Genomic DNA, 110933 nt, shown 5'->3' with positions numbered 1-110933 from the left:
ACCATGCAAGCTTGCTGTCACATGTGCAAGCATTTGTAATGTTACAGCTTATTTTAGGAAACTTTAGGTTCCTTCTGTCTCTCTCCCAGGCATAGTACCTATTGCTCTGTGGGCTGAGGCTCTGAAACTTTCTGTGGGTTCTGCGACATTTTTCATTTTGCCAAGGTTTGTTCAAAGCATCTGTGGTCTCTACATGCATGGTGCTCTTGTGTCTGATTTATTTCACCAGTCCAAAAATAGAACCATAATGAAGTAATTTGATTTCTAGCTTAGATGAGGTTTGAATAGTAGATAACACTATTGCATATCCACCCGTCAGTTTTTTCACAGCATGCAGTGCATTTTGTCTATCACTTCTGTCTGTGAATACTTGGTATTTTACAAACATAATTACATAAATTCACTGTACAGGCTGCAAAGCTGACAACACTGGTGACCAGAAATCTCCGTTTGTCAACTGCGCAGGTTATTCATGTGAAGAAACTAATATGTCTTATTTTGCAGATGCACGTTCAGGCAAGAGAGATCTACAACCAATTTGTGTCAGTCCAATTCTCACTGGCTGTAACAGACAATGATTTAGGCCTCGGTCTTTGCTTCTGTGGCTGCTGGTAATGTCAGCAGTTATTATTCCTGTCATGGGGGCCTGTGATCCTATGAATGTTTGTGGAGCACCTGTTGGTGTTGTTAGGGCCCTCCTTTCCACCTGACAGACAGGCCCAAGTTTTCCAAATTGGCTCATTAGCTCTTCGTGCCTGATGTGCTGAGCTTTCTGCTGAATTGAGCGTCTGCAGCTGAAACCCATGCATACAGCAGGTGCTCAGATCCTGTGAAGTTTTACATGTACATTGCCCAGAGAAGCTGTGGATGCCCCATCCCTGGAAGTGCCCAAGGCCAGACTGGATGGGGCTTTGGGCAACCTGGGCTCGTGGGAGATGTCCCTGCCCACAGCAGGGGGCTGGAACTGGATGGTGTTTAAGGTCTCTTCCAACCCAAACCAGTCTGTGATTGTCCAACTTTCAAACAGGACAGTCAGATAGCAGGCAGCCTTCAGAGCTAGTGGGCAAGTTTGAAAAGCCTGGCCGTGTTACGTGTAGAGCAAGACAGTAGTTGTTTCAATGGCTCTGGGAATCTTTTTCTCTGGTTTGGTGCTACCTGGGTTAGGCTAGTAAAGAAAATGAGAAAATCCAAACACACAACTTCCCTGGGAAACCTGCACATATTTGGCTTTCTGATTCTGAAGAGGGTACCAAAATTTGTCTGCAAAAGCAGTGACTGCAGATGTCTGTCATTCATTAAAGACTTCAAGCAAACATGAGATCCACAACACGCAGCGATTTCTAAGGATGGGATTTAAAAAGGGCTCTGTGTTCTGTCTAAACTGTGACAAATAACCTGAACTTGATTTTGAGTTTGGAAGATGCAAAGTGCTTTTAAAACATCCCATAGAAGATACTAATTAATAGCTTTAAAACACCCGACGTGTGTCTTCTGCATGCATTCTCTAAATGTATACTCAAGTAGCAATGCTGCATGCTTAGTATTAGTATTTCACTACGGTTATTTGTTAGTGTAGTTGCATGCACTATTGTCACATGAGGTTTTGTGTTACAGGAACTTTCCCCTCAGTATTTTTAACAGTGCTGTTATTTATCAGGTCTTAATAAAATGCCATTGCATACAGATATGTATGTGTGTACCTGAAGATCAAACCAACACTTTAAACCGGCAAAAACCAGTCTATTGCAACAATGGGTTTAATCATTACAGTTTAAAGAGATCAGCGAGAAATGAGCCTATTGCTTTCATTGTAAAGCTTCACCCCATAAATAATCATTTTTATTTCAGTGACTGTTAAACATGTGCAGTGGTATCAGAGGCCAGCCCTCATCAGGTAGCTGTATCTGAGCTGATCAGGCAAAGACTTTCAGTGTTTAGCAGCTTGATGGATCAGACTTGTTATAAATATTCATAAACTTTTGCAGAGGAGAGGGCAGACAGAAGCATGGGTTAGGAAAGTGCTTTTTAATTGCATGAAATATGCAAAAGAGGAAAGACTCAAAAATTGGGAGTCAATTACCTGGCAGTGATAAATCACCTCTGGAGAAAGAGGGGAGTAAGAACAAGGGGAAGCAGGAGTGGGAGATGCTGATAAACCACTGCAGCACTCTAATTTGGTACCACCCCATAGTTGCTCTACAGTTGTAATCCTGGAATGTCTCAGGGTCTCTTCGCTGCTGAAATTTCTAGTCTTTATGTAAAACTGTTTCCTTACTTAGAGCTGAGCAACCCTGTACTCCTGTGTTGCCTTCTCTGAATTTACATGAGTGACCTCAGGCACGCAGTCTGTGAGACAGCAGCATTCCCCTGCTCTCGTACAGTGCCACCACATGCAGTGGCTGTTATTTGCCCTTCCTTTCTTGCACACCTGGGCAAGTTGGGGACTTGGTGGATCTCAGAAGGAGCACTGAGAAGAGGATCCAGATTTCCTGTCTCTCACTCTCAGGCTCAATCTGCTACAGTTCAGCAGCCTTCTTATTTATCCTGCTTCGTGCCTGGTTAGAAGTACAAGTAGATGCATTTCCTTTTCAAGGTGTTAATATGCTGCAGGCTCTTTACATTTCCTCTTGCTGTTACAGGCAAATACACATGCTGGCTACCAAAAATGCAAGAAACTACATGAGGTGGTCAGATCAAAGCTGTCTTGTGTGCTGACAGGGCTTGGCAGTGGGGGCTAAAGGAGGACAATAAAGCCCAGGACACTGAAGCGCACCCAGCACTAAGTAAGGTGAGCTATGTATCAGCGGTCGCTTTCCTGCACAGGCCAGCACAGAACTGGTGTCTGGCAGTGTGCAAGATGTGCCACTGCCCCCAGGAAGCCTGCTTTGGTCTCCCTTGCACAACATGTTGCTCAGTGGTAGCCTACGGCCAGCTGAGCACCTATCTGAAACAGCAGAGAACTGCTGGGGTAATCTCCAAGAGTGCACACGATCTTTGGGTGGCATTTTGGAGCCCATGTCCTGTACAGAGGGACTGCACTGCTTGTGATGAACTGGGGACTTGAGTATCCTCAGGGGGCAGAGTTCAGCCCTTGTGTTTTTTTTGCTAGGTTTATGCAGGCAGCCCTCCTCGCATGGGAGTGGACGTATACTGGCACAGGGATGCAGTTTTGAGCAGTGCATCCTAGGATAAATCAAGTTACCTACTTTTTTGGGGGTGGGTTGGGGCATGTGAACTAGAGTTGCATTAGGTTTTCCTAACAGAATTGCTGTGTTACTTGTACACATGCTAGAAATAAAAAAAAAAAAAAAAAAAAAAGGTTTAGCGAACTGTCATCAGTACCAAATACCCCTTGTCATTATGACTCTGAAGTCAAGCATTTAAGTTTGTTGATTTGAAAGGTATAAAAATATAACTCTTGAGCAGCTCATTCCTCTGGATATGCGCTAATTATCCTACCACACAGAGGATGTTCAAGAACGTGTGTGATGGCAGGGCATCAAGGAAAATCTAAGCACATATGCCTTTGCTTTACAGCCTCTTCACAAAGCTGCCTCCCTTCTCTCTTATCACTCTCCAGATTCAATTGCACTGCACCTTCTGCTCTGCCTTATCAATAAAGGGCTGTCATCACACATCGCTGTCAAAGCAAAAGAGCAAACTGTTGTCAGCAGATATGCATACAGCAACCCACTTAGCTAAAATGACATTCCCAGGCAGTCCTTGATAACCAATCCTTAAAGGAAATTGCAGGAATCAGTTCCTATATGCTTGATAGATAAACAGGAATAGATATAAACAACAAATTAATAAAGCACTATTAAAAATTTTCTGCAGCTATTTCAGCACCTCTGTTCTGTGGGAGAGAATGAGGAGTAAACCTCCTATTTTTAACAAAAACTGATTATTTTTATTTAACAAATTATAGTTGATGTTTAGATGCAGTGATTATGCTATTTTACGTGAAATGTTACTTTAAGTGGTTGCTCAAAATAACAGATAGCTGCAAGAAAGATTAGGCTTGTACCAGTGAAACTGCTCAATGCACATGGAACTTTTTCCATTTTGCTTTTTAAACAGCTGATTGAGCTTTTTTTCTTTTTTTCTCCCCACTGCTGTTTATAGGAAATGTGCTGCTTGCTGCTTGTCCCACTTTGTCACAGTGACTACCCTGCACGTTACATTCCTGACCATGAATCAACACAGTAGCCACCCAATTACATTTCATTCTTCCACTGTTTAAAAAAAGTATTAAAAATATTGGCAACTGAGAGTTATCCCCATAAAAATGATATTCCTGTATTTGATTGACGCATTTACCTCAAGCTAAATGTTTGCACTGTGCCCAAATCCATCCATTCATCATGTGGCAGTGCAGCCTTCTCCTTTAATACTGTACCTCATTCATCCAATCAGGGAAAATTAAGATGATATGCATACATATTTTTAAGTAGCTACAAATACTAATGTTTTCTAAGGATTTAGTCTGCTAAATTCTGTCGTTTAGTCATAGAGTTCACTGAAACTTTTGCTACTGTTTGCCATAACAGCGGGATTACATCTCAGTTCCAATCCTACAAGCATTATTTAGACCATTCTTTTCAGGAAAAAAAATCCTTCAAGCACGGTCTGCAGGCATTAACTCCTATAAAGACTTTTCTTTATTTTCAATAAAGATCTGTGGCTTATTATGTTCTGAAATGACATAATTCACATAATATGTATGTGCATGCACATGCATGCATGTAGTACCTGATGCATAATAGAATAATCTTTCTAATAGATATTGCAGTTTATACTGTATTTGCATTTTTTAAACATAAGAATATTGAAAACCCTCTTATCACATTTCAGGAAACGATATTTGGTCCTCTATGCCAACAAGGCTATCCTGTACATCCTGCTGTTAGTAATTAAAATAAAGCACAGCACAATTTTACAAAAAGAAAGATTAAAGTGCATAAGTATACATAGATAGGTGCAGATCCTGCTACGAGCTCCTTAGAAGCAGACATACTCTGTCCATGGTCAGAGAGAGCTGGTTTAAACAGCAACAATTCTAGTGCAAATTACTGCTTCTGCTTGAAACACTTGTCCTTCCAATATATACATGGCCTAATCTCATAGACCTCCATGTACAATGTTCTTCTTAATATTGCACATAGTTTACAACACTGTGAGCCTGCAGAATTTGGCCCAAATTAATTAAGGTACCTTCAGAAGCAAAGATTTTCTTGACTGCCAACTAATAAATATATTCAAAACAAAATACATCCATTTTACATGCATCTATTTTCAGAGCTATGTTGAAGATGGACCTCAAAAAGATTTTTCAAAGAAACTAAAAGGACAGGGAATCCACGTCGTAGGGCAAAGTGATGTCAGTATAGTGTGATGAGCTGCTAAGCAGGTTTCTTGGATGCATTGCTTGCCATTCTACATGTGCAATAATGATTACCTAGGTTTGTTTGTAATATATTTTTCTTTGTATAGCTGTGTACATATAGAGAGAGATAGCTTGCATGGGATGAAGATTCTTCAGAAATGGCTATTTCATTGAGTTCAGGGCTCTGTCAGATTAGCTGCAGCTCATTTTGATCTTTTGAGTTTGAGCCTATTTACAATATCTTGTGCTTTTGAACTTTTCCTTTTTGAATAATGTCCAAGAGAATTCCCCTACCGATCTACAGCTGTGATCTTTTGGAAGATGTTGTCATTTTGAGATGAGTAATAAAAGAGTTCTCTGTTTCCTAATACAACTTAATCAATTTGTGGATGCTTTTTACTACGGCTCTAGATTAAATGCTCTTAACAGAATGTCTAGATCACCCACATTGGCAGCTTGAAACAGTTCTGGCTGGTCCATCATAGACAGAGCAATTCGAAGTGCTGCCCAAATATTGCCTGATAAAGCAGGATGGGGAACCTGCTGTAGATTTCTGCTCTTTCTTTGCAAGCTGAGAGCAGTGAGAAAGTTGCTGACAGCCTCTCTGTAGGAAAGAAGAAAAAAGAAACATGCAATATAATTTGCTTAATGAATAGCTTAAAACTTTAGGAAATGCCATGCTAGAATTGATTTTTTTTTTTTTTTTAAACAATGCAGTTCATCAATCTCTCTGTTTACTCTTGTTAGATTTGCTTTAAACAAGCAGACATGGCTTGCACTAATTCAGAGTTTATTATTTATTTATTAGTTAATTCGTACATCTGGGGAAGTTGTCTTCATTGCTGTATAGCTCCCCTTTACCTTAACTGTCTTAAGCTGACAGTTGGGACCATCTTTCGTAGACCTGGAATATCACCCTTGACTCCTGAAGGACGTATTAAAAGTGGTTTTGACAGGATTAGCAGCTTGAAGCAGTTTAACTGAAGTTTCCTTTCTAAAGACAGGCTTTTAATATTTTCTTTTAGAAAAGCTCTTAAGGTCTAAGTTTAAGTGTGAGAATAATCCCACTGATTACTATTAGAGTACTTGCATTTACAGCTTAAAATTGTTTAAGCAGCTTGTTGAATGAGAGATTTATATTTTTAATAGAAAGTCAGTAGTTCCGTTATGTAGGATGTGTGGATATAAAAAAGGCATCATTCATTAGTACTTTGAGTAATTTTTTTTTTTTTTTTAAAAAGGCTGAGATTAATAAACTATACTCTGAGATAGCTCTACCTAGAAAATGAATTTTCACTTGATAGATATGATCCACGACTTTTTAGTTTATGCATTTTTCTAACTTACCTGTATGCCCCTAGGTTGATGCAGCTTATGCCTAAATTGTATCTGGACCTAATGAAGCCAGGCTGTATTTCTAAAGCGCGTGTGTAGGCCTCAACGGCTTCTTCGCTTCGATCTCCATTTGCCAAGGTTGCTCCAAGACGATTCCATAATGTATAGTCCTGGTGAGAAAATGAGTTTTCTACTGTAGGTGTCAAAAGAGGGCTCAATAATAGCTCATTTTTGATTGCAAAGTAGGGAGGACTGCAGAAAATAACAGTATCGTGTCTTTTCTTAATTGACACAGAATGGGAGGTTCTGATTTATGATTATAGGCAACTTTATATAACTGGTACAACTACTCAGCACACAGCTAGAAATCGGACATATATAAATCTGTTTCTAAATGGGACTGTCTTGTAATTAACATTTCTATTTCAGGTATTAAAATTTTAATGGCTGAAGTGACATCTCATTAATATTGGTCTGTTCAAGAGGCAAGAAAGAAAACAGCCTGTAAAACTAAATTCTTAAAAATAAAAAACCAAAAAGCGTACCTCTGGACGAACAGTTAAAGCAGCACTAAAAGCATCTATTGCTCTGTTAAATTCTCCATTCAGGTGGAAAAGAACTCCAAGTCCTGTCTGCAAGTCAGGGTCTATCATATCACCATTCTGATGAGCAGCCTCCAGGTATAAATCCTTTACTTCTTCAAGTAATGAGCTAGACAAGGGAGAAAAAAATAACATAAAGTTGCATCTTACATTTTTTTGGAAACATTGCAGTATTGATTGCATAGCCAGAAATTAAAATCCTTGTATTGGATGTATCAGAAGTGATATATTCCTAAAATTTGAAAATAAACTTCTTTAACTTCATCATGGCAAAGGCTTACTTCCAGGTCCTGTAGCAAGCTTATTTCTGAAATACAAAAGTTTATCTATGTAGTGAAGTCAAAGTGCTGCTATGAATCCAAGTAAGAAAACGTGAAGGCTTACCAAAGCTATTAAAATAGGATGGGTTTCTCAGCAGTAAAAGAGTTCTAGACTGGTAAAAATAGTAATCATTCTTAAGAGGTGTAGATCGAGTAACTACCCAAGACCCCTGTAGAGCCATAATTTAAGACTTCTATACCCACTGTAGGCTTCATAAAGCCTTCACACTGACAACAGCGGGTGATGAGGCCACAGCAGAATAATGCACTTAGCAATTAAGCAGAACTTGCATATTTTACTTTTGCTTATACTAAATTATCTTGTCAACCCAAGGCTTGTAAGTGATAAGGGTAAAACATAAGGCCTGTCTTCCAAATGACACGCAGTGAGATAGCCCTAGTGTTTTGGTTCTATAAATGATATTTAAGCCTTTAATGACTTTATGATGCATTTCACAATTCAGAGACATTTATTGGGCTCATGAAAACATGTTGAAGGGCTGCCAACTAATGGACTTTTTTTTTTTTTTTGAATGCACCGTCATTTGTAGTGGTCATTACATTTCCGCCATCAGGATTTGTGCTGCATTTACCTTTCTTCTGATGTTTTTGACATTCTCCTGGTAAGTGCTGGGGACCCTTTTTTGCTTTTTGCTATATACTTGTATTTTGGATTTTGCTTTATCCAGTTTCTTAGAGCTTGATAAGCTTCTTGTTGATGGCCAGTGTTGGTATAACTTACAGCTAGCGCCATCAGAGCTTTTAGGTTGTTTGGCTGTAGTTCCAAGCACCTGGGCAGAAAATAAAAATGTTTTGATTATTTTTTCTTTTTAGTGAAACACAATTCTTGAATTCTTTCACAACAGCCTGTGTAAAAAAATAATCAATCACTCACACAAATAAGATCTAACCAATAATACTTTCATTATGAGCATTATGCATATGTATACACACACATATGCATGCATATGTCCATGCATACACACACATGTATGCACATAAACATATGTATACAGGTTATGTTTTCATTCTTTTGGTTATGAGTACTCTGATGCGGTAGACTCATTTTATATTAACTGTCTAGTAAATAAAAAGAAGCTTCATGTAAATTCAAGGAAACAGTTTAATATGATTTTCAGATATATAAAAAAGTATTTTGAAGACAAAAATCTCTCTCCTATGAATCTTGACACTGACGCTGAATTCACAGTAATTCTTTGATAATGCTAGAGCCGGTCAACTTGAGTAATCTTTCTACAGCTATATATATAATGAAATGAAAACAGAATCTGGTCTACTGTTTGAATGTTCTTGTTTTAAATCTGTGGGAATGGGAAAGCCATCAATCAGGCAATCCCTTGGTTTCACTATCAGGTGATACACTAAGTTACAGATAAATGAGTTAGAGAATCCTTAGGTGAAGTGACTTGATGGTTAACATTGCTAATGCAATGAATTTGAAGAGGGTACTTGTTTCAAGTGGAGACATGAAAACCCACTAGAGAAAGGTAATACTAGTGCTGATATTTTGGAACTGATGTTTTACAGACAAGCATAAGATCATCTTCATATCTCTATCAACCATAAATGTTCTCAGGTTAGAATTCAGCTGCTGGAGGGTGCTCATTCCAATTAAGAAAACTGCTTCATTAAAGGACAGACTAAAAAAATATGCCAAGTGGCTACAGTATCAAAAAGAGGCTGTATTTGCATTATGCCTAATTCATGTTTATCAGGCCACATAATTTTTCTTCTGAGCAACTAATTACATTACTAGATTAAATGTTGTACTTATTTCGTTAAACAGAAATATTAATCACTCTGAAGTTACTGGGAAGATTTCTGTACCTATGTCAATGGTTTACTTAGTTAAATAAATGCTTAATGTTACAAGTATGAGGTTAAGTATACCTACATCTCCAGTACCTAATACTCATTAGACCCCTTACTTAGCAATTATCTTCATCTACCTTTGGAGGGCGACAATGGCTGCCTGCTCATTTTCATTCTCTGCCTGTGTTATACCCAGGAACTGCCAGGCCTGCAAAAATAATCATCACTGCATTATTTTGTTATATATACCCAAGCACAAGCAGAGTTACAATTAGTATCGTTGTTCAGCAGGGAAGTAAATAAAAATAGATCTGTTCTAATTACAGATTTTTCTACGGTGAACATACCAACAGTACAAATCAATGCGGTTTTGAATATCTTTGGGCCTGTTAATTTTTATAATCAATCAGTGCAAAGGTATTCTGTCAGTGCATAATCACATGATGTTTTCTCAAATGTGAGTTACTGTATATTTTAAATATAACTAGACTTCTATGGAAAACAGTGAAGAATAACTATTAAGTTGTATATGACTAAAGGATTCCAGAAGGTCTGGGCTTTTTGAAATACTGCTGCTTATTTTACCGTAGCAAGAGATTCAAAGAAACCTAGATACTTAAATTGTAATTATTGTTAATATTTTTCAGGTTTCACAGAAAACAGACTTTAAATATATACCCATTGAAAAAATCAATATTGTAGAAATTGATATAACTTTAAAGTTTTTGTCAACATTCTTGTTCAATCACTCAATGGCTTTTTCAATAGCAATGTTTAATAGTTTGAAAACATCAGGAAAAAAAAATGAAAAGTTTGAAATATTGTCTCTTCCAATGCTTTTAAATGACAACTTGGAAATTCTATAATTTCAAGATTAGATTCTCGTTTTATGAAGAGCTCACCTTTATCTATTTCAAGGCATATGCTATTCCAAAACCATTATTGTTCAATCTGTTTCAGTCAGTCATGACTAGCAAAGGTTTGAGCCATGAAACCATTCCATCTTTGCATGCTAAAGGGTGTCCCCTTTTCCTTTGTCAATAAAAGGCACAAGAGTGAATACCTCTGCATCATTTGGTTCTTGCAGAATAGCAGCCTCCAGGTACAAGATTGTAACTGGCAGGTCACCTTCTTTCATTTTTTTCAGTCCTTCCTCAAAAGCACCTGGCCAGTCTTTGAAGGGGTTTTCTGTATGAAAATAATATCCCTGGAGAAGAGAGTTAAGGGACCCATGATGAAGTATTGCAGTAAGGAATATCAACTGTAAAATTAAATGATTCACAATTTTCCAAATGGATGTAAACATCCTTTGTTCTATGAAAAAAGTATGAGCTACTCTGTGAAATTTAAATTACAAGAATTGTAAAACAAAAAAAAAAACAAACAAAAAACCTAACCACCACTGGGAATTTATATTGTGCTCTCTGTATATTTATTTTAGCTCTGAAGTTATTCTTACTAATACTCATGTTGGACTCTCCATCAAAGATAATGTCCAAGCTCACACTGACTGCAGTAACAGCAGAACTGAACCTCGCATGAGCCCAGGACATCCAATTTGATGGTTAAAAGCACACGTCAAGTGGTTGACTCCCTGTGGTGACTGTAACCTGATCTCTGTTCAGTTACTACCCTGAAATCTTCAATTAACCTTAAAGATATAGAATGGTGTTTCAACCATCTATTTTAGGATTTATTTTTTTTTTTAGATTTTGCATTTTTATCCCTTTGCCATTGCAGTGTGAAGTGTGCATGCTACATAACATAATCAAAAGTAAAGCATGCAATATGGAGGGAGTGAAGAAGAGAGACAGAACGTGTCATTCTTATTCTCTGAAAGTGTCAGCCCAGATTTTCTTAGTATTTGCTGCTCTTCCTTAAGCACCTGTCTTCAAAGCGCCCAGAATCCAGCAGTTTGCTTTGTGATCCATTTGGCTGAGTTCACACAGCGTGCATGTCTAAGTGTGTTCTCACTACAGTAGTCTTCCAAATCTACTCTACTCAGACACTTTAAAGAGGATGAGCTTTAAATGAGGTAAAATTAGCTTCCTTATCTTCGAAGAGTTTTCTTGGGTTCCCTTGAACAGCTGAGGCTCAAAAAATTTCACAGGAAGGATGTGCTGTATTAAAAACTTTGTGTTACCTTCTCAATGGTTGAGATGGTGACTTGCCCCGGTGTTTCCTGGTTCTCCGAAATCCAGTTCCTGCGAGCCATTTCTTCCCATTCTGCTTGCATTTTATCCCAAAACTCTGTGTCTGACTGGAAGAAAAAGAGGAAAAAAAAGAACAAAATGAGCAACAAAACTCTAAAATAAAATGGTAAGCTTTTAATTTCTTTCTACCAGTGGCCTGAGTCTGGCAATTTTGCTGAGCAGGATTTGGTCTATTAATAATCATACTGACTGAAATACTACAGTACAAATTTGGAATTCCATATAATTAAATTTAATCTCCTATATTGGAATGCGTTTCTTCAACAGAAATCTCTTTATCTCAGAGGCAGCATATGTTCTATTTGGAGCAGGATTTGCAGCAGCTTACACTACATCGCACTGATGCTAACAGCAAATTGTTACATACAATTTGAATGAAATGAATACTGCCCCCAAAAAACAACATGCAAACCCACAAACAAAACAAAACAAAACCAACCCTATGCATACACGTTAAAGCATAACAATAGATAAACCAGTTTAAAACAGAACAAGCATACTACTTTGATAGATTCAGCATTTTCTACTTCATAAAAGAGTAATGACAAAGCTTAGACAGAGAGTGTTTGCACATGAGAATTCAAATTAAATGTCTTTTGACATAATGGAGGAATCCCAACACATCCTGCACTGGTGAAAGGAATCTGTAAGAGCTTATAAAATTGTACAGTAAGGCTAAGATTTAGCTGAAAGTCAAGAGGGGAAAACACGTAACAGAGAAATAGAAATGATGAAAAATGAACGAGGTTTAGGATGGGTAACAACCAGAATGAAGGAACCACTGTGTTTGCTAGAAATTGATGTGAAGAAACTGAAACAGGACAAAAAAAGAGGGGGGAATCCAAGATAAGGTGCTATTTTTTCTGCTGCCACATGTTAGTCATAGCCCTGAAATGCAGTCCCGTAGCAGAATATGTGCTAAGCACCGCAAGCCTTTGCAAAGTTCTCCAGTTCATTAAGGGCATGGCCAGTGTTTCAGTGAACCAGCACTACCGAGGGTGCAGTTTCATAGTTTGTTTATGTCAAAGAGAATAGCACAAATAACTCTACTGAGATATAGACAGACCTATTTGAGAGTGAGGTACTAAACAAAATTATTTAAAGTTGTTAGAAACTCGTCTAGGTAGTTTTGTCCAAATTATTGCAAGATCAATCACTCTTTGTTACTGCTCCACAGCCAGGCAAGATTTGCAAAATCTGAATCTGTGATTGCATTACTTGCCACAGGCCTCCTTCTTAGGTGCTTGGAAAAAGGAAAACGCAGATTATTAACTGATCCAGAATGAGTCAGCAATAAGAGCATTTGAGATGAGATATGAAGGGTTAGGAGGGCTTGCAACCACTATCAACAGGTGCAATTACTATAAATCACAAGACTGTTTGCAAATGGCAAGGTGCATTCCCTGTCTAGAAACCTGCCAGGCATTTCCCTTTGACTCTTCCTGTGTCATCTGCCTCCTGATATCCAGGAGACTCAGACTTGCATGAATTATGCAATGGCAGGATCTGTGAAGATACCTGCTATGTTACTCTGTGGACTAGGAAACGAGTGTGAATCATTCATGCCTGGAGAGATTACACTCTTTTTAATAGAAGCAAACTGAAGGTGACAACTCTGTTACACAACAACTTCTGAGGATTCAAAATTTGCTTTCATTCCAAATTTGAAGGAAATACAGCCTTTTAAATAGTTGTGAGAAATAGCTGAAATGTCCATTTAGGGATTGAAAAGGCCAGGATAATGATTCAGATCTCTCCCTTTTTATCAGCCATGAGCAGAAGCACTTGAATCCCTTAAACTATCCTGTTCAACAAATATCTCCATGGTCTATTTTGCTTTCAGTGCAAATCTGTGCTGCATTGAAGAAGAAAATTACTTGACCATGTTTTTACTAGAAGTAATTTGGAGATTCAGGATGAGGTAAAGGATTGGAAATTTCCCTTTTCTATGGATTGATATTAATATAACTATAGAACAGTAATTAGTAATGCCTTTTAAAACAGATTAAGTTATAGAACTAATGATATATATGTATATTATGCTTACATTAGATTTTTTTTCTTGCATTTTTTTCCCACAAAAATCATTTATATGACCCACTGACTTGGAAACGTATCAAATCACATTTCTGCTTCATATATAAAAACACAGTGTTTTTAGGTCTTAAATTCAAATTCAAATTCTGCTGCTTAGTTGCATATTTCTAATTCACACAGAAGCTCACTTTATGCACACTGTACTTAAAAGGCCAATGAATTACCATGCCTTCAAATAACCATGATTAATGTTTATCTATAGTGAATCAAAAATAGAGGAAAAATGTATTGGGAAGTCCAGTTAAGCTATTAGTCTCTTGTCTCATCACATACTACTTGGACAGGGGTCAGGACCGAACTGTTATTTTGCAGCTATAACTAGTGATTTGCATGTTTGGGCAAACTGGATTTAAGTCTTTCATGTGGCTGTTGGGGAGGGAAGGTAGCCTTGCCTTGACCTGAAGAGTAGTTCTTATGATTTTGATTTTCCTCTTTATGTCACGATAAACCCTCAGAAACCAAAGTCTAGGAGAGTTCAGTTGTCTGAATTCCACTCCTAGGGTGTGGTGGGAGAGCAACCCTACGACTGCAAGATATTAATATAGATATTATTAGGATATAATAGATATATCTTAATACATACATATATGATTTTAAGATATTATATATTAATACATTGAAAGTGACATGATGTTTCTCTTATCAGCCTTCCAGAGTTCAAGGGGATTAACAGAATGTTTTTCCCTTAAATCAATGTATATTAAAGACTATTTTAATTATTACATAACACCAGGTAGTGTTGAGATATCTTAAGCAACTCTTCTTGTCATCTTCTTATTCCTGTGGGGTTTCACAAGAACACTTTTCATTAGTTCAGACATAACCTTATCCCCACCTGTACAGGTGGTAGTCTTAATGGAGACATTTGGAAGAAAGGAATACAGGGAGAAAGGAGTAAGATACATACTTTCTCTGGAAAGTCTCCGAGAGTTTCATAAGACTACCTTAGTAGAGAAGTTACTGTGTTCTACGACACTGACCCAAATGGGACTGTGTCCGTACTTCTATTTTCTAAACGTATGAGATGTAAAAGCCCAGATACTAAGGGTCCAGCCATCTGAAAGGACAGGACCTGCTGGGAAAGTCTGGAGTCAGGTACCGTACGGTTGTACAGTGCAGGGACTGATGAGGAGGGACAGCAGGACTGTGAGTTCCCTTCCATTTCAGAACTCCTGCAGAAGCTATGGCTTCCTAAACACATTCAGTACATGCGGGTTCTGAAACCACTACAGCAAAACTGCGCTGAGGAACTGGATCACTCTCAGTCGTGGCACCTGATAAAATGCCATAATATTGCCATGGCAAATAACAATGTCAATAGCAGAGCAGTTTAATGTCCTTGAAGAAGAGGAGCATAAATATTGCATAGTCTTTATTAAAGGCCTAAGGCTATTTCAGGTGTCATTAGTGGCAGTTTTTCCATTGACTTCAGTAGCAGGAGGGCTAAATTAATATTGAATGCTTCTGAAAATCTGGCTCTGGATCAAGACTCCTAAATCTAATTTTAACTCTATTTGCTATGTGACTGGTGCCAATTATTTCATTTCAATGTTTTTCCTACCTTAACACTGGCAAATTGCTTCGGACATATCAAAAGTTTTCAGAGCAGTTGAACACGTTTAACATGTTCTCAGATCATCTGCAGCCTTTGAGTGAAATGACAACCAGGAAAAACGTTTCATACCATCTGACTCCTTCCCTGCAGAATATTCTGCATTTTGTCAAGGAGGCTGTTTTTACCCTTAGTATTTTAAAATATGCTGAAGCAGTGTCTCAGTGGGAGACAAAATTTCTTCAGATTCTTTACTTCCTGTGATACAATGGTGGGAGTGGGGGTGGATTTTCAGAATATTGATGGCTAATTTTTAAATTTACTGGTTTTCATCACTTTTTGAATGGAATTTTGCCTGTCCCATACTGCTAAAACTCAGTTTGCAATGTTTCTTGTTAACCAACGCATAAAAAATAAAGCTGTTGTGGATGTACTTCCTTTGAATTACTGCATAAATATGTTAAATTTGTGCACTTACTAATTACTACTAACAAAAACTTTGTTGTCACAAAATTTAGCAGTAATATGTTCTGATGCTTCATAACAGTATATTTATTATACAGTGAAGACTCATATTGCAAATAAAATGATGCTGAGAAGGACAGTTTAAAATTTCTGTAAGCTCACAAAACAGTGTGGCATCTGCAATTTAATATCTACACCAGGGAAATGTGGCATAAGAAAATATTAAAATTGCTTTTTTTCTGTGTCTGAGACATTTCTCTGTTGGAAGTTTTTGCACTTTCTTGGTTTCATGTTTTTTTTTTTTTTAATTCTAGCTCACCATCAACAGGATGGTGCAGGATAAAACAATCATATTAACAGAATATAGATACAGGATAGATCTGAGTTCTATGCTAGCATTTTATTTATTTATATATTTTTAAATTCAAAAGTTCTGACCATTGGTAAAAAAACATCTAATTACTAGAAAAAATATTTTAGACCATGTTTGGTATGGCACTTGGAAATCATGATGTCAGGCTAGTTGTGCTTCCCTCAAGTGTATAGTAAAGGGACATGGAAAAAATCAAATCCAGTTTCCAGAATGAGAGAAAAGGTAGGCAAGTCTGCAAGGACCCAATCAGTGGAAGTGAATCTAGATCCTCTGTAGTAAAAAAGCTAATTTACTTACCTCTTTATTCTTTAAGGAATCCCCAATGACACAGACATCTTTAAACCTACTTAAGAAAGAATTACCTCACAGATTTTCATTAATCTGAGAGTTTGACATCTTAAGACCATTCCCAAAGCTCTAAAGTGAATATTGGGTGGAGCATAAACTTTGGTGTCTTCATTTACTGATTTTTTAATTAATTCCTTTCAAAGCAGGCAACGGAGAACCTCAGATTCACTTCCTTTTCTTGATCATTTTTTTGGCTAATGTTACCCCTCGGAACTTTCCCAGTTGAAGAATATTACAGAAACATCCAAAGCCTAAAAGACGGATTTTTGAACATTATCTATTCTCTGTTTAAGAAAGCACTAATCTTTCTGAGATGGCCTGCAATTTATTTCAATTTATTTCAATCACCTTAACTTTCTTACCACTTCATTTTTGTTGGATGAAAATTCAATGCTTTTCAGATGCAAATGAAAATAACTACTCTATAAGATCTTAAGGAATCCTTTCTATTTTAACTACCTGGTCTAAATTTCTATTTTAAGCAGAAGGAATTACTTAGACTTCCATTTACATAGGGAAGCGTTTAATTAGAATCTTTTTAATAGCTGTTTGCAAGACTACATTAAAGCATTTTAATAATCTTTGTTGCCTCAGAATGACCTTTTAATGTGCAGGCTCTTTTTACAGTACATTCTCTTCCTTATTTTATTCTGCAAAGTAATTCAGTAGAGTCTGGTAATCTGTCTAAGAACTCCCCATCACACATGGTTTCTGGGAACTGCAGACTAACACCATTTGCTTAACCACTAACTGTAATGCAGAGATGTTCACCATCAGATTCCCTGTCTCAACCACAGATTACTGCACATGTTGCTTCAGGGATTACTGCACATGTTGCTCAGGGATCACATTGCAGTACAATTAGGAACGTTTAGAAAATTTTGGTGACCTGAAAGCAAGTCTCTCATTTCCTGCCAGGAACAAGTGTGTATGATGTGCAACATCAAAAAACCAAACAAACAAACGAAAAACATATTCATCACCAACAGTTATTTAAAGTTGTTAATCTAATTGGTCAGGAAAAAAGGCACTTAGAGAATACAAATATATAAGCTATACATTTAGTCTGTAGTTTATAAAACAGCTAATTTACTGATGGTGCCCATTTTAACCTTGTAAACTGAGATGATATTTTCCATGCATTAAGATCCTGTGAAGCCATGTAGTGTTACCTTATCATATCATGAAAAATTTCCTTCAGTGGGAAAAATCCCTCAGTGAGATGCAGCTGTCATGGCTGTTTGTGGCAAGGGGATTTTAAACAGTCATGACTGAACCTCTGAGAAGATATGATGCTCAGAATTGACAATTGTACCTTATTTTTTAATGGATTCTGTTAAAAAACCTGTATGCCACCTTGTCTTAAGACTGGTGCAAGATTTCAGTTGGGAGTGGTGGCATAGGACAACACTTGAGACATTTTTCATGTTAGAAAAGTAGAAGTTAATGAAAAAAAAACAGTAGATAGGAGAACTATTTGAATACCTTCACCTTTTCAAACTAAATTTCTTTATCAGGAGGAGAGAATACTCTGATGTTTAACGTTCTATCTATAATTCTATTATAATTCTAATTATAAAAATGCACTGGTTATGGCTGTATGTGCAGTTACTCATCCATTACAGCAAGTAATCATTCTCTTTATCAATGATTCTGAATTCCAATTTCAATGTGGAGAATTGGTTTGTGTCTGAGCTGAAATAACTGCACACACTCAGTTACTGGGGAAAAATAGTTTTCACTCATATACCTTCATTTTTGAAGTACTTGCATTATGGGGAATTTTTCTTGACCCACATGCTAGAGTAAGACAAAATCAATTTTGAAAAGTTGGTTCTGGCTCATGTCCATTTATAGCTAAGGTTGTATTTTTTGTTAAGAGAGAAACTGATATCTTAAATGAGTAACTCCAGGAACCATATCTTTTCTCTGCTTTGAATAATCTACTTCCAACTTTCTCCTCTTCTTGTGCTGCAAAATGAATACAAGATCCATAGAACATCAGATGAAAATAAGAACAGTAAATGAAATAATACCTCAACAGCTGCCTTTGCTCTTTCAAATTCTTCTTCCAAGGAGTGATTTCTAGAGAGAAGAGGCCCTCCCCAACGTTGCTCCTTAGCTGATCGTGCCTAAAAAATAAAAGAATAACTCAGAATAGGATGATATACTCTCTGCCAAATTTCTGAGTTATTTCCTTAACTGCCTGAAGTCCAAAATGGCCTTTTTCTTGGGCAAAATGAATTGTGTCCCTGCATGAATTCCTCTGAATTCGCATACACTGTAGAAAGATCATTCCTCATCAGAAGCAGAATAACTCATCTTTCTAGAGTTTTCTTATTACTCAAGATGTGTGAAAGATAAAGAGACAGCCAAGAAAAGACAATGAAAGGACTGGGCTAAAAAGGGAATAGATGGCTCTTTTGTTAAGACTTTTACTTTAATTGTTCCTTGTCCTGTATTATGACTGTGGCAATGCATTCCACTCACTATATTCCAAGAAGAAAGCCTCTCATTTTGCCTGTATATTTTGTGTTTTTCTTTCAGATCCTGCTTTTGGATCACATTAGAGAGATAGGTTTGGAAGGGATAAATCCATTTTACAACCAGTAGTAGTGCTCCCTTCTACACCTTACTATCAGTCAATCCCATTGGAAGTCCATAACAAGTTTCGCCCTATTCTCTTGCTAAAAAATATTATTAATGCTTTTTGCACAAAAGGCACAATACAAAAACAAACAGTATTCAGTGATGACATAGAAAATCACAAAGTGGCCTAATCATGCTAAACAGAGCTCTGACTGCTAATCCCTTCTCTCGTGTTTGTCAGAGGTTGAACTCATAAGCCATTTGCCTGACCATGGTCCCAATTGCATTAATTTACATGATTATGTTTCTGATGACTGTACTTATAATATTCAATTGCAATACGACACATTGCTAAAAGACTAACTTTGCTCACTTCAGGCTCATTGGGCTGTATCTGCAAGTGCTGGAATTTGCTTTCTTGTAATGAAACATTCAATAACACTCCTGTGCATTCATACAATGTGCAAAGCAGGGTCAGACATGTCTGTCTGCCTGTGTATACTCATGCCTTTTTAACCAGAAAGGTGACACACTTTTATCAGTCTAGCCCTAAAGTTTCTGTTTTGTTCCTTCAGTTATTTTACTGATTAACATAATCTAACACATTTTACTGATTAACAGAATTTAGGGCAGAAGAGATAACTGGTTCAAATTGCCTGTTTGTTTCTAGGTTTTCTTTTGTCACTTGGACATCCATAAGATGAAAGTGATGTTCTACAGACGGTAAATGGAATTGTCTGGAATATATGTCTTTGAGGAATGTGCTTGGGTTTTTAATTAAAAGTTATCAAGAGACCTTAATCCTATCACCATGTTTGGAAATTTGTTTAATTGACCTCCTTGTTTGTCTCATTACTTTTAATTTCTGTTTCCAGCTATTACTTCTTATCCTTTCTCCAGTAGTGTGAAGCACTTTTTAGTACCCCTTATTTTCTCTGTGGAAAGATACCCATTACTTTAATTTGGTTTTAATTATCTTTTAAATGTTATAAAGAGATTAAGATCTTAACTTAGCTCGTTATGAGGCATTTTATTCAGATTTCAACCTTTTTGTGGCACTTTTACTCTCCCTCTTCAATTTATTATAGCTGTAATGTATAGCCATAGAGACAACAACAGTGAATACTATGGTCCAATACCTGACTTGCTGTTTCTTTATGCAGAGAGCAAGTGTTCTATCTCTCACTAATTATGCCTGCTTTTCTATGGTTTTCTTGTCACAGTACTGCATGGGGAGCACTCACAGTGACACGTTCGTACACTCAGAGCTATAGATCCTTTTCAGAATTGCCTTCCAGCATAGCGTTGTAAGTAGAGCCTGCATTCTCATTCTGTAATATATGAGTTTTCAAGCGACTGTATTGTAATACTTATTTATATAGGTGTCTTGGTCACCAGCTCATTTTCATGACTCCCTTGTTTACATTTTATTCTGTCCACTGTTGCATTAAATGCAAATTTCACCAGGAATGGCTTGCACATTTATTTTCAGATCAATAATATTGAAGATCATGATTTCTCTTTGTAATCTCAGAAGAATCCCCCCTTATTACAATTCCTAGTAAATAACTACTGGTTCTGAGAACTTGTTAGCTAGCCTTAATCTGTTTAACAGCTGCTTTATTCATTTTGCGTGGTACTAATTTTTAAATCAGAATATAGTACACTAAATCAAACATCTTGCTGAGTATCACACAGCAATGCTTATCAACCCAACCTGCAATCTGATCAAAGAAAAAAATCTGTTTTTTCTTGACACAAAAGTGTGTTGATAGACATTAATTACGTTCCTAGCCTTTTCACTATTTATGAGTTGACTCTTGCAAAATGTTTAACTACATCAGCTTTTGCACCTTTTGCTTCTAGTGACTGTAATTGCCTTAGGTCAAGGACAATACCATAAATCATGATGTTTAGACTGACTAGTACTGGAGAAGGGGAGAGAGTTTGTTGATGCAGTTGGAGAGCTGAGGAGAAAGAGGATAAGAAAGAAGTACAGAAGTCCCCTCCTCTGCCTCATATCACAGCATATACATTCTTCCTGCATAATCCCCGCAGAAATACCTTCTCCTCCATTAAATGCACATCTGCTCTCAATCAGAGGGGAAAAAAGAAGTAATTAACAAAACCCACATAAGCTACATTTGCATATAGACAATGCAGAGTCATATTCTGAGTTGTGATATCCAGAAATGAAAAACCCCATGTGTAACAAACATGCTGCCTTTTGCTAGTGCAGGAAGAGAGGGGGTGGAAATGGAGTGCCAGCACTGGAGAACTTCACCTCTCCAGCTGGTGATGGACTGGGACTCTGCAGCTTAAGGGGAGCCCAAGGTGTAGTATGGGTTGGGGTGGAATGGGTATGTCTGAGGCATGGAGAGCCTGCATACACTGTGGTTTGATATGCTCACTGCTCTACAGCGGAGGTGTTGTAGTTGATCACTGGCTGCTGTCTTCAGGAACAAAATCTTCCATTCCAATATATTTGCACACAGTTTCCTGCACCTGTAGTCTGCTTATGTGCTGTTGGACCTTAACTGTTGGTGAGAGGCTTAAATTATAGTCTTAACTTTTGAGCAGGTCTTCAAATAATGAGCTAAATCTGTCCCTTGTAACTTAATTTTATTAGAGTAACTGGCACATCCAAAAAGAGACAGGCCATTTATCTTACGTATGTATCTGGGAGAAGAAGGGAATAAATCATGCATTCTAAAAATTGCTGCCCAAAACTGCACATTTCTAAGATTTACAGGCTTTGAGATACACCTTGGTCTAAGCGTAGAGATAGTAAAATTAGGTATAGTTTGTAGTATGTCGAGGTTTCTTGTATATGCATTCTGAGTGAGCAATGAGGCCCAAGTTTTAAACTGTATTTTGAGAGTTAAAACATAAGCAGAGTTTATGCATATACATTTTAACATATTATCTCCCTCTGCAGTTTGTAACTGTTAGAGAGAAAATAAACCTTCAAAAAAAACCCATCACTATAGGATATTTGTACCAATAAAACCGTAACAAGGAACTTTCTGGTATGGCAGATAAAAGAATGAGCAAAGATACTTGGGCCAATACAGCTTAAGAGTTAATAATAGGAAACATATGATGTGAGCAGAATACTAAGAAGGAAGTTGGCCACATCCAGTGACAGCTACCATGCTATTGCCCTTTCCAACATTCAGAAACATTTCTTCCTCATTCTATGATTCTTATTAATTCAAAGCTTGCCTTTGTGATTTTATATGACATAAGCACTGGTAAACACAGGATTTTGTTAAGGAGATTGTATAAGTTTAAAGAAAATGTAACCTAGTTGCTTAGTATTTCACTTTGAGGAACTAAATCTAATGTCAAAGATGAGTGATAAAGGCAATTGTCTCAGCATCTACTGATGGCTAACTGCAACAAGTTTGACAAGATGAAATCTTTAGGGTATGACAAAATCTGTTGCATATGCAAAGGTTACCCTTAAATGAGATTGACAAGATCTATAGAGGACAAAGAATAGTAAACATATGCTTTGATAAAAGCACTACTAATGTGATTTCTTTTACAAGCAGATTAAGAACTCTGTCAAGACAGATGAGCCTGGTTGTTGGGAACTGACAACTTTGACAGTCCAAGTGTAAGCAGGATGAAGCACTATTAACTACCAGGTCAACAACATTTCATGACCTGAGTGGATCATGAGTTTGAAAAAAAGGAGCTTATGATAAAGCAAAACAAAACATGAAATATACCATAGCATCAGATAAGAATCTTACTCTGCTTCTCTTTCAAGTTGGCTGATTCAATTTAAGATTTTTAAAATTTTGAAATACCATCCATTTCATAAAATAGCATGGAGACTCAAAGGATTGAATCTGTACTGAATTAAAAATGTGAATTTTTGCTTCTGCAGTTATTCTAGTAGAATTGGAAATAGACCATATAAACTAGAGGTGCTGTATTTGCAACTGTTTTTACAGAAAGCCACAGAATTAAAATCTGTGACTGTCTACTTGATTTAAACAGATCTAGGTTAAACATAAAGATGGCGTTTAGATCTATATTAGGCTGAGGAACAGCCTCCTAAAAAGTGGTTTGGGGTACTTGAAGAAAAGATGGACAAATCACGTGAAAAGATGCTGTCCATCTAAAGATATTATGCAACAGATCATTTCCATTACTAAGATGTATAAGTATTGTACAGAATGAAAAAAAAGATCATGCATTAGAACTAGTTAAACTTTCCATGGGAAAAATAAAAATTGAAAAAAAAAAATCCTGTTTGTAACGTAGAAATTGCAGGAAAGCAAAGGAGACTTTTTTTCCCTTAATGAAAACATAGAAATGAGTCTTGATAACTAGGTTCTATTTCTGTTTTCTGCAAAAAGTGGTGCATGATCTCCAAAAAGGACATTTGGCATTTTGGTGTCTCATTTTTCCATTTTCAAACGGGACTATTAATTTTCATTAATTTCCAGATATTACATCTAACAGAAATGTTTTGAAGTGCAGGCTTAAATATAGCTGTAGAAAAATTGAGAGAAAAATGACTTTCAACTATAAGTGAATCCACCAAACAACTCGCTCTCACCCCTGCCAGTAGCATTGGCTGAACTTGAAAACTTTCAGTTAAGAAATAAAAAACTGGAAATAAGGTGTATAAGCAATCTGCGCTATATGAATGCATATATAAATGTATATTTGTACATATGTATGCATACACACATATACACATATATAATGCCATATGTCTTCAAGTAATTTCCGTAAGGACCTGTTCAATATACAGTATGCCAGTGGAACTGGGCAAATCTACAGGCCTGCACCCCAGAGCCCTCCTTACTGGAGTTCATTCATTCTCCTTACTGGAGTTCATTCACAAGTCCTGTGAACACACTGTTTTCCCACATGTGGAGATAAACTACTAATGAATGTTGGCCTAATGGTTCTTTCCTGTATTCCTTTGCCACTTCCCAATTCTGGGTATTCCTGGTTGACCAAGAGACCTTGAGAAAAGCTATATTACAGGAACAGAGAAACATAAGAAGTTTGATTTTCAGAACTGGAGGAAGGGAAAGAAGATACTGCTGTAAATTATAGTTCGACGTCTTTTTGTACAGGAAGGTCACACAGTTCACTGCAGTGTTAAACTCTGAATGTTTGATATGCTGACAGTTATGCTAATTTTGTAATATACTAATTTGGAAGCTGTGTGAAGATTCAGCTGTATGAGGCTTTTAACTGATGATCCTGAAAATTTCCCTTAAATAGTTTTTTCAGCATGTGAACGGTTAGCCAATGAGACCATTCCTACATGCCTTTTTAATGTTACTAAATCTACCAATTCTTCTTACCTGTATTGCAGGTGCAAGTTCTAGTTCTGATGTTGAATCAGCGTCCAAGGCACTCTTGACATTAGTCAGCTCAGACTGTGATCTATTTTCTGTGGACCTAGAAATAATGTATTTACATATTCATCACTGCAGACTAAGATGCTCTGCCTTATCTATTTCAGGTTCATAGGCTCACACAGACTAATTAGGTTAACTCTTTTAACTTAATTGTTTAACTTGGAGATATCAAAAGTGCCTGGACCCTTTTTGGTGTTCCTGCTATTCCATTTTTCAGTTCTGTGCAGACAATAGTAATGCAACAAAACAGAATCAGGCCTGATTCACCAGTAAAGCACCAAGCACATATGGGCATTAAACTTGCATAATGGAATGGAGACTTTGCCTGTACCACTACACTTCCATTTCCTAGAAATGCAAAATGAGGTTTAGGCAATGACACAAGAATGTAACTGCAGTCAGTGTCTAAGAATCAACAACCACATTGCAAGACTTCATCCTGGCTTATGTGCCTGTTTGTGCCACAAGATCCTATTTTCTTCCTTAGAAAATGAAGCCCTGTAGGCTAAAATCAGGTTAACTGAGCGAAACTCTTCTGTAAAGTTCTAAGTTAATGAAACACTCAGCTAAAGGGCTGGTTAAGACACAGGATGAGCATCAGTTGGTCATGAATCTGCTTCTAGTGTATGAAAATGATAATCATGGTCGTGCATAATGCAGCGAATCAGTGTTGCTTACATACCAAGAAGACAGCAGAATTAATCTACGTGACCTGGTTCTAAATGCAAAGCCCAATTCTTCCCTCTTTTACATCCTTTGTAGTTTTAGTAGAACTGCGTGGAAGAGGTAATACTTGGCTTAGATACTTTTTCTTGCCTCTTCCACACAGAAATTCTGCCCTCTTGATGGCAAAGAAATTACACTGGGTATCCAGTGACTGTCAAATCACTGCAAAGTATCTTTTTTTTTACTAATTTTACTCACATCTGTAGTCTTTTGGATCACTGCATCCCTCTGTGGAATTTTCACCACTATCTATTTAGCAACTGCACCTGCTATTCTTCACAACATTAAAAATTGCTGACAAAATGTAATTTTATAGTGTATTTGTTTATGATACATTGTCCAAAATGTCTGCTTGCATACTTTCAATGTAATCCTAACAGATTTAATAATATGACTTGTCATCGTTAATTAAGAAAGCTAGACTGGAAATATTTTTCTCAGAAAAGCAAAATTTGTACCATAAAAGCTCTTTTGATGGAGCTCTAGATGATGATGAGGTTCGTTCTGCCGAAGGGTGGACTTTGCAGCTCCTCTCTCCATGAAAGTTGACGTCATCCCATTTCTCTATCTGTGTCTGAATATCAACTGAAAGATAACAAAAGAAGATATGAACCTATCAAAGAAACCATTGTTTCTTGAATTAATTCCCCTGTGTTAAATACAAGTTCAGAGGAAATTGTGAAGCCAAGCCACTGAAGACTATTTTAATTACGGTCCAATAAACAGAAATGTTTTGCACCTTTCTAGCTTATATTCTGTAAAAATACATTTGAATTTGCAACATTTTTCTAAATCATGATTTTTAAGGCCACTAAAAGCAGATTCATGGTCAGAATGCCAGTGGAAATCTTGATTTAAAATTATTGGTTTGCATGTAATTTAGATCTGTTGATAAAATTATACTGATAGGAATATATTTTAATTTCTTAATTGTATTCAAATTGTATAAATAAAACTTATTCTGGTGACTGCCATTTACAAATAACTGTATAGGCAACCAATAGGATTCACTCATATGTTGGACTTGACTTGCAAAAATGAGATATTCAGCTCCTGTTTGATGATAAAGTTATATAAAAGAAGTTCTATGTTGATGAAAGGAAAATTTGCTACCTTGGTATAAATTACATTTACCTTGCAAATTTCTCAGTTGCGGTGCAAGTAATTTAGTTTGGATGGAACTAAATTAAATTCGCCTTTTTCAAAGCTCATCTATAGATCATGCTTGGCAGGATATTGAGTTGTATTCAGGTTTTTTGTTCAATCTGTATAAATATAGTTCTGTCCAGAACTTTTTTTCTCTGGCATGCATAGGTGAAACAGTACTTAAAAATTATTGTGTATTTCTAACATATGCAGATCTGAAAAGGACACCCAGTGTGGGCTGTTTCTGATCTGTGCCCTTTATTGGTTTCTCATGATAGCCTTACAGATTTTTCTACCGTTTTACCGATCCTGATTTTGAAAAATCCACTCAGAACTTTATTTGCACACTTCCTAACAATACGTATAATGATAAAGGTAAAATGTTTACACAAAGTTAAGTTTACACTCCCTGCTAAAGTGCAGTGCAATGAAAATTCAGATCTTGCTCATTATTTTGTGACAGTAACGAGGAGAAACTTGTGCTATGTAACACTGATATCATAGCTACACTCTTACCTAAATCTAGTGAAGACTTGTCTGAAACTCTGATGGTCTGGACTTTCTGCTCAGTGTCCACATTGATAAGGTCAGAATTGTCTGTCTTCTTTCTGTGGGTTGAAGCTTTTAAGCCTTCACCTCTTGATGGATTCTCTGATTTCTTTGCTTTGTTTTGGGTTTGTAAGACAGGTTCACTAAGATCCAAGAGATCCAAACCTGTTGATAACACTTAGAGACAAAATGTTAGAATTCAATGTTAATTCAAATAACTCACATTTGGTTGGGTTTTGTTTTTTTGTTTGTTTAATTGGAAAAATAATTATTAAGTTTATGTATTTTCATTTGGCTATAGTAGATGTGTATTTCCTGCTAAAGAGGACGACCAGCATACTCAGATATGACTAGTGATCCCAGGTGCTTAACTGGATGCAGTTGTTTAAAAAAGCCTGATTTGCAGGAAAGGCTTTTGCTCTGAAAATCTTCAAAACATCCTCTTAGGTCTTAGTCCACAGTTTTTCTTATGTTGTGAAGGTTCCCTGTACAATTGAGTTTTTAGATTAGATTTGGCTTGATCTTATGCTTAGAAAATACTGGTAACAGCTGCTTAGGTTGTTGTGTGACATGCCATTAAGGAAAAAGCTGAAGAATAGACAGTTTTCTCTAACATGTCACATTCAGAAATTTTGTTTTCAGAGATGCTGAATTATGCTTTTCTCATTAAACAACCACTTTAAAAAAAATCTTTCTAAAAAAAATACTTTGAACCAATCTTTTTTTTTTTTTTTTTTCCTAGTAGGCAACTCACCTTAGTTTCCTAGAACTATTCATCTAATTCATTGCTCATTAAACCATTAATTCATTTGTGGTACAAAGGACACGGTTTAGTGACCTGACTCAGTAGGTCAGGTTGATGGTTGGATTTGGTGATCTTGAAGGTCTTTTCCAATTCTGTAATGCCATGGTATAAGGTAAAAAAATATTCTAACCTTCGTACTTTGAGTCTGGACAAAGCTTAAAGACTACAGAGGGAAGTTAGATGTTTTGTTCTTGTAAATTCAGTGAGAGTTTGACTTCTTTCAGGTTCTACTAAAAATTGTAGTCTAAAATGTATTTTCTGTCATTAATTTAAAAGAATTGCATGTAAAATCAGGTTCCATCATACATATTAGAACATGTTGATTGACAAAGCAAATGTAATTGTGAAGTTAACAAGAACAATTATTTCTAAATTAGGAAAGGAACTGGAGAAAACGAGCTACCTTTGCTTTGCCCATGGTTAAAGTTTGGCAAAAAGCAATACATGCCACTATTCTCTGAAGCCTCTGTCTGTCAGTGATGCAGAAAATATATAAATAAAAAAAAAAAAAAGGTGAGAAAGAACGGTTGTGCTAGAAAAGCTTCAAACAAAGGAAGGTCTAGCACTGAGAATATGATCCTAACAATGAGAGAGCTGTGCATCTATGCATGACTGAAAAAGGGCCTTAGATTCTGACAGTAAAGATTTTTGCTGTGCTGGAAGAAACAGGGTGCAGAAGAATATAGCACAAAAGACAATAACATGATACTTTCTTCCTGCAAACAAATCTGAGTTGCCCCACATTTGGCCAACTATTTTGGTCAAAAAGGAATAACTATGGTTAGCATTTTTTTCTATTGTTGTTGCTGTTTGTCCTTTTCATGATAAATATTAACTATAATTAGAAATTCTATTGCTTGCTCTGTTAAAGGCCATTGTATAAGCCAGGCTTCAGTCCAAGTTTCTCATTTATAAGTTGTTTGAAGTGTAATATTGGAAATTCACACAAAAGACAGGAAAACTCCCTCCTCTGCATTATCAGTTTACAGGGGAGGTGTTTTTGACATATATATTAATGTTATCTCTTGTAGTGCTTTATCTATCTTGGTAAATCACCAGATTTCATCAGTCTTCACAAAATAAAAAACTTATAAATAAAAATCTGATTAAAATGCCCCAAATCTAACAGATATTCAAGGCAGATATAGGATCTTACCCAGACATAAGATACTTAATTTTTTCAACACCATCTTAAACAACTTGAAAACATTTATATTAATCCCTGTAATATCTGTAGCTGTATCAAAGGAAAAAATACTATTTACAATTGTTAATTTAATTCAGTGTTCCAGATTTGCTACTAGAAACCGCATACTGCTTTAGACACATTAATTAGATGTGAAGATAATCACCCAGCTGTTAATTAGTCATTTAGTTATTTTAATAATTTGGATGTATATGGATTTTAATTAAATGACTTCTAACGAGACAAACCATTTTATGAGACTGAAACAGAACATAGTAGCACTATTGATTTTACGGTATCTCAGTAAATCAACTCAAATGCTTAGATTACCTTTGCACAAACACTGAATAGGAGACTGCCAGTTCCTACAAACACATCCAAAGGACAATACACTTTTCTTAATTCAGAAGGCTTTCAGGATTTCTTCTTAATTATCTGCTTTACTATCTCACCACAAAACAAATCAGACAAGAAATTTCTTGGATCCTTTCAGTACTGAAGTTTTTATCCAGACTCAAGTCTGGATAAACTGTTTTGATCTCTCTTCCCTTTTTCTCAGACATCCACATCTTTCTAAAGAATGGGTTTGGTTAAAACAAGAGTGAATGTGGCTTATCCATCAGTTATATTTTTGTAAAAACAAAGATTGAGAATTTGTTGATCTGCTACATACTTCCTGTTGAAGTTCCCTTTAATTCAAGCTCAGAGATCTGCTGGAATAAATATGATTTGGATCACATCAGATTTGCCCTGAAATGTAATAAGCAATATTTTTTTCTAGTAATAGATCAAACAATTACAATTTAATATCGGTTTATAATTTTGTGCAAATAGTATTTGTTTACAAGAGACTAAAAGAAATTACTTGACAAAATGTACCACAATTAAAATAAAACTAAAATTATTTCTCTTTCATGAGGGATGGTACAGAATTTTGGTTACCTGCAGTATTTGATGTTACAGGCCTTGCAACAGCTTCTGGTTTAGCTTCACAGAGAAAGTCATCAATGGAGGGGCTCAGAAGTGGTCTGCTTTCTTGCTGCTCATTCACCAGCTGACAACAAAAAATCTCAGGATCACAGAGTGTTGTTGGGGTACACAATTTGAACAAATAAAACATTTTTGTACAATATCATGTGCTTTATTTTAGATTGCTAGAGAGTCAGAGATTGTAATTAAATGTACAAATAGCTCTGGGCTTAAAATTAAAAAAAAATCAATGTAGTCACTCTCTTGGGGCAAAATTATATTCTAGTTTTAAAAATTGCACAAAAATAAAGCAGCAAGGTGATTTCATTCATAGCAATTATTGTAATATATTGCTCCTGGGCTGAAGTATGCAAGGTCTGATGTAACTCCCTTCAAATCAGTGGGTGAAGTTGGCCTTCTCTGTCACCAGGAGACTAAGCAGGGCATTTTTAACATTTGGAAGTGGTCTTGTTTTCACCAGTAACATGCCTCCCCACAGAATTCCTACAACACCATTCCATCTAGAAAATATGCATTAGCCCATTAAACAATAACCTGCTGAGATGGAAAACACCTCTCTGCAATACAAGGACATATGAATGACAGTGGATGGACTCTGGTGAATTTATGAAATTCCTGCATGAGTTTTGACTGTGTGAAGACTCATAATTTGTATTTTAAGCAGTTTCCTCTTTTTATTGTAATTGCAGGAATGTATTGGTTTTCTGCTACCTAAAAGAAATCTCCACGTTACAGGCTTTTCATGTATTGGGTATTAAAAAACCTAAACAGTAAAAAAACAGTCTCATAAATAAATGTCTCCTCTCTACAATCCCTCTCTGATGGCAGGATCAAGACCTACGTTGTGCTGGATGTACGTCTGATGGTATGGCCTGCATTTGCTTTATCTTTAATAATATGAATACATGTTTTTCCTTTGTTACTTTCATCTGGAGCACTTTCAGCTTCACCTTTATTCTCTCTCAGCTCTGTCTCTCTGTCCTGTTTTTGCTCTTTTTCCACTGTTGTAATTTTGAAATGTTCTCTGTGTATATTTGAACTTTTAAATTGAGGATGCTAACATGATCTAAAACTGGTAAGAAAAGTTATTCCTTTATCCTAATTTGATGTTTATTAATTACTGGCATTTAGCTACTGCAGTAGTGGGGTTGCCTCTACAGCTTAGGTTCACTGTTTGTTACTTGGTATTCCAATGTCTCAAGGAAATACTGGAGACTATAATTTTGATGGGTCAAATATTTAAGCTGGTACCCAAAGCTGACTGACTGTATAACATAATATTCATTTGCCCAGAATCTAGCCTGTAACATCATTGCTATATGAACTAGCAATTTACACAATTAACGTGGAAGATTGCTTGCCCAACTGTGTGTAGCAGAATGTGCAAACTGGGAGCACTTACTTCAGAAATCTGGCAATGACATTGTTCCAAACTCTAATTCTGCATGTGCTAGACCTAGACTGCAGATACACCTTACAAGCGGAATAAATAATCTGTTTTTATAACTATCTGAATTGATTGCTCATACTGCTGTCTCATTCATCACACAAATGTTACTTGCTTAATTTGTTAAATCTCAACACCTGTTTTGAAATTGCATTTATACCAACTGCACACCTTTGATTTTTATTAAAGGTGGCTCTACATTGCCCACATTATCTCTAGGTGTATACTTTTGCCTAATACTGATATTTAAGACTTAAGAGGACCTAGTACATCTCTACGCTATATATGTATTTTTCTGTCTGTGATTTGGTGATCGTATCTATTGGTGAAAAAATAAGGGTGGATACCTATTTAATCTTTGTCCAAACTACTTTCAATATTTTAAAAGTTTTTCTATGACCAACTCCACATATCAGCAAAAATTGTTCAAATATCTTTTCTCCTAGGAACTAGCATCAGTAACAGTGGATGCAATTTTGCAGTAAATTGCATGTTCTGGTGAACATAACATCCATCAGAAAGATTGTAAAAGTCTATGGATCAGCTGGATCTTCAATGATTTATTTTGTGATGTGCTAACAGCATGAAGAAAAGTTTTACATTATTTGGAGGGAATAAAGATGAGGTTCCATAGTAATAAGTGTAAATGTAAAAACTTCATAGGAAACACTGGTTCTGTATCTATATGAGCATATCAGAAGGGTACACTATCATGTAGGATTTAGATGCTGTTTAAGTTTTGCATTACCTTCCATGAAAATTTTCTTTAATAGGAAGGAGACAAGGAGACAAGGAGGGAAGGAGGGAAAGCAAGAAGGAAGGAAAGAAGGGCTAGAACAAAAAAGATAAAAACCTGAATTTCTCCAAGATTCAGCCAAGTATGAAGTAGCAGACGTCTTTTTTTTTTCTTTTTTTTTTTTCTCTTTTTTTTTTTTAACTTTTCAAAGGTGGTTATCACATCACCAGTCATTTCCTTATTATGTTGTTTATATAATGATGACCAGCCCAGCCACACGACTTCTTAGTTTGGTACCAGAAGTGTACTGATAAAATTCTACCATCAAACTGAAAGAGTTAGGCAGATATCCACTTCTTCATAATCAGTTTTACCAGTGAACACCAAATTTGATTTTTACTAAGCTATGCCTTTGCAGTGCACTTGCAGCATTTTTATTTAATTAGAAAACAAATAAATTCTTCTCTGATTCTGTCACTATGTGAACATATACACTATATTAGAGATGGGCCATCCAGATGATCAGAGGAATAAAGAACACGTTTTACAGGGACTCTAAAAGAAGTTGACTTGCTTAGGCTAACAAAATGAAGATTGAGTAAGGATATAATTATTATTCTTGTATATGTAAAGAGAGAGGGGTTGTGGAAGTGGAAAACTATTTCAACAATAGAAAAAAGTTGGCATCTCAACTGGCCATAAGTAGATTTGGTGTGGAAATTAAAAGAATTTTAATTCTAACTATCACAGCAGTGAATTGAACAAACAGTGTAATTTTTAGGATTGGGGGACAAAAAGCCTGGCTTTTTAAAGTGGCATTTGAAAAGCTTTCTTCATGGCTGTTTATGACATGACTGGTTTTGAGAAGTGGGCGATGACCCAGAGGATTCCTCCCAGTAGTGTCCTATGCTCCTATGACTAAGAACTGGAAGCTGTAGGAGTGCCTTTTTAAAAAGAATTGTGCCAGTGAAAAAGTGTGCTTTCAAATGAAATATCTGGGTTGAAAAATGAAAACAAATACATGATCAAGTCTACTTATTCTCAATATATACAAACTACATAGCAATAGAACATATTGGAAAAACGTTTTTGATGTGAGGCAGCTATTTCATGATGAATCAAACCTTAAGAGGTTAAATAGTGCTGTGAGTGGACTTTTTGCAGCAGTTAAGTAGTCAGAGGGGCAGTTTGTAACATTACTGTGTATGCAATGCTATTTGGTAAATCCTTGGTCTCACACTTTGAATTTCATTTTGCTGTCTCATATATTGTACCAAATTTATCCCTCTTTTAACTCTACTCAAATTATTAGAGTTATATCAGGCATGAATTTGGAGTAGTGTTATAAAACATTCATGAGATGAAAACTATTATCTATATTAAAGTAATAATTTATGGTTCTCAAGCACCTTTCAGGGTGAATATCACAGAATGCTTTAAAACATTGATGAATCAAGCCTGGCACCACCACGGAGCTGAGAAGTATTATCTCTGTGTTGCAGACAAGAGAAGCAAAGTGAAATTAAGAAAGCCGACCAGCACCATGCAGTGCTGGAGGAAGAGGCGCTGGGAGTGAGAGCCAGGCTGCTGGCAGTGCGCCACCGCATAATATTTATGTGTGCAATATTTGTACACACGCCAGGCTGTATAGACTCAGACTGTAGAATTATTGATTTCTGAGTACTAATTTAGCTGGTGAGTACCATAAATTCTCATAATGTCTCTAAGAACTTAATTTTTCTTTACAGAATCTATTTTAATTAAAGAAAAAAACACTCCCTTATCTGAAACGTATCTAAAATTTGTGAAGGGTGATATTTCCTACTATCAATACATATGAAGAGTCTCAACCATAGTATAAAATGCTCCTCATAAATTCAAATGAATTTTATGTGACTGACTTCTGCCACTGAGCAACACAACAGAAAAAGCTGCCTTTTTTCCCCTCAGTATTGCTATTGGACTTTTACATACGAAATACTTATGAATTTTGGTGCTTTGGGAAAGATACTGGGAGTGTCAGAAGCACCATTCGATGCCTGATATCAGCCCCATTCCTTAAACGTATTCAAAATGAGAATTATTTAGTGCAAGTCTGAGATGAGGCACAGAGGCCTGGCCAGGAGGCAGTGGTGCCGTGCCAGAGGCCGCAGCTGCCACGTTTTACCTCAGCAGCTGCCAGGCAGGCCAGCAGCCCAGAGCACTGAGGGGCACCACCTGACCTCCATTTTCTGTGCCCTGTCACCCACCCCTGCCCCAGCTCTCTGCATTTATTCATCAGTATAATTTATTATCCACAGCTGCCTTTATTGATGAATTTTTCTATTTCCCCCTGCTCTGGCTTGGCTAGTGCTTTTCATTCTGCTCTCAGAGCTTCTGGGAGAAAATGGGGGTAGAAGCAGTGGCTCGTAGTAGTTCCTGCTCTGGGCCCTCCTCAGGTGTGAAGGGTAGGTGTCAGCCCAATGGACTGAACTGGAGTAACTGGTTTAAGGCTAAAAAAAAAGTCAAACTCTAGATGGGGTTGGGTATGGGTGTGCTAAGGCTGGAGGAGAGACATTGTGCTGTGGTAGGAGCAGTAGTGGCCCTGCTGAAAGGGAGAGGTCCCATGAGGGGGCTTCTCTTCTCTTTTAGTCAGTATCCAGTCTGGTCCCAGCTTCCACTGGTTGCCTGCCCAACTCTTCCTATGCCCTACTGTCACTCCCAAAGCCTCCCATGTTGTATTTTCTCCCTTTGTCACCATGGGAGTTCCCTGCTTCTTAAAAAGAAACAAAAACAATTTAGAGGATACATTGTCCCTGAGCTTCTCCTCAGGCCTGGTTCTGCTTTAGGGGCCTTTGTGAGACTCAGTCGGCACGTAGCTGCTACTATGGTGACAGCTTTGCTATCCCGTAAAAACTTCTATGGGACTTCCTTTTCATCCTGGGGTCCTTCAGTCTATGGTCTTAATGCAGGTGCCTGTTGTGGCAGTGATGTTGGTGGTATTGTGATTCTCTGTGCAAGAGAAAAGGTGAAATTATGTATGGTATCACAACTGCCATGGCTTTTGTTTTGCTTTGCTCCCAGACTACAAATTCTGTTGTGAAAAGAGATTTATGAAACACCTAGTCAGTAGCCTGATTTTTTAATTTTTATTTATTTTAGAGGAGGATGGAGGCAGCTGACAGGGTTGTGTCATGAAATGGGTCTGTGAAGTGTTTCCACAAGGGAGCTTACTTTGGCTGTTGGGTGGAGGGACCTGGAGCACACCTGGTGCTCAGGGGGTCAGCTGTGAGGACCAGCTTTTTAACTAGTGTTACGTTTACAGCTTATGATGTTCACCTGTACAACCTGCCCTGATCATGGCTTCGAGTGCTTTGCCTTCATAGAGCAATGGGCTTACACCACGGTTGGAGGTGAAACATGTTGATAGAACTGAAATGCTGTTTTTATGTACTCTCTTACTACATTCCTATCTTACTGTGTTTGTGGTGCACCATACATGGTGTTTAGTTCCTTTTTTAATGTTAGTGGAGTGTAACATGCTGCTAGTCTTCAAGATAAATGATTTGGGAGCTAAATTGTGGGGTTCCAGTCAGGCAAAGACAGCTAATTAGCACCTATGTTTTGAGCACATAGTGAACTAGTTCTCTAAAATTAGATGCTTAAATTCCCTCCATATTCAGTAGGAAGAGATAAATGCCTAGAAAAGCAGCTCCAGAGGGAGATCCTCCCTGCTTAATTTAGGCTCTCCCTCAGGAGGCTCTCAAAGGCACCTAGCTTTCCCAATGACTATATATGGAACTTATTTTAGTAGGGCTGGTTATATAGGCACCAAAAATGTAGTTGTAATTTGCTGTGCAAGCTAGTTGGATTGGATTCTACAAGTTATGTCATCAGAGGATGACTGAATTATTCAAGGAATTAACTTAGAAAGCCCAAGACTACTACTGGATAAGCCCCTGTAGCATTCAGCAGCAAACCTACTCATGGGTATTGATGGCTTTTGCTGTACCTCTGCCTACACACTGTGCTTGGAACACTGTGGTTGGGCTGTAAAATGGATCAGTGAAATATTTGACTCAAAAATGATAATGAGTGGTCAGCATATGAGAAAACTGGAGCTTCTTAATTCAGAATTTCTATAGGAGAAATTGTGTTTTTGATCTTTGCTCTGAGAAAAGCTTGTCTGCTGCTTGGGTGAGACTGGATAAGCAGGTAAACTAGATAGTAGTTTGTCAGTGCTATACTACCTGTTCTTTTAGTTTCTAACTCAACCCGAGGCATCACCTAAAACATGAACTAACTTCAATTGCTAATTAATTTATAAGAGATATATATAATTCAAATTTCTTAATAGACAAGTTCTCTGTACATATTTGGCATATCACAATCTCTGGTGGTATTCACTAAGATAAGAGGAAATGAGTGATTTCTATGGATTCATCCCCTTGAGTGAGGTATTTGTAAAAACTGACAAATGGGAACCAGAACTAGAAATTGAGGTGGTTGTTCTCTGAAGTATAACTGGAAGTAGTGTTTGTGGATTGCTATCTTGACAGGATAAGTATCAAGATACCTCCTTTATTGTCTCAGAGGGAGGCTTGGAAAAGGAAATCCTTATCAAATCAGTAGTTTCATGCCAAAAAGCACAAATTGCATGAGCTGTGTTTTTCTTTCCTTACTTTTCTAGAACATTTGTAAGTATTTCACAAGGAAAAATCATATCACTACCACTCCACACTTTTATTTTTTATCATATAGTAAGTGTGATCACTACTTGACTTCTGGAATCATGCTTGTGCCAGGGTCGCACTAATCTTTTCTCTGTCACTCTAGTGTGAATTTATGTCCCAACAAAACTGACATGCCAGCCAAATATTTGGTTTTCACAGGAACAGAGAATCAATACACAGGGCATACAGTGTAACTGACTTCCACCTAACACAAATTGTGGGAAGCTCTAAAACAGAAACAAACTCATTTCACTCTCCTTCAAAGAGCAGTTTGGTGTTGCTACCTCTCTGAAGATGAGTTTCACTTGGCAGGTGATAACTGGTACTCAGTTGCTAAGTAGTAGGAAGTGTGTGCAGTGGCCTGTGAATCAGAGGTGACAATATCTTACCTGAAATCACACAGGCCCAGCCGTTCCCTGAGGCTTAATGCTAACAACTGACCCACAGCTTGTGTGAAGGCTGTGAAAACTGTGGGAAGATTACTATATAGACATCGTATTGGATGTTTGAATTCACAGGAAAGTAGTGTTATTTAAAACTTGTGCCTGATGTCTCAATCAGTAAATGGTGTAACATGTTTATTTTACGTCTTCAGAAACAGCACTTGCATTGATTTTGTGAGAGCTATTGCTGTGTCATGGTAGCATCCTATATGTTTTTGTCAGTGCTGACCTACACAAATTACAGTGTCTAGCTGCAATGTAGAACTAAATATCTTGTGGTTTACCATGTTTTCCTCCATTGTTCTTCACCTGGCTAAGAAAACTAAAAGGGAGCAGTAGCCAAACACAGGGTTGTATCTGGCTCCTGCATTTTGGCTTCATGCCAGCAAGCCACTTAAGCATGTCCTGCAAAACTCAAGGTTAAGCGTGTGCTTAACTGCCTTGCTGGATTAGAGCCATTGGGAGAAATGTTGCTCTTGCCATGTTTTGAGTGGAACTGACAATTTGGCTTTTACTGCTTATAAAAATGTTACTTCAAGTCTGTCTGTTGCATTAACATCCATGTGCTCTGTGTACCTTTTAATGAAAGGAAGTTGTTGAAATCCTTTCTTGGGTGTTATAAGATTTTGCTTACCCTCACCTGGCTCTGCATTGTCTTCATGGTCTTGCTATGTGACTTACGTTTTAGCCTCTCCCTTTCCCAATACCCCAGTTCTCTGTGCTGGAGAACTACTAGAGTCCGTTGTACTAGAGTACAGCAGTGATCAAAGATGAAATTAACTGTCACAGATACTTAATGGTCCTTGAAGTAATACAGTCACTAAACATTGCAAAATGTTCTTCTAAGGAAATGATTTCTGTAAAGTTAGTTCATGGAAATATTTAGTCTGTATTCCTGAAATGACTTGCTTGTGGATTGAGGTGAAACAAATGGGACACCTAAGCTGAGTAAGTGCAGGGTGGGGAAGTCCTGTAGCCTTTCTGTTCTGCAGAACCCATTTTCTGTTGAGAAAGCCCTGGAGAAATCTATACTGGAAAAGACCTGGAGAGGCACAGGTGTTATGATAGTACCTACAGAAAGCAAATAGTAACTCATGGTGCTAGATTCTGGTTCCTGTATTACTCGCAGAAATTACTTCTTGTGTGGCAACTCCAACTACAGTAGCAGCCTGACTTTGGGAACCACAGTTTTCCATTCCTTCTAAGTAAGGATTTGAAATAGGTGACAAGTTCAAGGAGTCCTGTTTCACTCATATTGCTGGTACTGCTTCTGTAATCTTTCAGCATCTCTGGGGCAACTGTTATGATTGCTTACAAAATAGTAGGAAATCATGTAATGGTTTTTCGTCAGCTGAAATAAAAGACCACCAGAATATTGAACTGAGCTGCATGTACAAATGCTTTGTTAATCACCTGTGATCCACAGATATGTTTGAAAGTTTTTGCAGTGGATTACATACAGCTTTGTGCACTGTTCTGAGTATGGTGCATAATCAAATGTCAATTCAGATGAAAGATATACACCAGCTTTTTTAAGACTAAATCTTCATAATATTAGCAGCATGAGGTCTAAAGATAAAGAGAGAATTAACAATATCAAAATTACCGTGGTTTATCACGAGTGCCAATTTTGTAAAGCTTATGCTATCCCTACTGATTTTCAACTGTGTTGAAAATGATCTGTCTACTTCCAATGTAACAAAATTAATCTTTTACTGTACCCTTGCTGTATCCTTATATATAGGCTGTAATTATTTTGAAATCATGCTTTTTTTTTTGTTTTGTTTTTCTTTCAGTGGAGTTCTGTAGCATATCTAGAATAAGGCTGTGTTTTTGGATGTGTTACTGTGGGCAGTCATGGGAACCAAATCATAATTTCCTGTTGTATGGCTTCTCCACAGGGATATGGCATGGCATGTGTGTTGGCTTTGATATGTTATTTTGCAGATTGAAATGCTTGAAACTTGAAAGGTGCTTGAGAATGTTTTAAACTTGCAATGTAACACTTTCATTGTGCACACAAGAAGTTAACTGCATGTAGAACAATTGTAGTACAGAGTTTGCAATTTTTTAAAAGGATGGTACAATTTTACTTAAAATATTCATATATGAAGAATGAACACATTTCTGAAAACTAATTTCTATTCATATAAAAAAGGGTTAAATGAGCAAAAATTGTTCAGCTCTTTCTGTGCTTACGGAACGGTAGAACATTTTTAAAATGCACAAAATGATATAGTCAGCTTTATTTTATGGAAAAAATACTATCAATTCCCATGGTAATTTCAAATTAAAGCTTATTTCATGGAAAAATGTATTTAATTTGTGATGGAGAAACTTGTATAACTTTAGGCAAGCAGCCAATTTATTACTTTTAAGCATATTATCGAGGCAACTTTCTTTATTATGCTCATGAGAATATTTCTGCTCAAATTATACATACTGCCCTAAAAGCAAAGTGTTAAGCAATACTTAACTTGGAGGTAAAGATTTAATTAATATTTGTACTGCTAAGCATGCGTTTATGCATTTTGTATTTTTTTTTTACACTCATAGTATTTACCTATTTTTAATAACAGATGAAAAAGTGTGCAGACTTAAATGTCTCCTGTAAACTACTCAAAATTTTTACAATAAATAACAGCAGACCCATTTGAGATGTATGAGGAGTATGGCTAATGAATCTATCACTAATCTTTTAAAAAGAATATAAAATTAAGATCACAGGCTTAGTCCTAAAATCACAGAGGAAGTTACCACTGTTTTCATGGGGCTGATTGGACTACAATAACTCATAAATTCCAAAGTTAAATGCTGAAGATTCATAAAATTGGCAAGACTTCTGCTTTTTTTATAACTAATGTATAGGAATTACTTGAAATGAAGTTACTGAACAATTAGGGCTTAACTTTTATATGGAAAACTGTTGTTATGCTATTAGTTTCATAATGTGAGTCCCTGATACGTGTCTTAATCTACTCAGACTGGGAGTTGTATATTAGCTATCTTTATTTTGTTTCCTTTATAAAATTTGAGAGGCCACATATTAGTTTCAAGAGGAAAACAAACAAAACAAAAAGAGCATCTAATTAAAACAAAGAAAACCCAACCAGAACAGTGGAGTTTAGGCACTGGAAATGTTTGTATATTTTTACTTAAGCTCTTGAGGAAATACAGGTGTGCCTGGATCAACCAGTGACATGTTAATTAAATTCACTTTCAAAAAACATTGCTCCTACTCTTAGTAAGAACTAAAACATTATAGAGTTCTTTTTTTCTTCATAAAAACCTTAAACAGCTGAGTTAATTGGAGTGTAGTCATGAAACATTTCTTTTTGGATTATTTGTGTCATTGGCTGCATTTTTCATGAGATAAACTGAACTTCAGCATGTTTCTTCTAATCTTACTTCACATTTTTACTTTCCAGTTCTAAAAGTAAGTGTTCTTTAATATTTTATAAGCAGTTAATATCAAATTTTTACTCTGGGCATTGGTTGTGTACTAAGCAGGCACCTCCCCATTTTTCTATTAGAAATAGAAGTTGGGATAGCTTTCCATATACATGTATAACTTACATATCTTTTTCTTTGGTGAATTTTTCATGGACTCACAAGTCTAGTGTATTATACAGAATATATTTGCCCCAGGATCCTCTTAGACATGAATCCCTTCCTGTAGGTCTTATTTCTTTATTTGTGTAGGGATCCTACCATCTCTACCTCTCCAACTTGTGTACCCTGTTGAAGAATTTAACCTAAGTGTGACAGACACAGGACAGATGACTCACAATACTTTGGGATTGGGTTGTTTTAAAATCAGGTTGGCAAGGCATATAAGCATGCACTTTTTTACTGCTCAATAAAGCAGTTCATCATATTTTAAAGTTGAAGTGTGGATCAGAGTATGTTATTGAATGAGCTCCTTTGAAGTTTACTGACCTGTAGCAGATTGGGAATTTCATAGTTGACTGTACAATTAAACTTTGACTCCAGGGGATAGTTAGGTTTAAATTTCTCATTAGAAATTAATTCTTAAAGGAGATCTTTTCTTCTGTCAATGAAGTTGTGAAGAGGTTAAATGAAAAGAAAAAAATAGAATTCAAATCCAACTTTGTGCACAATCGGTCCATGTATTTATTATAAATGAGTTGCATAAAATAATTTATCTCAGGTTCAGTTAGCTGAGTATTGTTAATCTTTGAACCTTCAGCAAACTCCTTAACTTTTTCCTAGGCTTATTCATACCAAAATTACCTTTTTTTCATTTGTTCCAGTCTCCTCTGAATTACCTTTAAAAGATAAAGGGAGACAGCTACATAGTATATAGATTTATATTCTACAAAATCTCATTAGTACAGAAAGCTCACTCTCTGATGCCTGAAGTATTAAATTTTGCAACTACTGAATGCCTTTTCATACCAATAAAGTGACTTTCATTGAAAATAATTGAGATAGAATCACAGAAAATAGATGCTGAAAGGACTATTCAATTACCAAGAACACCCCTCTGCTTATTGTAGTAGGCTTGTTACTGCTGGAGTGCAGGTCCAGATTCCCAGTTGCCACATATCAGCAGAACCCCAGTGGAGCCTGCAGTACTTCTTTGGTTTATGCTATTTGTAGATTTGCCTTGAGATCTGATATAAAATAAATTGTGAATTGAAAACTGTCAAAATCTAATTCATACTGAGTGTTTAGGTCAACAAGTATCATGTTTTACAAAATAAAGGTTGGCTAGCAGCCTAATGAAATGTGAATGTGTATCTGACTCGGTCTCTGTTGGATGTATTTTTAACATCTTCCAGAGAAAGACAGGTAAAAGGCATCTGATAACATACGGTTTCAGGGACTTCCCTCTATTGTCACTAACTCCTTGGTTATAAACAAGGCTTTGGCATCTCTGTCTCTGAGATTCCCCTTCTGCTTCTTGCAGAGTCTGCTACTACAGTCAGATGTAAGCAGTTCTCTAGGACTTCTGTAAATGGGAATTTCACTTTTAGATAGTTTCTTAAAAGCAAATATTGTTCTTCCTGGCTTGATCTGAGCATAGCGATAACTTTGGGAAGAGCAGGCCTTATTCTCATGACCCAGTTTGGTCTGGCTTGGGAAGTTTGTTTGCAGCCAATTTGGAACGCGCATGATTTGCCCTGTGAGTGGCAGCCACGTCCATCTGTTTCATCGGGTAAAGAGCTGAAACGAATGCTGATGGTGATGGCTAAAGGCGGTACAGCAATGCACAACTGAGCGACCGGTCTGAACAAGAAGGTTGCACGGACACGCTAAGGAGGCAGCAGCTCAAAGCAGCATGACGTCTGGGCACCTGGGATGTGAATGAGGAGCGAACATGGTGGTGTAACTGCACATCATGGGTACACGATGCAGAGATGGCTATGGAAAATACTCACTTGTTCACTTGGTTCTGCCTCCTTTTGGCTTCTGCAGCCCTTTGGTGCATAGCAGGGAAGTAGGTATGTGTGTGTAGTGGGAGGTGTGACGCTAACAGACACGGGCACTTTATCAGTGCACAACTGTACCGGACAGCTGCTGAGCAGACTGATGGACAACCAACACAAATGGTTCATTAAACAGTTAATGAGCCCAGGCGCAGCTTCAGGCCCTGTTGACACCAATGGAAGCTTTGCGCTTATTGATCAGGGAAGGAAGGGGCGGCATTTGATGTTGGCTTCTAATTGTTTGTCAGTCACTTGGGATCAAGTTAGAAATGATGCATTGGAGAGCATCCTTTTCCCTCGACAATCCCTTCACGGACATCAGGGCTTGCAAGGAGCAAGATGCGGTGTTCAGGGGGGAGATTTGGGGCATGAACACCACCAGTGCTTGGTGTTTCGTACCGCGTTGAGGTGCCTCAGCTGATGACAGCGCACCCAATGCCCTGTGGATCTCCTATTGAGAGAAGCCCCTGGTACCCCCCCCCACCGGCCCCGCCCCGCGCTCCGCCCACCTGTGACGTCACCGTGAGGAGGGGCTTCTCCTCCGCGGACTCCTCCCTCGGCATCTCCTTCATCACCATGGCAACAGCCTTATCGGCCGCCCTAGCGCCTTTCCCCTACAACAGTGAAACCAACAAGGGCCCGGTCAGCGCCCGCAGGGCTGGGGGGCTCCAGCCGGCCTCCCCCGGGGCCCTGAAACACCGCCGGGAGTTGGCGAGCGGGGTCCTGGCGGGTCGCTGGGGCTCGCGCTGCCCTAGTGGGGAAGTGACCCGCGGGGCCCGGGGTGTTGACGCCTCTGGGAGCAGTGCGTGTAATTAACCACGCTGCCTGGCTTTCCTGGCGGTGGACGGAGCCAGATCCTACTGTCATAGGCATTTCTGCGCTTCTTCCCAAAACGTCCTTGTTACTGAACGTAATGCAAGGACTTCTTAAACTTAATTTCCTTAAAATTCACCTAATACACTACATATTCAAGAGAAACAAAATAATTAACGACCAATTTAGTATTTTAGCCAAATAAAATGCATTAATGTTGTGCTGTGCTCTTCATTTAAAAAGGGTATTTATCTTCTTGAACCCACCACACTGTGTTCTTATCTCTTTGACTCTTGCAAGCAGCACTGTCTGAGTGTACTCACGAAGCATAGCAGCAGCACTGCTCAGTGTTATGCCCATGACCATCGTCATGTACTTACTGTGGTACTCATAAATCTCCCATTGATTTCAGGGGAAGCTTTAGCAGTGCAAAGACAGCAGGATCTGGCTCCATAAAAGCACTATTTTCCACTACACTTAAAATATTTCAACACTTAAAAACCCCTTCTGTTAATAGACTTTACTACCCTGTCATATCACAATAGAATTACTTTCACTAGCGCTGTATTTCATGTCCAATAAAATATACGTACACTGAACTATACGGTGTTTCATAAACATTTCACCAATTGCATGTAAAATCATTACATACTATTGCAATTTTAGAACAGATTTTAACTGACAGGTCAATGCTAGATTTGCTTGCTTGTGCAATGCTTCAGTTACCCTACAGAGAGTTCTTTGCATGCTGCAAGAAATTCTTGGAGCAGAAGTGTCATGAATTGTAAGCATGCTGGAGCTGTGGTGCCTTTGATATCCAAAGAACCTCAAAGTCATTGTGAATTTCATTAAACTATATTCAATGCAAGTTACTTGTTATTGCGAAGTATATCAAAGGTTCTTGGTCAATTATGTATTTAGTTGGTTCATAATTCATATGATGTATTTCAGGTCTATGAAGATCATTTCTTGTATGATGTGGAGCTATCGTTAGCTAATACTGTTAACATGCTATTTGTTTTTTTTTATAACACATAGTCCTTTCGTGCTGAGTGCTAGAACAAGGTAGTTTATCAGCTAGAAAGGATGCATTGGAAAGCATGCAGTGCTTTTTATTTCTTGCAGAGTAAAAAACCCACCAAAGCAAAGGTCAGGTCACTTTTTTGAAGACAGAGCCACTTTTTCTTCAAGGTTTCACCTACTGCCTGAAAAGAGTCATGATACTCATATTAGTGCCTGCTGTTAACCTTTAGTAAACAACTCTGCAAAACCCTGGGAACGGTTGATACCATACACAACACATCTCATCAGTTTAAAGTGGCTACAGCACGATGTAGAACCATAACCTGATGAATAGCAGTGCTTGCGCTACTTTTTAATGTGCAGGTATAGCACAATCGCTAGTCAAAGCAAGAGGTTTGATACTACTTTTATTAGGTCATTTAGCCTTCCCAAAAGGCTACAACCTGACAAAGTCAAGCTGATTTATGTGTGGCTACTCAGCCTTTGATATGGAAAAAATAATCATTCTGAAACTAGAAGTTTGTAGGCAATCTCCTGCATACCTGAGAGGCAGCTTAAATGCCAGATTTTTAATGGAGAGAGATACAGGTGACCAATCCATTGGGAAATCCAATTGTTTATTGTGGTGACTGAAAATGGGTTTAGCTGTAAGGTGTGTAAGCTTGGTGGTTTGGGTTGCTGTATTTGAATACTATTGTAACCAGTCCTTACCTGAATTGAATGAAGCAATAGTTCGTTTGTGACCAGGACAACCTTGTTACTGCTTAGAACTGCAAGTGAAATGATCTCTAGCACATTTATCACAGTATTCAAACTATCCTAAGACTTTAGCAACAACTATTGAAGGATTTAAAAAAATATATTTTGTATTTTTTAAATACATAAAAAAAGAAGTTACTTATTTACTTGGCCTCCTTCAATATTGTGTTGTTTCTTAGTATTTTGGCTTGCTGTACGTATTCACCTGTTACAGTACCTTACTGATCAAATCCTGTAATTCTGTAACAGCCAATTTTATACTTGCCAGGTGTTTAGAATGAACAGTTTGTTGATAAGTCAGAATTGCAAGCTAAGTTATTTTCTCATTTAAACAACAGCATAATGATATAGTAAACAAATCTCATTCCTTTCCTACTTGTCTGCAATATAGATGGGAACAGTTGTGATATAAAGCATGATAACCTAAGTATAAATCAAGAAAAATGTGAAAAGATAAAGGAAATAAAATATTTGTTTTCGTAGAACGTACTACTCAAAAAAAAAAAAAAAAAAAAAAAGGAAAAAAATGCACCAGTACTTTTTTATTTGTTACACTTAGAACAGTTCCCTTAGGCGATGTCTCAAAACCAAAACAAGGAGTAGAGTTCAGACTATTCTAATGATGCTAAATATTTATAATAGAATTTAGTAGAAAACATAATAACAATTTCTGCAGGTTTATCCTTTGGGATCAAATAATGGATAGTAACAGACATTTCCAAAGGACTATGTATGTTTGTCAAGATTTTGTAAGGAAATTTGTGAGGAAATGCTCTATTTTTTGCAGCTGGTATTATTGAATATTTCCAAATTAAATTCAATACAACTCATGCTATGTGATACTGTAATACTTAATGAGTCTTTAATTAAGTTACTCCAAGGCCATATTAATGTAAATCTTTAGGACTACATACAGTTGTGTGTGTTTTTTTAAATCAGTGAAGCACTGAGCTCTGCAACAACACCTATGTACTATAAAGCTTTATTGTAGAGTTTTGAAATTAAATGCATGAGGCCAATAGATCAAGTCATGATGGGTACATCAATTAGAATGAGTAACTGGGCATAACTTGAAATATTACTATTTGAAATGCAATATCATTCTGTAATTTTTTCATTACAGTTTTTTGTAAATTTATTATTGTATATGAAAAGTCAATGACCAGTGCCTTGTAAATATATAATATTTTGACATAAGTTTTTAAACTATAAGTAATTATATAAATATCATCTTTTATGCAGTAGAAGTAGTTTATCTAAATCTGTAACATAATTAGAAGCTGTCTTTTGACAAATATTTAAAGCACTTGAGTCTCACCTTTCAGTAATATTTCTACCAGTTACTCTTGTGAGGAAAGTGAACAGAAAAATTGTTTACATGATCAGATTATTTTTTTTAAAGTATCTATAGACAGAGAAAGAAATTCTGCCTTTACATAAGCCTGTGCTATGCTATTTACTTGTTGAAGAACTGACCATGCTGCTGCGCCTTCACTTGATGCACTGCTATGGTGTATTGCTGTTCACTGAACTATGGGAAACGATCAGAATGTAGGCATATTTCTCCTTTTGTAAAACAGAAGTTCTAACGCTGCTTTCCTTCTAAAGAAATTTGGAAGGAAGAAAGTAATATGCAGTAAGGCATCATCCGTGTATGATGTCATTACTGATTTCATGTCGTATCTCTCCTTTCCGGGTGAGGAGAAACTGATATCTTTTATATTTATAAATGTAAAAGCCATGGGAAAAAAAAAAAAAAAGACCATTTGTAATGTACTTGTCATATCAAGTTTTTGAATTGAAATGTGTCTTAGTTCAGAGATGGTGTTTGCAGGAAATGGCTAGTTAGTTTTCCAGAAATGTCTTAAACTTGCAGTAACGGTGGTCAACATAAACTACTCTTTCAAGTCATCTTGGTTGTGTTGTGCTCTCAGATTAACACTTAGGTGACCCCAGTAAAAATCCAACTTCAGAGTACTCACAGTTGACTGGAAAAAGGGAAGATCAGGAATATCCTTCCCATGAACAATCAGAAATCCAGTCAGACTTATGCAGGGGCTTAAAACAGGTATTAGATAGCCATTGGGCTAATCATGCTCTTTGCGTTGACAGTAAACCCAATTCTATGTTCTACTTTTCAGTCCAGAACATCTTGAGGTGCTGATCTGCTCTTTAAGTATTACACTATTTGCTGAAAAGGGAACCAGCATCAATAGGTTGGGGAGAAGTTTTATAAAGCAAATGTTACAGAAGGTGCATTAATGGTATCGTTAAGTTATAGCAGCACTAGCCCTTTATGTTAGGAGGGAAAGCAGCTAGAACTACTGTGCGTGTTGAACTTGGGATGCTTGGCTGCTGTCCAGATCCCCAGGCAGCTGATATATTAGACTTACAGTAACAATTAAGCAACATATTCAGAATGGATTTATGCACTGCAAATCTTTGTGTTTTGTAGAGTTTAAAAATAAAAATGGACATGCATGGCTTTAAAATTATGCAGTGCAAACGTTTTTATGGCTCAAAATGAGCATGCACAGCTAGACAGTGGTGCCGTGAGAGTTCTAGTGTCCACAGGGCTACCATGAGCTCTTGATTTCCCCTAGGATCTGTTTGTTATTCTGCATTTTTTTTTTCTTTCTCAGGCTTTTCTGCTCATGTTTTCTCCATCTGTTTTTCTTTTCATCATCTAAGCTTTTCTACTGTTTTTAGTGGTATATATTGCATCTTATACATCATTAAAAATAATAAGCCATATGGTAGGGCAGTTCTGTGACCCACAACAAGATGGTTATTAAACAGAAAATTTTTTCATCAAGGCTGTTGGTGCATTTTTAACAAAGTGAGGTAGATATCGACCATAAATGGGGATATGTAATTCTTTTAGGGAAACTTTGTTGAGTGTGGTGCAGAGATATCTGAACCAAGCTATATGTTCTGAACTGGAAGCAGTATTGTCAAGATAAACCAGCTTTCAAGACCCAAGCTAGTATTTCCGATATTGTACTTACATCCTTTGGAACCTCTTAGAAAGTTTTCTGTTAATGGTGGTCTAACCGCTTTTGACCAAGTTGTTCATTCTTCTGACAGAATACAGGTAGTGCTGGCTACAGATAAGGAATCGGGTATAGAAAGACTTGCCCAATGAATAATTTACAGTAAAGCAGCTAAATCCATATTGGCTAAGTTCTAAGTGTACTGCTTATCTTTCATTCCTTTCTTCTTTCATTCCCATTTTGATGGAATAATTTAGATTCCAATATTAATATGGGGAGACTTTTTTTTTTAAAACTGCATAGGAGGAAAACTGGCAAAGAAAGATAATACCTGATAAAAAGAAATCACCACATTCACATTTACCCTTATTGGATTGTGCCCTGTGTCCATTTAAATGTCAATACCGTGGTTAAATTGCATTCCACTTTGAAAAGCATTTGCATTGAAATGGCATTGTTAGGTTTTCTGTTTCTTTGTCCATCGGTAGCTGTTGCATTACATGCGCTTCCTTTAGAAGTTGTCATTTTGATGCCTATAGATTCATTCTGAAAGCCAAGTGGTACTGCTTCCAAAGCATCTCCAGTGAAAGCTCTGCAAAACCCACTTTGCTCTAAAATACTTAAAGTTATTTTCCTTAATGCATCTGAAAAGATAGTATGACTGAAAATTGATAAACAATTTTGTCAAATTAACTCATTTTCTTTCAACTAGTCTGATTACTGCAGGCTAAGAGGATGAAGACACAATGAAACTTTTTTTTTTTTTTTTTTTTTTTTTTCCCTCAAGTTAAAATGTTCTATTCAGAATATACACAGGGGACACACCTATTGGGTAAGATAATACTTTCCAACCTTTGAACAACAGCATTGGTTCAGGTGTAAATAGTAAAATCAGCCTGTAACTTAGAGTGAGGTCTGGAGCAGAGTTAACTGTGAGGTTGTTTAAGGTTCTGGTCCTTTTGTGAATGAGTTACATAAGGTAGTTGCTTGTGATAGCAGGCTAGGGGAAGGTGCTTTGCAATCCTTTCTTTCAATGTAAGCGTCGTCTTTTATTAAAGCCATTTTGGATATGTAGCTGTATTTTTCTTCAGTGCTTAGATTGACTTCTTGATAATTTTGAACTGTATTATCAAAAGGGTGAGTCTTCTAACTGCACAATTGCATTTGACTTCAAAAATTTAAGGGAATAGCTGGGAAATTTCTCTCGTCTCTGCTTAGTCTGTGTTAAGGAACATTTTTTAAATCACTGGGTGTATCAATTGGCAACTTCTAATTTGTTTGGTCATCTTCAGCAGAGAAAATACTGAAATATTTTGTCTTTTTGAATTAGGATCCACTCTATGTTGACTTCAGTGTCGTGGGTCTCAATCACCACACACAAATAGTAACTACAGAGTTGGTTTGTTATTGTCATTATGCATGTGCTGAATTAGAATAAGGCATTCCTCTAGTACTAGTTCAAATTAAAATCAAGGTGCTCAGATCACTTCCAAAATAACCAGGTTGGTGACTAATATACAATATATATTCATTGTTCACATATGTGAACTGTTGGGCCTCAGACTTCACACGTTGTTTTGAAATGATAATTTAAATTCTGATTCCTAATAAAAAATGTTATCTGAGATGTGTGTGTGTTGAAACCGATAGTTTGTAAAACAAACAAAAAAAAAAGTGAGAAAGTGAAATCTGTCTTTAAACATTTGGTAAGCATATCTTCTATTTAATAATGTGCAATATTTCAGCACACAGGAAAACTGGAAAGGAGATAATTTTGCATAATATTTTCAGATAGCAGCTGGGAACATGCTGTAGCAAACTTTCCTCATCTTCCTTTGCTGGCTCACAACCCCAGATATGTTTCAGCTGCTAGGCAAGTTACTGGACCATAAATACTGAATGGAAAATTTATCGATAAATCTATAAGAATTCTTATCAGCATACAGAAGTATGCCCTCTTCTGCATGTGGTTCTTAATATGCCTTATAAGTTGAAGATATGTGGAGGCATGAAGAGTTGGCCTCAGCCATTTTTCCCTCTTTTAAGTGAGGTCTCTTTTTGAGTAACTAAAGGGCTAGAAGTTCAATCATCAGTAAGATTTTTTTTTTTTGAATTTTGCCTTAAAACAGACAGTGAAGACTTCAGTATTTGATTTGAAAAATGTATTTAAGAATTATTTAAGTTTTTACATATTTTCCCCTATAAAAATCAGTATTTTTTTTTTTAGGGGGTAGGTAGAACTCAAAATAATTTCAGTTCTTTTACACCCTGCCCCTGATGCTGAGGATGTTAATCCAGAATGATGAGTAATCTATTCAATACAGCTGAAATCAATTTGGATTATAAGAGGTAATCTGTGGGGATGTAGAACTTTTGTATTACTGCTAATGCTCTTCAAGATGTAATGCCGCAGCTCAACTAAACACAGAATTGATGGTACAGTTGAGTAACTATGACAGTTAAACAAAAGAGCTTGTGCTTTTTGTTAAAGAATTGTTTAGGGGAAAAAAAAAGAAACCGAGCAGGTATTTTTCAATGTGGAAAAATCAGAGGTTTATCAAAGTCCAAGAATAAAAAATAGTCATCCTTTGTAGGAAATTCAGAACGTAGAACATTGCTCTGAAGTATCTGTTACTTACAAGACAAGATTCTGAGCCTGTTTTGTAAAAAAGTTTCATAGGTTAAAAAAGAAATTTGATGTGGTGGTAGGGCAGCCCTCAATGAAACTAATAAATGTTCTTATTTAATGTCAGAAGGTAACTGGAGCTACAAAGCTTGAGACAAACATTTAATTTTGTGCCTGCTTACTGCAAATGTTTATAGATGTTGGGAATCTTGATATGTGCAGATTTTGCTTGGATCTGCTTTTGCAGTATCTCTGCTTTTAACTCTGTTGCTGTTAGGGAAAGGTTCCTGTGCTCTCACATATGGTGTCCTGAAAAGCAAAACTTTGTGTTATTAATATTAATAAAGCAAAAGCAGTGCTGACCAGAGCAAAGTGTCAAGTGAGTTATGGCAGGCATAGCTTAAAAGTTGCTGCTGATTATTGGGAGAAAAAAAAAAAAAAAAAATAGTGCCAACTGCTACCTGGAGCTGTTATATCTTAATTGTTATATCTTAATCCCACAGATGGTTCTCAATAATAAATAAATAAATAAATAAATAAATGTTGCCACCTAGAAGAGGCAACATAGGATTATGTTGGCCTCACATAGAATGGGATCTCTCTCCTGTAGCTGTCATCTTGAATCTCAGACCCCAACCTCTGCAGAGAAAGAAGTGGATTATCTCTGGGGAGAAGTCAGTTTGTGGGCTGTTTCTGTCTTCACTTTGGACCAGTGACACTCTAAAAAGTGCATGACAATATGCATAGCTGATAACTAGAAGTATAACTGTGTGAAATATGATACAAGTTCTTTTTTTTGTTTTGTTTTTATTTAAAAAAAAAAGTGTGTGTGTGTGTGGAGTGATACACATTTTGATGTTAAAATGGTATAATGAGCGCTCAGCTTTCCTGGAACACCCCAGAAATGTATATTTTTCCAGTGTTTGCAAGCTTAAGCACTTTGTTCTTGCTCCAATGGGGTATCATTATAAATCCATTCACTCCGCAGCTGTACACCTGCATAACTGAGAAAAGAACTGGGCCCCACTAGCCCACTCTTCTTTTTTGTGTGTGTAGTTTCTCTAGCTTGGGCAGCGACTCAGCAGACATTTGGAGTGAGAAAAAGAGAGGCAAAGAAACAAATGTAATTTAAAAGAGAAAAGTCTCTTATAGAGCTATAAGAAGGCTCTGCATGCATACTAATCTGATCATATTCTGCAGTTACAATTCTGTGAGAGTCTTAAGATCATTTAAATCCCCAAACTGTGATTTTCTGCACAGAAAAGAATGGGCAAACCTGTCGAGAATATAACAAATTTTAATCAAAACTGCTGGACGTAGAGGCTGTCTCTTGTTTCCCCTGGCTTTTATGTTACCAGATGAAAGAAGTCTGTTATTGCTGCAGTAGGGATGGCTTTCCTCTGAAAGCCCTGAAGGAAGGTGGTGTTATTTAGGAAAGGTAAAATTAATGTTGAATAAGGGCAACTTTTTCAGATGCCCTGTTACTTTGAGTCAGATAACATTCTGCGTGCTGTTTTTGAATATTAGGATATGTATTCAAATAAATGAATTGGTAGATGTCTCTTGCTACGTGACTAATTTCACAGCTATTTTAAACTCATGTTACTTCTAAAATGTTTGTTTTTTGATTGTTCTGAATTTATTTACAAAGGAGGACAGCTTGGACACAGAACACAGTTTGTAATGTATTCTCATTTGGTATTAATTCTTACTGAAGATTAGGATGAAAATCTCAGGATTTGAGTTCTATAAATCTGCATTAAACATTATGTGATCAAAATTCATGCCTTCAGTTTAACTCTCTTCTATAGTGATTTCTATGATACAGGAAAAGATTTAATTCTGCTTAGCTTTTTTTTTTTTTTTTTTTTTTTTTTTTCTCCTTTTTTTTTTTCCTTTGGCTCTTGTTAAAATAAACAGAGGGGTATGATCTGGATTTCTTTTGGAACAGATTGCTGTTACTTTTCATCAGGCCTGTGATTAGTCCTCTAAGTATTAAATAATAAGAACATGTCTTACTAGATGGCAGGTTTGAACCAGCATGTCAGTATAGTTTATGATTGAAAAATAATTTTAAGACTTATTTTCCTGAAATATTTATGTTCTCTCCAGCCACCATTCTGAATGCCGCCAGGACAGATTTAGCACTTTCTGTGATATAAACATTTGATTCTCTCCATAATACGAACATTTGATACCCTTGAATTTATGATGTCATTTTTCTGCCAGAACTTAAAAGATTTGAGTACTTTTTACAATGAATGGAGACTAAAGTAGAGCTGTTACAGCACTTTGGTGATAAAGGGGCCTTATGCTGTAGCCTTGACCCAAAATTCTTGATTTTGTGCCTCCTATGCTGTGTGCCCTTGGTAACAAAGGCTTCTGAGTCTCAGTGTACTTACTTGCAAGGTAAAACTCTATTTCTAACATGGTGTAGTAGAATATGTTTACCCCTTTATTTCCTAAAAATAGGAGGTTGCCATTTATCAGACAATGGCAGTAGTAGATGAGGCAGTGGAATAATGGTGTGACTGCAGAATAACTTGGTGTCCCTGACCTGGAGATGGCCTCTGTGCACAGTTTCTGCTTTGGAATGATCTCATCTGAAGTATGTTAATGCCACAAAAGCAGCATTAACAGCATCGTATAAAACCATTTAGAGAGGATTATGCTACTAACCCTTCATTTAGCTCTTCGTTTATCACAGTCTGGAAACCTTTGGGAAGCAAGTTCTTAAAATTGAGGTATTATGGATGTACTCTTACAAGATATTCTTGATTTGTTGATGTGTACTATTAGTTTGGAGAACTAGCTTTTAAAATACTGAAAAAAAAATTGTAATTGCAAAATTACAAAAAAGAAAAAATATAGGGGCATGAGTAGGTAATTAGTTCCAGATCTAATCCGAGTTCAGCTGTCCTGGACAGCTAAAGACTCATTCTTCTCTCCTTACCGATGAAGACAAGTTTTTAGCACAATGGGCCATATCAGTTCCATTTGCACAAACGTACTCTTTTGTATATTTATACAAGTATTTTGTGTACTTTTTTGGCTGTAGTGGATTTAAGCTCCTTTTACACTGATGACAGTAATTAGCACTGGGGCTGTGCTGCAAGGACCCGAAAGCAATATCTATATTTCTTACAGCCAGCACATTGCTCATATCAGATGCTCTTTGTGTTCTGTATAAACAGACACTCACCTTCTATATCAAGTTAATGTAATGCAATCAAAAGCACTATTTGTTATAAATTTGTGTTTAACCTCCTTATTTTTGCATACCTATACAGTAAAAAGAATCTACTTGGGAAAAAAAAAGTTAATCACTCAGTTTATGTATTTTTAAAATGTATGCTTTGGCATTACATCCTAATAATGTTTATAAAGTGCACTGTGTTTTGCGGTTCTTATGGGCTTAGGTTGTAGGGTTCCTCATTACAGAAGGTCTGATATCTTATTTTAATTATTTTTTTTCTATGGTTCTAATCAGTTTGGGGATGTTTACAAGCCTGCAGTCTAATTAAAAAGGTGATGAGTCCACGCTTCTTATAGCAGCTGTTTAAACCAGCCAGGTTTGGCTGGTAAATGAGTACCTTGGTTTAATTAAAGCCCCTGGAGCACCTACAGCATGACATCTGTGACCTGGTAATAAAAAGGAGCTGGTAATGGTAAATACCTTTTATGGAGAGGTTCTAGATTCTCAAAACTTCTTAATTAGGTTTTTATATGCAAAAATTGTTAAATAATTGATTATGTTTGCAGTGAAACTTCTTTAACACTTACTTTCTTGGGATGGAAATGATACTGCTTGTATTTCAGAATTGGCTTCTGGCACAGACAATCCCTTGGATGAGTTGTAGCGCTAATTAGTGGATTCTGCCTCTTCAGCTACGATGTCAAATCCAGCACCAGTCTGTCCTAGGTAGTTAAAGCTAAACGGAATCTTCCCTGTAGGTCATGGCATGGGAACCTAAAGCTGCAAAGGTTAAGTTGCCTGACAGTAGCATGACAGCTATTGTCAGAGTTATTTCTCCTCAGAGGTTTTATTAAAAAAAAAATAAAATAAAAGTAAAATAAATAAATAATCGGTATTAATCTTGTAGTCCAGTGCTGTGCGCTGCTTGTGTGCCCTTCCACAAGAGCACATTCATTTAGAACGGACAGTTCTTGAACATCAAAATAAATCTTGATTAAGTGGAAGAGCAGGGATGAGTTAACATTGTGATGTGCTCGCGGACAGGCTCAATAAATGGGCTTCTTATCAGAGAATTAACAAGCTGGTATCTGAGGGAAAACAGCTTGCTGGTGTTTGCTGTTTGTACTGAGAAATAGCCCGGGGTGTAGCTGACAAACACGAGGGAGGGAGTGAGGGTATATTGGAGGAGGGTATAGTGATCCAGCATGGGGGTGATGCTTGTTAGGCAAGGGTGTGGAGGAGAGGTTGTGGCGTTTCAAATATAGGTGTCTCTGTGTACCTTGACTTTGCTGTCACTGAAGAGAGCAACTGAGCCAGCAGAGGAAAAGAAATAGCAAGTTTGCTGTTGATTTAGTCCAGCAGTAGCTCACTGCATTGTCTCCTTGTTTGCTAGGGTAGCAAGTAGAGCAGCCTTAGCTTTTCTGTTGATAACGCCCCAATTGCCTAATACCAGTCTATCAGGCAGCACTGGGAGTTTTGTGTTCACTGAAACACATGGCTGCTGTGTTTCACTCTGAAAGCCTTGTAAATAAGGAAGTCTTGATCCAAACTTGACTCTCTGCCATTAAGTTTTGGACGTTTCATGTTAATGAAATCCCAGTGAAATGATGTGAAAGATGGCATTGTCAACTTGGATCAGCAAAATTACTTGAGTAAATACATAGGCATATGCTTAGACTGGCAAGGACTAGGAGATTTCTTTTCAGCTCAGATAGCATGAACAGAATTGAGGAGAAAAGGAGCTGTCACAGATGGTGATAGCAGCGAGAGGCCCCCTGACACGTGCTTCAACCCGAAGTTTGTTCCAGTGGAGTTGGGGAGGTAGGAGAACACGCCACAACTGCCAAGATCACACGCTCTAACAAACACACTTATTAGCTGACTAAACTTGCATATTTGTAAAGAGAGTGATTCAAATTGCTCCTTCCCATGGAGAGATGTTCGTGAGCAGCAACCGAAAACTGACAAGTGTGTGTGGGTCCCAAGGGATCAGCGCCAGAGAGGAGGGAAGGAGGATTTCCAGGGGTGCGATGGCCTGTGGCACCGACATGATGTAGCTGCTGCCTTGTCGGAGGAAGGACACATTACCTGCAATTTGGTGATACCTGCCTGCACATGAGCTGCCTTGTTTGAAACCCTGCCAAGCTGTTGGATCTGGAGGCTGTGCTGAGCGTACACAGCATGGGCAGGACTTTCCTTTTCCCCCTCCTGTTCGCACCTTAGCAGAAAGTGCCCTTGGTGTCATTAGCAGCCAATAAAAAATTCAAGCGGCTGATTCATGATCAGTGAAGTGAAAAGGATAGCTTAGAGCTATTTTCACACGTCCCTTTCTGAATTGAACTGTCCTCTCATCAACCAGAGTAGAGACTTTCACCCGTTTTGTCTTGTTTCATTAATAGAATAAGTTTCTTTGGTCAGTAACAGTGCCTGTGATTGAAGACAGTTCAGCTAAGGTAGACTGAGAACTTGCTCTTATTTCCGAGTACATGAAAGACCATCTCCTTTCAAATGTTGCTGTGTTATCCTGAAAGTGTTGAAAAATAACCCTTCTATTTCTTTCGTGCCCCTTTGCTCTCACAAGTAGAGGAATAATTCCTTGTGCGCCTGCTGAGGCTGTTGCCCTTCTCCAAAGGGTTTTCTTTTGTGTTGGCATTTTTCTGTCAAATGCTGACCTTTTATTTCTATATTGCCTATGACAATATAGTTTAAATTTTACTCTTTAAGAGTGAGAACCACAAAATATTAACTGTTTTATTTCTGAGTAAGGGCTTTTGATTTATTTTTGCCCTCTGTAAATCACCCTGATGACACTGGGGGCTGCAGTGAGATTTTAAAAACTCTATTCAAGATCTGGTTGCAAACGCAGAATTATGCATATTAGTTTCCCTGCACCTAGATAGCTGGAAATCTGCTGTTAATAGACATGAGACATTGACTTGTGTGCACAAGTGGGCTTTCTGAGAGTAAGTGTAGATCAGAAATCCAGGCAGTGAGCTTGTATTTTTGTGCTGCATTTTCAAATGTCAGCAAGAAGTTTCCTTGTTTATTTGTAAAGCAAAGCCTATGTGCACAATTGGATTTCTGTGCACCAGAGAGATTGAGAGACAAATGCAGGCTTTTGTGATTGTCTTGTAGCTGCCTAATTTAGAATTCCTATTACCAAGCCTGACTTCTTTAGCCTGACTTTGACTATTTCAAGCCAGCTATTTTAGTCTAATGAGAAGTATCACAGATATCACCAGATCAGCAAATTATAGATGATTTTCAATTGTTATAAATACTGCGGGATCTAAGAAAAGAAGGACTTTCTTTGCAAGATTTTGCAGTAAGTTTTATTCTGGTAACAATAGGCAACTATTGTATGAATTTTCATTTCTGTTCTATATCTCCTATCACTGGCCTTAGGGTTCTCTGCCGGTCTTTCCCCCCCCCCCCCCCCCCCCCCCCCCCGCTGCTTTCTTTCTCTTTGTAGTAGGGCCCAAAATGTACCCGAGAGCCTGTTGTCACAATGGTGTTCCATTTTGTAAGTGGTTGAGTTTCAGATAATCCCTTGCTATCTTTTTCTAGTTGCGAATTCTGTGAACCCTCCTAATAAATAATCTGTAAAACAGCAATGTAGGTTGGGTTTTGACCCTTATTGTTACTGTGCTGTAAATACATCAACATTTTTGAAATTTGTCCTCTGAGAACTGCGTATTCAATGAGTCAGAAACTGGTACAGAACTAACGTTATTATTTCTGTTGCACTTTTGGACTTGCAGGAGCTTTGGCTTGACATATGATGCCCCCTATTCTGTTTGTTATCATGCCTAGAAACAATAGGTGGTGTTTGTAAAGCAGGATGCAGAATGTTCTCTAATGAAATTGCCAAATTAGACTGGCACCGTGGACCAGTACAGCACAGCTGTGGCTTCTTACGAACACAGCTTATATTGCCATAGCTATTGTGCAACGTTGACATTTCTCCTGACTTATGTATTGATTTAATACTGTCATTTAGGAAAATATATGAATGGCCTGGATACTGAGAACCTTACAAGATCCTGGGAATAAAGCAATGGCCAAGCATAGATTTACCAGCAGGACTGTTGGGACCTGCGCTCAGTTAGCACCACCACGTATGCTATGGGAATACCCTTGTAAATACTCTGCTCATATCTGGGTTGCATCTGCCTTTGGTGTGTGCAGCTGTCTGTTTCATTGTCTGGTTGGAAAAATCACAATTAAAAATGTCTTGTTGCTTGACTCACAGCTGAAGTAACTATCAGCATAATGAAAAATTGTGAATCTAATTCACTTTGAATAGAATGTAAAGTTTTGTTAAGTTCAAGTCTTCTATTTAGTTACTGAGGTGACAACTGGATAGGTCAGAAGGAAATTGGTAGCTGTGAATCTATATTCCTTGATTTTTTAACTTAAGTGCAATAACAATGTTATTTCAAAATGATCAAAAATTATCAAAAAATCTCAAGTTAATTGGCTTCTTTATTTCTTATTAAGTACACCATGTCTCAGCTTTTTCTTTTTTTCCCATCTCTATCTTTTTTTTTTTTTTTTTTTTTTTTCCCCTCTCTCCTTTTTTTCTGTGAATGACATAAAAGCGAAGAAATTTTGTCCCAACTTCAGCCCTGCATTTTTGTTCTCTCAGCAGGATACTTGCAAGTAGCAAAACCAGCGGGCTTCCTATTTAGGAATCTATAGAAAGGTTCTCTTCCTGATTCATTTTCAAAATGTTTCCATGACACAGTTTTGATGTTAAAAACAAATGTGGAGGTGTGCTTCATGGTACATATGTGACAATTTTATTTATTTATTTTTTTTTACAAACTAATTAAAAGCTGTCCTGGGGTTATTGTACCTGTGTCTCAGTGAAGCTCACCAGGGCAGGTAAATGCACCCTGAGAGATTACCTTTGCCTTGGATGCAGTGTTGACTTTTCTAATGCTCTTTGTCCTTTTAATAAAACTTGAACACAGAAGTCCCAAGCAGTATTAGTCTCCTTGAGAGAGAATATTTTTATTCAGAAAGCAAATGTTATATTATTCCACCGGTCCTAGCCTGTGATTCAGTGATGCAAATTATGAAACTGTATTCTGTGTTGAGATATATCTTAATTAATAAATAGTGGCCTATGAAAACTAAATGGCAGCAGAGACTTGACCATATTGAATATTGGTACCTTTAAGGCATGTTCATTTGATGTGTGTTGCAGATGTCAGCAGCTGGTCTGTATCTGTTATAGGTTTCCTCAAAAATCTATGTTCATAGAATGTTTATAGAAATTGCATGCAACTCAGTCATACCAGTCAATCCTTTTCAGTGAGAAGAAATGCGGACACTTAAAGTCAATTTATATATGTTCAACCATAAGTGGTTTTGTCTGGTTTTGTTTTTAATCCTACTTCAGAGATTTCTCCATTTTTGGTGCATGTTTGTGTTGGTCTTGCTATTTCCAAGGATTAATTCCAAAGGAAAAAAAGTTTCAAAGCCTATCTCCTTTTCTGATTGTTCATTTCTGGAAGAACTACCTGATGTTAGCAAGTGGAATAAAAACATCAGGACCAGAGGAATGTTAAGGAATATGAATTTTATGGCAAGTCTTAGTGCTCAACAGGAAACCCTTGTGATGCTCCTGTCAGCTCTCCAGTAGAACAGAGTGACTCCTGGGGTTTCTGTGTTTTGTTTTTTCTGGGGTCCTGTTGGGTGAATGGATGTGAGGAAGCACTTGTGCAATGGAGTAGTCACTTGAAAATGTAAAACTATTTTAACATGTATAAAGACTGAATTTCACAAACCTAGATACTAAATATAATGCTCTATTTGTAGTTAGGGACATGGCCCTGGCTAGCATTTATGTGCCCTCAGAGCATTAACCTGGTGGAATTGAGACAGTGGTGATGGCCTGACCCTGTAAGATGCTAAACGCTCGCAATCCCATTGCCTTCTCTGGCTATAAGGGGTGCTCAGCAAATCCTGTAAGCAGGAATTACATTTAGCAAAGTCCTCCTTCTCTTCCTTCAGTTGTACTTCTGAATTATCGAGAGTGTTACAAATCTGTTGAAAATAAACATTAAAAATTGGCATACAATTTGTAAAACTCAGCCAGTACAAAACCATGTCTGACTTGAAAATTCTAACTTAGCTTAAGCTTAGTTCCAAGCAGCAAATGAAGCTTGTGAATATATTGTATTAATGATAAGGAATTATATTCATGAAGCATCATGAGTGTTTAAAAATGGAAGAGCCTGAAGTTAGCTCCAGTTAGCGTGCACAGCCATAGGCAAGCTGCAGGAGTCCCAGAATGTAAATGTTCCATATCAGTTATTCTGTGCACAGATTATATATATATTTTAATAGCTATTGAAAAAAGTCACAATCCTGTTTTCAGTTTCACAGCATCTTGCTGTTCCAAATACTATCAGGGATTAAGTATTTTTATAGAGAAATACTGGTTGCAGGAGAATGGAGACAGCTGTTGAAGTGAAAACTGCTGAGGTCAGACAGAAGAAGATAACACAGATAATGAAATATGTCAGAAGTGAAGAGAAGGAGGAACCTGATCACCAGCCCTCATAAGTATGCCATGGGATGAGCTCAAGCAAGGGTTTATAAGAGGGGAAAGGTGTTGTACACGATGAAGTGAGATTATAAGCATATACTAGGCATGGAAAGTTTCTCTGCTTATGCACACATATACACAGTGCTGATGGCTTTTTTTTTTTTTTTTTTTTTTAAGAGGATGATTGTGATTAAAAGCTCAGAGGGGTAAAAATCAGTTATGCCCCTTGTATTTGACAGCATAATCTTTCCAAGGAGTTTGTCACAGAAGTTGTGGCACAGACAGCTTAAAATATATGGAAGCAATTAGGAGGTACAGCAAGTTGAGCTTGGGAACTATATCTACATAATAAGTAACTCATCATGGCAGTGCACTCTTAGCATTATTTGCATTTATGTGTAATGATTAAGATCTGTGCATTTTGGAGAACTTCCACTCAAGTTGGAGCTGTTCACAGCTGTTGTGATATGTGAATATCAGCACAGCACATTGCTCTCATGGTACCTTCCCAGACCTGCAGCTTGTCCTATGCCTGTATTTTGAGGGTGGGTGAAATAGAGCTGCCTTGCTTTGGAGCTATCAGATGTGTAGTTGGCATCACTGCCTCTCCTTCCTTGGTATGTTCTGTTTCGTTTTGTAATAATTTTTTAAACAATAATTCTATTAAAGTGGGTAGATAATTGGCGTATTTGGTGCAATTTATATTTTTTTTGGGGTGCAATTTATATTTTAACTCCCAGTCTTTGTGTTATCTTTTTGCAGTACTTCTTACGTTTTTCTAGCTGTGTTGTGGGGTCTCCAGAGAGGCACAGCATCTTGTGACATTTGCCAGTCTCACAGGGCACATGCAACTAGAGGTAGTAGTGGCACATCAGGACCCAGTCCCCTAGAACTTCTTTTTTTCACAAAAAGAGTGACTATAATGGATGGATGGTGTCTGTTCAGGGTCATCCAGAAGTGGTCAAAGATATCCTTGCAAGCTGTAGCATAAATTCATTTTCTGTTGAAGCTTTGCTGTGATTTATTAAAGTTCAAAACAATCTTGCATCCAGACTTCAGCTTTGTGGACTTGAAATGAACCTGGACTTCCTACTGAGGTATAGTTTTAGAATTGGTAATAAACAGTGAAAGTTGGTTGTCTTAAGCCCCAGAAATATATTGTACAGATGTGACCTGTGGTAATCCGATCGTCCTGCCACTCCATGCAGTGCATTTGTCTAGGAAATACTGGCTTCGGCTGCTGCCTTGCCTGCAAAAGGCATCCTTGTGTTCTGAGGTATAACATCTTTTTGAAGGGATAAATTAGCTTAACTTTTATACATCCTCTGTTAAGAGTCATAATCTAGAGAATTAAGCTTTTAAATATGCGTGATCTACCTTGTATAATGAGCTGCTTTTGCTGCTTAAATTAGTAAAAAGACTCAGTGAAGTGAAGAATTTCATTTCTCTAGAGTGAAATCTTTTTTAAAGACCAGTTAGGAAGATTTGAGAAACTGCAGAAACTGGGAATTTTTAAGCTTCTAACTATTGTATGATCGTATTTCAACAACATGCACTCATTTGCAATTAATCAGATTATACATCTCGCTTTCCTAAATGTACACAGGGGTGTAAATCTACTTGAAGATTTCAACTGAAAAGTCACATTGTTTGCAAAACTCCATAGGTTTCGTGCTGCCGTGTTATTTTACCCATTGCATATATAAAATAACATGGTAACAGGAGAACACCACCTTTCTCTTTGAGCACAAAGGTCTGTCACAAAATCAAACACTGAAGAGTAAAAACTGGAATTAAATTATTGCTGTATAGAGCACGAATCAGCCTTAGAAGAAGCCTGTGGGGTTTTACTCTATGCCATCCTCCCCTTAGAGTGGATTTTCAGCTCTCCGTGCATGAACTGGCTGGAGGAAGTGTCCTGTGATGGAGAGCAGCTGTTTATGATGGTATCTAGCAGCTGAAAAAAAAATAATCCTGGAGTTTTACAATCTACTCTAGGAACGCTTTCCCCAGAGGATGGTTTATTGACAAAGATTAAAGTTAATTTTGGAGCTACATCCAAAAAGGTGAAGTGCTTTGGCTTTTTTTCTTCCTGCCTGTGTCTGTGGACCTTGTGAGGCTAATTGGGTCTCCTGGCACATCACACCGCGTGGTGCTGGGGCCTTCCAGGCACTGGGAATCCAGCACGCCTTCTGTGAAGTACTCAGGTGTCAAGGGAACCCTCCTGGGAATCCGCTACTTCCTCGGGAAGGCCAGGTGCCTTGTTCCTCCTAATTCTGTCTTTGTGATTTTTAATAAGCCTTTCTTTGTAGAGCTAGTAGCTCCCAGGTGTTGGATGTATCTTTGCTAGGAGAAATGTGGTTGTAGTTCTATTGCAGTATCTTTTAAAACAGTTTGAAGTACGTGTAATCCCATCTCCTCTTTTTGCTGGGCAGACTCCTGCATTGATGTAGGCAAGGTTTGGGTCTGAGAGAAGGGCTGAAGTTCATGAGTCCTGCTGAGGTCTGCTCGGTCTCCAGGCATTGCTCTGATAGCAGCTGGTGTGGGTTTGGGTGCAGCTGCATCGTGTCTTCCGAATGCCTTTCCTGGAGGAGCTGAGCTAGGACTGCTCTAGGTGCAAGCAGAACAAGTGCAAATCGTCTGATTCTTTTAACCATCATCCTTGTCTAATCCCACTTCATTTAGCTGTTATTTGCCTGCTAATACTGTGATTTCGGCTTTGTGTTTGATCCGTATGAGCAGTCCTCTAATGCAGAGAAGACAGTAGCTCATTAGTATGTTTCCAAGGAAGGAAACATTACGTTGCTTGTTATCCAGGGCAGTCATTTTAAAATTATAAGCAATTTGTTTCAGTATTCAGATCAACATTAGGCTGTTTAATTATTGTTTTCTACCAGTATTCCTATTAAAAGAGGATATGTCATCCTCTGTTTTCTAAAGGGTTTGAAGTATTATAATAATGAGGAATGTGCTGAATAGACACATAGGATGTTCTTTTTTTTCCTGTAAAAGTTGCTAACAGGTGAAAATGTAAATGCCTGACCTTTAGATTTCCGTTTAGAGTGCGTACCTTTGTTTTGAAAAGAGAAATTCTTACATGATTTGTGGTGGAATTGGAGAGGAGAGCTTTAAAGACATAAAATCTGGCTATGGAAATAAGGTTTCTGAAGAAATATATTCTGAAATATATATTCTACTGTATTAGGTCGAGAGCTGTAAACAAAGAATAATTGTTAACTATACTGATCCCTCTCCAATAATTTCACTTTACTGGACTTTCAAAAACTGTAAAAAAAAAAAAACACACACAAAAAAAACCAAAAAAACAAAACTTCTGTCGGAAACATTTTAAAGCAAAATAAAATAAAATAAATGAATTTATCCTGTAAAACAATTGATCCCTGCAGAGTTGCTGAAGGTGTTCAGGAAGGTAATCATACTGGAGGTGTAATGTCTCAGAGGAGATAGTGACCAGCATTTTCATCCTTCAAGAAAATTTATGGTGTCTTACAGGATCATGGAACTAATTAATTTATGTTCTGTGTATGAGAACAGGTATACCTCCAGACTGGCTGCTTTCAGGTAGCTATTTAAGTAGTGATGTCTATCTCTGCTTGTTTTTTTCACATGGAAAGCTCTAACAAGAAAAATGGCCACTCACATCCTCTTGGTTTTCATCTCTTCTTGCATTGTAGTTGATTTAGACTGTAAGCTCTTTGTGCTGATGTACGTCATTTGGTGAAGTCCTCATACAAATGCTCTGACAGATCTAAGCTCACTGAATTTTCTTGCTGTTATGTGAAACTAATCAGCGCCTGTGTACCTGAAGCAGAGAGGCTCTGCCTCCTCTGCTGAACATCGTGTTCTTTCCAATCACATTAATCGTGATATACGCACTGGTCCCTATTTGCATCCTTGCTTGAAATCCATGATTAACTATGATCTGAAGAGTTTCCAGTGCTAAGCTGCAAATTTTGGATAATCATTTGCTTGAGTAGTGTTACCCACATAACCATTAAGCTAAAATAAATCTTCCAAAGAAAGAAAACATGCCTAAAAGGTTAAGAAGTTGGAATGCAAGCCTTTTTCTCTAGTGAGTATTTGATGTAAATAATGAATCATAAACTACATTATAAATGGCACTGGAGCTGGGTTGAGTATTCAGTCCTTTCTTCCTGTTGAGAAATCTCATGTGAACAGTCCTTGATTCTCAATTACAGGCTTTTTATTCAAAATTATTGAACGGGTTCTCATGTAAACATATTTCAGTCTACTGAAGGATTACAGATGTGTTTTCAATACTCGGCTTCTGTGCGATTTGCTACTTTGAGGACGTGGCACAGGCACTCTATTTCTTGGTTGGATGAATGTAGTTCTAGCAAAGAGTTGAGAAATATAATCAGAGCTAAAAGCATTTTTTAACAGCTGATAGACAAGGATGGCTGAGTAAGGGATCTTTACATATTCTATTCTGGGTTTCTTGAGCTGAACCTTGCTAGAGGCATTGTTAGAAGGAGAAAATATCCTGTATAGTATTTGATGTGGTGAAGCATTAAGCATATGTATGCGTATGCATTTCTATGTCAGGACTTAAGCCTCAGGCATTGTGGACATTTCCCCAAGCCCTTCAGTTAAATCCATTAAACGTTGCTGAACCTCTGCAGAACTGCATTGATCATCACCAACTTTTGTAAGCTGAAGGTGATGATACATGAAGGAGGAAAGAGTTTGCCATATCAACAAATTTAACTCTATCTCTCTTGTATTGTGTCAGAGATATTGGCATTGTTCTGGTGCTATCTGTGCACAGAAACTTTGGATAGTGATATGCATTATTTCATCTTGGGACAAAATACAGGGAATAGGACAGCACAGTTAGCAGGATAAGCTGTGGTTGGTGATCTTGTCAAAGGCTGAGAGAGTACTAGCATGTAGTTGATAAAATCCTGAATTCACTTTCAGAAACTAATTCTCCCAAGTTTGTATATTATTTAACTCCTCTTCCATTTATCTACTTAGTAACTTTTTTTTTAAAAAAACCCTACTTACTAATTTGTGTAGCATAAACCCCCTACTGAACTTCCAGTATATATATATTTTTTTCTTTCCTAATTGGTGCTGAGCTTAGCTGTGTTATTTAAAAGGTAAGTAGGTGCCAGACTAGGAACAGCTGCGTAGGAACACACAGACCCTTAATTAAAAAAAAAAAAAAAAAAAAGGCTACACCTTTTTCCATTTCTAAGTGTTTTTTTTATTATTATTATTATTATTTTTTATTTTTTTTCCCCCTCTCACTTCCTTGTAACATTCTCGAGTAGTTGTCATTGTCCAAGCTGTTGTACACTGAAATTTTGCCAAAGTTTCGTATTTTGGGCATTTGATCAGCTATTTCCTTGAAGGCTTTAAAGTTTATCATTGTGGCCATAGTCAGGTTATGCAGAATTCTGTGAAGATGCACATTGTTTAAAAATGAATTTATAACCAATTAATGAATGTACTTTATTATTTTTTTTTGTGATTTCCTGGCAAAGCTGCTGAACTGTTGTAAACTTTACTGTTATATCCTATTACAAAGAAGTTGCTATATTTATTAATTAAATGTAGCAGACAGAAACACAATTTGCCTTCTTGCTTATGGTGCTGAGAAGTATACAGCAGCTTAGGACAGCAAACAATATGTCTCATTTTTATGGGAGGACTTTATTACCAATATAAAAATTGGATGTAATCTTGGCAACACAAGAAAAAGACTAGAATAACATCGCATTGCACACAGGAAGTGTGCTAGAACAGTTATAATTACTTGCGCTAGAACAAAGTTTTGAAAGACAATATAAACTCTAGAGATAGACTTAATGTGTAAAATGAGATGTTTAAATGTAAAGTAGAAGTTGTGCTCTTAAGATACTGCAGACGATTCACGTAGATCAGCATGGAAGCAATTTGTAGAAACTTGAAATATTTTAGTCAGAATTTTAAGTCAAAAATACATTAAAATTTTGAGAAAACTGAGAAAATATATTGTCAGTTTTTTTTGTGTTTGAATATGAGTTTTGATTGACCACATGCAGCTTTTGGATATGTATTTTCATTTGCATATGTAACGTTAAAAGCGGTCACGCATAGGCAGGCAACATAAGAGCTGTCTAAATGATAAAATTTTGCATCATTCCCTTCAAAATGACAAAATTGTCTATAAAAGCCTTGGGAAATTGCAGATGCATCATTTGAAGTACTTTATAACCTTCTGGTTTTATAGACTTTCCTGTTTTTTGTTGTTGTTGTTCTTGTTTTTTCTCTTCCGCTGAGAAAAGCGTGTTATTCCAAGACTTGTCTTATTAAAGACAGCACATATTATGTGACTTGAATCAGAACTGGGAACTAACAGCATTGTCCAAGATGTAAGGACCATGTTCTGAGAGACTCATCTGTGGCAGGACATGCTGTTTGCAGAGGTAAAGCTTGCCAAACCTTCACCACAGAAGACGCACATGTCTCTGTTTCAGCAATGGAGCTGCCAAGCAAATGAATGGGTTGCAAAAGGCTTTAGATTAAAGGTGGTGATGTATTGCAGCCTGCTATTTTATGGGTTTGAATCATGTTTTTAATATGGTGTGTTTTGTGTAATATCACTGATGTTTTTGAGTAAATCAGGATAATCGCTAATGAGACTTTTATGGCTTCAAATGATGTTTTAGGAGTGTGGTTATTTTTGTCATCCTCTTTCCACTATTTGTGGTTAGCACCACAGTATCCAAATACTTTAAAAATATTGTTCTTTGCATGAGCTTACCAGATCTGACCAGATCCTGCTACAGGCAGCATTAACCCTGCCCGTACAGTCTGTGGTTGCTGTATGGCTCAATGACTAGTTGCATTTTTGAAGCACCTGTATTCACCAAAGCCCTCCAAGTATTCAGGATTATTTGTTATGCTTTTAAAAAATATTTCTACCTTTTGTTACTTCTATGGGCTCAATTTTTCAAATTGACATTTTTATGTGCAGTTGACAAAAAAGCATATTCCTTTTTGGACTTCGAAGGTAAAATCTTTGCTTGTTACAAGTTGTAGTGATTCCATTTACAACATCTTGCAACATTATCCCCCTCTGAATCTGACAGGTGAATGCTACTTTGTGCAGCATTTCTGCTGGAGAAGGGAATGTGGAGTATCCCAGAAACAGCTGTTTGAAATACTGGAAGCTTTGACTGTCTGTGACCTTGTGAATGGTCAGGGGAAGCATTGTAATGCTTCCCTTAGTATCTAGAATATTTGAAAGAACAAATTTCTGCATAAGTTTTTTCTTCCTTGCAAGCACAATATGAAATCTCCCCTATGCTGTGGCTGAGCATATCCCAAATCATTTTAAGCTGCTGATTGATTTTCTCTTGCTTCCTGCAGGCTATAACAGAATAGTTTAAGCAGTGGAATGCTGTGGCTGGTTTTATCCTGTGATTAATCTCATCCATGACAGCTGAAGATACTTTTGGGTTTTGTTTTCTGTATTTTTTCACAAAAATCTTTCATTTATTCATAGCTTTCTCATAAATGTCTGCTCAGCTGACCGGATGCTGTTTCTAATGTTCCTTCTTCCGCAGTGTGGTAAAGCCAGTTAATCCATTAATAATTAGAGGTAGCTTTTATGAATGCTTCTGAAATTCAGTCGGCAGCTGTTCCTCCACCTAGAGACAGTAATCCATGTGAAGTGCACATCTTTAATATAGCTATTCTCACAAGGAACTCAAGAGATGGGGATGTACATGCCCTGCTTTACAGGTGGGCACACAAGAGAGGTTTGCTAAGGATCACACAAGAAGTCCATGGAAGAGTAAGGATTTTAATGTTTTTCTCCAGTTCATAAGCTTGCTTTCTAATCAGTGAAGGGTCCTTTCCCTCCTAGTTGGGAAATACGGCCCCTGTTTTTGAATTTGTCACTCGTAGACCTCAAGTTGAGGTATGAGCATCTGCAGAGTGAGTTTAGGCCTAGCAGCTGTGACTTTGCTTCTGTTCATTGCGTTTTGCAGTCTCCCTTGGCATGATCCATGAGTTTTCCTCAGCTGTGAATTTTCCCTGTCTGTGGGCCACAGGTGAAAAAGCACTGATGTGGGCTAAGGTTCACTGGATAAAGCAAGAACATACAGCAGGAAAAAAAGTGGTATTTTTCTGTTCTGTATTTTACTACTGCTGTCTGGAGAGCTCTCTAATCACTTGGATATTCCAGATCGGATTTTGCTTATTTGTGTTAAATGATCACTTAAAACCTACAACCAAGTTTTCACTACCCTTACAGCGAAACTTCATTTTGTTATACCGTGTGTTATCTAAATTTGACCATTGCTCTGTGGCCCACAAACCAGACGAGGTTTTTCTCTTAAAATTTTCATCTTTGAGAGTAACTAACTGACAGCTGATCAGAAACCACACTGTTTCCTGTAACTTCACACTTATTCATCTTTGCAGAATCATCCCACTGAAAACTGGCAGTGGAAGTTTAGGTAATTTTAATTGGTGATAGAAAAACTATCTTGGGATCTACTTAAATTGCATAAGCTGGAGGTGCAATTGCAGCACGTCTTGCACACAAGAATTTCCACCAATTCACTGCTTTAAAGCCTGTCCTTCAGTTAATTGCCTCTGTCGTGTCTCAGATGTCGTGTTTGGTCTGGACTTCCTAGCTGGAACCGTGTCAACTCAGCACCAAGCAAGCGAAAAACAAATCAAATGTCTCCTGCTTTGCTGCCCACCTTCTTCTGATTGCTCCTTCTGTCAGCCTCCTACTCCTGCTTGTAGTAGACTTGTGAACCAGACATAAATGTTGGTATGAGAAACATGAGGCAGAAGGGCAGAGTTGTCAAAAACAACTTATCCTTCATTCGTACTGAGAATGGATATATATATATATGCTCTTTCTGCATAGCTTTCATGTATCTTCAGCCCTTCTACCACAACTTAATTCTGAAAGGAATGACACTTAAATCAATGTGATTAGGTTCGGCTCCTGGCTCAGCTACAATTTTTTTGTGAAACTTTGCCCAGACTCTTATTGTTTCAATTTGTCACCTCTAAGAGGACAGCAATGCTAATTGCCTATATACAAAGTAAGAATAAAAATTTAAGGTGTGACAATATTTTTAGGAATTGAAGTTAGACCTGCAGTTAGAGGTCCAGTGGTATTTTCAAAGTGTCTGCAGAGACCAGGTTGCAGATCAGAATGGAAGTTGAGGACCTACATGTAGTCTGGTGATCCTGTAAATCCCGAGAAGTTTAATCTTTAGGCAGTCAGGGAAGTGGGGTTAAGGCTCAGGCAGAAATAAATTATGTCAGCAGTAGGAAAATGCCAGGTATCTGCTCATCTACCCCAGGGGTCAATACTGGACCCAACAGAGTTTAACGTTCTCATTAATGAGCTGGTTGATGGCAGAAAAGGGCCTGAAAGGGCAGAAAAGGACCGAATTGAAAGTAAACCAACAACGTGCACTTTTGGCAGAGAAAAAGTTAAAATTTTACTTCCTATGTGCGATGCAAGTATATTAATGTGTAAGCAGTCATAGGTATGCAGAGCTCAATGGCTGTGACCTCTGGGGTCTTCTTTCTTTTATAGTTTGCAGAATGCTTCTCTCTGACTGTTGCAATACCTAATCCAGTTGTTTGCAAAGTAAGCTGAGAGGCTTGGATGGAAGGTGAAGCAAAGATGCAAAGCATTGTAATTACGTGATACTTGTGCTCAACTAAGGGGTCCTGCACAGAAGAATATGGATGTTCTCTTTTATGACGAAAGTAACATTTAATTTTAAGTGCTTTGCTCATCTTAAACATCTGATCTGTGAACATTTTGCAGGCCTTGCTGTTATAATTACATCTGCAGATGATGAAGAAACAACTTTTCCTGTTGAGAATATCATAAGCAGATGCTGAATTCACAGCAGATTACAGTACACTGAGTCTTTGCAGTTTTTCTCAGAGTACAAGAAATTGCTGAGACTACACATTATTATGTTGGAGAAAGCATAGCAGAAATATACATTTCCACTGTTGCAGTTGCAACAGCTGAAGCCTACATATTGAAATATATCCATTCTGCTAAAAATAAATAATAATAAAAGTGCACCAACCTTTCCAACAGTATTGTTTTTCAGCTAAGTGGTTGTTGCATTAATTCTGTTAGTGTATATAGTGTGAGCATAGCATTTGATCATACAGGATTGTCCATGAGGATTTAAGTTGACAAAGTTATTCCACTGAAACTGAGAGAATAGTTTGGCCACAAAAGAGAAAAATGAGCATATTTCCAATCCTAATTAAAGTTATTGACTTTCTCAAGTTGGCATAGAAGATTTTGACTCAGTCTTGCTCATACACATTAATACTGGCTATTGATTTCAGGAAAAAAAAATAAAGAAGAAAGAAAAAGGTAATCTAAAAGACGTGTCTGCTGTATGCATGCACATGTTTGCTGCTGGTTAGGGCTTCAGGCAGGGTAAAGGCTTGATGCTTTGCATCCTGGTTCCAGGAGCAGGACCAGAAATGTGTTGTATTGAAGCTGAAAGTTGGTAGGTGATTATGAGAATGAAATTTAAAGGCAGAAAAATGTTTAAAAAGAAATATGCAAAAGCCACACTGACTTATTTGTGCACTGCCGCTACTAATAGAAACTGCGTGCAGTTATGGAGACAAACTTGTTCTGCATATTAAACAAGTCTGAACATTCCTGCATCTTACAATAAATCTGATACAACTTTCCTCAGCATGGTAATTTGTGACTATCAGCACTCCCATCCCCTTCAACAAGGGGTTGTGTACCTATCACAAGGAAGAGATGAGAACTTGAAAGAATTTTCTGGATTAAAGCCTAGTATAAATTAGCATGGTCAAAGAACCAGAAGTCACCTGCTTCTTGCAGCTCTCACGAAGCAGCAGATCCCTCTTCAGAAAGCAGCTTCAGTTACAGCTAATTAGTTTATGTACCTCATCTTTTACAGACTTTCAGGTTATGAAGACAAACTAAACAGGATGAATATGGAAAGAAACATTTACAGGGTATTAATAATAATCAATCCCTAGATATCTCCCTAGCTGAATGTGCATTGAGACATTTTTCTAAGCCAAATACTGTTGGAACAGCTGAGAAGCTACAGCAAAGCCTGCAATAGTGATTCACATCTGACTACTTTTGAGATAAGTAGAGAATAACTGCTTGCTCTAAGATGCTTTTCACTGTTGCAATTGGGGGCTAGGAGAGATTAGAGGAAAAAATGAACCCAGACAGGTCTGGAGAGGGAAGAAGCAACCTGATGAATCTTTCCTGTGGTGTCACGGCAAGAATGGAATAGGGTATTCACCTATGTGGAGGTAACTTTCAAGTGAGTGAGGACTGGATTTGAACAACCACCTTACAGCAAAAAAGAATAGAAGTGATCTTTTTCGGTTGGCTGTTACATAGATTTATGTGGCACCAGTCAGCTTTTAGTAAATTTTCAAAATATGTATATATATTTTTTTGCTTTAGCTGTTATTGTCTCTGCAGCTGCTAAATATAAAGATGCTTGGATGTTTGTTTTTTATTTTTTTTTTTATTTTTATTTTTAATTCTGTGTTATCCATAGTTCCAAGTGCAGTCAAATCAACTTAAATAAGACTGACTTTTTTTTTAAAGGTCCTTTTTTATATGTACTCTAACATTCTAGGAATATGTGTGAGGTTCACTTTGCACACATATTTTCAACCTGATGAGTTTTATACTCATTTCTGAGCTTGTCCTGCATGCAGATGTATGCCTTTTGAAAATCTGGTCTATGAAGGGATAATTTCATGTCTTAGATTGTGTTGTCCTAGGGTGGCTCTGAAAGTCAAGAATTTCTGATTTCCCCTAGGAAATATGAGTCAATCCATTAAAAATAATGACATTGTAAAAATGGCAATTGTTTTGCTTGCTTTCTGGTGTGGCAAGTCTTTACATGTAAAAGTTTCTCTCAACAACCATAAAACATAGACACATTTTTTCCAAAATAAAAAGAGAGATTTAGATATCACTGTTTGACTCTAGGGGCTAGCTGTTTAAAAAGGAACAAAATGAGACTTGGGAGCAGATTAGTGAAAACGTGATGCAGTTAAAATAAGAAAGAAACGTATGGAAGAAAGCTCATTTTTGCAGTTCATGGTTGCTTGGACCAAAGTCAGCTGGAATTCATTGTATGCGGTTATTCTGTTTGTTTACAGGGAAGGGGCAACCTATGCAAATAATACAGCCGAGGAAGTGACAGTTGTGTGTAACAACTTGCATTCAATTTATGTTTTATTGAACGCTGTCAATAGAGAGCTCAGTGAATGGTAGAGCATCTGTTTATTTTAACATAATTAAATTCTCACTGATTTGCATCTCAGATCTGTTCTGCTGACAATGAGCTGCTCTGCGGACATGACATCATCTATAGAAAGTGGTTGGAACATCGCACAATTATTAATATATTATCACTAAATTGATAGTGCATGGTTTTCCAAGTCATAAAATGAGACCAGATTATTTTACAATAGAAAGGATATAAAATAGGTAATTACTTGGACTGAATTGCCTAAGTGATTTTACTCCACACTTTGCATGTTAAACATTGACAGATGAGGGCAATTAATACTGTAGTAAAGTTCGTGGTGTACAACTTCCAGCACATAGTGCAGAGGGAAGTTATTTCCTTCCTCGTGGTACAGCTGTGTTTCAGAGTCTTGGGCTTCAGCGCCCACTTCTTACCATTTCAGGCTAGACACCAAGCATATATATGCTACCATGTTTTCATTGTTTCTGTACTTGCCCATATGTATTGTGTGTGTCATATGTTCTGTGACACATGCTGTTTGTGCTGGAAAGATCCAGAATTCTTTTCTTGTTAATTGAAGAAAAAAAAACCTCTCCCACCCTTGAGGAGAAGCGTGGAACAGATCCAGGAGGACTCTCAGTGTTTGTTAGATCTTCCCTGTTGCATGGCTTTGCAGCGAGTGGTCCATATTCCTTACCATTTTACATAGTCTCCAAAGTTGAGTAAAACTATCAGGTTATTTTCCAGACTTGTTCAATATTATATATAGTGTACGCCTTCTCTTCCATGCATTGCCTTTCTCTTGTAACGATGACTTCCTTTAAGTAGGCAGATTTTGGGCACAATTTCTATTGCAGGCACAAAGTTTCTTAATGTAATTTGACAGATCATGTGCTATTTTGCCCAAGAAATGCAAACTCTTTTGCCCCAAACCATGCAAAGTTCTTTGTGAGTGGGTATATTTCCCCCTGGCAAGAGATAGGGGTCTTTATATTAAAATTAATTACTTAGTGGTTTCTCAATTACCTCTAGTTTTACTTCTGGACATCTCCGTCTTGACAGTATTGACCTGTCTCATGCCATACCATAAAGATATGGTATGAAAGATAACATATATGTTATCTTTCCCTACTTGGCTAAATATAGCGGGCCTTCTCAGAGCATGCCAATCTACACAACTGTAGCATCCTTCTCTATTTTTACCCAGTAAAGCCACAGTAGGAATAATCACCCTCTGTCACATTCTTTATGCTTCCCAAAGCCATTTAAGCTTCCTCGCCCCATCGCAGTACTTGCACACCAATCCATAGGATGGCCTAGGGTAGCTGGATGACATTCTTGCTACCTTTTTTTTTTTTTTTTTTTTTTTTTTGAAGCAGCTCTAATTTGTGTGGAATAAAAATTATTCAGTGGGGTGAAGAAAGCCTATGTTTATGAATATCAACAAAGCCTGGCAGTTCCAGACCCTGGCTTTACTGACCATTTCACTATTTAAGTGATCAGCAAAAGAAAGCCTAAAACACAGGTGTTTTTCCCTTCCAGCACAACTACGATGGCTGCTGGGCTATATCCAAGTTTGCTTTTATCCCTTTTCTGACTGTTGCTATGAATATTTAATCAATTCCATGCACTGTGGAGCAAATTCAGCAGGAAGGAATGAAATGCCATTAAAGTAGCAGATTGTCCTACATCTGTTGGTTTGGGGACACCTTGAAGATGGCAGATGTTTTGGATTCCTCAGATATTACAGAATGGGATAACTTTCTTCTGGAGCTTGAGTGAGAGCTGCGTGCTGGAAAGGACACTGCTTTCCCTCCACCATCTGCGTTTTGAGGCAGGGTGGACTGAGACCATCTCAGCTTCTTAACAGCAACGTGTTGGGTATCTGATTCTTGTGAAGAGCTCTCACAGGGTGGTTTCCTTAGTCCAGAAATAAACAACTAAGCAACATCAGACTTCCCTGAGCACTGGATTTCCTAAGCAGCTCCTGCTTCAGCTACTAATGACTGTGAATGCCGATTGTCGGCACTTGCTCACCCCAGGTGCCTGGGGCCCAGCTTGAGCTATAGATTGCAGGAGACAGCACCGTGAGGCCTGGCTCAGCACTGCGGTACCTTTGCGCTTCCGCTGCCCTTACCGGATGCTTGTTGGAAAGAGAAGAATCCTAATGAGAAAGAGTTTTGCAAAAATGTTGACTCTTTCCTCATGGATAAATATGCTTTAAGCTGAACCACGGAGATTTTTTTATTTTTATTTTTTTCAGAATATTCTCAATAATAAAATTGTTGTTCAAGTGATAAAATTTACTGCCAATAGTACATGGAAGAGACAAGCTGTGTTTTTAATTATGCAATTTGAAAAGCATATGTCAAAACACAAGTGAATCAGCTTACTAAGGATCCTGCCAGCTAGACTAGCGAGGCACAGCTCTGTAGGATGAAAGGCAGTGAATAGGGAGCCGTGACTTCTGCCTTCTCTGTTAAGTCCTGCTTTTCATGACCTTCTCCAGTGCTTGGAACTGCAAAGCCACAGTAATACTTGCAGGTACAGTAAAGAACTATTTTGGTCCTGTTTTACAGATGGGATAATTCAAAGCAAAGAGAAGCAAAAGTACAAAAGCAGAGGAGATAGAAAAATGCCCTTTGTTTCTTCTACCTCACCAGCAAACTTCAATTCTTTTACCATTAACCCCAGTACATGCATGACAATGAGGGCAGAGGAGAGCTGGGAAGTGTGGCTGTAGCTATTCCCAATGTCATTTGAGGGTGTTCATGGGTAGAACCAGACCTGTTTGAGCTCAGCAAACCTCTCTATTCCAGTCTAGGGGGAATGATGTTCTTTTTTCCTTAGTAGCCTCCAGAGGCACATGAAATACACCGCTTTCTCCCTCAGTGTTTTAGGCAGTGCCTTACGATGAACAACTTGCCTGTGGTTTCTGCAAACTAATACTAGAGATAGGAATAAAACCAGCTAAACTTTTCTCCCCATTCATTTTCTGCTTAATGAATACTGAATAGAAAGATTGTCTATTAATGGCCGTGGATGGAAGCTGAAACCTGGACAGTATGGAAAGAAAAGTGTCATCGGTACTCTGCACATTCCTCCCATGCAATCCAAACAACGTCACCTTTGATGCCTTGTTGGGCTATTTCTTTTACCAACTCCATCATTTTCTTTTCTACAGCTTTGTGTGCTTCGGGTGATCTTTCGGAGAGGTTGTAAAGCCTTCAGCCTTTCTTCATCTAAGTGCTGCTTTCATGGTTCTGCTCTTAGGAAGGAGCTGCTTTCTAACAACAGTCAGAAAGGATAAAAAAAAAAAAAAAAAAGCTGTCTTGCGCTTGATGCAGATGAGCAAAAACATTGCACTGTTGCAATAATCAGTGCTGTACTTGGCTTGTTTGCAGTTCATCTAATAAATGCCTAGTTCTTCAGGACTTTTCACATTTAATTAGCTGTAAATTAATTAGGATATTTTTTGACTGACACTGCTGACTTGGTTTTCTGTTGCTTATAAAAAATCGTGAGTTTTTGCTTATTTGTGCAGTTTTGTTTTGCTGTGGAAAAATCTAATTGTATCAGTGGCATTGCCAGGAATCACCGTGGAGGCCAGTCTCTATTTGCTAATGGGATTACAGTCTGGTATTTTCTCTATTCTCATCAATTTATAAGTTTTTCTCAGTCATTTTAGCACTGAGGCAATCTGCCTTTATCTCTCCACTGCCCGTTTCCCTACTGGTGTCAGCAACGTCTCCCAAGTCTTGTTTCGTTCCCTCCCCTCCTCTTAATTTTTAGTGCAGGCTCTCTGTTATGGTTTGATCTTTAAATAGTGAGGCTCCGTGATGGCCTCTTATTCACTGCACTGTTTCTCAGTCTGTCACAGTCCCACTAACTACCCGTTCCTGGATATCTCCCACGTTCTGTTTTCATAGCCTTTTCCTAGCAGAAACTGGGAGAGGGACAAGACTGTAAAACTGGTGCTATTTTGACATTCCTTTGACATGTCTACTGTGTGTGGAATATTGCTGACAATAGTATTTTTGTGGTTGCACAGAAACTTTATAATAACTAACTTTTTAGTAAGGGTTAGAACTAGGAGCAGCAGCCAGAGCCAGATTTCTGAGCAGTGATGAGCATGGGAGGGAAGGAAGAGGGGGGGGGTTAGAAGAAATCCTGTGTTCTTTTCCCTACAGTCGTGACCAAGACATTTAATTTGGCATCATGTGGAACACTGGAATATCAAATTACATAAACCTTCACCATGCCCCTCTTTTTACTCAGTTCCACAGTTATTTCATAATAGTATTGTCATCAATATAATAAGATTTAACTGAAATTGCCTGTATTGAGTTAGATTTTGCTGAAGAAGGCACCCAGTGCCCAAAAGCATGCTTGCTTTTTCAAGCTGTATCAGCTAATCTAATAAAAGATACCATTTCTACAAAACTCTCTTCGCTTATGCCCATTCCTCATATCCTCCTAAATCAATAAATAAAGTTAAGGGAATCTAAAAATAAACTGGCCTGTTTTTGTGGAAGGTTCCCCAGCATGCAAAACACCTTAAGAATCGGACTACATGTCTGCACAACAGGATTTCTGGAAGACAACTGCAATGAATGTCACTGGGAAAGAAAGCTGAGAGATGAGCAACTGAAAATTTTGGGGAAATTTACATGTCTTTTCTGCAAAATGGGTAAATGCACAGATATTGAATGGAGAACCCTAGAGCCGTGCAAAGTGGTATAGTGAATTGTTTACTTGTTTGCTCCTTTTCTAAGAGTATAACTGCTTAGAAAAGCATAATTTCATAGACTGCCCGGTAGTGCTGATATGTTTCCTTCTTATACATTTGAGTTGAACTAGACTCTTTGGTAGTGCTGATTTAAAAAAAAAAAAAAAAAAAAAAAAAAAAAGAAAAGAAAGGAATCCCTGGCAGATAAAGAGATTAGAAGCATGTTTATTGTATGCTGGAGGGTTTCAAGCAAATACCTCTTATTGATGTGTTGTCTACCTTGTATTTCTGCAGTTAAAAGGCATCATTCCTTTGGATTTGTTAATAAAATGTAATGAAAAAATCATATTTATGCAGCCTTTCTCTCCCAATTTTTCTGGGAGAGACAGTTGTCAGCCATCTGGGAAGGGTTCCCCTGCACATCAAATATTCAGTTGAAGCAAATCAAGCTTATACTGAGTTACGCAATGTGAGCGTCTGATAACTCCTCTGTGAGAGCTTTGAGTGACATTTGTCTCAGATTTTATAACAAAATCCTAACTTTATTACAAACAATAGTGAATAAAGTGCTGTCCTGGTGAGTGCTGACACCACCTCACCCAGATCAGAGATTAACAGTGCTGACACTTTGAAGATCCCCCACTGGGACATGTTAATAAAAGAAATGTTCATAATCTACTCCTGCTGTTAATGACAAGCTTCAGAAATCATTGGAGTTGCAGAGAGATGTGACTGACTTCAAATTCAAACCTGACCTAGAGTAAGCAGATGGAGTTGAGTCCGTGGTCACTGTACTTTGCCTCCCTGTTCTGCATGAATTCTGCCAGGTCAGGAAGCAAAATGCTGCACTTGCCTGGCTCATGACCTGAACGCCTGATGTGTTGTGGCATAAATGCAGGCACTGTGTGTAGGGGAAAGCTCAAATGTTGATACCTATACTCATATAACTCATTCCTCTCTGTTCCCTATTATTTTAATCCAATGAGCTTAAAAAAGGAAAAGAAAAAAGAAAAATAGAAAAAGACGGAGCATGGCTAGCAACTGTAGGGAAGTCAGCTTGTGCCACTAAAGCAAGCACTATGCTATTTTGCAGTCCCCTTTTAGTCCTCGCTTATGTTATTAGGCACGATGTTTCCAATGCAATGGTCAGATATCAGGGTTCTCATTAATTAGCTTTTGTGTTCTGGTCATTCCCCTGTGATTAGCACTCGTGGAGCTACTTGTCATCCTTTGCTGCACATTCACAAAATAATGTTCCCATTTAAGCAGGAAGGCATATGGAGTTCTTTGGTAAACACTGGTAGGTGCTTGTACGTACTTACAAGGCAATAATGTGACTGCGGTTATTATCCAATTAAACAGAACACGACAGGAATAATAAAATCAATGTAATAACTCCAAGGGAGAAAGTGCTAGTGGAACATTATCTATATCTCAACTATTTCTCCAATTTCAAGAGTTAAAGGGATTTTATTTTTATGCTTAGCTTATTTATAAATTACTTAGGGTGGTGTAAGCCAGATACCACTGCTACAGTTTGCAAAGAGCGATGAAGTCCTGTAATCAAGATTATGCAAAGCAACTCCTGATCAAAGTGAATTTCTTTTCTTTTATCTTTCGTCCTTGCCTTCCTGAAAGTGAGTTCTGATCAAAACCAAATGATCAAGTGAAACAGATTCTGATCCAATCCTATGGCATCATAAATAGTTTGAGCTGATACTAATTATGGCATTTGTAACTCTCATAAAAGTGTGGAGCCCACAGTGGCATTTGCTGTGTAAGGCCTAGGTGGGGTAGCAATGTGGCATCTGACAATTTTGATTGCTGTGCCAAGCAGACCAATTTGGAAGGCAATTGGATTTGTACTGGGCTTCTAATTTAGAGATTTGCCAGTGAATTGTGCTGGAGTGGAAACTGAGAAACTGCAGTTAGGTGATGGTGTTTGGATCTATCTACACAAAATTCCCTAAGGGGACTGGGCTGAACACGAAGGAAAAGGGCTTCCTTTTGTTTTCTTTTGTCCTCTGTATAACAGTCCAAGTTCATCTGAACTGCTTGGCATGCTTGGATGATTTCTGAGCTGAGCTAGTAGCACCCACCTGTTCCAAACTCTGCATCCAGCCACCTGTGCCCGTGCTGAGCTGTGGCACTGCAGTGCTCCTGTAATACCATGTAAGTTGTTTTTTGGTGTGCAAAGGTTGCTCTAGTTCTAGAAGCCCTCTGTGTCTGTATGGACATTAACAGGAGTGGCAGCCCCTTGGGTTCATGCAGGCTTTCAAAAAAAACACATTTGTGGGAGCTCTTAAAAGCAGCTGCATAATGAGGTTGGTCATACAGCCAAAGTAGAAAGAAATGTTCCTTTATGTATTTAGGATTCTTCTTAGCCTCTTAGGATCTCAGTCTTCTTTGCCCAGATTGCCTCTTAAACATGATCCAGCACAACATCACGATGAGTTTGCATAAATATTAAATAAGCAGCTCAATGATCTGTAGTAAATGACTGTTTGAGGGAACAAAGTCTCAATTTGATGGATTTTCTGGCTTGCAATGAGAGATCTGATGTCATGCTCCATGCTAGAGTAGTTCAATAGTTCTGTTATTTCATGCTGTTGGTGCTTAAAGAACCCAGGCATTTCCATCAGCAGGGAAGAGAGTTTGGCAGGAGCAGCTCTGAGAGCAGGGATGTTCCCAAAAGTGTTAAATTAGATTGCCCCCCTTGGACAGCTGGTTGCTCATTTATTTTGTTGTTTGTTTGTTTTTAGAAGAAGGCTGGGTTGGTGTTAGGATTATCAAGTCAGTGACAGTGAAGTTCAGTCTTGCCTGGAAGTCACCCCAAAATGATTGTCCCTTACAGAACTTCAGGAGGGTGATTGGGCACAGAAAGGATGATCCAGTGATAACTGGTAAGAATACCAGGTGTCCTTAGTTTACTTTTAGAATTTATGCAGGTATTTAGAGAGAAATATAATAAATTTTTATAGTCTATTACAGATAAGTTTTTGTAAAAAAATCATTGTCCTAATTCTGAAATGTACCTTGAACAAATTCTTAGTACAAATCTGCAACAATCATTAAATTTCCTAGTATTTTTTTTTTTTCATAAAGCATCATTGTTATTATTATTTGGCAAAAATAAGTGCTGAGAATGGCTGACAGAAAAACACGCATCACCCAGAGGCATCAGCATAGTCTACCTACCCTTTGCTGACTACTCATTTTCAGATAATTCTGGATATTTTTGCATAGTGTGCATGCCATAATTTCTATAAATGTATCTTCACACTTGGAGATGTTAAAGCAAAGTACCTGCTCTCTCTCCTGGCTATGACAAGCTTCTTCCTAAGTAATTATTACTGTGCCGTTAGTGCTGGGTTATACAATTAGGAAAAACAGTAATTAGACAAAGCAGGTAACAGTGCTGAAAATACACTGTGTGCATTTGAAGTGAAGTGCTGCATACTGTTTAACTGTGAGTGCACTGAGAGCAGCAGCTTTGTCCGTCTCTTGCTGTCTTTAATGATTCTTGGCTCCTAGAAGATGTATTCTGAACACACGCTCTTGGACTTGACTGGGGAATCAGTGTCAAATTCCTTGCTTTGTTATTACCTGGAGAGCCAACTGGGTGGTCGTAGTGCTCTCATTCGCAGTGCAAAGCTTTGTGTGCCACCCAGCTGGAACCAGGGCTTATGAAAGCAGGACGTGCAGCCCGGGTTTCTGCTGAGAGTGGAATGGTTTGAGGCAGGACGAGGGAGCTGTGGGTGTTTGGAGCCAGGTCCTTCCTCTCAAGTACATGTTGCTTGGACTTGGTCTGCTGTTTGGAATTGAGGGTTCCTTAGTGCCTGTGGTTACGTCTGTACTAAGTTAAACCTGCCTAGGTCATGGAGCCATGGAGCATCCTGGACTGGAAGGGACCCACAAGGATCATTGAGTCCACCTCCTGGCTGCCCACAGGACCCGTTCCTTGTGTGGGAGCTAACCAACCTCCAAGCTGCCCAACTCTGACCCTCCCGTGGAGGTAGCCTGCAACTGGACAACCACTGGAAACGGGCAGTGTCCTCTGCCCCCTCCTGAGCCGTGCCTGGAACCATCTGCATGATGCCATGGGAATGGGCAGAGGCATGGAGGGATGGTTGTGACAGCCTGGCAGCGTGCACGGTCACAGTGCAGTGCCCAGGAACTTTCCCTGACCTTCTCTGGCACACCGGGTACAAACAGAGCCTGTGGGGTAACAGACTTCAGCTTACTTTCTCAGGCTGTGTGCTCAGAGAGCCGGCTGTGGGTTGTTAACAATGTATGAGCTGTTATTTTAAAAATAAGCCAAATTTTGTAAAATGAAACTTGAAAGCTCTTGAGGCTACAATAATATTACTGCTGCCTAGATGCGAGGGGTGGAAAAAAGCTGCACTTTGACCATAGCTCAGGATTATTCTCAATGTATTTTCTTATTGTGTGAACCAATTTTAAAGCAGGTAGACAATGTGATTCATGAAGATTTCTGGTACAATTATCTTATAGTGCAGCATCACAATGAGGAGGTGTCAATGTTAAGATTTGCAATGGGAAATGTAACTTGTTCATTTGGTTAAAATTGCTGACTGCAAATTGGTTTGTGTTCCAGTTGTGCTGTAAAAGCACGGATTTGTCAGACAAATTGTTGTTGCTTTGTGGGGCACTGCAGAAGGAGGAGTTTTTCCTGTAGATCAGCTTCGCACACACACAGTATGGGCTTAGTGGAATTGCAAATGCCTTCGGGCACTGGCTCTTGGAAGAAAGAGGGGCCCGAATGTAGCAAAAAGGTGGGGTTCTGAAATCAGTGGACATCTCTTCCTATAAACCTACACCAGGCGCTTGTCTAACTGCGTAAGAAAGAGGGACAGCGTTCACTGCTCTCAGAGGGAGCCTGCTGATTTCAAAGGCACCTAGGGAAGTAGTTTAGGTACTAAAATTTGGGAATGCAAATTCTGCTTTAGCTTGCAATCTGCTATAGGCTTCCTACAGACAACTGAAAAGCAACTCCTTTTACTACATTTTATTGCTTACAATGCGGAGATTATACTACTGCCTCAATTTCCAGGGACATTCTAGAAATAAGGAAGAATAAATTACACACCATACTGACCAAGCCACTGTGTATACAAGACAGTAGCACAGCACTTCTCTTTGCTGCTGCCCGAGTGTGGTTGGGTGATTGCATCCCAGCCTGTGACTGGAGCCGGCCCTTTGCTGCTGCCACACATCCCTTACTCCAGTAGCTATTTTAGGGCACAAATCTTTGACTGCCATTGGATTCACACTCCCTTGCCTGCATATGAACGAGATGGTGCATGTACTTAGGGATAGTGGTAAGAATGGAAAAGTTAAAGGCACTGAAAACTTATACTTCTAACATATCCAGAGGCCAACAGAAGCAGTGGGGTCTTTATTAAGGGACCCGAATCCCCAGAAAACCTGGGAGAGACCACACATCTGTGTATCTGGGTTAACAGTTAGAATCTAGACTGAGACTCCCCATGTATTTTTGTTAAAGACACAATCTTATGCAACTTAATTTTTCTTGTATGTATATGTGGGAAATGGGAAGTCTTTTGCTTTTCACTGGTGGGTACCTGCAAGTCTGGGAGAAACAGAGTTAGAGGTTCCCCTTACAGCTTTCTCAAGCTAATGTCTCTTCCCAACTTTCATTTTGTTTTTCTCTGTCTCTTTGCTCACTACTGCCAGCCAGCAAAGCACGCTGAAGCTCAATAAGATGAAGTAGCTAGGTCACACTGCAGAAAATGCTGATGTGAGCTGTTTCTTAACGGGTTGAGCTGTTTTCCCACACATCCCTGTGGTGGATGTACTGAAACAATAGACTTTTTTTCTAAGTATACACATACATGTTCTTCTTGGGCTTATGTCATGCTGTGTGTGTACAGAAGAGGTTTTAATGGTGCAAGATTTGGTATGTCTTGTCCTATGCCTCAAAAATATTATCTCACTATTATACAATAGTTAACCATCTTCACTATTTCAAGATGTAGACAGTATCCAAGAAAAATCTCGAATGAAGCAGTCTGAAACTTCACTGCACATCAAAATGCCATTGTCTTAAAATGCAATACTAAAAGCATAATATAACTGCAGTAGGACAGTGATGGACAAAATATGTCATGCTAGGCAACGTGGTCCCACACCACCCCGGTCATTTATGGCTTTGTATTGATCCCGTTTTCATATGAGTGCAGTAAGTGAAGTGGTTAAAGTTGTCGCTATTGAAAGACTCCTAAAAAGAAACAGCAAAGAAAGAAGAGTGATTGAGGCAGGTAATTTCTGCTTTTTGTGTAGGTTTGGAAGGCAGAGAGTGGAGCTGAGAAGTTAATTCTCACACAAAAGGCTTCAGGACGGGTCAGAAAAGCATTGTGTATGATGCCATAAAAAGGGAGAGGAAAAAAGGTGACAAATTTCATTTGCAGCTGTGTGGAATCTCATTTTAACTTTCATTACCAACATGAAAAAAATATCTGTGCTTTGTATAAAGGAAGGGGGTAGTCCCTTTTTTCCCCTGCATACATTTTGAGAAAGATAGAATCTTTTCTGGCAATTAGGGTGAGCTAAACTAAGGCAGTATTTATTCCAGTACATTTCCATGTTTCTTTTTTTTTGTTGTTGTTGTTTTAATCCAAATATCTAGAAGTGCCTGACAGGCATCAGTAAGCTTAGCCACATGATAGATCTCTGTAAAGTAGGCTGGGTACTGCCCCTATAAACTATTTTTATAAGGAGAGAAACCGAGTCATGGAGAACCTCAGAAAAGGGGACTGTGTTCATAGGCACGGAGAACTATGCGTGTAGTGATAGCCCCCAGAGTGCTGGTGCTTTTCAAGTTCCTTGGAATCCCCATAAAAGATCTTCGGTATGTGCGGGGCTGACAATGTACCAATAAAAGTGTAAAATGTTTATTGCTGATTTGCCAGCTTCATGGTGCAAATGGGATGATTTCTAGCACAGCATTTTTGTTCATATTCAGGGTTGAAGGGTTACTAAGGAAACATTCAAGTCCATACAAACAGAGCAAGAATTTTTGGAATTCATTTCGAGATGGTATTCTGGTGTTTACTGTTAGCTTTGCATCAATGTCTTGTTTAATTTTATTTTTATGGCTATGTATATAAATATATATATAATAAAACTTTGCTTTGCCAAAATGCACTTCGAATTTTAGCCTTAGTGATTAGCTCTAATGAAGATGCAGCTATTGATTTTCTGGGGACAAGAGTGCTCTTATTACGTAGAAGTTACAGTTCTAACAATTTTTAGAATATCACTAAATATTTTCTCGTTATAAGTCTGTTAGGAGGTCAGAGTGGAAATGGTTTTGCATTCTCTTTCTGTGACCTTCCAATGGTTCTGTCTATCCCTGCATTTCTTTGCCTGAGGAAACAGCTATACAAATTTTCTACACAGAAAAGTCCAATTCTTTATTTTGTGTATACACAAGTGATTGATAACTCACACGGAATCTGATTATGGTTGATTTGTATGGTTTATTCTCAAATATACCTTTTCAGAGTGGTAGTCACATAGGTTAAAAAACATTTTTTTCAAGAATATGTAGCTATAGAGCTGAATATCTTCAAAGTATGCTGTTTGTAAAAGGCCCCTCATAATCTTACATAAATAGCTTTATTTCCCACAAGGCTCCCATTATCCTCTGTAGTTATTGGGCCATAAACACTAACTTTACAGGAAAAAAAAATTTAAATACATTTTCCATTTTAGATAAAGTGAGAAATTGTCCAGGAGGTTCAAACTTCAGACTGCTGTAATGATAAAACAAATAAAGCTTTGTTTTAAGAAATTACAGAGCAGCACAGCCTCTGTAGCATGGGCTGCAGCAGTCGCGGCCTCGCCCACTCATCATGGGCTCTGATGTCAGATCGATGCTGACCACCAGAAAGTTCCCACAAGTACTGGCACAGTTTACTGTGAAATGTTTTTGAAAATAGTTGTCTTTCTTTTGGCATCTGCCCACGGTATTTTTTTTTTAGTGTTTAGGGAATAAAATATAAAGACTCCACAATTTCAAGCCAGGAGATAATAGATTCTGTCTCATGGTTAGATGTTTGAGCCAGCTCCCTGGAGCCATCAGAAGTCTGTTGGTTTGCTGTATGGTCACTGCTCGGTCTTAGGCACTGAATTAACCTCAGCTCTCAGTCACTCCTCATGCAGAAAGCGCTTTAAATTCTGTTTTTTGTGGGAGGTGAGGGACTGAAGGGGGATTCAATGCGGTTTAAAGTGTGTGTGCCATTGCTCAGTAAAATGATCTTTTTCCGAAATATGGCTGCAGCTTGTTAACTGGTGCACACACATATGAAGTCAGCGTTAATTGAGTTATATTGGGTAGCGTGGCAGAATCCAGCAAGTCTGACATACGGGGGAATCACAAGTACCTCAGATGCTATCTGTGCTATTAATGTACCGCATTCAGTTACTGTGAGAACTTTTCAATATAACTTGATCTGTTGGATTGTCAAAATGTTATTTAAATAATACTGATGTATGGTATTCAGGAAATGGGCCTTAGTTAAGCAAGAGTCTTAGCACGCCGTAGTTATTAATAAAGCTTTACGTGAGTCTTATCTTTCAGGAACTATTTCTGATAGTTTTAAATACAATTTAACCCTTAGTTGTAATAAAGTAAGCTTAAGAAAAGAGATGTCTTTCCCCATGAATTCCCAACTATCAGCTGGCCCTGCTCTCTACATGGCACCGCTGCCAGAGACCTGCTGGCTGTGACCTGCAGTTGGAGTCACCAGCTCTCAGTGACTGCAGTGCAGGACAAAGACTCGAGCATGGATCCAGCTGTGAGCACTGGGCCACATTTTGGTAGCACAGGGGTGGCTGCTGTGGGAGTGCTGCTGTGGCTGCCAGGGCTGCCTCGTCCCACTTTGCCCTGCTGTTTGTTGGTCTGAGGATTCACTACTGATGCTCCCAGCTGAAGAGGACTAAGTGGGTTTGTACAAACACAGCGTGGTAGCATGATATGTCTTGATTAAGGCTTATTTGAATAGCTTTGTTTTGAGTAAATACAGCTGCAAGGGAAAGGTACAGGCACATAATATTGTTGGTGAATTATTAAGTATCAACTTTTTGCTGCTGGATAAATTAAATACTTAGGAGAGAAAAAATAATTGGTCAAAATGTTAGGAACTCAAGGTAAGGAGCTGTCTTAGTGAAGTAAATCTGACAGCATCCAGGATCCAGGTAGAGATTCTCATTGCACTACCTTGGGTCTGCTGAGACTGTTCTAAATAAACTAAGTAGGCTTTGCTTTGTAAACAAGTTGATTTAGCTACTTAGTCCCTATAGAGGGATTTGTTGCCTTCTACTTGTCATGAGGAAATAGCAACAACATCCCTTCAATCTTAATCCAGCAGTAAATATATATATGGTAGATGTATTGTGGTTTGAGTTAATAATGAATAGTTTCTGTAATTAAAAAAAAAAAAAAAAGTAAGATGTCATCAATTCCAAAATATATAGCTGCTGTAATTTAGTGTCTCCTGACTGAGTAGTTCAGGTAAATGTTCAAACACTTAGTAAAGTATTTTGCAGATAAGGTCACTGCATTTCTAACCTCCTTGTACACAATACATTTCCAAATCAGTGCACTCTATTTTGGTATCAGTTACATGGAAATTACTACCATACACCTAAAAAGATTGGGAGAAATGAATTAATATAATTAATACCTTCATGGAATGAACAGGACAGAATTGCGTCCAGTGAAAATAATTGAAAAGAATGGAATAGACTTAATGTTGTAACTGCTGGCAGTATTGCTTTGGTTATCAGAAAAAATAAGTTACAGGGAAATAAGAGATTGTTAGTCAAATCAACGTAGTTGTTCTTCTAACTTGTGTTTTTTGTAATATTGATTTACCAGAATCAATGCAATGCCTACTTTCAGCTTTACTCTGGTCTTGACTCCTCACATACTCTCTGTAAGAGGATTGTCTCCAACTGTAGTCTGTTTAATGTCTTTAAATATTGATCATTCTTACCAAAATCAGAACATATGTGAACCTATTTCTTTTACTGATAAGTTCAGACACCTTTGTCTTTTTTATCCTTTAATCATTCTGTGTGAATACAAACCCTTTTTTTTTTTTTTTTTTTTTTTTCCCCACAACTGGTGAATAACTTTGTTTCCTTTCTGTGTATAAGGAAAAGAGGAGTTCTTTATTTGTAGTCTTGTCTAGATTATTCTTAGTAGGAAGTGATTTCAGATTTCAGGTTTAGAGACTGTCACTCCCTATTTTGTTAACTGGACTGTAAAAAGTTCTCTTACTGAACTTCCAAGAACATTCTAAAATAGATGTATGATTAAACTGCCTAAGAGTAGGTACACTATTTTGCTTACCATAATATACAAGAAAACACATTCCTGACATATATACACAAATAAATTTTAAGTTTGCTCTACAAAGCAGCCTTCCTTTTGCTTGACCCAGCCTTTTTATGATAGTTTATCATAATTTCCTTCCCCAAGACTAGAGGTGAAGTCCCGGTCCCTCCAAAGGCAATGGAAACTTTTACACTGTAAGATGATTTTGTGCCTTATATAGCAAGAGCACGCTGCTGCCTGGAGGGTTCTTCCTCCAGCTCCTCCAACTGCCACTTTTGTCCATTGTAAGTGAACTGAAATGCTGTGTTGGCAATGAGAAGACAGAGACTTTTAACTCATTCTTTCATGTCCATCTTTACACTGCTCCTGACTGAGTTAGGTGTGCTATCCATGCCTATAAATACAATTTAAAACATTTTCATTATAATTCATCTTTTCTGAGAATACTAAAAACAAACAAACAAAAAACAAACAAACTAAAGCCTTCTTTATTCTTGTAAAATAAGTTCTAATGTATTCTGTATGTGTATGAAAGAACTGTTATAACATGTTGCTAATACTCCCTAGGAATACTTTGAAGAATTAGTAATGGAATAACTTGAGCAATTTCCCATCACTTTAGTCTTTAATGTTAAGCTAGATGCTTTTCCAGAATATATGTTCTCAATTCAAACTATGATCTCTCAGATTGAGTAAGTGTGTGAAGTTTATCAGCCTGTCTTGTGTTACAGTTCATAGGAGATGACAATAAATGGATCCTTCTAGCCTTAAAATCTGCCCATGGATTAGAACCCATTTTCTTGTAATTTCAATTGTCAAAAACATTTGTTAGTTTTACCTCTAATTGTGCACCTTGGTGTATATTTTTATATATAACTTATATCTTAATTCCAGCTCATGAATCTTGTCATTGGTTCAGTCTTGTCATTTAATGGGAGCTTCTACCTACTTTTGTTTGTAATTACTAGGGTAATATTTGTCTTTTGGAGAAAGCTTAAACTAGTTAAAATTTCTGGATGATCAACTTCATTTTTCATGTTACTATGACATTGAGTTTCTAGAGTAACTATTCCTCATTTCCCTTACAGCTGTTGTTAAATTGGATCGCAATTTAATCTGGGGGTCTTTTGTGTTTTGTAGTCTCTCCTTTGGGATGAACCATGTAGAAATTCATCAGACCAAATACCTTGCTTGCAGCAATGCAATAACTTTCAATAAAAAGGAAAATATTGAAGTAACTTTACTAAGTGACTAAAATTGTTCAAATGAGTTATAAATGATATCTAAATTAAATTTAAGAAGAGACCGTCTGGACCTACTGAGAAAGAGCATGTTAAGAGAAGCTCTACCCCTCCGTTAATCAGAAAACAATAGTTCTTTTTCTCCTCTACATGTGAAATGATTAACTTAGAAAAAAAATGCTTTCCATGTGGATGAATGGTGTGAAAAAGAAAAATAATAAGCAATGTATTTTTGGGTAACAAGCAGAAGTTTCAAGTGAAAGAAATACATTTCCTCTAGAGAATAAACCGCAAGAAGTAAACAGGAAGCGGTGGCTGAGGGCTGCTTTATGGCACCCTTACTCCAAGGAAAATCTTACTCCATTAGTAGCACCATTAAAGCCAGCAGTATTACTCTTAGAAAAATGTCATATTTCATTCTTATTAGTTGTCACAATCTGACCCTACAGGAATAAAGTTTATAAGACAGCAGTGAAAAGTTTCGCTATGGCTGCCCCTCCACACATTCATAATGTATCTGAAATTTATTTTTAAAATATTTGTGTCTATTCTTGGATGTAAGATTTCATACTGAATCTACACAACATCATGCATCCTGTGTTTTGCATAGTTTTGTTTCTACCACTCCCCAGCTATGAGTGTCTGTGTGTACGATTTCTTTACGTAGATCCACGCGGTGACGTGGCCAAAAGGTTAATACATTGCAGGGAGGGAGGGAAGGGCTCCCAAAGGTTACGAGCCTCCCCAGGGGCTTCATAGCAGCCATGATACCTATATTCCTTTTAGATGGCAATATTTGGCAGTAGACTTGCATGCTTAAATTAGTAGACATGCAATTTACATCTCCCTAGTTTGCTCTTAAAGCCACACTGTTCTGAAGGAATTTATCTCTCGGTGATGTACTGGAAGATTAGGATTTCGCTCCAGGATTTCCAGACTCTGAGTGTCTGGAAATGCCCTGCTTTTCTCAAAGGTGGGAAATCTGTCCAATTTCTCTCCCTTGTATCTTTTATGCAGCTGACCATTTGCATTTAGTCTCTTTATCGCAAAATACAAAACCCTTTTAACATTTCCCCCCCAAAACTTACCTTGCAATATTTTGGTAGCATGTTATTAGCTTGCACTGGCCTTTCTTCCCTGGAGCCTGGCATCAGAGTCCAGATGAGGTCATTGATCTAAAAAAGTGTAGTGGTCTCATGCTAGCCTCTGTTATGGATGTCTGCGAATTCGCATCGCAGAAACAATACCTTGCTCTGTCCAGTCCAGTGTGCTCTGCAGCCTCTGCTCGAGAGAAAGGCTCAGGGCTTCCACAGCGGTATTGCTAATGGTCAGGACTGTACGGCTTGAGCAGTGCTGTGTCAGTATCAGGAAGCTTTTACCGTGCCTGGGTTCCTGTCAGTGCTACTAATTCAATCACTTACATATGCAATAAATTCACATGAAAAATTAACAAATACCTAGCCAGCAGCAGTGCCCTCTGTTCTTTCTTTCTTACTAAATAAAATAAAATAAAAACAATAAAACTATGCAGCTTTCTCTTAAAATGATTGGGCTTAATGGTTTCTGGATGTTTTCAGCATGTTTTGTATTTCAGCATTTGGTGAAAATGAAATTTTTCTTTTATTGCTAAATAGCTTCTCAATATTGATCCATGGTATATGCTGTTTAGCTGCTATTTCTAATACCTTGCATCAGGTTCTCTTCTAATTACATCTGCCATCCCTTGAACTAAAAGGGTCTCGGGGAGTATAGTTCAGCAACTGGCACTGATCCGTTCCATTCATCTTAAGATCTCTATCTGATTTTATTCTATTTTTCATTTCTAAGATTCACTGCAGACAATTTTTGGCATGATCATTAAGGTAATAGCTCTAAAAGCAGCGTGCTGTATGGGGGAAATAGGGCTCCCTCCTCCTCCTAAACAAGAATTCTAAGCAAGGGAACTGAGATCCAACTATTTTTCCTTTTACGCTTTCTTTGAGAGGTTGATGATCTTCCTTTTGAGAGCTGGTCAGGGATTTGACAAGCAGGAGCCTACAGCTCACACAGTTTAAATAAAAAAAAGCGTAATCAAAACTGGGAACACTTTATAAGCAATGTTGGCTTACTCCTGAAGACTGAATCAGTGGCTAGCATGCCCCTGTGCAGCAAACCGAGCAGTGCAAATCAAGGCTGGGCTCATGGTGTTATCCTGCTTATAGGAATTATTTTATTATCTTTTCTTCTATATCTTTTAATACATCTAGAGGACAGAAGTGTTTTTATTCCTGTCTTACTGATGGAGAACAGAGGCACAAAGACTGTAAGTGCCTCATCCAAGCTCGTAAAGAAAATCTGTGGCAATGGCAAAGCAAGAACTTAACCAGTCCCTCTGGAGCAGTGCTGTAACCACGGGAGGTTACTGCTTTATGCCCATGGATCCAGAAAGTTACAGGACAGCACTTGCATTAAAACTAAAACCAAAACAAAACACAATGCACTTGGAGTTGGTCCCAATGTTAATGGTTTGTAACCAACAAGATCCAGAGAAACTCCAGTGAAGGACTCAAGACCTGGCACGTGCGGACTTGGGAGAACTTCAGCTTTGCTAGCAAAGCCAACTTGAGCTGCTGTAAGGGTCCTACCTGGTACCTTTCCCCCAGACTGAGCTGTCAGGCAGGGCAGGCCCTGTGTGTGGTTCCCACACCCAGCTGATTATGCGAAGTCTTGAAACTTCTCTGTTTTTTCCCCAAATCAGAGTCAAAGGTTGTCTTTTTAAAATCCAATCAGTAAACGACAGTTTCACAAAAGACTGCTTAACAGAGGTGGAGTGCTTTTCTCATGTAACCTACTGGGGGAAAATGACCTAAAAGTAATGGAACCTGCCTCTTTCATAGAGTAGATCATATTTAAAACCCTTCAGATTTTAAAATAGGTATTTTAATCCTTCATCTATTTATGCAGAAAGTACATAATGTACCACTTACCGATGGAGTGTAAACAAGTATAAATCCCCAAAGTGGAATTTAGCCTACTTAGGTATGTTATTTCTCAGCATTCACGAAATGAAGATATCCTTTTTAAAACTACTTTGAGACAAAACAATTTTTCCTACTGTGAAAAATTCTAAATAAAATCCTGATTGCACTGGAGTAAATGGTATCATTTTCATTGATTTTACTGGAATCGGGATTTCAGTGGACAGGGCAGAATAGCATTTTTTAAAGAAATCTGGTAGTATTAGTGCATGGTGCCGTGATCCTGTACCAGTAATAAGAAAGTGATGGAAGACAGAAGTCTGTGACAAATTTCCTGGTTTGAAATTATGCTTCTCAAATTTCAGAAATTATTTTATTGCCCATAAACACAAATTCTAATGTCCCAAACTGAAACTGGAGCGAAACAAATGGTAACCAGATATCTTACATGGCTATTTTTCCTATTATTTAGTGGGAATCTGTAAGTATAAGCAGATTTTATTCTGTGTATGCCTATAATATATTTATTTTGTCTTTTATGGAATGGATTTTATTACCTGAGGAAAAAAAAAAAAGACAAGTGTAGATGAACTCTTAAGGAGTGATCCTATTGCCTGTCAAGAAGTCCTACTACATATATTAAAACAAAAACAAACAAACAAACAAACAAAAAAACCAAAACAAACAAACAAACCACCAAAAACAAACAAACAAACAAAAAAAAACCAAAACAAACCAAAACAAAAAAAATGAAAAAATACAAAAGCATAATTGTCTCTGAATAGCAAATTTATCAGAGTATTCTGCAAGGTATTAGCAGGTCTTTGATAGGTACGTCTGTAATTCTGTAATTCTTGGTTGAAGTGAGAACGGTCCAGCCATCATCTCACTGGCTTCAAAAAAAAAAAAAACAACTGTCTGCTATATCACAGTGAAAAAGCAGCCGTGCTAATTCTCCACCTGTAGCTGAGGGTACGTGTTTCTTTTGCACTCCCTGCTGACCACTGTCCAAAGATTATGCAGGCAAAGCGATGCTTTCCTATCTGCTGAAATCCTAACTAGGATTTTAATTTTTAGAAACGATGATCTAGCAAGCAAGACTGGACATCAGAGAACACCTGTTGGCAGCAATATATCAAAAGGCATTCAACTCAGATGAGATCGCTAGTTGGAAAACAATTTATTGTTTAGACATGTATTAGTGTAAGCCACCTTATTTCCTTCTGAATAGAACTTTGCAAAAGTCAGTAGAAAAATGGACTATTCCCATATTTACAGATCTTCAGCTAATGGTAATTGTTCACTGGGCACACCATGGGCATGCATTTCAGCCATGTGATAAACTTTGTGTATTTAGTCTTTCTGGTCTGCGTCTGGTTGGCCACTTCAATAGCAACACTTCTGTTCCCTAATTCTGCAAATGATGCTTACATGGGACTGGAGTTGAGCTAGTTTGTGTGCAAAGAGGAATAGTTGTCATTGTAATAGTAAATAGTTTCATTAGTACCGTCACATAAAGTTTGCATGTTTGTAGCTTAACAAATACACACAATATACATGCAGCAATCAGCATGTACAGTTGTTTCTGCGATGATTAATGAGGCTGAGTCAGTAGCTTGGAAATTTTATCTGAAACTTTATTTCTGATATTTGTCTGTGACTATCTGAGAAAAAGGACAGTGAAATTTTGTTACTCTTTGACAACTATAAAATTGTTTTTCCACCAACGCATATGAGGTTTACTTATTTAGTTTATCAGCACCTGGTCCAGTGTTATAACAAATACTACTAAAAGTAATTTGGAAATAAGAGTTCATTTAACGTTCACTGGCAGGAAAAAGTAGTTAACTCATGAAATAACCATCCTATTTCTTTGCTGAGTAAATTTAGCAATATGCTTTTGCATTTCTATTGCATATCTAGCCATTATCCAGTAATCTCACATATTTGGAAACTTTTTGCTGGCATGACTCCGGAAATTCTGAAATGTGAGAAGCAGAGTGATGCTCAGTAAGCTGCAGCACAGCAACTGCTAGCAACCGAGAGCTGCAAGGCTGTTCTCAAGTTGTGATGGAGAGCGTTCACGGACATCCATCTGCCAGATAGATGGAGGGATGCAAATCACAGCCACTGTGATCTGAAGGGTGACAGGAACCCCCACGATTAGATTCTGAAGTAATTTTATGAATCTGAATTAACCTAGAAATGTTTTGTTTTTTTTTTTTTTTTTTTTTTCTTTCTCTTTTTTTTTTTCTTTTTACTCAATCTATCAGAAAGGACATGGAACTGACTTTAAAACATGGTTTTACGATCAGTTCAAAGAGAACAGCTCAAAGTGAGCTCAGTAGACTTTCCTGAGAAGGACTGCAAAGCCAAGTACTTTGTTCTCTTCTTTAAGGGTGTTATGCTCTAAATAGTGACCATCACATTTGGTTTTGGAGCTCAGGAGAGAAAAGGAAGCCAGAAATACCTCTACTGATCCTGATGGATTATAGTTATATCCTCATGCATACACACTTTGGCTGTTATTAAAATAGATTTAAACTTACTGTTACACCATGTTAACACAGCTGGTGATTTCAAACCCTCAGTGCCTGCTTGCTGGAACATGAATATAAAATGTGGAAAAGCTTCGGTGTTTCTAGTACAAACCATTGAGTTTAGCTGTATGGGGGAAGGAAACACACTTCCTCTGATTATTAAGATTTTACACACAGCAAAACTATCAGTTCAGCTAAGTGGGAGACTCAGTCAGGAAACTAGGAGAGAGTGTTCCAAGCGTAGAGCTCAGGTCTGTGACATTTTGGAGTAGGGCAATAGGAGAAGTGAGACTAATTTGTCAGCTCCTGTGTTGTTCTGTCAGTAGGAGGTTACAGGATCAGTGAAAACAATCAAGTCCTCCTCATCCACAATGGGAAGACTTTTGGCTTCTTGCAGTTGAAGATTTTGGTTTTTCTCTGCATGAGTCAAGGTCCATTTCTGCTGAAGTTGGAGAAATTTCAGAAGACAAGGAGGATATTGTTAGGTTATAGAGTTTGTCTTCTGCTGTCATAGGCAGCATGTCATAAAAAGTCTTTCAGAAATTGATTGTTTCATCTTTAAAGTAATTAGTATTTTTTTTGCCTCCTCTATTCCAGTTGGAAGGCTATTGGAAATCTTGATTGGTCTAATGATCAGAAACTTTCTAATTTCTAACCTGAATTTATTCACAGACGGTTAATATCGATTTGTTCGTGTGCCAGTTTTGTCCTTAGCTAATTTAGGTTCTCCGTATCTGGTGTTTATCTTCCTGATGCATTTACATGCTGTGATTATGCTCCTGCTGAGCCATCATTTCACTCAACAAAATAAGCCAAAATCTTTTGGTCTCTTCTCGTAAGACTTTCCCTTCTTCTTGATCATCCGTCCTTCTTTGGACCTGTTTCCTTCTTGGCCAGAGCTTTACAAGACACTCAGCTGAAAATTTGCTAGTGACATTGTAAACTGGCATTGAGATTTTTCTGACTCTTCTGGAAAAAAAAACAACTTTTTTAAAACTAAAACTTCACTCGTGTTTTTATGGGTATATTAATGGCTTATGGCCATCTTGTATATGCAAGTCTATCTTAATAATTTCTAAATTATATTTTACAGCTTAGGGTAGATTTTTATTTTTATTTTATTTTTGTTACTGATGATTAGCTGCATATTGTGCTGTTAAATATCTTCGTATTTGTATTGTTTCCACTTGAAGTTCACATAGTTCCCTCTGTGTAGTGACCTAATATTCACCGGTACTGATGATGATTCCCAATACTGATGTTTCATCAGTAGGTTTATGGATGAAAACATCAGACATCACTTCTAGAACTCATCCATAAAGACCTTCATCAATAAACTTTCTTTGAGAAACTGTCCTTCCTTTAATGCTGTATTTTTCTGGTTCTTGTGAACAAGTTTCCTGCCCTCTCTGTGATTTTGCTATTATTCCTCACTTCCTCCATCTTCACTAATAATGTCTTTTGAGGCACTATAGCAAATGCTTACCAAAGACCATAGAAATCAAAGTCAGTTACATTTCCTTTGCTCAAAAAGCCCGTTATGACAACAAAATGTTACGTTGGTTTGGCATTATCTTCTGTTGGTAAATTCAAATAGCATCTTTTCCATTTTTCTGTGTATGTTTGTTTAATCTTCTTCTCCCTTAAAGTCTATACCTAAAACCTTGCAGATTACGGACAGCCATTTGGGTATCTGGGCCGTTAGTTGCCTGATTCTGTGATTCCGTGATTATTATTTTTATTACCCTATTTTAAATCTTGACACATTTTCTATTGCCCTGTCATATGGCACCATATCTGGATTCATAACTACACTGTTAAATATTTGCTACCAAGTGTTCGGTTCCATATACCAGTTCCATCAGCAGTTTGGGTCAGAGTTTATATTGTGTACTTCTGCTTGAGCTCTTGCTTCACATGCTGCTAATAACTGCAGGAACCATACCCTCATAATCTTTTTGGTGTTGGGCCATTAATTAGGTTATATGGATGCCAGTTTTGAGTACTGTTTGTTTGTTGGTGTTGTTGTTCTTAATCATATAACTGAAAAACTTTCTACAGTTGTTTTTAATAAAGTTTCAATGAGGTCTAACTAAGCTTTACTTTAGGCAGCTTGTACTTCTTATTTTTGTCTTGGAGGAGCACTTTCTCTCCGTTCCTTGTGTGTTCTATACTTATTCTTAACATTTTAAATATTGATTTTTTTTCCCCATGCTTTCTTGGGATCCAGGTTCATAATACAAGTAACACCTTAGACTTGCTGTATTTTCTGAGCAGCGTGTCTTTTATTTTGAGTGCTGTAGGGAGGACTGTTCTTTCACTATTTCTCTGTAGTATCCAGCTATTTTTCTAATGATTCGGACTCCTTGGTTGTGGTAGTTGCAGAGGGTCAGGCGAGTTTATGCATCCCTTTTCATTTTATAGTTCCCACCACACTGTGTACGTTACCTGGATTAAGTACAGTGGTAATATTAGCAATGTTTTCAACTGTTCAGAACAATAATGGCACTTCCTAATTTCCATTCTTTTGCCTTTTTTTCTGTTGTGAATCATAATTTTCCTGCTTTATTTTCTTTACCAATACTCTAACCAAACCTAATGCCATTCTTACTTTGACAAGGTTGTTTTGGCTTGTTTCTTTTTAAAGTTATTAGTGCTGGTCACTATTCCTTGTATTTCTTTCTCAAAGTCTTCTTAAAATCATCCTGGTTCTTGGAAGGAGTGTTGGGTAGCAGATAGAAAAAGATAAAATACCTCATCTACATCTGAACCCTTTAACTGGAAAATTATCTTCCCTGCAAAACCTCAGTGAATGACAGCAGAAATAACTTGTCATTTTGATGAGATACATGTTGAGCTACGCTTTACTATTTCATTAATCATATGTATGACAATAGTGTCCAACACCTCAGTGAAGACCGAGACCATCCTCCTACCTTTCATAAATAATAATAATCTGTTCTTTTGTGTAAAATAACAAGTGCTGGCTTTTTTTCAGAACTTCTTATTAGGGAATCCTCCCCTGGATTTTACAGAGCTCTGGCAGATTATCGTCACATTAAAATGTGATGTTTTCTATCAATTTTAACTAACACAAATACTCAAAACACTTATATTTATTATAACTTTGCTTATTCCTGTACTTAGGTTAGGAAACTTGACCTTAGTGAATTCAGTGAACCTAATTACTTCAGTAAATTCAACGTTACTACTTGAGAAACAGCTCTCTTACAGTCCAGGGAAGGCTTAAACAGGCAAACATTACCTCTCAATTGACTTTAAAAGAACAGCAAGAGTTCCTTTATCTCAAAACAAGTACCAGTTAGAAAATGTTGGATTAGAAATTGCAATTAGTAACAGCTTTTCTGTCCCTGTACAGGACATGCTATAATCTCTAGTTGATGCTGTAACTTTGGGACCTGACTGGTGACATTAGGAAGACAGGGATTAATGTGAAAAGGGCTTGGGAGCCAATTATTTTCTTATTTACATCAGTATAATTTCCTCTTACTTTTACTTATGTAAATAAAGATACAGGGGGCTCAAATGTTGGTCACACCATGCATTTTACTTCTTGAGCTCGATAATAACGTGAGTGGTAAGGGAAATTTTAAAATTTTCTTTCTGCTTTTATAAACTAGCCTATAAAGCCAAATTATCAATCTAAGGTAAAAATACAAGGAAATAATGTGACTGATCCTAAAATAAATGCACGCCAAAAAACATTCTCAAGCTGTTGTTTCTAAATGGCAGTGGCTGAGTGTATCTGAATTTCTTTTATGTCTCTTATAACAGAAGACAAAGTCTTAATGTAATCAAGAAAGATTGTTTGTCTGAATTCAGTGCACAGTGCTTTCTTTATCACATATGCTTTTGTTATTACACTGACAGATTCTAAACGCATTGCTATTATTTTGTATGCTGATTGAAAAATGCTGTCCAAAGATATTTGTATTCATGTAACTTGTATAATATTCAATATCCTTATTAAGACAAGAGCACTTTTAAGGGATTGATATGAAATTACGGTGGCAACAGGCAAAAAAAATTGAGAAAGCCTTTGAACCTGGGTAGGGAGGAGAAAATGAGCAAATTGGATGAAATGAGAGAAGAAAAATACTGGCATATCTATCTGACTGCCTTGATAGGCTGTGGAGAGGCAGAAGAAGGAAACCCAGGGCTTACACCAATTATGCCAGCCTGAGTGAAGTCTAATCAAAACTGTCTGGGAGGAAGTGCGGTAGTACCAAGACATGATGACTAACTGTGCCACCCTTGGAAAAAGTCAAATTCAGGGGCTAAGTTTAAACTTTGGTTTGTGTTCTCTGTTGATGGAGCTAGATGATCTGATGAGACATGCTTTTTTTTTCCATTCAGTACAATATGTTTCAAATCTTAATGTTTTAGACTTTAACTTAATTAACTTATTCACAAATAAACCAATGGAAGTGAAACTCGTGTACCAATGACTCAGAACTTCAAAAGCCTGAGAAGAAAGGAACAGAATATTACACTGCTCATAATAATTGTAGGCTGGTAGAAGAATTTGCTGAATATAGACTTTGTGATCCTTAGGTGTTTTATTAGTAATGTTATTGGGCAATGATGAAAATGCATAACTACAGAGAGTCATCTCCTCCTTGACGTGTTATGACACCTGATTTGGAAGGTGGATGTTTTTGTGATATTGACTATTTCTGAAACAGACTGTGCAAATTTACCTTCTGCAATACAAACAACTAGTTGATACTTCTTGTTCTGGGTATGTAAGAAAAACAAGCCTGTCTCATTCATTCTAAGTAATATTCTGATGTTTTTACCATTTTCATTTCTAACTATTGCAGAAGAGGTAGCTAATTAAATTGGATGGTTTTAAACAGACCTGTTTTAGACATCAAAACCCTTTTTTAAAGTTTCTGCAGTTTCAGCTTGTTTAAAAACAGGATTATTATTAATATTTTTTTTTATAAATTACGAACTATTTTCTGATTGTGAATGTTTATGAGTCTGTATTTCCTAAAGAAAACTCTATATTTCTGTATAGCTTATTTATCCTATGCTTTCATGCACCTTGTCCTGTTTGGGTATTTCATACTGATCTAGTTTGTGACCTTTCTTTCCAACTTTTCGGCCTCCTTCCTTTGCATAGCAGTTTCATCTACACGCTTGACTAAGACTTGGTATGCCTTTTCATTCTTTTTCCTCTCTCTGCTCTATTAAGAGTGGGCCCCGTTAAATTAATTAGTTTTCAAACATGTGTAAGCTTATGCTTTCAAACAAGTATGAGGCTAAGTAATCAAAATAGACTCTTGCTAAAATAGTGTATGCAAAGCAAATATATTTATCCACACACATGCTAACGCAGACCTTGGACAGGCTGACTCTCAGTTGCATAACAGCAGTCAGCGTTGATTTATGGAGTGTTGATACCAACGTACATCAGAACAATATCTGTGCATATAAAGTTAAAACTGCATTAATGGACTGGGGTTTAAGTTATAAAAGCTTAAAGCTTTATCCTAAAAAATTAGCATGTGAGTAATTTTGCCCGAACTGTTCCAGAAGAATCATTGTAAGTCTTCACACAGCTGAAGTGTTTAGCAATTGATTATCAGACCTTGCCTTTGGTAGTTGAAAAGGTGCATTTTAGGATGTTTGAAATCAGTACTAAAAAAAAAAGTAACCACTATTCAAGTTTAACGTACTAACCTATGCTAAGTAGTCAGAGTGGACAGCATACATGTAGGTGAGGCACAATGGATGCATGGAAAGGTGACTGAGCTTGCCAAATCTATATGATGAAACTAGAGGTAAAAGCTGGGGTTCTGGATGTCTAGTTTAAAAACCTAGCCTCTGCATTGTGCTATCATAAATTATGGCAGCAGTGGTAATTTAAAAAAATACATCATGATTTCTTAAGTAAACAGTGCCTCTTTTGTGAAGGTTATATATTGGAAATAGACTAACATTTACATAAATAAACAGAACCCGAGAGAACAGCATGGAGCTGTGACAGGGGAGGCTCAGGCTGGGTGTTAGGATAAGATTCTTCACCAAGAGGGTGGTCAGGCACTGGGACAGGCTCCCTGGGGCAGTGGTCACGGCACTGAGTCTGCCAGAGTTCAAGAATTGTTTGGACAACACTCTCAGATAAAGGGTCTGATTTTGTGGTGGTCCTGTGTGGAGCCAGGAGTTGGACTCGATGAACCTTGTGGGTGCCTCCCAACTTGGGATATTCTATGATTCTAAGTGACATTGCTTGGGACTGTTGGTTTTCCTCATTTTGAATGGATTTAATTCCAGAACAGAGTGCTATCTCCCTGTTTAGGTAAAAAGAATTCCTCATAATTTACGTGAGCAAAAATGCATTGGGTGCCAAGAGTTCCTGAGCCTTTTGCAAGATTTTCTGCAAGATTCTTGTATGACTGCCTTCATGGAGCGCTTATCTATACCGGCATTGCGCACAATTTGAATAGTTTCAGCATGTCTCTTAGCCAAAAACAGTTTATCACCTTTCTTTTTTTTGAACAAACTCCATTCAATGAAAACTAGCTCATTATTTTTAGCTTATTTCATTTATAAGCAGTTCATAATCTGCTCTTCAAAACTCGAAAAGCTGCTAGTGAATAATTGAACAATATCAAAACAAAATGGAAAACATACCACCATAAACACTGCCCTGGCATTGTGAGTACTTTTAGAAATGGCTTGTAATAATGAAAAATTATCTGTTTATCATAATGGAATTTCAGTAAGGCTGGGAGTTATGATTCATCAACATCACGGGGGGTCAGTTTGCATTCCAGCAATGTGTCCAGATTTTTAGAATTTTGTAGTTTAAAGTTATTAAGTTTCTGTTGATCTTAACAGCTGAACAAAGATTCAATTTAGCATTGAATTCAATTTTATGTTGCCTATATTTTTTATGGGCTGCTTTATTCATGTACAAAATGCATAGCTGAGCGATTCCATTTTTGTAATCATAATTGATGAATAGCTTGGGTTTTATTTATTTTCAGTAGCAGTGTAACCAACACTACTAGAGTATTTTTATTAGGTTACTAAATAAGCAAAGATGGGACTTACATCAGCAGATAATCCTGCGACAATTCTGCTTCACTACTCCCAGTCAAGCCTTAAGTGTTGGGAAATCAGTGCAAAAATATTTTTTATAACTTCTAAAATATTTAGCAACACTTTTCAGGCCCAGTAAAACATGTAAAGCCCTTGAGGTTTGATCTTGCAAGAATTTCCATGTGTACATAGCTATGCTTTCTGTAGACTCACTGCAGCCATATATGTTTGGGCTTGAAGATCTTACTGAAATGTGGATTGATATGGATCATGTCATCTAAATGTGAAATGCCAATGGTAGAATGTTAAATATCAGGACAGCACACAACACAACACTTAAGGGCATGAAGTTGATCGGCTGTTCAATTAAAAGTTTAGGAGCAGCTATCTGATTTGGAACTTGGCCAAGGCATCATGACTAATAAGCCAGTTTGTGTGACAAAGTGCCAAAGGAACTCGTGTAGCCATGTGTGGTCAAAATTTCTCCTTTGTGTAAATTAAGCCGTTTCCAAACATAACACTGCCACACATAAAATCTCATGCCAGCATTTGGCAAAGCACCTCTTCTGTTCAAGCATTTGTGTTGGAGAAAGCTGGCTATATACAGCATCACGGCAGAGTTTTGAAAGCATTTATTCTGAATGCCCTCGGAAGCAGAATGCTGCTGCCCTTTCTGTGATTGTCATTTACCCTCTGCCCATTTACAGAACTGTCATGAAAATCAAGGGGAGGGACCGATACCGGGTCCATGATATACTGTGAAAACTTTAAAATGGCTTATTGTTGGTTGTTAAAATGATAGACGTTTTAGAACAGTAACTGTGGGATGAACTCAGCTCATGTTCTGCTTCCATCTGGCCTGCTACTGTTTCCTTGAGGACGATGGGAAACAGCACACGCTGTCCTGAGAGAGAAACACCTCTCCTTCACGTGGACAGAATAGCGTTGAGACTCTTTGCCATACCTGTGTAATCCCAAAACAGACACAGAGCCCCTAGAACTGCCTGGGACCTGACGTGTGCCCTGGGTGTGCTCCTGCAGCCCTCAGGCCTGGTGCTGGCAGCGCTTGCTGCTCTAAGTAGGGCTGCTGACGTAACTGATGGTTGTGCTCAGAGGTGAGCGGCCAGCACCACTCATCTCAAGTTTTCTTTCTCATGTAATAGCTCCGCCGTAAAGGCTCAGGCTTCAGACATGTAAACCGAACAGGTTGGTAAATAGTACGGTGAAACCGAACGCTTATGATTGCTGTGATAGTGAAATAGCTCTGAAAGAGCTCCTGTGGTGCTGTGCTGCTCTGCATCCTGTTCCTGTTTGTGGTGCTGGCTCTGGGGAAAGCCACTTTGTTTTCCTCCTAGTAGTTTATGTGAAGGCATGCAGCACACAAGTATACCTGGCAATATAAAGGCTGTGGCTGAACCTGCAACATGCCTTCCTTTTACGTTTTATTCTGTCTTTGGGATTTTTGCTTAGGACCTCTCCAGTATTTTTGTGTTGTGAAGTTTTGTTTATAAAGCAGTAAGAGGGAAATCTAAACCTAGGTGTTTGGAATAAACCAAGACATTTTCTGGGATTCAGGAAAAAAAAAAAAAAAAAAAGTACTGTAAGCTAAAAATTTATAAGAAATACACATATTATGGTCTGATGCAGTAAAGAACTTTAAGTGCCTTCACTTCAGGTGACTTCAGTGGTGCATAAATACAAAGTGTATTTCATGCACTCTGCAGAATTCATTGAGCTTCGAAATTCCCCCACTGAAGCTCATAATGCCTGATGCCTATTTGAGATAGGTAAATTCTCTGTTTGCGTAATTATGTTCATGACATTGTTAGAGTTGCTAATGTTCTCACCTTTCAGAAGATTTTGAAGAATTAGCTGAGCTACAGCAGGTTATTAATAAAACATTGGCTTTGTAAACATCTTTAAAAGTAATTAGATTGAGGAATCATTTCTGCAGATTTTACTTTTACTTCTGAAAACAGAGCATTGGCAATACGGGAAACCATGACTGGCATTCTAAACCAGATCCCCCATTTGATCCCTCTAAGTTCAGAAGAACTTCTGCCTTAAAAACGGTAGGATTAGGCATTACATGTTGGCAGATTTTTCATTTGGATGCATAAATTAGATGCCTGGGTGCCCAGTTAGGGTCCGCCTCAAGACACCAATTTCACCTGAAAGCAGCGAAAGCTGCGAGTGCTCGGGGTCTTTGAAAACAGAGTCCAGGTAGTGACTCAGGTGCCTAGCTTAATCCACGCAGATTTGAATAGTTTTATAGTTTACCTTATTTTAGATCGGCCGGTAATTTCAAATACTTTTCCCTTAAGTTAGTACAAAGAAGTCTTACAAAAAGTCCTGGGAGATGTTAAGAACAGACCTGTAATGCTTAGGATGTGCCTGTGCTTTTGTTAGCCTGTGGTTTGACGCTGTATGCGTGTGGTAGCTTCAGTAGTTTGTGTTCTAACGTGGCTTAATAAATGTTACCATGCATAATTTCATTGCGATATAATTAGCTCTTTATTGTCTTTGACTCACTTAAAGACTCTAATTAAGGATATAGTAAACATGAGAACCTTTCCTAATGCTTTAGGCTTCATTTAGGTGCCTGAAGACTGTTAATGCTTCCTGTCAGGGCAGAAATACATTAACAAGTTTGGCTGATGCACTCAGGTGGGTTTTCATTTTTAGCAGGCGAGCGTACTGAATACAAATAGTATTTAAATTCAGCAAACTTTTAAAGTGAATTTGGATAGCATTTAATTACATTTGAGCTAGATAAACAAACGTATTTTGAAAGAAAAAAAAATAAAGGACATCGGTCATAATATATTTGTATGTTTTAACCTGTTTTTCTATTGCAAATTGGATTTCAGCCTTTTAATGACTCAGAAAATTTACAATGTTGCCAGCACCCTCAATATTCCATTACATTGCCTTTTAAAAAGTGGTGTGTGCTTGTTGAAACCTTGCGATGTATTAGCTATAGCAAAGAACTTCTGCTTTCTTAAGGGTATAAATACACATTTGCCAATATCCAATTAATTAACATCAGTTACAGGACTGTTTTCTTTACCATAAAACACTGCATCCTTTAATCTTATCATAAATAGTAGCATGTAATAGTAGTATCTCCTTCCACTGATTCCATTTCTTGTTAAAACCTGTTTGCTCTCTCTGACAAGCAATATTATGACACAGTATTTATCATTGTTGAGATCAGATAACACAAACATGAAAGAGTAACTGGTATCATTCAGCTCTGGAAAGCAGAGACTGCTGAATCAGAGTCCTCACTTAACTCACGTATTTTGTACACAATCCTGTGTTTGGCATTGATTTCAGTTTAATTTCCCTGATGACCATTCAGCAGATTTTTAAATGCTCTGCAGAATCTCACCAAAGAGAAGTGGTCAGCTCACACTTGCTAGAACTGCAGTTTCCCTGTAAACAGCCTTAGTACTAACACACGCCACATGCCGGACTGGTGCCACTGTACGTGATAAAAGCATCTGATCACTCCTGGCAATGAGCACAAAGCCAGAGTGGGTCCCAAAGCAAAGAAACGCATTTGGGAGATCCGTGTAAACCTTTACTCCACTTTGGCATTCCCTCCTTCAAAATAGATTTGGCTTTCCAAGGAAGAGCCACGTGAAGGAGAGCGGGAGTCAAGGTTAAAGCCATCACGTCCAAGGCATGGGTATGTTTTTGTCAGGGAAAGGCATTTTCTGCTGTGGTGATGTGGTTCAGTAGGATCAGGAGGCAAGATTTCTACCTGAAACATTGAAGTCACTTGGACATGTGCTTGAAATTCATTCTACAAAGTCATTCCAGGGCTTAGCAAAATCAATTCTCATCCCATGTTGGGAGGGCAGAATAGAAATCCATCACCTTAAAGTACAACACATTGTGCAAATCAACGGCTTCAGTGTGACATGAAATCTTTGCAGATTTTACAAAGCAAGTGCTATGTCTTTTCCCTTATTGTTTGTCCTTCACTTGACATACAGGAAGAGATGCATCAAGAAGATGGCAAGAGACATGTGTCACTTAAAGCATGCCATAACACTGTTTGCCCTGGAATGCTCCCTTGAATCTGTTTGAACAAACAGGCACAATAAACGGATAAATACCCACCAAACTTCACCTAGTTACAAAGTTGACAGAGCCCCTTTTCTGTCCTCCCCCTTGCACAGAGCTAGCCCCTCCAGCCCCGGCTCGGAGTGCCCCGCTGGTGCTGCACCCCTTCACTTGTTGCACGGTGCCCAGGTGCCATCTCCCCTGCTCAGCCCGCGGAAACTTCCCGGGAGCCCGTTTCGGGGGAGCCCGTTCCGAGGGCTGCTGCTCTCCAGCCTGCTTGCAGCCTCTTACCTGCATGTGTCCCTGGTACATTCTGCTTCAGGTGCCCCTCAGGCCGACAGCTCGGGTGTCCGCTGCGATGGGGGCACTTCCCCCGGGGCGCGCTCGGCTGAAAGAAGAAGGGGAAGAAAAAAAAAAAAAAAAAAAAAAAAAAGCCTAACCCTGGAAAGAGCTATTTTTGCCAAAGCTCCACTTTGTCCTGGAAGCTCCCTTCCCTCTTCTCCGTCACCCAGCGCTGCGGGCCGCCTCCTCCCCTCCTCTCTTCTCCTCTCCCTCCTGCCTCTCTGCCGGGCTCTCCCCGCTCCGCCGCCCTTTAACGCGGAGCCGCCCCGGAGCTGTCCCCGCGCCCGGTGCTGGGGGGAGGCGGCGCGGCCCGAGGCGGCGGCGGCTGCGGGGCCGCCGGGCGGGGAGCGCCGCGGGGCGGAGCGGGGCCGGGCCGGGAGGAGCCGAGCGGGGCCGGGTCGGGTCGGGAGGAGCCGGGAGGAGCCCAGCGGAGCCCAGCCTCGTCCCGCCGCCGCCGCCTCCCCCCCGGCCGCAGGGGGAGCGCCGCAAGTCGGGGCCGTGCGGAGCCCCCCCCCCCCCCCCCCCGAGCATCGGGGCCGCCGGGAGGCTGGGGAAACGCGGCCCCGCCGGGGCCTGACGGCTTCCGCTGCAGCAATTAAAGAAATAAAATAAAAGAGCGTGGGGATGGTAAAAATGCAAATAAATCGGAGCGTGCTGGAGGCAGAGCACGGGGAAAGCCGGTGCACGGAGCCTCCCGAGTTTTGCTGCCTCGCCTGGCAGGAGGCTGCGCCCCGCTGCTGCGGCTGCAACCGGGCTGAAGGCTGCTGCCCGCCCGTGCCGCCGGGAAACTTCAGCAGCCCCGAGCCGGAGGGACGCAAGGGACGAATTTATGTTCCTATTAGCGCTGGAGGCTGCTGGTGTGCTGGGGCCAGGCCCTGCACCGAGCGCCACGTAGGGAAGGTAAAGGTGACCCCGTGTGCTCCACGCAGAACATCCGGATGCTCCTGTTCCAGCCTGACGATATTGCAAAATGCAAAGACAAAAAGAAGGCAGCTAAACCTATGTCAAGTGCATGGCAATGTTTTTCTGTGCTTACTGAAGATACCACCAGAATAGAAAGCAATTGGGTAATGGCCCGGGCATGCAAAATTCTCACCTTGTAATGGGCACAACAGGCCTGTGAAGTCCTGCAGGTGCCACCTGCGTTGTCTTGGATCCAGCCTTCCCCACCTCAAACCTTAAAATTCTGATCTGCTGAAGGGTTTGCTTCACTGTGAATTAATGTCCCGCCTAGTGTATCTATGTTCAGTAGTACAGGAAGCATCCCATGCCTCACATTTGCTATATTGCATAATTTCTTGGCTCTGAGCTCACAAGTTTTACTGTTAAACTACACAAAACTTTATGGGCTGACCAGAGCAATCCAACCTCAAGCGTGTTCCAGTACCAGAGCAATGCAAAATAGATTTCTCATCCCTGAACATTTGTATCATCACAGACCTCATTTTAGCTAACTGAATATGCCTTTTTGAAGTGTTTATATTCAGTAAAAAGAGGGGGGCTGCAGAACATGAGTTGGTAAAGTTGTCAGTGATGGCACCACCAAAATCTAGCTGTTAACTTTTTTCTTTCACTTAAACTTGGGCATTTTATCTTTTAGGTAGTAAAAGTGACAGTTGTCTTCTTACATCCAATGAATATGCATCCAACTCACTGTGATTTTCAGAGCAGTCTAAGAGTTTAGCCACATATTGGTGACAAATAGAAATACAAAATGAGCTATTTTTTTGCCTACATTCCTTAAGTTACTTTGAGAACCTCAGTTAAGAGCTGATGAGCTTAAAATACTTCTTTGGCATTGTCCATATATGTTAGGCATACTTTGCTGTGAAATACCACTGCATAATGCAGTTGACTGCACTTACATAGATGGAAAGATCAGATTTGAGTTATCATGGTTTTACTTGAAGTGTAAAGTGTAATTTTATGGAGAGAGATATGTGGCTACCTTTTTGCTCAATTTAGAAGAAAATTCATGTATAGATGAAAAATAGCCATTCCTATTTAAACTTAGAGCCTTGGTGTCTACTGTTTATTGGACAGACATGTATTAGGCTAACAAATTTTCAGTAGTCTTGAACTTGCACTCTTGGTCTGGTTGCACTGTCCTTTCCTAGGCTAGTGTGCAAGTTTTCTGATTTTTTCTTTCTTTCCTTTCTTCCTTCCTTGTACAGAGCTTTTGTTTGTTTGATTGTTTGTTTTTGCTTTTGTTTTGTTGTCATTGTTTATTTTCTTTTTATTGTTTGCTTGCTTTTTTTTCATCAGGTGGAAGCTGGGGTAAATTTGTCAACGCCAGCATATAGTAATATATATTTACGTATATATATTAATCTAAATATATAGATAATGATTTTAAAATTTCCTACATGTTAGAAGGTACTACGATTATACTGCAAGAATTGTTAATCCAGGAGTTATTATTCATGCCATGTTATTTCCAGATGAGAGATAAAGTCTGTTAGAATTTGGCAAGACAAAAACGCTAGATATTAAATTTTACAGTATAGTGTGTTTTGGAGTAGACATTTTTTCTTAATTCACCAGAAGCAGAGGCATCAATTTCCCAGTTTGTTGATACAGTGGCATAATGATGCCACATTTCAGCAGGATCTGGCAGATCCAGGACAGCCAAGTGGATCCAGCTTTTACCTTTTGCCTTATCAGGGAGCTAAATCACTTGGCACTGGTCAGTAAGAGGAGCAGGCTGGCACAGCAGCAGGCAGTGCAGTGCAGAGACAGAGGGAGATGCATGCATAGATAGCTGGGTGGCAGCGGTTTCTTCTCGAGGAGCTGTTCTTTAAATATCTTCCAGTGCAAATCACACACATGCACACACTGTGCTGTGCTTCCCCAAGTGTAAACTCTGCTGCTGCTCCAGCTATTTACTAGAGGAAGCTTCAGCAAGCTTGTTTCTCTCTCCATCTAATCGGTGAATAATGTTTATTGCTGGGTTATAAATAAAATCTGAAAAATGTGCTCTGGGGGGTGGGGCAGAAAGTATTAGTTTGCAGTTCTGAAGCATTAATATAAAGGCATGCTATATACAGCTTTCAAAAAGGTGAGTGCCAGCATCCATGCTGTTTATGACTCTGCTCTACATGTGACTGAAAAGGTCTATTTTGTTATAGGGCCTGTTTAATCACACAGAGTCCACTTGCCTAAAATGGTTTAAAAACATTTCCTTGATTCTGTGAAAAGCATTTTTCTGTTGTGGTCCCTTTTATGGCAGTCTGTGTGCCTGCATTAGGACTTGAACCAGTGATGTCTGCGTGCTGTGAGCTCTCAGAGCTTTGCTGTTTGTTATGGCAAAAATGGGAAAAATCACGGTAAAAAATATGAAAGTCATAATGTTTGTTAAGAAAAAGAAGAGTCACCATATGGCTTAACAGATTTTAATTAATATTAAATTGCCAGGGAAAAATTTGCAAAAAGTCAAATAAAAATCATTTATTTTACAAATAAATGCTTCAAATTTGTTTCCAAATACTTTTATGGGGAAATTAGGGTAACCAAGAAGCTTAGAGATGGCAATGGGAGTGCAAGGACATTTTCAGAGATACGGAAGTGTACAAGGTGTTTCTGGAGGTCTGGTAGCTACCTAGTTACTGTCCAAAATTTGACAATTAACTCCCACTGGGAGGCCTGTTGATTTTCAACAGCAATGGGTATTTCATTCCTTTAGGCTTTACTAATATTTATGTCATCTTGGCAATATAAGAAATAGTTTTAAATCACTGGCTCTGAAACTGCCCAAGGAGAAGCATATAGCCTCCAAATTAATAACAGTTAGCATAGTATTTGGCATTAATAAAGTGTTTGGAATGGCAAAGTCTGTGTTTTCTATGCCAAGAAACCACATGGCAAGGGCAAGTCATGATTTTTGTTAGGGAAATCATTGAATGATAAACAGACCTGCACATTCCAAGTCAGAAAATCAGATATATACTCAATGTGAAACCTACTTCTGTGCACTTCCCTAATAGGGGTGCTTTTCTCAATGTGGGACACAGTTTGAAAGAGGATGAGTTTTCATAGCTGTAAGTTGTGTGCGATAAAAAGTGCTCAGTAGAAGAGATTTAAATGGAAATTGAGGGCAGCGTTCAGTGGCATTGGAGGCAGCTATTGCCTGTGACGTGCTGTTTTCCTGCTGCCTCAGAAGCAAGAGAGCACTTTGGGGGACTTGGACCTCTGCGTGCACTGTGGGTTGTGTTCTTCATCACTCTGCTGTGCTTCCTGTGTCCCTCCAAATCTCTTTTGTTTCTCATGTATGACAACAGTTTGTGTTGCCAACATCCAACGATAATGTGTTTGATCATAAAGATATAGATCTGCTGCTTTGTTCGACAGTCGATCAATGTTCTCGTGCATATATTTTATATAAATCACAGAATCACAGAATTTTCTAGGTTGGAAGAGACCTCAAGGTCATCGAGTCCAACCTCCAACCTAACGCTAACAGCCCTCCACTAAACCATATCCCTAAGACATCAGTCTATTAGCTCATGCAACCATGGAGATAACTCCTTGGGTTAGTTTAGGCCTAATGTCTGTATTTTATTAAGAAAGAGATATTTACAAACATTAATACTTATAAATATTTTCATAAATAA

The 110933-nt window shown here is 38.1% G+C and overlaps 1 protein-coding gene across 5 annotated transcripts; it reads right to left on the bottom strand.

Annotated features, from left to right (window-relative positions):
- Window positions 1-5785: 5785 nt before the first annotated feature.
- PEX5L (peroxisomal biogenesis factor 5 like) lies at window positions 5786-106293 on the bottom strand (the record flags this gene model as incomplete). Of its 5 annotated transcripts, XM_084292403.1 has the most annotated exons (15): window positions 5786-5990; window positions 6734-6891; window positions 7267-7432; window positions 8237-8434; window positions 9614-9684; window positions 10540-10683; window positions 11620-11736; window positions 18561-18656; window positions 24453-24549; window positions 25694-25820; window positions 26898-27107; window positions 29864-29975; window positions 42655-42693; window positions 43212-43316; window positions 44655-44717. In XM_084292403.1, 14 exons carry the CDS (start codon window positions 43278-43280, stop codon window positions 5786-5788), a joined length of 1809 nt encoding a protein of 602 aa, XP_084148529.1. The 5 variants fall into 5 exon arrangements, with proteins under 5 accessions (XP_084148529.1, XP_084148527.1, XP_084148530.1 ...); XM_084292401.1 differs by lacking the exons at window positions 42655-42693; window positions 44655-44717 and adding an exon at window positions 106273-106293; XM_084292404.1 differs by lacking the exon at window positions 42655-42693.
- Between the last annotated feature and the right edge of the window lie 4640 nt (window positions 106294-110933).

The sequence above is a fragment of the Netta rufina genome (assembly GCF_964035555.1).
Source record: "Netta rufina genome assembly, chromosome: 9".
NCBI classification, from domain to species: domain Eukaryota; kingdom Metazoa; phylum Chordata; class Aves; order Anseriformes; family Anatidae; genus Netta; species Netta rufina.
Note: the sequence above shows the minus strand (reverse complement) of the source record. Positions and strands in the feature narration are given on the sequence as shown.